The 143,876-nt window shown below is 39.6% G+C and overlaps 9 protein-coding genes across 12 annotated transcripts in view; 3 read left to right on the top strand and 6 right to left on the bottom strand.

The window, feature by feature from the left end:
* meiob (meiosis specific with OB-fold) overlaps positions 1 to 5,064 on the bottom strand; it is a 7,583-nt gene extending 2,519 nt beyond the window's left edge. For both annotated transcript variants that reach the window (XM_042398036.1, XM_042398035.1), the window contains exons 1-11: positions 4,956 to 5,064; positions 4,591 to 4,681; positions 4,288 to 4,345; positions 3,947 to 4,078; positions 3,511 to 3,583; positions 3,153 to 3,348; positions 1,472 to 1,572; positions 1,200 to 1,252; positions 917 to 1,012; positions 603 to 695; positions 62 to 206 (exon numbers count right to left, since the gene is read on the bottom strand). In XM_042398036.1, the coding sequence (XP_042253970.1) occupies positions 62 to 206; positions 603 to 695; positions 917 to 1,012; positions 1,200 to 1,252; positions 1,472 to 1,572; positions 3,153 to 3,348; positions 3,511 to 3,583; positions 3,947 to 4,078; positions 4,288 to 4,345; positions 4,591 to 4,647 (1,004 nt within the window). In that variant the 5' untranslated portion in view covers positions 4,648 to 4,681; positions 4,956 to 5,064. The remainder of the gene's footprint in view (positions 1 to 61; positions 207 to 602; positions 696 to 916; positions 1,013 to 1,199; positions 1,253 to 1,471; positions 1,573 to 3,152; positions 3,349 to 3,510; positions 3,584 to 3,946; positions 4,079 to 4,287; positions 4,346 to 4,590; positions 4,682 to 4,955) is intronic.
* A 23,164-nt stretch (positions 5,065 to 28,228) lies between these two features.
* Positions 28,229 to 52,788, bottom strand: si:dkey-121b10.7 (heparan sulfate glucosamine 3-O-sulfotransferase 6). The gene is made up of 2 exons (XM_042396343.1): positions 51,872 to 52,788; positions 28,229 to 29,897 (listed from the first exon to the last, which is right to left on the bottom strand). The coding sequence occupies exons 1-2, from the start codon at positions 52,348 to 52,350 to the stop codon at positions 29,279 to 29,281; spliced, it is 1,098 nt and encodes a 365-aa protein (XP_042252277.1). The 5' UTR covers positions 52,351 to 52,788; the 3' UTR covers positions 28,229 to 29,278.
* A 17,289-nt stretch (positions 52,789 to 70,077) lies between these two features.
* Positions 70,078 to 73,674, bottom strand: msrb1b (methionine sulfoxide reductase B1b). The gene is made up of 4 exons (XM_042398519.1): positions 73,430 to 73,674; positions 72,039 to 72,181; positions 71,791 to 71,908; positions 70,078 to 71,158 (listed from the first exon to the last, which is right to left on the bottom strand). Exons 1-4 carry the CDS (start codon positions 73,482 to 73,484, stop codon positions 71,142 to 71,144), a joined length of 333 nt encoding a protein of 110 aa, XP_042254453.1. The 5' UTR covers positions 73,485 to 73,674; the 3' UTR covers positions 70,078 to 71,141.
* Positions 73,675 to 74,700: 1,026 nt separating this feature from the next.
* neurl2 (neuralized E3 ubiquitin protein ligase 2) lies at positions 74,701 to 76,756 on the bottom strand. 2 transcript variants are annotated; one of them, XM_042398517.1, is made up of 3 exons: positions 75,977 to 76,756; positions 75,092 to 75,904; positions 74,701 to 74,968 (listed from the first exon to the last, which is right to left on the bottom strand). In XM_042398517.1, exons 2-3 carry the CDS (start codon positions 75,867 to 75,869, stop codon positions 74,853 to 74,855), a joined length of 894 nt encoding a protein of 297 aa, XP_042254451.1. In that variant the 5' UTR covers positions 75,870 to 75,904; positions 75,977 to 76,756; the 3' UTR covers positions 74,701 to 74,852. The 2 variants fall into 2 exon arrangements, with proteins under 2 accessions (XP_042254451.1, XP_042254452.1); XM_042398518.1 differs by having other exon boundaries at positions 75,092 to 76,756.
* tex2l (testis expressed 2, like) lies at positions 76,083 to 94,942 on the top strand. Its single transcript, XM_042398516.1, has 13 exons — positions 76,083 to 76,163; positions 78,545 to 78,691; positions 82,733 to 84,161; positions 86,303 to 86,503; positions 87,237 to 87,567; positions 88,726 to 89,003; positions 89,381 to 89,530; positions 89,651 to 89,750; positions 90,965 to 91,097; positions 92,285 to 92,416; positions 92,742 to 92,951; positions 94,055 to 94,175; positions 94,257 to 94,942. Exons 1-13 carry the CDS (start codon positions 76,156 to 76,158, stop codon positions 94,410 to 94,412), a joined length of 3,396 nt encoding a protein of 1,131 aa, XP_042254450.1. The 5' UTR covers positions 76,083 to 76,155; the 3' UTR covers positions 94,413 to 94,942.
* Positions 94,943 to 106,879: 11,937 nt separating this feature from the next.
* Positions 106,880 to 111,254, bottom strand: LOC121887188 (NADPH oxidase organizer 1-like). The gene is made up of 8 exons (XM_042397820.1): positions 110,754 to 111,254; positions 110,577 to 110,657; positions 110,396 to 110,468; positions 109,874 to 110,057; positions 109,556 to 109,764; positions 109,297 to 109,404; positions 108,773 to 108,890; positions 106,880 to 108,468 (listed from the first exon to the last, which is right to left on the bottom strand). Exons 1-8 carry the CDS (start codon positions 110,829 to 110,831, stop codon positions 107,793 to 107,795), a joined length of 1,527 nt encoding a protein of 508 aa, XP_042253754.1. The 5' UTR covers positions 110,832 to 111,254; the 3' UTR covers positions 106,880 to 107,792.
* An 8,991-nt stretch (positions 111,255 to 120,245) lies between these two features.
* LOC121887263 (glucose-induced degradation protein 4 homolog) lies at positions 120,246 to 127,261 on the bottom strand. The gene is made up of 6 exons (XM_042397946.1): positions 126,855 to 127,261; positions 126,409 to 126,468; positions 125,180 to 125,287; positions 124,974 to 125,075; positions 124,745 to 124,875; positions 120,246 to 121,797 (listed from the first exon to the last, which is right to left on the bottom strand). Exons 1-6 carry the CDS (start codon positions 127,044 to 127,046, stop codon positions 121,734 to 121,736), a joined length of 657 nt encoding a protein of 218 aa, XP_042253880.1. The 5' UTR covers positions 127,047 to 127,261; the 3' UTR covers positions 120,246 to 121,733.
* A 180-nt stretch (positions 127,262 to 127,441) lies between these two features.
* On the top strand, positions 127,442 to 131,799 carry atpaf2 (ATP synthase mitochondrial F1 complex assembly factor 2). The gene is made up of 8 exons (XM_042397944.1): positions 127,442 to 127,806; positions 127,909 to 127,953; positions 128,215 to 128,363; positions 129,032 to 129,129; positions 129,568 to 129,648; positions 129,780 to 129,892; positions 130,162 to 130,277; positions 130,849 to 131,799. Exons 1-8 carry the CDS (start codon positions 127,698 to 127,700, stop codon positions 130,984 to 130,986), a joined length of 849 nt encoding a protein of 282 aa, XP_042253878.1. The 5' UTR covers positions 127,442 to 127,697; the 3' UTR covers positions 130,987 to 131,799.
* Positions 131,800 to 132,024: 225 nt separating this feature from the next.
* tom1l2 (target of myb1 like 2 membrane trafficking protein) lies at positions 132,025 to 143,461 on the top strand. 2 transcript variants are annotated; one of them, XM_042397589.1, is made up of 15 exons: positions 132,025 to 132,126; positions 132,522 to 132,606; positions 133,347 to 133,425; positions 133,785 to 133,934; positions 135,093 to 135,227; positions 135,363 to 135,509; positions 136,805 to 136,921; positions 137,091 to 137,224; positions 137,400 to 137,451; positions 139,375 to 139,540; positions 139,723 to 139,849; positions 139,939 to 140,014; positions 140,911 to 140,970; positions 142,172 to 142,208; positions 142,558 to 143,461. In XM_042397589.1, the coding sequence occupies exons 1-15, from the start codon at positions 132,075 to 132,077 to the stop codon at positions 142,704 to 142,706; spliced, it is 1,566 nt and encodes a 521-aa protein (XP_042253523.1). In that variant the 5' UTR covers positions 132,025 to 132,074; the 3' UTR covers positions 142,707 to 143,461. The 2 variants fall into 2 exon arrangements, with proteins under 2 accessions (XP_042253523.1, XP_042253524.1); XM_042397590.1 differs by lacking the exon at positions 140,911 to 140,970.
* The last annotated feature ends 415 nt before the right edge of the window (positions 143,462 to 143,876 follow it).

Genomic DNA, 143,876 nt, shown 5'->3' with positions numbered 1-143,876 from the left:
ATGTATTTATCACAACAAGTGTTTGACTATGTATCCATCTCATCTGCTTGTGTGACCTTACCACCGTGTCCTGATGACTTTTGAAACAGCAGAGTCGAGGTCGAGCTTGGAGATGAAGCTGTACGTGATGCCAAAGAAAGCCTCGGGATTCTCCTGGGCCTTCTGCTTCAGCTGACTCACTGTGTACACATCAGTGATGGAGTCCACTGCAGAAACAGAAACAACACCACATATCCACGTCTGCAGCCTTGCTGTTTGACGATAGGAAACAAGTTTTGCTTGTTTTGCTTCTGTCATCTGGATAATTTGATCTGCTACATCAGGAAATATAAATGACGTGCTTAAACGTAGAGCAACCTGAATTCTGAATCTTTTAGCCATATCATATAAATATTCATAAATGCAACGTGATACACTTTCCTAAAGTAGATCTTTGTAAGGAACCTAGATTAAGGAGTGCAAATACACAGTGCACAATCTATATGATTATGAAATAAGAGCTGAGGCCCAAAATACAAAGTACACTTTACCTCTTGATACAGCAACACTTGCTATTTCTAATACTACCAGCATCAGAATCAGAAGTCTGTATTTTAACCTACCAGACATATCCTCGTCCTTCTCATCTTGATCAAGAGCTCCAGACTCAGACACTTCTTTAGCATAACTGAACAGCAGGCTGGCCTCCCTGGTGTCTGAGAGCAAAGTATGATTGACATGGACAGGAACAAAGAGCATGTCTGACTGGAAATATTCTACTTCTACAGCAGGAAGATTATTATTTTATTACACTGTACACCATAGCTGGTTGATTGGTTTCTCAAAATAACTTTGAAGTTCTGCTTTTGATTAATTCCACAATAGATCATTAAATCAGATCCTGTATTTTTTGTAAATGTTGCTGTGTTTTTCTTACCAGGATTGACGGTGATAACGGTTTTCGAGTTAACGGTTGCGGTCATGCTGTTGCGAAAGCTGTCAAAGCTAATCTTTGCATCTGCTATGAAGAGCACTTTGAATGAAGAATAAAAGTTAAAACAACAGTAAGTTATCTTAAACATAAACATAAAGTTACATCTCAAATATCCACCTCCATGTCTCCCTTTAGTGCAGCATGTTAATAGGACATGACAGGCAGGAATAACAGTTAAATAAAGATTCATTTTGTGGCTGAGAATGAGCAGCAGCTGTTAACCTACCCGTCTCCTTGGGTATCAAAGTTTGCACGAGCTGAATGGCTTCTCTGTCCCAGCTGTGAGTGAAACAGAGGTCAGGGGAGACCGTAGTGAAAATCAAACCCACATGGAGTTGAGTGGGTTAATCTAAAGCTTGATGTCACCAAAGTAAGTTTGTGCTGACGTAAAGATATATGGCGGTGAACCAAAGGCTAATAAGATGGCATGTATCAAAAAAGCAACCAAAGTAATAAATCTTTATTCATTTTCCAAATTAATTAACAACCATGACGCACCAGATGAGGGGGAAGGAAGCAACGGAGTCATCAAAGAGCTTCAATTCCAGCCTCTGCCCTTTGCGCCCATCTGAAGTGGTGAACTGTTTCGGCTCTCCGATCTGAAAACATAAACAGAATCATCTGAAGTTCATATCACAGTATCTTCCCTCCCTGTAAGAAAAAAGCAGTGACATGAAGTGCACGATCTGGCCTCATTCTGAACCCTGGGGCCGTTATGGAGAGTCTGTATGTTTCAGGCAAACAACAAGCATGCCACCACATAACCACACAGACTAAATAGACACAACACAGTCCATTAGGCAATTTATAAGATATGAATTAAATAGAGAAACTCTGATATGTTTGACTGTCAAACTTGTTTTAACCAAATAAATATTTGCTGTACGTCAGCGGTCATTGTCAAAAACGACCCACTTCATGCTTTTCAGGCTCCTCGCCACAGCCTCAATGACTTTCCATGACTTTTCCATGACTGACTTTCATAATGTTACATCCACCACCACTTTTTAACAACCCTTCCCTCCTTGTTAATGTTGTTTTTTCAGCTTAGCAAACTAACGGCCCATTTTCCACTATACTGGAGCTTACAGTGGAGAAAAAGAGCTGAAAAACCACCATCTAATTCAATAAGTGTGTATATTAAACTCTGGTATATTATTGCAGAGTAAACTATTAGTGAAATTTCTTATTACTTGACTTTCTCAATGAATGTATTGAATTTCTTATTCTCTGTTTGGAGTGAGCCTCTCAAAAATCAATGATATTCCAAAAATTTCATTACCATTCTGTACTATGATCGCATCTGCAACAAATACTTATTGTGAGTGGACGTCAGTATTGTGAGCAATACTCCTCTGCTCGCCCACCATGCCAGGATTCAAATAGATGAGTGGTCACTCTTCAAAGAAATAAACCACTGTAAGACTCATTTAACAGCACATTATTTTGTATTTCTAGCACAGCTACATTTTCTTACTCCTGCCAATAAGAGGCTAAACATCACTTATATAACAACAGCCCATTCAAGTCCTATTCTTTTCTTCAGGATCAAAGAGCTTTCACACCCATCACACAATGCGTACACATATCAAATTCTCCCCCAAGAGTAGCATTAATAGACCAGCATGCAAAGCAGAAATGTAAATAATTGGACCAGCTGTCAGCAGTGTATGAAATTTAAAGCCCTCTTTACCTTTTACAACCCTCTTTACAACAAACTAGAGCTTCGGTCTTTTACATTTCCTCCACTGGAAAAACACACTGCTGTCGCTATCACCATTACTCCACTCTATTCAACAAAATGTCTACACAAAGGCATTCTGGAAAACATAGAAAATCATGAGTAAAAGTAGATGAAGAAGGTTGATGGGAATGTGAAACAAATTGGGGCTGGGATTGACATTAGTTTTGCAGAAATTTGTTCAGGAACCAAAATTTGGACAAATTACAATTTTGACGTCAAAACGTCAAGGCAATTCATCCAATACTTGATGAGATATTTCAGTTTGGACCAAAGTGGTGGACCACCCAACCTGCCGACATTGCCATTCATGGAGTCATGCTTCTAGTGTGGCTAAAAACGCACTAGACAACATTAACTGATACATAAATGTTTGAGCGTATCCACAGATGCATTAACACTTAAATCCTAAAAGACTGTGGCCTTAAGGCGCTCTACCGATTTCACTGCAGCCAGTATATTTATCACTGTGCCGTTAAGCTTCTGCCCGTTGGCCATTATGTCTCCCAGAGAGTAGAAATCTCTGGAGTCCTTCACTGGTAGGTGGATGAGAGGCAGCAACCTGTCGATGGTGTCCATGTCAGCGCACAGACACACCTGAGAATGGGCCTCCGTTACCAGCAGCCTGTAGAGACTGAGACAGCAGATACAGACCTATGAACCAGAGAATCCTTTAACAACATCAAGACATGACACACTGTTACATCATATTTCACACAGCATTACACTGTGTTAACCTTACTTCTCTCTAGCTGTCTAAAAGCACGGCAGTGTGAGAATGACTCTAATTTGTTACCTTGGTGTTGCAGGACAAAATCTTTCCCCTTTCTCTGGGTCTTTGTTGGAAACTAAAGGATTTTCAATGATGACTGGAAAAAACAAAAAACTATTTAGGCATTTAATTGCTTACATTTTCATTTTTTTCTAATTGTCTTTACTAAATTAAAGTTTCTCAGTCTTGCTTTAAATCAAGAATTTGAAAACCAAGAGCAGGGATTCACACTCAGTTCAATTTTGAATACAATTACTTCTCAATGACTGTCAAAGCTTTATTTGGTTAAATTCAAGTACTCAACATTGTCAGGCTTTGGAGTAAAAAAGAAACTGGACATGCTGGACATGACGAAAGCTTCATTTTGTAGTATTTTGATGAATCTGGGAACCATATAGATCAAAAAATGTAAGCATTTCTGTGACATATGGTACATTTTCCTTGAGAAAGACTCCCTCACCACAGTCTCCTATACTGAAGCTGTTGGAGAGCCCGTTGATGTAACCATCATTTCCCCAGGCTGTCACATTGATGAAGAAGTCAGGTGAGTCCTTAATGGTGAAGCCAAAAGTGAATCTGTCCACACCGATATCTGAAATTCACATATATAAGTTCAGTTAGTGTTGCAGCTCAACAGAAAACTGAGAAAAAGAAGAAGAGAGAGAAACTCAGAGAAGAGATATTGTTCTCCAGAAGAGGGAGCTGGTGTACAAGACACTGAGGTGCAGTGTTGATAGAAGAACTTATGTTTAAAGATAACTTGTTTGACTGCAATAATGTAAGAGGTAAATTGATACCAACTTTTTCTGTCAGGGAAGCTTTTGACATCAGTTTTTCCTATGATGATGCCGACCACCTTCTGAAAAAAATTAATCACAAGGGCAATGATAGTGTGCAGACTTTTCTAAAGGGATTCAAGCAGTTCAACACTGCTTACAAAACAAATGCAGAAAAACAGACCTCAAATATAAATATCCTTTTCTGCCGGCAAACAACTGCAACAACAAGAAAAGTATCCCTGACTATCTGGTGGTGGTTTAAGGCCTGGTAGAAGAAGAGAAAGATATTTATTTGTTATGATTAGCTGAAAGTAATTTTACTCACTGAATGAGAGAAGTTGGGATGCAGCTCAGAGATGGAAACGTAGTTGTGAGAGGCCATTTTCAGTCCAACTGTTATCACATTTATAGACTCTCTATATTGTGGAGGCACAAATAAAACACAGATAGAACATTTGGGGTTTAATTTCAGGTGGATAAAATGTTTTAAAGCTAGCTAACACCTTAGCTAATAAAACACTAAAATAGGCTAACTGCCAGTTTAGGTTAATGCTAATGTACTAATTATAAACATTGAGTGTAGCTTATTTTATATGAGATTTCACATAAAAGGTTACACAAGGGTTGAGTAACAGTTTGTTTTTAGCTTTATTTACAACATATATTCAGTATTTTTATCAGTAAGTTTACCTGTATCCTTTTTCTGTACAGTTTATTGAGTTTTTCGCGGCAAAGCGACAACCACGGCTAAATTCATGTGGTGCCTTTAATTGCAGTCGGAAACATCACAACTTGGTGGGTCCGAATAAACTGAGAGAGGAAAAGACCCACGTAAATTTACCAATTAAAACGTCGAACCAGGCAAAGCCCTATGCAAAATAACAAATTAAGACATCAAATATATGTTAGTTAGTATGGCTTAAAGTACGTAAGTTGTTTGAGTAAATGAATGTTGAAGTAAAAAATGTCTGACAGCACAGACACAGCCAGTGAATACTCAACAAATCTTATGCCATATGTAGCCTATATAAATGAAACCAAATGTTACTTTTTACACATAAAAAACTTATTTTAATTTAAGAAATTTACCTGCATTGTTAATAAAAATCAAAACAAATATGCAAATTATAAATAATGAACCAATACAATTTTATTTTAGCCATTGTGAGCTTAAATAATATATGTGTTTTAGATCAACACATGAGGACGATTGGTTACCAAAGGTGTCAATTTATATTCAAGGAGAAAAAAAAATTGTGCAACAGGGCCCCCTAGGGCCCTATGCAAATACGTAGTCCGTGTTTAGCAAGAAAAGGCCTTGGTCAGAACAAATTAAATGAAAAACTTCTAATAAATATGTTTAATTAGGTTTGTTTCTTATCTTCATTCAGTCACTTGCCCTAAAATTCACAATCTGCAAGAATGTATTAACACACAATTATGGCAAATATTTTTTTTTTCCTTTTTTTGAACTATAGAGCCAGGAGTAAGTTCATGTTGCACATATTCTACAGATATGGGCAAGGAATGCACAAGTTAAAGTAATTTTCAGCACTGCTCTTGTACAGTAAAATAAAATCTTCCAAAAATGACTTCTGTCAGATGGTCAATTCCTTACTGTTTTGCAATACAAGCTGTGTTCGATCATGTAGCAACAAATTTATGAGAAGCACATTAAGGCAAACATGCCTGTGCAGGAAACTTCTTTTCAGTTCATTTAGTTGGGGAACATCTTAAGAATTTAGTTGTATTTTGATTTATTTCTTTTTGTGAGGCTATATATGGAAAGGTCTATCTATCATTTTTTCCCCCTCCATTAAAAAATCATATCCCGATAAATAAATAAAAACCCTATAGGCCTACTAATTTAGACAAAATCATTGAAATGTGACCTTTCTTTAATTTCAAACATCCACTTTATTGATTCTTCATTTGTTCAAAGTATTTAGAAGATTTTACAACCTTCAGTTATAATCTTCATGACAAAAAAAACCTTCTATACAAAGCTGTATGAAAAGATCACCTGATGTTTTGGCAGACTTTACGTGATGTTGCCTACGGTAAAATCTACAATTTCAACACATATTCAGTACAGTAAACCTTTATCCAGCTGAGCAAACACAGTGCAATGGCACCGAACAATACAACTGCTATCACTGATGGACCCATTGACTGGAAGCTGTCAAATATACACACATTCACACTGACACACACACATATACACACACAATATTCGTACACTATATGAGTCATTTCTTTATAAGTCTCCACTGTGAAAGGTATCCCTGATATTGCCTTGATAATCCATCCCAGTCATCAGTCACAGCATGGGATTTGTGCTCAGACAGCTATGCCGAGATAAATTTGACACTTTCCTGGTTTGTTTTGATAGCACAAAGCTGTATCCGACATGTGATACCGTCTTATACACCTAAGCAGGAATCAAAAGGTGTAACAGTAAACCCATTCAGCTCTAAAGAGCCGTGTTTCTCGTCTATGATGACTAATCCTCGCGGTTGGGTGTTTGGATCGGATAACTCATCCCTGTGACTAATGTTGATTTTTTCAGGCAGTAATATTTCTGTTAATGTGATGTGTTCCTAATTTTTGACAAAAACAGTGCGGTACGGCAGCCATAAAGGCATTTTACCCACCACACATCTACAACACAGTCACACAAAGTCAACATATTATTTCTCAGCAGACAGACTGATGTGTAATGTTGTATCAATGTATTGACTGACTTTGTATAATGTTGTATAATGTGAAACAGGAGTGATTGAATACATTGAACATTTACTTATGCAGAGGTATCGATTTGCTATTTGCACCAGTGGCGAGCTATTCAAATGAAACAAAATTTCAAATTCTAATTTCATTAGGTTTTTCTGACTATAGTTTGTGAGTCCATTAATCACAGCAGCACTGTAAAGCATCATCAGATAAATCAAGTGAAGCTTACTTTTGGTTCAATGATTTATTCATAATGAATTCACGGCCTCTGTTAATCTGTCATCAATCATACTTTAAGCCAATATTCCATTGCTTCAATCTGCATATTGTTTCTTTGGAGTGATTTTAGTTTTTCCGTGAAGAGATGTCACATGAAGTCTCGTTTCTCACTTCTGATGGCATTGACTTTATTCAGAACCAAGCAGCAAGTACCTAAAGAGTTGGAAACACATTCACTGTAGGAATGTGCCGGGACTGGGAGGCCTCTCTGCCACAGGTCGGCTCCCAGGAGGGCCTGCAGCCGTCTGACCACTCCCCGACTATTAATCCATCATCTCGCTTTGTGCATGAATGACTGTGCTTGTGTGTGTGACATACATGTAAATGCATACAGTAGGATTATGTGTTGTGTGTGTGTCACTACATAGGAGCTATGACACACTATCATATTCGCAGGATGTACCTGTATGGCCAGAAGATCCATAGAAAATGAAGCAAAATAAGAGCATCAGTGGTGAGTACACACCATCAGGCAGCCATATTGGAGCGTCTTAAAACTTTGGCAAACTGACTTTGTTTATAAATGTGCCGCTTGTCTATCTCAACTGAACTAAGCAGACATGGTTCATTTCTGTGCTGTTTTTCACTGGGAGTTCAGTATTTTGTTAATGATCCATCCCTCAGTGTTTTGTTGTGAACACATTCTATTTTTTATTTTATTCATAGAACTTACTGTACGTGTGTTTACTCAAGTACAAGTACAATACCGCAAACAGGTGGCTTGGCTCTATCTAAATGTTTAAAAAAAATGCATTTCACTATCAGCACCTCTAAAGTTCAATGAATAAGAATGAATAAACGTGTTGTATCTCATTTGTTTATTTTTCAAAAGCTGAAGTGTAAAAATTAACGTGGTTTTACGGGGGAGTTATGTGTTGGTCTACTTTTTTGGCCGGGTGCTGTTTACCCATTATGTCAAACTGTTCCTTTAACATTGTGGCACTGCTACGTTTTTGTTGCATCATGAGATGTGATAAGATTAAGTACAACATACACACACAATGAAAATAAATACTCAGGTTAACAGGGCTGCCACTTTTCAAACCTTTGACTCATAGTGCTTATAGAGACATGAGGATCAAACATACTGGATCTGAGGACAAATTTGTACCCAAAACTACCACATTAAACTATTCATGTTTATATATAGTATACCATTATAAACTGACACCCACACCCTCAACAACAATCTCTTTTTCCAGCCCAGTTATTATTACATATTCAGCGGTGAAAAGATACTGCGTACATTTGCCCAAGCACTGTGAATACAATTCTGAGGATTTTGGGTATATACTGTAGTTACAAGTTATTTTGCAGAATATGAGCATATAAAAATATTATATTAGTACATTTTACTTCACTACAGCATATAAAAATGTCAAATTAGCTCCACCTCAACTAGCTACAACATTGAAATACTGTTTATGTTAACCCATCAGTAATAATAATTAATGCAGGACTTCTTTTAATGGAGTATTTTTACATTGTGGTACTGACATTTACTTATTTAAGTAAAGGACCTGAAAACTTATTCCCTCACTGTTCATATTAAACAACTGTCTACTGGACCTCCACGGTGGCACCAGACAGGAGATTTGTGGTTGGACTGTACACCCTGTATAAAACATGAGAATAGAGGAGGAAGTAAAGACAGCAGTGACTGCTCAGAGGCATGGCAACACAAAGACAACACAAAGCCAAGATCAAGTCCTTTTCGAGCTGCAGGGATTGAAAGGATGTGACAGCTACAACATTTCCTTTATCGTTTTTTCTTGGTCCAACAACAGAGCTGAACAGAGCTTATGGCTTGATCTAAATGAACATTTGCAATCAGAAAGTCTAAGAACTCATGTTTACACTATATCCATATGTAACATACCAAAAAACCCTATACACAAGGGTTTTACAGTGTTGTAATTTTCGGTAGGGGAAGCGGATAGAGAAATTGCAATATTTAATTTGGTGAACCAAAGGGTTTTAGTTCACATGCAAGCATGCACAGATGTGTATGAGTGCACATACACATAGACAATAGGCCTATTGTTAAGAATGAAATCCGTTTCACTGTAGCAACTCCTGAAAGACATATTCTGTGAGGATCTAATGGAACCAATCAGCATTATTTTATTGAATCCGATCATTAAAACATATTGTTCAGTATGAGCAGTGCATGGTGAGCAATATCTTGGCATGGCCCAAACCTCTACATCCAAGTATAGCTTTTGCAGTTGTTGGCAGCAGCCTGCACAGTCTTTATTGGCTTCCAGAAGTGGAAGACATCCAAACTACAAGTATGTGTACACTGTAATTTCCCTGCCACCTGTGTGACTGACTATAGCTGCTGTACCACTGGGTCTGCTCACTGCCATTGAATCCAGCTGCATGGGCTCTGCAAGAACAATGCAGTCTGTTTCTTCATCCCCATGACCAGCAAGACGGGGGTATATGACTGAGGAGGAAACCTTAAATGATGTTAATAATGTGCTGTTGTAAAGCAGCACGAATAAAGAAATCAGTGGCATGCATGATGTCAACCATCCTTCCCATCATTATGCCATCATACTGAGGTAATGGGAGGAATACTGTGGCATTTGGTCATGTTATTACTATGGCTGCTGTGTGATGTACTAAAGAGTTTTTATGTTTTGCAGGTAAAGTGTTACAGTTAGCTAAATGTAAGACTGAAGTTAGACAGGAAACATTACATTACATGACATAAAAATGAGGGAAAAACTGAAAAATGGAAAACTCTGTTTCAGTGAAAAGAAACAAAAACTCTTTTCATTTGAGGTGGGTGAACATTTTTATGTTGACACAGAATGTAGAAAAGAATGTTGTTTTGATGCATCTGTGGTTGGGATGCTTTTATGTCACCATCTATGCAAAACATGTACCACCACCTACACACCTAGCTCAGGCATGTTCTCTATCTTCATGCTGTCTGCCTTGCACAGTTATGGCCTTAATCCAAATTTGCAATGCGCCCAGTTAGACTAAGTGAGGGATAGGTGAAGAAATTCAGTCCGTGGCATTGCTTCACAAACTTCTCAGCATCATCTGCCATTGTGGAGGTTGAGTCAGAAATTGGCTGTGCATAGATAATGGAAAAAAATGGATGACTATTACATTTTGTTTAAATGGAAGTGTTCATATTAAACATAATTAAGATACAGCAGCACTAACACCAGCATGACAACAGGCTCATAACGACAATGCTGCCATCCAGATGTTTACAGGCATAATGTTTACCATGTTCAACATCCTAGTTCAGCATGTTAGCATCCTAACATTCACTAATCATCACTAAATACAAAGTAGGCTGGTGGGAATGTCAATAGTTTTCCAGATATTTGACCAAAAACCAAAATATTGGACACATTGAAACTCTGACCTCATGATGGCACTACATGAAAGGTCAGGCAATCATCAGTGTTATTATAGTTCATCCAGAGGGAGACATGAATGTCTGTATCAGATTTCATTGCAATCCATCCAGTAGTTGTTGAGACATTTCTTGCAAAACCAAAACCGCTCTATAGGATAAGTAAAGAGATCACCAAAGACAGCAGGATTTATCCACTGGGGACCATGAATATCTGTAGTAAATAGGTTAAGTGGATGAGTGAAAAAACTTTGACCTGCTGGTGGCACTACATTAAAAGTTAGGGGATCAATAAAGTGATTAGGATTCATCCTCTTGGTACTATGGATATCTGTAACAAATGTCACAGCATCCAATGGTTTTTGAAATACAGTCAGAATCAAAGTAGTGGACAGACCGACTGACAGACTGACATTGCCATGCATACAACCACACTGCTACTGTGGCTAAAAAACACAGTAATCTAGGGCTGCAACTACTGATTATTTTCATTAATCTGTCAAGTATCGATTAATCTGTCAAGTATTCTCTATTACTTGATTAGTCGTTTGGTCTATGAAATGTCAGAAAATGTTGAAAACTGTCCTACACTGTTTCCCAAAGCCCAAGGTGATTTCCTCAAATGTTTTCTTTTGTCACAACCAACAGTCCACACCCCAAAGATATTCAGTTTATTATCATAGAAGACTAAACAAACCAGAAAATATTCATATTTGAGAAGCTGGATTCAGAAAATGTGGACATTTTTCACACAACTTTCTTATGCTGAACATAACAGAGCTTTAAGTCTGGCAGCAGTAGGAAAGAAACTGGATCTTAAAGAAAAAGGACAGTTTTTCATTCAAATTTATATGTTTTGTTCTCGTGTAATACTTTCTGAGTAGACACTCAGGCACACACATGCAAACTTTTTATCCACTCAGATAGCGTGATATACTGCCACTGTCAATGTAATGTTACCCAGAGACATTTCCATCCATTCATCATCTTTACTGTGGAAAGACCCTCAGCCCCATATTTCAGCAACATCAAAGCCTGTCCTGCTGTCCCAGTCTATCACAAACATCTTCACAACGTCCACTGTTTAGGCAGTTCCCCTCTGACAAGCCCTGACAGAAATGTCTTGCTCCAGATTTGACCCTAAGTGTCTTTTTCATGAAATTTTAAAATCTCTGAAGTGTTTTTTTTTTTCCTCAAATGAGGGGAGAAACACATTTCTTCAATTATTGCTGAGTGATATATGAAACAGAAGCTTCCATTTCTTTGCCGCATGTGTTCCACTGAACAATGAAATCATTATATTCTGGACCATCGCCCCTAAAAATGGCACAAAGCAGGACACGGTTTCACGCTATTTGACAATAATGGCATTTATGAGCTGATTGTAAAATTATTTCAGTGTTGCTTTGTTTAGGTGCTGATTTTATGGCATATGGGACTGATGTTCTGTGTAAAGCGTCATCTGCAAGGCCTCAACATATGCAGCTAAACTGTTTCTCTAGTATTTAAAATGGAACATAGTTTCATTAGAGAATGAAACATGCAATGTTTGAATCACAGTGACATCAAGTCTAGTAAAGTGCTTACTGTTTGGAATATAAAACTCATGATGAACTTGAGCATGAATCATTTGTGCTTTTTTTTTTTTTTTTTTAAAGTGGATTGAAGACACTTGGGATGGGTTTTTTTGTACTCTAATTTACTGGTGCCATGGTTAGAAATGCTTTGCTGGAAGAATCCCATGGTAACAATGTAAAACAAAACATGAATTATCAGTTCTGTATGCATCTACTGTATGTTGTTCATATTCACTGTGTGGTTGTAACAGTGTCTCCATTTTGTCTCCCTTTGTTTTTGCCTTTGGCTGTATCAAAATATGCATTATAAAATACAGATTCATACTCACATGATCACAATTATGATCTGTTTACCAAAGAATTTAATGTGCAGAACAACTGAGACAACCAGATCCATTGAGATTCTGATTTCTGGGGTCTCCAACATAAGCAGTGATACATCAGTTATTTTTGCCCATTAACAGAAAGCTCCTCAGAGGATGTGGAGGAGAGCCATTAGCTTTCTCTCTTGCTCAGGCTGATGTATCACATCAGTCAGAAAACCCATTAATCTACCAGAAGTATCACAGCCTGTATATGTATCTCATCTATATTTTTTTAGTTCATCCACTCCACTTTCCACTGACCCAGACACTGGATGTGAGTGCCAAAAAAAGAGTTGAAATATTAACACCTATTGAAAATGGAACATAATTTCTGCCAAAGAGAAGCAGACAGACATAGATGTAGCGGACAAAGTTGAGTTCATTTTTTTAATGCAAGTGCGATGCACTGCTACTGCTTGCACTTCATTCCCAAGAATAACTGAGGGAAAAAAGTTTTTCTCTATTTTCAAAGGAATTGTTTAACATTATTTGCTTTCTTGAGTAGAGTTTAATGAGAAATCTATGAGAGAGTTAATTTAGTTTAGTTTAGCATAAAGGCTGGCAGCAGGGGAAAAACAGCTAGCCTTCACTGTCTGAAGGTGAAAAAATCTATCTCTACAAGACCTGGCCAAGAAATAGTCCATAAGTACATAACCCCTCGTAAAACCACAACTTATCATTTTTACACTTTGTATTTTGTACAGAGTTTAAAAAAGAGATATAACTTTATAAGCCTTATAATTAGTGGTAGGCATTTCTTTTTTGTTTTACCTTTTAACAGAGTTAGACTAGCTGTTTCCCAGTCTTTATGCTGAGCTAAGCTAACTCCTTGCGGGCTGTAGCTTCATATTCAAAGCATATGGTTGGCGATTTTCAATATTTTTCTTATTGTCAACACTCATATGCAGAGCCAAATCAGCAATGAATTGATCTACTTACAAGTATTGTGTGTGTATCCAAAGCCTGGTATATATTATTCCTCTGTGCCGTAGAGCTCCATTATTGTCCAAAAACTATCAAAAACACGTCAGTGAGCCACACCGTTGCACTGGGTGACATGTTCCTTTGCCAGAAAGAGTATGGGCACATTAGTTTGTTTAGAAATGGCTCCAAAGACTAATAACAGCAATCATGTTTTCAATATCCGAAGAATAGTTCTGTGAACGGCAGACTTTACTGTGCATGGGCAGGAATGTGGGTTTGTTTATGACGCTTGTTGTGCTACATATCACAACTTTTTGACTAATGTTATTTACTGTGTGCAATGTAGTACAAAGTCAAGAGGTTGTGTTATCTGATATGTGATATATGTGTTATATACAGCAAGCTAGCAAAGCTCTGTTTATGGAACCATGTTCCCATGCATGCACACTGGTGTCTGCTTTACATAGAACTACTCTCCGAGGATTGAAAACGAGATCGCTGTTACTGGTCTTTGGAGCTGTTTCTAAACAAGGACCATGTCACCCAGTACAGCAGTGTGGCTCATTTACATGTTTTTAATAGTTTTTGACAACAGAGGTCTACAGCACAGAGGTATAAGATATACCAGGCTTTGGATGGACACATAATACTTGTAAGTAGGATGAGTTCATTGTTGGTTTGGCTCTCCACATGAGATTCAAATAAGAAAAATATAGAAAATCGCCAGCCTTATCCTTTAATGGACAAATAAGTGTATCTCTCAAAATTTCCAACTATCCCTTTAAGTCTCTAGATCCTTCAAGAAAGTTAGCAGAAACCAGTTATCTGAGATATATTGCAGCACTGTGTTACTTTTGCTAAAATGGAAGTACAAGTTGTATTCAATATGACTGAAAGACAGATTCAGAAAAGGAGAGAAGAAATGCACTAAAGGCAGACTTTTACAATGCCACTGCAGAAATGAGTCCTGCATTGCAGCTCTGCACTGATGCATTAGATGTCTGTGAGAGTGAGCCATGCTGCTCTTAACTCGTATCCTACTGGATGTCACGTAGGCCTTCTTCAAACCAAACTGCCATTAGAGGGAAAAGGCTCCGTCTCATCTGTCTCTCCCAGCCCTCTCTCCTTGGGATGGTAGTAACATCACATATGGAAGACATCACGCTGTTACAGAGCAGCTCTTCTCACCAAGCACTAATAACAGTGTGGCTATGGGTTTAATAAAAAGGAATGGAACGAATTATGGACCCATCCCAGCCAGGGCCATCATGTACTGTAGTGCATTAGCTTGGCTTCGGCAGCTATTCCAGACCAGCAGAGACTGGGAGGGATGACAGAGCGAGAGAGAGAGGGGGAATGTGACTGGGAAGGGCCAGGCTTCCCAGCAATAACCAGTCAGGCTCTTGGGTTGGATGCTGTGGTGAAGAGGGAGAACACACAGAGAGAGTAAGCCTGTGCGCAGCACAGAAACAGGCTCTGCCCGGGGTAATGGAACGTCAACCTCAGTTTGACAATGAATGTTAAGTTGAGTTCTGATTAAAATGGAAGTAAGGATATTCCGTGCTCAGCTAAATGAGGGAATAAATAGGAACACAGGGAGTCTCTGGAGATTTAACAGACGGGAACCCACTGAGAGTGAGAGGAAAACAGAAAGATGTAGAGCCACAGGAATGTAAAGCTGGAGGGAGAACATACTAAAGTCTAATTAATTGACTTGCTTAATGAGTAAGTTAGTGACCTAAAATAATAGCCTAAATGAAGTTAAGACCAGGTTTTACTCATTGCCTTTGGATCAAGTGTCTTGGATTCCCTTGAGGCAAATGTTCCCAGCCTCAAATGGGTCGAAAGATAAATCTAAGCAGTCACAAGATGAATAATACGATACATACTGTATTAAACATGATGAGGACTCACAAGTTTTAAGGGGACACAGTCCAAAAAGGTTTGGAACCACTGCTTTAGGGTAGCAGAGCAAAGATCCATTGAATTCACAGTAAGTATGAGGACATACATATTTTCATCTTGTGTTTTTCTAAATCAGCAGCAACATGCCACCCACAAATATGGTTGAGACAAGACACACACTTGGAGGGCAGGGCTCAAAATATGTGTGTGTACAAGTGGACTGTTAATTTAATTAAAAAAAAAAAAGATAAATAGAAAACCTTTTTTGTATGAATAATATTTTGTTAAATTTTCTTAATTAATCACAAATAAACATGAATATACTAGTAGTAAAGATAAAATTAATAAACAAAAACACAGACAATTTTTTTTTAAAAGGGAAAAACTATAAGCTATTTGGTGTTTCTATTTTGGGGCATAAAAAATCAGTGAATTGTTCACCTTACTTATTTTCAATTTGAAATAATACTCTATGACATCAACCATAAGTGATATGACAGTTTTGCTACTAACTTGGTTCATGTAAAAACTAGTTCAACCCATCAGTGGTAACAAAATATCAATAACACTTAAACACTTTAAAAAATAGTACAATAACGATGCAGGAAATACCAGTTGAATAAATCTGGTAGAAGTATTAAAGCAATTATCATATTAAAAGTCTCAATTCAGTGAAGCAGAGGGTCTATTTGCCTGTTTTCCTTAGCGTGGAATATATGACCACGATCAATGAAATGTTCTCTTTCTCACCACATTACACAGTTTTGCATTTTGATTTTGTTTTTTGCCAGCAAATCTGGCAGCACTTATCCATCCTCTTTGTTCTTTTTTGTGGTGACTGTCGCACATTCATTGAGACAGACATATTGCTATATTGAACATAATTTGGCTCACTTGTGAAGCTGCCTTTTGAACTGTGATTTAAAATAACTGCTGCCTTGTCCAACATCTCATGTCAGGTAGGTCATTTCAGGAAAAGTCAAACATGTATTTTATTTCATTTGACATAGTTTTCTTTGTCACTTGCAGGAAGCCTCACCCTGACATTTCACCTCTCATGGGTGTCTTAACCCCTGCTGAGACCACCTCGGAGTTTAACCCTGGTGATCACCATCTTAACGACAGCGCTGCCTCTTGTCTATTTATGTAAATGTAAAAAGTCAATCAAGCTTGATTAAGAGAGTTGCAGAGCAGATGAAGACACGAGGAGACCAGTTGGAAGTGAAAGTGGGTGCTGTTGCTTCATGGGTGGGCAAGTCAGGGTGCAACCCTTGCCTCTGTATGCAGTGACATGTTTGTGCTTAGATCAGCTGCCAGTGCAGGAGATGACTGGTTAGTTCAGACCTACAGCATGGAGGGAATCCTAATGGCTCCATCAGGACAAGTGCACTTTCTGTTATGTTATATTTCACCTTCTGGATTTGACCTACATGTCACCATGATTGAGTCTATGAGAGCAGCAGACTTATATTTGGCCTGTGACTGTCTGGTCTTGGTTATTTTGGAGCTTAAATTCAGCATTTTTGCTACTGTCTCCCTCAGACTTTTACTGCATTTGGTCACTTGATACTGACCTCCACGCCAGCTCACCGTCTCTGTCTGTCTTTAAAATGGGTCTGTTTTATTGAACCTACACAGACGTCTGTTATATTTAGATTAGAAGACACCACCTCGCCTGATTTGCTTCCCACTGCTCTCTCTTTGGGACATTTATTTTGACCTCTAAGTCGTTTCCCCCTTCACTGTCAATGACGTTATACTCTGGACCACCAAAGTTGGACTTCTGGTATTTCACTCTGGTTGCAGGATTACAGTACATACCTATATGTAAGAATAATTACATCTAGAAGGATTTTAAAAAGAGCTGCTCAGGGCTGTTTTCTGAATTGGTGAAGGCAAATACTACTGCACAGTGTTTGGATGATAAAATGATGCAGAGAATGAAGTGGGAAAGTCACATACTGTGGTATAAAAGAAGCATTTCTTCATATTAGCAACTTGAAAGCTAATTCATCCTTCAAATACCATTTGGGAAATTTCCCTGCTAGTTTATTTTTCAGTAACAACCATATATGTGTAAATGGGGAGTCATTCATGAATAAGTGCCAGCGCATTCCTGATATTAACAACATAGTCACTGTGTAATTGATTTCCTTTAGGCCTCATGACTACACCAGTGTGTCAGACTGATCAACGCCGGCGAGCTGTAGCTGGCAGAGTGCCTGCTAAGAATGCAATGGCATGTCAAGTTGGGCAAAGATAAATTTGTGTTGTAAAAAAAGTATATTAACTCAGACACACATGCATGCATGGGCGGTTGCAGAGAAGCCATGTACACGCACGCACACACAGACATAAAATCACAAACATCTGCTCACCATCCTTGTAATTGTGGGTCCATCAATATCATATTACCTGTTCCTTTAGCTGCCTATTGATCATGCCTGCAGTGGCTGTTCATGTGCTGGTTACGATGTGCTCTATTACCTGTGCGTTAGTGTCAGCCTCAGTGTCAGACCGGGGTGATTGGGACTGAGTGTGCATGTTGGGTTCAGTGTATGGGTGGGAGGTGGACTGATTATGGTTGTCCAGGCTGCCCATTGATCTCTGGGAATGTGAAGTGTCTCTGGTACAGATGGATGCCTTATGGCACATGGAGCATGTTATGGTGGCCTGCATAGGATGTATGGATTAGGTTTTGAGCAGTATGGATTTCTAAAGGCTGATACTAAAAGTGATGGCTTTGTGTTGAAATTGCTATTCAATTCAGAGATGTACTGTATAAATTGTCCATTCAAATACTAAAAACATACATTATAATACACACTCAATAGTTTATTATATGGTAAGCAGTAAATTGAGATTTTAGACATTTATAACCACCATTATTTTTGTGCGATCATTGGCAGGGACAGCATTGCATAATAAAACATTAATATGTTCAACAAAGGCAAAGAATTGCATTTCAAGATTAAGGGCATTTACAAACCTGTAGTGTAGTTAGTTAACTGTGGTTCAAGTCAGTGGATGAGCTGGTAAACTTGTTGTGTTTTTCCCACTGGTTTGGTTTCTTTTTGCACAGAAATAATTCCTCCGCTTATTGGTCACTGGGGTGAGAGCAAGAATGTAAACACAGGAAGAAGGTCCTGAAGAAGGTCCTCTCGGCTGTCCAGGTCAGATCTGGATTCACTCTCCGGCTAGCTGCCTGTAACTGTTGATTTTGTTCATCTGTGTCTCAGTATTCAAAGTGCACCTGGCTACAGCAGCCGTTTAGCTCAAACTTGCAGAGTACACCTAGTAATTGGGTCTGATCGAGGTGGGATCACGTTCCTACTGCAAACTTGCTCCAGAATTCCTTTGGGACCGGATGAAGACCACTTTCTCAAAGCATCTCAGTACAGTTGAGTACAATTGCTGTGTTCAGTAATCTTCTGCCTAAATGAACCGTACGAAAAGGGAAAACAAACAAGTCCAATTCAACCAAACAACACAGCTTTGAAAATGCCCTTTGGGACAGTAGTGCTTAGTAGAGCTAAATGTTAACATTATCATGCTAACATGCTGATGTTCAGCAGGTTGTTTTATGTCTCAGGGGAACATCAAAATAAATTATTATTTTCCTTTTAAAAAGGTACAAGATCCTGACACTTAACTATCTGAAACTCTATCATATAAGTGAAGGATTACAGTGACTTCCCAATATATTTTTTTATTAAAAGGCCCGATATTGGTTCTGTGTATGTCTGTTTCCAAGAAGTGAAGGTTTACCTCTGGACAAGACCAAACTTGTGGATCTGTAATGTATCTTTTAGTATGAAAATGTGGAACATTTGCTGCTGTATCAGTGCTTATTACCCCTATTTAAATATTTCTGGGCCTACTGATGAATTAGACATCTGAGCTGACCATGAGGCACATCAGAGCAGTCATTTCATATAATTAAAAAGTGACGATATCAGTGGTAATGTTTGTCTTTCCAACCTTTTCTCATCTGCTGAGTTCTACTTAAAGTCATTGGGATTAATGGCAAAAATAATGGATATGTAATTTTTCTCATTGTTAATTTCTGGTTTGTCTTTTCCCCCAAAACCATAGGATGTCAGTCTGATGTCTGAGCATCTGCCGCACAGTGACAGAAATGGTAAAATCTGAAGTGTATGGCTATTATGGTCGGAAAACAATATGATATTCTGAAGCAGATGAAGAGTAATTATGACTATACTGTCAGTGCATTCATATCATATAATTTTTTACTGATGATTTAAATTGTGGATGATAACCACATCTGTTTGTAGTTAGAGTTGGTGATCTTCTATCTCAGCTTGTGTGTGTCCTATCATGAAAGCAAAAGGAAAAGAAAGATGGAAATTTATGTGTGTGGTCAACAATTTCTACTTTTCTTGGGACCTCTTGTCTCATGTCTCTGCCTGGTTTTGAAGGCCTGACCTGGACCGGACTCTTTCTCCATCCCCATCTATTCGCTCTCATCTCATCTTTTTTGCTCTCCTTCTAGTTCTACCACAGCCTTTACCCATTTGTTCTGTGTGAATCTGCATCAGCCCTGTCTCTTTCTCTCTATCTCTGCATCTCTTCACCCTCTCTGCAGCACAACTAGCTTCTGTAAATCTGTGGGATGGTGTGTGTCTTTTCTTATGTGTGTGTATGTGACATGCTTCTTATTGAACACTGACCATAAATCTCTGACCTCCTCGCAGCCTCTCAGTAAAGCGCTCTGATACTAAATAATGAGACTCAGGGAGGTGATCTGGTCCTCTGTCAGGCCCCCGGGGGATGAGATGTGATATTGTTCCCATCTCTGGCTCCAAAGAGGGAATTAAGTGTAGCCTGGCTCCCAGCAGTACACAGGAAGAGGACACAGTCCAATCTGCTCGGGTAATCACCAGATAATAAAGCTTGATGATCTTTTCTCATTGCGACGGATAACATTTGCTTAGACTGAGCTACTGACATTCAGTGAGGACACAGTGAGTTAGCATAAATAAACTTTGACCAATGTGCAATTTTGAGAGGGCAAAAACAATATGTATCTAAAAATTTTGGACTTACTTTTAGACTATTTTAGATTTATTTCCATTGTGGTCCTTGATGAAGGCAAGAGACATGCACTTGAAGATGAATGAAAGCAGAAAGCAGAAAGCATGGTGTTTATATTCACTTCCTGGAGACTTACTCTAACCACTACTTGCCTAACCCTAATTCTACCCTGCCCTTAAACTTAACCTTAAACCAAGTCTTCACCCTCAAATTTAATAATTTATGTTATAATTTACTTTCTTTTTGTCCCCAAAAGGGAGGAAAGTCCCCACATGTGACTGTGTAGATTAATGTCCCCACAACATCAGTAATACCTGATACACACACACACACACACACACACACACACACACACACACACACATACATACATACATAAGACTAAAAAAGTAGAAGATAAAGAGAAGAACAAAATAAATTGAGCTTTTAATTATCATTTTATTGACTAATTGGTAAGCTCTTTAAGCACGGTGACAGACCAACAAAAACATCAACAATTGAATTAATTAATTAAAAATGAAAACTAAAATAAATACTGTTTTACTACTGTCAGGAATTACTCTTTAATATTCTACAATGTAGAAGATAACTTTTCATATATTGCCAATATTAAATTCTTTTTTTTAAAGTGAATAAATAAAAAAGAGAAATATCTGCAAACTAATACATCAGTCTAAGCAGTCTGCCAGGATAAACATGTTGGTTAGATTACCTCACAGTGTGCTTTATAACATGCAGACAAAGTTACAAATCACGGATCACTTGCCTAATAAACTGAAAAGAACTACAGAAGAACAGCAACATCAGCTTTAATAATATTGATGAAAAGGCCTTTTTAAAAAAAAGCTATTTTGTGTTTCCACATGAGCTGCATTCTGCTTTTCCTCTCTGCATCGTCCCTTGAGCAGCTGAAAGACGATCACGTCCCTGTAGACATTCTCCTTCTCCTTAACGGGAGTGAGAGGAAACTCCATCTGACCTAAGTGAGCCTTCAGAGAGGGACTCCAGTGTACAAGAGGAGACCTGACTCCCCAGACATCTGTTATGTGGAATGGCATCTAATTTACCTTTTGGTGCAGAGGGAAAAACAAAGGACAAAAGGGGGAGGGAGGGAAGAATAGAACAGAGGTCTGTATGTATGTGTGTGTCAGAGTCTGTCTTTGCTACTGTCATTGCATGCATGCACATCTGAGTTAAAGCTCATGGGATTTTATTTGAATATATGTCCATTTTACATTTGCTGTTTCAATCACTCCAGGAAAAACTGTAGCGCAGAGGAAGGATTTTATGTTCTCTGTCTGGATTGAATGAGAAGTAGAGATGATACCTGGCACAGAGAAACAAAAGAAACCCTGGCAACAGTCAACAAAGGATAGTTCACTGAAGAATAAATCACTGGGTTTGATATACAGTGCAGAAACACAACTGCAATGAACACTTGCCATCAGATATGATATCAAATAAATAGCATGCAACAACAGAGATAGTACTATTACAATTTGAATGTGTTTTGCAGTGTGTGTAAAAAGCAGCTGAAAAAAAGTCTCCCATGTCTGAGTTTGAGGGAGCAGGCTGTTGGATTGTTTGAGCACAGTATTCAGAAACAGCTGTGTAATGGCAGGTTCCTCACACAGAGTTACACACAGGCGAATGAACACTGAGTTAACTATAGGAGGGAAGAAAAGTGAGCAGGTGAGCTGGGGGGTTGTTTAAGGTTCTTTTGTGAAAAGTCTTGCATTTATTCAACTCTTCTGTCAAGATCATTTTAATTAAATGTTTAAAATAAAATGAGCTTAAATTCAAAATTAAACTAAATAAAATATGACATAAAATAAATCTTTCTATATCAGTTATTTCTAAATTTTATAAAAGACATGTATTTTTAGTTTTTTTTTTAAAAGTTTTTAGGTTTCTCCATCTTGTCTGGATCAAACTGATCATGTCAAATATTTTACATGTAATTAGGAATAATATAAATATCTCTCCTACTGCATTCTGGCTTTGACCAAAAGACTACCACTGAGCATAATTCTTACTGTAATCATATTTATCTTATTTTGCAAAAGGGGGATTTAAATAATTTTGTTTTTTAAATATTTAATCTAGATTTTTTTAAATGATCAATAAATCATTAATAATTAATAACCATAGTTCATTATCAAAAATAGCTGCATATTCTCCGAAGGACACTATCGCCTGTCTCTAAGAATTTGCCTGGTTCATGGGTTTGACATGCACTTTGAGGGTCAAAGGTCATCCATAGATATCCACTATGGGGTCAGCTTCATTAGGTGTTAATGATCCTCCCTGAGGGCAAGTTGTCGGTTATGCTCTCCTCCTCCTCCCTCTTTTCTCTACTCAGCCATTTATATATATATATATATATATGTGTGTGTGTATATATACATTCAATGACAACCTGTTCCCTTACATCATTAACAAAGAATATTGAATCTTTTTTTTAATAGATTAAAAAATGTTCATCTGTTTCTCCACTTTCTCTTTCTCCTTCCTTGCACTGAAACACTAATTATATTAAATCTTTTTTTAAATATATTCATCTGGCTGATACTCCACTTTCTCTTTCTCCTTCCTTGCACTGAAACATTAAATGACTGAACCACCAACCATCTTGGATCCGAAACAACACAAAACCTCATTGAATTGGCTCTGCTGAACATATGGTGGAATCAATGAGAGGGCCCATTCATTAAGCAAACTGTCATTGGGAGGCTGTTCAAATGGAAAATAGCACATACAAGCATGTAACATGGAAAACTTGGATTTATTCCCAGTGTTTTGTAATTAATGTACAGTATATGTCTTCATTCCTCAATTGATCTACTAATTAGAGAGGAAACATGGGTGCAAATCTTCTTCGCTTTGTTGCAGGAATGCGGCTTTTGCAGCCAGAACCAAGTGCCTCCTAATTTGAAGCTTGCCTGTCAAAGCAGAGAAGACCTCATATTAAACCAATCACAGGATGTATGATTTGGAATCCGTTCAGGCAGTTGCGATAAACAGACAACAGCAGGACCGAGGAGTTGAAGGACACTTTTTGATCTTCAAGGCTTTGATTCCAGTTCCCTTTTGAGCTGGCCTGACCGCGTTCTTGTTAGCAGCATACAGCACAAGCAGTCTTCTGGCTCGGTAGAGCTGGGCCTCTAGTTCAATCACTATGCTGCCAATGCTTTCCCTTAAGCGTGTGTTACAGATGATTAGCAGAAATTGTGCTTGATCCCCCCCATTTTTTGATGCCTCTTTGGTGTATGTTTTGATGCATGCTAGCCAAGAATCCCTCAACTTTTGACAGTCGTAACGTAATAATTATCAGAGAATTGTTTCAACCTGTGGCTAGTTCGAAAGACTCAGTGTCCAGTGGTAAATCCTGAGAAAGATCCCTTGTTTCCTGACCGGCAGTGATGACTAAATGGAAGAGCTGGACAGTTAGCTCTTAGCGTCAAAGATTTAGCCAAAATCAGAAAATCATAAGACAAAATCTAGCACATGTTAATAAAGAGTCATCGTGTTGAAAATGATAGAGTTAAGGTGTCAGACTCAGGTATGTGTGGCTGACAGCAGTCTCTCTGTTCCTCACACTTCCATACTTTGGGGTCAAAGGGCAACAGATGACTCCTCTATCAAATGACCACCAGGACACACCCCATCCTACAAAGAAATCACTCCATTAGGCAGTTGTTTCATTAAATCTATGAATAATTTCAGGTTATGTTACACTGACACAGATTGATATATTATTTTGTAGCTGATTGAAATCCACAATCTGGCAAAGCACAAGGGATCATACATAATAATGTCACATGAAGGGTTTTATCCCTGAACAATTTCCTCAATAATTACCAATTTAACTCTATAACTCACAGTAAATGAGTCAATTACATGAAGACAGAAACAGATGAATCACTCTCCCCTCATCAGTCTGGGAATAACCCTTTGTATAGGAGAGGGTCAAATGACCATAGGTGACCGTGGTGGTGGAATGCATTTTGAACTCCGACCTCTTGGGTAGACCGGTGGGCTGATCCTGACCTCCACAGAGAAGTCGTAGAGTGTAGCAGTGACCGGTGACCAGTTGCTCAAGTCACTTCAGGAGTGAGAGGAGATGTTTGGGTCACTTAAGGGGAATGTGGACAGTAGATGGGCTGTGTGTGAGAACAAGAAAGGCTTGTTTTCAGCTTGGTTAGAGGGAATTTTTGTGCTTATTCAGTAGGTTTTGGGAGAGAGGCACGATTTGGTTAACCTATTGAGGAGCCTGATGCCCTTCAGCTGAAAATTAAAGATTTAATAGAACATAGCAAGCTTTCACTCTATTACACAAGTGCTTTATCTCAATTATAATCAAGATGTTAATGTATTCTGCTTCTTGTTCATTCTTGCCTTAATTCAACTTAGGGATGGCAAAGTTACTCTGGCAGTCGATCGGCCCACCACTTTGGTCCAGACTGAAATATCGCAAGAACTACTGGATGGATTATGATGAGTTTCTACAGACATTAATGGTTCCCAGAGGATGAATCACTTTGGTGCTCCACTGATTTTTTCCTCTAGCGACACCAGGAGGTTGACAGTTTTGGCTTTGAGTCAAGTATCTCGGCAAATGTTGGATGGATTGCCGTAAAATTAGGTACAGATGTGCATAGTGCCAAGAGGACGTTCAAACCAATGCTGATATATATGAAAAAGTATGTGGTGTCAGGATTTTTTCCTGATTTTTGGCAAATGTCTTCAATGTGTATGAATCTGGTAATACTGGTTTCACATTGTTTTGTGGATGGGGAAAATGGAACCTGATTATTATACGATATATGATGTATAATAATATAAAAGACAGTAGGGTACAGCACCATAAAACCACTGACTCAAGGGCAAGCACGTGCCCATAAAACAGATTAAAGTAGGGTTCTTATTCCATTGGTATTTCAAAGTGGATGGTGAAATTTTGTCAAATACACTTAACATAACATGCAGTAGGCATTGCAGTAAGCTGTGCAAGTACCTGGAAAGTGTTGTGGTTTCTGTAACTTCCCCCTGTCCTCCAGCTGCTCCATGCCCGACCGAACCCATCCAGTGCCCTGTAAGCTGGCTGGCAGACTGGCAGGCACTCCTCAAACAGCTATTCTCCTCCCGCCTGACTGAGGACACTTGACCTCCTCAATAAGGGTCACCAGTCACTTGTGTTAGGGGTGTAAAGATCTGAAGGAGTGACATTTGCCCATCCATCCCGATATCCGGGTTGTGGTCTAATCCAAGCATGTTCGGATCCTATGTACCCTCTGTGGGGCCAGACGCTCACATGGACCATTGACAGGAGAGTCATTGTATGAGCCACACAGCAATGTATCAGGAATGGAGCCAGGGTTTTTTGGATAAAGGCCTGTTCTGCAGACCTGCAGCTGAACCATCTTGTTTGCATATCAATACCTTCAGGCCTGAATAACTTCAGTCAGCTGATGAATGAGAGATTTGCCGCTATCTCAGGTCTCAGGGCTCTCTGGTGCAGAGAGAAGCATAAAGAAAACTTTTCAGCAGGGGGAAACTCAACGACATAGCTGGCTGGTTCCCTTTACGCACTCCTCACCCATGAATGGGGTTGTGTGACTTGAGGATATTCTGTAACTGAAGAGTATGCAGAGTGGAAAATGAACACCACCCACCTGTCAAATGCCAGTAAGTTTTGGTAAAAGTTTCCTAAAAGGTAACTGGTTATCATTTCGAGCCTATTCTGAAAATGTACTTGGCTGTGAAAGTGGCTGCTGAGTTATAATAAATAAAAAAGTAACTTTTCTTGGCTTGATGTTGGTATAGTTAGTTTTCTGATTCTGTTTTTGTTTTTAGCCATGCTAGAAGTGTGGCTCAAAGGATGACAGTGATGGTCAGTTGGTCAGTACACCACTTTGGTTCAGACTGAAATATCTTAATAACTGAAATTTTGCACAGGTAGTTATGGTCCTCAGAGAATGAAACCTACTGACTTGGCGATCCATTAACTTTTCATCTAGCACTATCAGGTGAAAATGTTTTATTTGTTCAAATTGGTTTATGATCAAATATGTGCAGAACTAATGACATTCATATCAACCTCTGCTGTAGCCTACTTTGTTTTAGTGCCACTTAGCAGATGTTATGCATGCTAACACGCTAGACTAATATGGTGAACATGGTAAAAAATTATACCTGGTCAAAATTAGTATGTTATAATTGTCATAGTGGTTATGTGAGCTTTCTTAGGTGAGCAGTGAAGTAAAACTTTACAGAGTTGTTAGCATAGCTGCAGACTCTTGGTCTCATTGCTGTTTTGATTTACATACAATTTTAAATTTTTTATATACAAAAAGCCTGTAAATTTGTCATTGGGAATCCATTTTGCCCCACTGTGCTTGATTTTTCTGCTTTGCAAGCTCTTTGTTGATGTACCAGTTGGGGACCAGTGACCAGGGAATTGAATCAAACTGATGGTAAATCACTGATTTGTAATGATATGAAATCTTTGACGATAATGAGAAAGTAGATGGATGGAACAGAAACCCCATAGTGACTGTGTATCCCCGAAAAGATTAAAATCATACCCAGGTTCAGCATCTGTGTGTATGCCCCTGTGTATTTGTGTTTAGGCCCTGAATCGATTACAGATGTATGGAAGATATATCAAGTGTTAAATAATATTTTACAAATGTATGATAGCGACCCATGCTCGACCCCTGAGCTAAATCAAAGTGACAGTGGGACATGGTACGTATAAGCACATATCCCTGCCACCTATAAACTAAACAGGCCGTTATTGATCCGGACTATCTCCCTTCAGTGGAGGTCCAAGAGGTTGAGAATGCAATATTAATGGATCAAGGGGGAGTAGTTGTATGCCTGTGTGTGTGTTTATTTGTGTGTGAGTGTGTGCATGTGTGACAGCACGCATACGCGAGCATAGCTCATGCAGGGCGACTCCATTAACCAGCCTGGTGGTAGCAGTCAGCAGTTTATGGCGACCAGGCTCACAGGTCAAGGGGGAGTGACGAGGTCAAAGATTGCCATCCCCAAAAGGTCTCCAATCACCCCAGTGAATTGATTGCTTACACATCAGAAAAGCCAGTCTAACGTGAGCTTCAAATTTAGCTCCAGATGCCTGCAGCTGACTGCCAAAGATTGACTGACCACTCACTCACAAAGGAATAGTTTAACATTTTGGGAGATGCTCTTATTCGCTTCCTTGCTGAGAGATATATAAGAAGATTGATACTACAGATATGAAACCTCATCTAACTCTCAACAATAAAGTGCTTATTTCCCAAATGGTCTATGCCTTTAAAGTTAACTGTTGAAGGGCATAGTATTATTTATCAATAACAATCCCAGATATGTTAAAAAGTGATTTATCCAGCTAGTTTAACACTTGATTTTATAAATGGTTGAAGGGGAAAGGTTAACATAACAATCTGCAGCATTTTCATATACCGTAGGTGCTTTCCTTCTAGTTCATCACTTGAAATAACACAATAATGATTAACTACATTTTCTTTTTGTAATCATCCAGAGTCTGGTACGTCTCTCTTTGGACAAAAAAAAAAAAAAAATCATCTGCCCCACAGATGTATTTTGTATTCCCGGCAGCAGCATTATCAATTTGTTTGGAATAAATACAAAGAGGATGAACAGAGTAGTTCTCAGACATGCAGTTCAAAAATAAGCACAAAACACATGTTTTAGAATAAAAGTTTTAGTCAGAATTTCAGCAGAATTTCAAATACAAAAGTCTCAGAGAAAACATCTCAACAATAGCTTGTCAACTTATAAATTAGCATTTTAGAAATATACAGTTGCATGTTAAGTACCATTTGTGGAGGTGAGTGTTGATCACATGAAGTTGAAAACAATCACAGATACAGATGTGGTGTGCATTTCAAATAGCATTATACTGGCAACATAAATAATAGCAAATTTACAGCACATAGTCAACTGTGTTTTTACACTTGTACCTTTTGCATCAGTACCAGGTTTACTCCTGCAGTTTGCTACTTTTAATTTGTTTTATGAAATTAAAAGACAATCCAGAATAAGAGATTGCATTGTAAGAACTGAAGAGAAAAGAACTCGCTATAACTGCATATACTGTATAAACATTTCAGATTATTTACCTAGAGGTAAACTGAACAATGCTGATGTGACTCTGAATGATTAACACATCACACATTTACATTTATTTTGATTGTTCCATTGTGCATAACTCAATTCAAAACCTTTTGCTTTTTTCCTTGCTGTTTCTGTTGTTTTTGTAGCAGAGGTCCAATATGTAATTTGGTTTATCATAGCTTCACCCTGCTGCCAAGGTTTGTTACTCTCTTGCCATTTGGTTTAACTTTCTAATTTTATTTTCAATGTGGATGTTGTGCTGTTAAGTACAGCACATAGAGCTTAGCATACTTCTGGCACTGAAGGTGCCAAGTGCTAGATGTTCCAACTTTACACAGATAAGCAGTATATTTCAATCTGGCTTGTCCTCTTGCCCCTTTGTTTAGCATTGTTTGCTAAAGCGGATCTCGGGAAGCTCTCACAAAGTTTGTTAGCATGGCTGCTGTAAACCCGGAGGAAGGCGGGAGAGTGTGTTGGCAGATCATCCTGCATTCAGTTTTTATAGATTAGGAAATGAAAGAAAAGCATATTTTGCACAGTAAAAGCTTTGGTAACACACAATGTCTTTAAAGCATCCCTGCATGGTCTTGGTTGTTGGATGAACAACAATGCTACTGACAACTTTTAAGAGCTTTGGTGAGTAGCCGTTCAGTCCCAGCCAAAATTGTGGCCAGTCATTTGGTAGAACTTGAGATTGAAGGGTCTGTAGAAGTCTCTGAGCCTAAGCAGGACCTCAGAGGGGATCTGGGGATGGGGCCTGCCCTTTGACTTCCCCAGGCAGCGCGGCCTGCTGCTCCCCTCTGGCTTCTTTAGGCAGGGGAAACCTTTGGTCTGGTTGAAATAGAAGTGCTTGTCTGTCACCACACGTTTGAGTCCCAGGAAGTCCTGGACCCGGCCCATCTCGCCCGCTGGGTCCGTCACCAGACGTTCGCCGCTGACAAAGAGGAACCGCGAGAGTGGGAAGAATCGCAGCCAGTTCTCTAGATGCTTGGCATAGATGCCAATGCGTACCGCGCTCCAAGAGGTGTCAATGAGGCCTGTGGTGGCATTGCGGAAGGCCAGGTTCTGAAAGGATGGGAGCCCGGGAGATTTTGTCAGAGTCTGGGTGTAATCAGAAACAGCCCGGGTCACAGGGTCACGCACCACCACAATCAGCTTGGTGTGGCGGCTCATGGAGAAAACACGACGAGGGGCTTCTTTAGTGATGAAGTAACTGGGAGTCTTCTCCATGGTGATTTGACCCTCCAGTGTACGAGGCATCAGGTTCCTGGATCAAAGAGAAAAAGAAAGAGAGAGAAACACTGCTATTAATAAAACTCTACTCTAAACATTCCATGAATATACTTGAGAAAGTGCCAGCATATGCTCTCTATTACAAAAATAACATAAATATATTGGAAAAAATTAATACATTCCCTTAATATTCTCATAATTCTCAGAAAATTCTTTTGATGGTGCCTCAGTTGCCTTGAAGGGTTTTTGATTTTGCTTTGTAATTAGTGGGCTAAATCTGTGATTAGAGGGAGATAAACATGACATTAGCTGCTGGCAGTGATGGAGTGACCATGTCAGCGCAGACTGCGAGGGAGTCTGTGAGTGGCTACTGTAGGAAAACCGCGAGGCTATATTAACCTCAGAAAAGTAATTTCCTCTCATCCGCTGCCTCCTCTTAAACAGGCTCATAACTGCCTGGACTCTCCCTCTGCTCTTGTTCTTCACTGTGTTCCTCGAGTATGTCCCACAGGACTAAAATAATAGCCACATTACCATCATACCGCTGGTATTTGTAGTCTTACAGGGCTGGAAAACCTTTCTTCTTCACTTTAATTCCTTGTTTTCCCCTTTTGTGGGTAAAACATATTACAAGCTGAGCCTTATCATGTCATATTAAGGAATAGTTTGACATTTTGGGAAATACTCTCATCCATTTTCTTTCTGAAAGATAAATGAGAAGATTGATACTACTCTCATGTCTGTGTTTTAACTATGGAGATGGAGTCATGAGTTGATTAGCTTAGTTTAGAGTAAAGACTGCTCGCTTGGCTCTCTCCAAAGTCAAAAACACCCCTACCAGTACTTCAAAAGTTCAACAATATGTCTACCAGCACTTCTAAAGTCAATAGTAGTTAGTGCATGACTTCCTAGGGGTTTTTCTGTGACCGTTGTCAGAAACCCAATGGGGACTTCAGAAAATCACTGCACCTGGCTGCTGGTTGCAAAGAAATAGTTAAAGCATGTAACTCTAGGGAAAACGATAACTTTTTAATTTTACATTTCTGTTTGTGTATGGATTGTTGTGGAAGACATGTTAATAAGTGAGTTTTAGAGTCAATGCTTAGCGTATTTTGAACTTTGGACAGAGCCAGGCTAGGCTCTAGCTCCGTTCTTAATGCACAGACAAGAGAGTGGTATCGATCTTCTCATCTAATTCTCGGCGGAAAGAAATAAGAGTATTTCCCAAGAAGCTCAACTATTTCTTTAGATGATACAAAATTGTGGAAATTCTTTATTTTTGTAGATTCTACTTAGAAAATACCTGTGGAGGAGTCACGTGTAGCCCAATCAGATAGAGCAGATTGGAAGTGTTAAGTTAGAATATTTTTGATGCTTACAGAAAACACAAAGTCAAAAAGTCAAGAGCATCCTATAACATACACAAGTTATTTGAGTATTATCTTATGGCAGCCATGTGTTCTCGTTCAAACTAGGTTATTGCCTTTGGCCCCCTGATTGTTATTATCAGCAGTGGTTGAGGTATTCTAGGCACAGTTTGCCTTTTAGTAGACTGGATTGCCCTCTTTCTCGTGATCTTTACCCCTACTTAGATGACTCAGAGGCTAAGAAGAAGTAGTACCTCAAAGAGTTCAACAAACCCCAACCAAAGGCTATGTTTGACTGAGAGCCCTAATAACGTGCCAGAGTAGATTGTATATAAAATGAGGGAAATGGGAGGGAAAGGAAAACCTATTTGTCTTGTGTCGTTTATTTCATTCAAATGCTACTGTAACACTAAAATGGATTCTAATAACCTCCGTTGTGAAAAATATCCTGCCAATTTTCCTCTGTGAAAAAAAAGACAACAGCCCCTTTCGTTGAGTTTAAAAGACGAGATTCAAATCTCAGGTTCAGTTTGCGTTTTAGAAATCTAAGCAGTGAGGAATGCCAGTGTTACAACTGTGAAAGATCTCTCAGCTAATTTCCACAGTTCCCCCTCCCGCCTCAGCAGGCATGTGGTGATGGTTGGGTCTGAGTCTTCGTGGTTGGTCTGCAAGTGAAGGGCTTATGGGGCTCTGAGCTCTGGTGTGTGGTGATGGAGCCAACTCCATTCCTCTCTCTGATCCAATACACACACTCGGCTCCAAGTCCGGCATGGCCCCTGGCATGAATCTATGAGGGTAACACCAAATACACAACTTATGGTATTCATAAGAAACCCCTGAGTTGTATTACAGGGCCGGGGCAAAACAAAATCGAGGAAAATACAGTGAATACCTCAGGGAGAAAAGTTTAGAAAAACAATACTGTTTTTATGGCTAGTCTGAACGTTGGGATGTATTACAATGAGCACTTAAGGCCAAAGCATAAGCTACAACCTATCGTTCTGAAGCCAAGTTTCTGAGACTGTGGGTCGTGGGCTTATTTCTGGTCACCACATGACGTGAGTGGCAATATACTTTTTATGAATCTGACTCCCAGAAAAGGCTAAATTTCTCATTTGGATCCAAGGAAAGTCTAACAACTCTAGCTTTGAAAGGAAATTCCACCTTTTGGTTACTGTTACTCTCATGTGTCATCAATCGGTGAGGTTATTTTGTGAAAATTGCATGGTTTTGGTGCATCTATTTCTCCTCAATCTGCCTCATCTACCTGCATTTTACCACATTTCCTAGAATGTCTCTCAGCAACCCCCAGAGAACCTGCTTGAGCAATTAAGCATGTGTTTCCAGTAGCAAAAAAGGAGAGCTGCATCCTTTAATCAACATATTTTTGGCTACTATGCACTTGAGTTCCTTAATATTACTGTCAGTGGAGTCTGCCTCTTTTACGATTGATTTCTCCCAGTATGCCTCCTGAACATTTGTGCACAAACAGTGGCTGCAGAAATAATCCCTCTGCTCTTAAGGAACTGGAACTAAAGCCTGACAGTTACTGCTGATGTTTTAGATCGAGGAACAATTTTCTCGTATCAAACATGGTCACTGGAAAACCTAGACTTGACGTGACATAATAGAAAATAAAATAAAACCAACATGAATAAAAAAGAGAAAAACAAAACAGCACTATGACTCCTTTATATTTTTGGTTCTGTTTTTCTGTGCGGTCGTATGCAGTGATACCACTGCCCACAAGCAGATCTGAAAGAAAAAACAACTGAGGTGCCAGTGTGTTTGGGTTGTTTGGCGTTTTGTGAGTGTGTCTGTAGCACTGAATGGATGTTTAATTTCATCCAATCAGTTTAATGGAAGCCATGGTGTTCCATGCGAGGCTGAGTGGGGCTTCCATTGACATCATGTTTACATTTTAGAGCACTAGCCTGTAATCACAGGACAGCCTTGGTACAACAGAAAGCCCGGGAGGAGGCCACACAGTGGTGGAGCACAGGGAGGAGAGAGGGGGGTGTGGGGGTACAAGAGAAAAGGGATAGAAGAAGAAGAGCAAAGAGAAGAGTGGGCAAGAATAGAAGAAAAGATGAAACGAGAGGTAAGAGCACAGATGTGGAGAAAAACAGCACAAAATCCTCTCATCAACTTGGACCCACTATTCCGGAGCAACTAATCTCTTTTTATCTCATAAAGATGAAAAACATAGTGTTTGTTCTTTTTATCTGATACTAATTGTTGTGTATGGTGACGCCACTGACCACTGGCCTCTGTATAGCTTCCAAAAAGAGTTTAGGGGAACCTAGCAACCTGATGTTTGTTTTTCATCACACCTTTACCGTTAGCATCTGGAGCAGGAATGTGGTTGGGTTTGAAAGTACGCAGATGTGCGTTTATCTGTGCATACAAATGTGTCCAGGCGCTCTCACACACTCACATTTTGCTGTGCTGTGTGTGGGTGGGCCGAGCTTTATTAGGGCCTGTTTAAAGGACTGCAGGCTAATAGGCTACTGTTTATGACTTGAATATGAGGGCACATGCAAGCAACAGGAGAGGATCAGGGTCTACTTCAAGCGCAGATAGTAGACACTATGTATTAAAATTGATTGAAACAGAATTTTTCATTTCAGCCTTACAAACCAACATGCAGCATATTTGAGTTAACACCAGAATCTTTTTGACATTTGCTTTACCATATAAAAAAAATTATGCCATAGAAATGAATAATTTCCATGAAAACAGTATACAGAATTGCTAAATAGAGCTAAAAACCATGTCAAACCACTCTCTGCACTGCCACAGACAGACGGCTATCCTGACTGTTATCTGTAATTTAAATCTTTTTGATGAGCTGACATCTTGGTAGTTCAGTTTGTTTATCCCACATAAATAACACAGTAACTAAATCCGGTCATGATGGAGGGAAAAAAAACAGCTAAAGTTTAGCTAGTCCTGCTAAACATTTTTAAAAAGTAACTGTTTGGTGCGGTTTAACTACCTGTCAATCACATAATTTTTAAATGTACTGTTGATAACAGCAATTTACTTATCAATTTAAAACATAAATGGTAGATGGGCAGACACAAAGCAAATATAAATAAACAAGTTCAAAAGGACAAGACAATTCAGTTTTTAGACACTGTTGTCCAAGGCCAGAGTGCAGTATCTTTACCATTTCTTAGGTATTTTGTATGGTCTACACCAGTGATTATTGGGGTAAAGTGAATAACCTTTAAAAGACATAAAAATGAAACAGTTTATCTGTTTTGCAGTTTGTCCCGCTAGCCTGAAAACCTGTTTTTAACAATTTCACAGAAGTTACAGCTCTGTGACCGTGTAGGGTAAATTTTTGCCTTGAATGAAGGGTTTCACAACTAAAAAATACATGTGTGTAACTGTGTATATATTTTAAATTAAAAAGAGCACCTGCAGGCACTGTAAACACAGTGGCTATTATCGCTTTTCCCGTCTCTCTCTCTATCTCTGTCTCTGCTTTCTACACTCACACAAACACAACGCACACACAATAACCATCTGAACATGCCTTCCACAGGATGGATCCACATCTGGGAGCAATGAAGTTCTCCGTATGTGTGCATGTGTGTGTGAGCTATTGGGGAGATGAGGGAAGTGTTTCTGGGTTAGGACGTTTCCCTCTGGTTCGGAGCTCGGAAAGCTGTGATCCATGCCGGCTCTGCCGGGCCTGAGGCCAGACCCCTGGACCCTCTTAATCCCCTCCACCCTGTACTGCACGGAAATGGACTCTTCCACCCTGAAGGTCAGAGGCAGATGGTTGTGATTCAGAGGGCGAGACCACCGGGGATCACGGGGGATCATATAATGCAACATGTCATCATGTGCAGATTTCTCTCTTGTACATGCTTTCTTTCCCCCTGTTTTCCTTCCTCTACCCCTCCATTTCTCCTTCCCTCACCTCCTCTCTTTTCTCCACTTTTTTTACAACTTCAAAGCCTCCTCTTGGCCTCTACTGTATCCTTCAATGTGAGATTGTTATGAATACATTTGACATGTGTGAAGGAATTTTAAAACACATCAACATCCTCAACCACTACAGAGGGACATATGAAGACAGATACAGTCTGCCTCTGAGGTTTCCTTTCAGTCAGTACACTCGGTACAACATCAGTACATCAGTATGGGGATTGCATCCTCACGAGACCAACCCGAAGAACCTTTCTCAATGAGACTGTTGCAGGCAGGGGGAGTCACGCCTTCCCCTGGGGGTACAAAAGACTCTGCACAGTCTCCGCTCTATCTTTTTGTACTTTACCTTGCATAACTGCATAACCTGACTCTTGTAGGACCATTGCTGGTGAATTAACTTCCTGCTTGGAGGTGAGTTAGCTCTTTGCCCAAGGTTTTGCTACCAAGGCTCTCTACACGGTGCTTGTTTAGCTCACTAACTAACTGCTTTGCCGTGTTTAGCCCAGCTAACATGCACCTGTTTAGCCTCCCTAACATAACAGCTTTCCACACCTGTTTAGCAAGCTAACTCGCCAAGTGGAATGGCACCTGACAAAAAGAAAAGCCATTCCAGTGGGTCTAACAAAGCTAGCAAAGCTGTGAAGGCGAAAAATTGTCCGTGCCCCAGTGCTTGCAGGTTTTCTCTTTCTAAGACAGATACCCATGACATCTGCCCGGTGTGTCTCGGCATCTTGCATGTTAAAGTGAGACTTGCTCACCCTGTGTGCACTGTCGCCAAATCCGGAGGATGACACTGGAAAGACGTGTGACATTCCTGTTGAGGATGCTAGGAAGCTCAGCCACATATGGAGATCCCCTGCTGTCTGAAGCCGCCAAGTTGTCTGTGGAGTTTGAATCCGAAGGCGGGAACTTCGATGAGGGAGTAGGACAGTCATGGGGCGATCACATGGATGATATCCTCCCTCCCACTGAGTACATGGGTATGGAAGAGGACCCATCCAACTTCACTGTCTCCATCAACAATATACAGCTCAGTGTGCTGTCTGAGGATGAGCTTTCCCTCGCTTCCCGTCAAGTGCCCTCTTGGAGGAGGAGGTTGAAGTCAGAGGTGGAGGAGATGAAGGGGAGCCTTTCCAGGTCATCAGTGCTGGAGATCTTCTGACCAAGACCGACTGACCCACCCCAGCCTGCGGTACCATGAATGCTTGGCAGACTGGCCACAAGGGAAACCTCTTGGCAGGCATGCAGGGTGTCGCAGTGGATCATGGGAAATGATCCACTGCGACACTGCTAAAGACTCCAATTCAGGAAGTGTCCCCCACTATTCAGAGGCATTGCAATGTCAAAAGTACATCCATCCTGCGCCCCAGCATTAAGAGAGGAAATCCACTTTCTGCTGGAGAAACAGGCTATAAGCAGCGTCCCCATGAACAAAGAAGATTTTACAGCTGTTACTTTGTGGTACTGAAAAAGGACGGAAGTCTCCATCCTATTTTTAGAGTTTAGAGTACTAAACAAACACCTCAGAAAGTTCGAGTTCAAAATGCTGACATTATGCCAGGTAATGCAATCCAATTTTCACGTGCCAATATTACCGAGACACAGACAATTTCTGCACTTTGTTTATGACGGCACAGCGTATGAAGACCAAGTTCTAACATTTGGCTTATCCCTCGCTCCTTGTGTTTTCACCAAATGCCTCAAGGCAGCACTGGCACCGATCAGAGGCCAGAGGATTCGAACCCTCGACTACCTGGATGATTTACTGATTCTGTTGGACTCAGCATATCAGGCCAATACCCACATGTCCCAGTTGGTGAATCACCTAAAGTCTCTGGGATTTATCATAAACTGGAAAAAGTGCTGTCTCACTCCCAGCCAGAAAATGTTTTCTCGGTCTGGATTTGGATTCTATAGACAATCGTGCCAGGTTGTGCAAGGTCTGCTCCAGCTGCATCACATTGTGAGTCTCCATCAGTGCCAGTGCCTGCTGGGACTGATGGCCTCTATGATTCCAGTAGTGCTTCTGGACTTGCTGATGATGAGAAAATTCCAGTGCTGGGTGCAGGACAGACAGGTGTTCTTCTCTCGTCAGAGAGAGGACGGTCACACCTTCGTGCCAGAGGGCTCTGCTCCCATGGTGAGATCCATTGCGTTTGAGCTAGGGAGCCCCTCTGGGCCGGGTTCCCTCACGCGTTCTGGTCACCACGGATGCATTCAAATGGGGCTGGGGAGCCCTCTGCAGGAACGTGCATGTGAATGGGACCTGGACAGATGAGGAGAGGTCATGGCATATCTATCTGCTGGAGCTCTATGCTGTGCATCTGTCACTAACACAATTTTACTGTATGGATCTTCTGTTGGGACAGCATGTTCTAGTATGCAGTGACAATATGTGCATAATTGTGCACATAAACAAACAGGGAAGGACACACTTTCTTCCCCTCCCCTCTCTTAGAGCAATGCACATCACGGGAATACTGAACGGTGGGGCAGACCTTCTCTCCAGGGGTTTTCCTCTGGTGAGAGAGTTGAGATTGCGCTCCAACGTAGTGGAATAGATATGGGGTCACTTTGGCAGAGCCACCGTTGATTTGTTTGCCTCGAGAGTTTGCCTTCTCACTACAGGATCGGAGCGTGCCCCTCGGGTTAGATGCACTGGCTCATCAGTGGCCTTGGAAACTTCTGTACGCGTTTCCTCCAGTGGTGCTGATCAAGACCATACTGGAGCGTGTGCGTATAGGGAGATTAAATATGATACTGATCACCCTGCGTTGGCCCAAGAAAGCATGGTTTGCGGAGATTATTTCATCTTCTGAACAGCAGAACTACTGTTGCAGGCCCAGGGCCAGATTTGGCACCTGCACCCCGAAATCTGGGATCTGTGGGCCTGGCCCCTGAAAGGGAGAAACTGACCATGACAGGGTTGCCTGCCAACATCATTGATACAATACAGAGTGCCACAGCAGTGTCCACGCAGGAGTTATAGACGCTTAAGTGGCGTTTATTTGATGCTTGGTGTCACGGAAGGAATATTATTCCGTTCCAAAGCTCTGTGGTAGATATTTTGCCATTTCTCCAAGAATTATTGGAAAGAGGCCTTTCCTTTTCCACTATTAAAGTCTATCTCTCGGCTATCTCTGCCTGCCATGTGGGATTTGACGGAAAATCCCCCGGTTCCCATCCTCTGGTGATGTGTTTTATGAAGAGTGTACAGCATAAGAGGCTGATGTGCAAAACCATGATTTCCCAGTGGGACCATGCTCGGGTTCTAGATACACTGTGTGATGTGCCTTTTGAGCCATTACCATCTGTGGGCATTGATACGCTTTTGTATAAGACAGCGTTCTTGTTGGCCCTGTGCTCAGCGAAACACATGGGAGACTTCCATGTGCTCTCTGTTCATCCTTCATGTTTACAGTTTCCGCTAGACAGCTCTAAGGTGATACTGCATCCTAATTCTGCATGTATCCCTATAGTACCTGCCTTGTCATACAGGGCATTATCTTCTGAGCTGACATCCTTTTCACTGCCCCCATTTGCATCAACCAAGCAACAGCATCTGCATAATCAATGCCCGGTACGTGCATTGTGCGTGTATGTTGACTGAACACAGGAAATAGGCACAACTGACCAGCTTTTTGTCTGTCTTGCTAACCCAGTTAAAGGGAAGGCACTTTCCAAGCACTGTTCTCACTGAATAACAGAGGCCATCTCGCATACTTGCCTGCAAGGGCATACAGATGCCTGGTAGCATGCAAGCACACTCCACCAGGGGTATGGTCGCATCTTGGGCCCTTTTTAAAGGGACTTCTGCAGAGGATGTGTGCTCTGTGGTGAGCTGGGCTTCTCCACATACATTCATCACCAGGATATCACAGCACAGAATGTCACTCAGTCTATACTCTCAGCAGGAAGGTAATGTAGCTGATGTTATCACTGCTGCTGTGTAACGTCCGGTTCATCTCAGTCTTCTGCAGGGGTGTTTTCAGAGTGTGTTGCCATATTTCCATACTGATGTGTTATACTGAATGTACCAATTGAAAGGGAACTGGAGGTTTTGCACATAACCAATGTTCCCTGAGGGAGGTAAACGAGCTACAGCACAAGTCAGCCCCTCACCACTTATTTGGTTTGGTGAAGTGCAGTTTAGATTGAGAAGCAGAGACTGTGCAGGGTCTCTTGTAGCCTCAGGGGAAGGTGGGACTCCCCCTGCCTGTGAGAGTCTCATTGGCCTTAACAGGTATTTTGAGACAGGTTCTTCAGGTGGGTCTTGCGAGGACGCAATCCCCATACTGATCTGTTGTACCTCGTTTTCCTCCCTCAGGGAACATTGGTTATATGCATAACCTCCAGTTTGTCATTACTGATGGCAAATACAGGGCTGAGGAGCTTCTGTGGGCTGATTAGAAGTCAGAAAGGACTGTAAGCAACTCAATAAAAGGGAAGGAAGAGTAGTGCTTCTCTTTGTGTCTGTTGGAGTTGGAGCAATATATTAACTGGATGATGTTTCTGGCCAGTATTCAGCCTTTTGTCAAATGAATCCATTGCTATGTAAAAATACTGAAAAGCTCTTTCTTAGATATTTGTTTAATTTTTTTCAGTTATACAATTTTTTTGTGGGTTGGCCTGCCAAAAGGAGATTTTAAGAAAATTCGGGTGGAAGCAATCTATACTTTTAGGAATGAAAAAATGTGCAAAATATTATCCATCAGCCCCTTACACGTTATCTATGTTACATAAAACCACATTGCTGACACCTCATGTTACCGTATCTCTCTTCAGCATGTGTGTGGCACACTATTACACACTCCGAAGGTTACTGTCTGGCTGACGCACCAGGGTGGTGAAAAGTATTTTTACCGAGGAGGTTTGCATCACTGGGGTAGGTCGGTAGGAAAGAGCAGAAGAATGTGTCTAGCAGAGGGGAAAAATAGAGGCGTAACAGTTAATAGAGACATCACAGGGCCTGAGAGTGGTGAGTGAGTGAGAAGTGGTCAGTCAGAGTTTCCTCTGAGAAACCAGGGCAGCCCTAATCACAGAGAAAGACCTCCCTCTCTGTGTGTGTGCTTTCATGTCAATGCATGTGTGATTCTCAACCAAGCCACTAATTTTTCACTGTTTGAACCTTTAGCATTAGCTGGCAGCAATTCGTCTTAAAGGGAAAAATTAGACATTTTGGGAGATACCCTTAATTCACTTTCTTCCTTATTCCTTTCTTCCTTCCAGAGTTAGATGAGAATATTGATACTACTTTTATGTCTGTGTGTTAACTTTGAGAGATGGAATTAGGCTTGGTTATCTTAGCGTAAAGACTGGAAATGAGGAAACAGCTAGCCTGGCTCTCTCGAAAGTCAAAAATGCGCGTACCAGCATTTCTGAAGCCAACAGTGGCTGGGCGCGACATCCTGGAGTCTTATTATCACCATGAGGTTGCCAGAAAAACCAGCAGAGACTTGAGAAAGTCACTGCGCCCAGCCACTGGTCACCAACAAATAGTTACAGCACATATTCCCCGTAAAAATTGTGCATGGATTGTTGTGGAAGATACAACACCTTAATTAGTGAGCTTTAGAGGTGCCTTTTAGCGTACTTTGAACTTTGGACAGAGCCAGGCTAGATGTTTCCCCCTGCCTCCAGTCTTAATGCTAAGCTAGGGTAATTGCCTCCTCCGCTAAATATGTAGCTGTAGCCTGCAGCCATTCAGCTTTGCTAAGACTAGAAACAGGGGAAAACAGCTAGCCTGGCTCTGCCCAAAGGTAACAAAATCAGCCTGTCAACATCACTAAATCTCACTCATTTACACATTTTATCTTGTTTGTTTAATCCATACAAAACTTGAAGTGTAAAACACGTCAATCTGCAGTTACAACCCCCATAAAACAGTGGAAACCAGCTGGTCCCCCTGTTTCCAGTCTTTATGCGAAGCTAAGCTAGCCAGCTACTGGCTGTAGGCCTAGCTTCATATTTCACGACATGCATGAGAGTGGTATCAATCTTATGATCTAACTTTCAGCAAGTAAGTGAATTAAGCATATTTACCAAAATGCTAAACTATTGCATAAGCTTTTGATAGCTTGTAAACAGCATAATAAGACAGCAAAGTACTAAAATTCTGACTTCAGAAACAAAAAAAGGAAGGAAGTGAGCAAATATGTCATCAAAACACAAATGAATAAAATTAAACTAGAATCTCAAAAATTAGCAGAAAAAATTAGATTCAGTGATTATATCTTTAATAGCATAACAACCTGATATGAGATAACATGGTAATAAGGTAAAGCCTGTTGTGTGTGTCTGAATGTATGTGTCCATATGAGTGAGTGCAAATGTATGTATGTGTGTGTGCATATTGCCACTGATTGCTCCCACCCCTCCTGACTTATCAAATGGGAAAATCTGCGGTTGTGTTCCTGCCAGGCCCACAGTGGCCTACTTGTGTGGCTTTATCTCCGAGCTGCCGGGGGCCCCCGGGGCCCCACCCTGCCTTCATCCGATCTCCTAAACGCATGATGGTGGTAGGGATGGACAGATAGATGGGGTGGAGAGACGGACAGATTACAGAGAGACACTTCCTGCCTCCTGCATCCTGACCCCAGTGATGTCATGATGTCCCCGCCACAGTTACATAACTGAGCTGTTAAGTTAGTGAAATTGGTTTAGAATATATTTTCAACTGCTAATTTAAATTTACAGTAATATCCTTAAGAGGTCTTTTGAATTAAAAAATATCATAAATATGATTTAATTAATTAAATTTGTATTTTAATGTGAAAAGACTGAATTTATATCCTGACAAAATAAAAATAAAAAGGTCCAACCAATGTGTTGTTTCTGAAGTTTTTTTAACCACATCTCTTGACCTTCCTCAGTAGCTAGAGTTGCTCTTTTGTCAACTCCTTCAGGTCACACGTGACTGAAATTCTCTGCTTAGGTCATGTGAGAACAACTAAACCACATCCATGAGAACTTAGCTAATGAGAGCCATGGAATGTGGTTGAAAGCTCCAGAAATAACAAGTAACCTTAGCACTGAGACTTTTTTGTTTTTGTTTCTGTTTCCAAGGTCAAGAATGACCCTTCAAGCTCAATTTCATTCATTCAATCTATGCCAATGAATACTTTTTCAAAATAAATATTAAAAAATATGCAAATTATATTATTATATTAAGATACATGATCATTTTTATTTTAAAGTAAAGGGATTATTCTTTGTGTTTCAAATACATTGAAAATGTCCATATATATATAAAATTATTAAGTATCATTACATTGTTATTTATATTTGGATGTACACTAATATGTTGTCTCTTTCCTCAATATATTACATTATAGATAGATATTGATTGGTATTTCTAGATATAGACAGAGCTGTTTATTATCTTTAAACCTGCAGTTTTGTCCTTCAGTCCAGTTAAAGATTAAACATGAGACTTCCTTCCAACATGTACATACTGTAACATTTACCCTCCTCTCTGGCTCTGCACAAGTGACAGAGAAAACAACCATGTTTCCAATAATTAAACAGCTTTTCTAAATGAGTACACACACATGTGGGACAGACAGACAGACAGACACACACACACACACACACACACACACACACACACACACACACACACACACACCTCAGAAACACTGTAATTGACTCAACATGGACTTTTGCTTGTCTGGCAACTCCCCAGGTCCCGACCAATAAGAACACTCGATACTGTCCGATCACGAAAACCCACTTCCGAGCAGTTTCAGCCTGCCACTCCTTGTGGTTTCTCAGCTCATTGTTAGCAGTGTCTTAAGCAGAAAAACGGAAATCACTGCTGGCAAAGGCACAGCTTTTACAACTGGAAACAGCCAATTCAGCGGTCTGCTATTAGTGCCATCTATCAGGCTCTTCAGAGTGGACTCAGTGGATCTTGGCTACGTTTACACACACACACGCACGCACGCACATCAAACATACAGGACGGAGTAGAGTTTGGATGGACATGAAGAAGGAGCTGGTGTTGGTTTCCAGACTTCCTCCCATCACTGCATCTTGTTTGATGTTTTTACTTGTCCTCAAATTCAGCAGTAGCTCTCTGCCAGAGTTTCAGGCGTAATTAATCTTATTTCCCCTCAAAATGAGCACAGGAATCACCGGCAGTTAACCAATTCTTCTAAGTTGGTTAACTCAAACTGATAGGAGTTTTCTAGGGAGGTTTTATGACAGGACAAAGGAAGGTGTGTTTCTCTGTGGGACTCACAGGGTGACTGCAAGGTTCTCATGACCCCCCCCCCCCCCACACACACACACTCACCCAGGCAGTCAGACATTAAACAGAGATGAACACCAGTGAGAGGTCGACGACCACACACACATACACACACACATATGCACACTCAGTCAATAATTACCTGCCTCTCCAGACAGACTGGTGATGGTAAACTGGGTGTGGATTTGAGTATCTGTTCTGTCCAACAAAACTAAACAGCAACTTTGAGCGTTAAATATTTTTCTATGAAGTTAATGGGGAATATTTTAGCTCTGTTTCATGGTCTTTTGATAATATTGTTTGCTTTTTTTTCCCCTCCATTCTTAAACACTTATATCAGATACGGAAAACATTTCCGATACGCTAATAGTATGGAGGTAAAATAATTATAGCTATCCAATGGTGGAAGAAGTATTCAGATCCTTTATTTAAGGAAATGAAGAGTAATGCAGTGTAATGTATTAAAAGTAAATACAGTCATTTGACCCCTTCCTTGTAATCCATAATGTATTATTGTATTATTTGCACTGATGCATTAACATGTGAGCAGCATTTATATATTGCAGCCAGTCGAGATGGAAGATATATATTGATGGGTTGTTATTTCAAGAACTTGCACCATTATCTGATAATATATAAGTACAATCAATATATGAGTACAATGTATAAGTACAATCTTTATCTGCAAAGTAAGTACTTATTGTAACTGACAAATGAATGTACTGCAGTAAAAAGTACAATTTTTTCTACTGAAGTGTAGAAGTATAAAGTGATGTAAAATTGTAACTCTTCAGTAAATTACAAATAAATCAGCATTACTTGAGGAGAAAAATTGTGTAATCGACCATCATGTCTGAGCTTGACTAAGGAGATATCCTGTACTCTCATGCAGCTAATTCCATTTTAAAACAGCATGATGCAGTTTAACATCATGCCCTGCTTTTCATTACAGGGGATAAATTTACCATTTTCATCACTTTGTGCCGTATGAAAGAGTACAGACAGTGTTGAGAAGTAGACTCTATCATTTTTGTTTCCTAAACGTCTCCTACTGAAGCTGCCTCAGGATATCACATCTCTTCTCAAATTTAAAAAACACTGCTCATCAGACCACATCAGTCTGACCTCAGTTCCATTGAATTACAAATGACTTTGAAAGTCTCACACCACTGAATGAAATTAAAGGTTTAACTTTTTAGAGCTGTTTTAGAGATTGTTTCTGATGCAGTTTGTATGTGTTTGTGTGCGAGTGGCCGTGTTCGGTTGTGTCTTAACTCTGTTATTATTTCCTCTGCTGCACTCAGGTCTCTCTCGCTAAAAAGATCTCGATCTCTATGAGATTACATGATTAAATAAAGGGTTTTAAAAAAGTACAACACATGAGTGAATATACTTTCCACCACTGGACTTACGGTACTTTCCATAATGGGATGACAGCTTTTACGTAAACTTCCACTTTCTGTTCCTATATCACATCCTCTTTTTCACATGAGTCATATAAGTAAGACAGTTTTTGTCATGCGTTCAGACCTTGCACATATTTTCTCTTGCTTTGCCTCACTCGCTGTTTGCAAGAAATCTAAAATGGCACGAAGCAAAGAAAGACGTAAAAAAAAAAAGCGAGGTCGAGAGAAAAGAGACACACAGAAGAGGATTGAAGTTGGAGGACGCAGAAAGAGGAGAAAAAAGTAGGAGCATGTCTTGAGTCTTTTACTTAAAATGCACGTCTGACAGTCTGGAAATTAAAACCCAGAAAATTGAACTTAACTGAAGAGACGGAAATTAAAAGTCAGTCACAGCGATGAATGGAGTCTGCATTTTGACACAAACTTTCTCTTTCTGCCCTCTGTAATTGTGATTGAAATGTGGTGGTGAGGCTCCCAGTTTCCCCAGTGATCCTTTAATCTTGCACCTCTCACCAGTCCTACCCATCTGACTCCATTATTTCTGACTGGATGAGACACAGCGTGCTAGGAGGGGAAAGGTCGGCCAATGACGAGCTGTCAAAATATTGATGACTGAGTTGGATCAGGCCTTTTTTTCCCCTCAGACTAAAAATCCATACCTATCCTGCACCAATTTATCAAGTCATGTTTGATTATACCTTTATAGTTTTCTCAGCCTAATTTACATATTGTATTAATTATGACAAAAAATCCGTTTACATGTAAATAACAGTGCGTGCATGTTATGTTGATTAGCTCTGACAGATGTGCGTGGTGGTGCCGCTTATGTTTTTCCTTCTGACACTGATGCGGCTTTAAATACTATGCAGAGCACTGAACCCTGTCTTCTGCACAAAGCCCTCTTTCTTCCAGCAGGATCTATACATTTCCTATTTCTACGAATTCTTCCCTGAGAGCCTCTCTCTCTCGCCGAAAACCTTTGTCAGTCTGAAAAACTCTCTCCGCAAAATGCAGCTTCCAAGAATGTGCGCAGAGAGGAATTCACCAGGAGAATCCCCTTGTGATTGGTAGAAAAGTCTAACAGGAAATAAAACCTGAACATTCCTGTCTAGGTAGCACATCCAGCTCTTCGAGAAGGGACTATATGAGGGAAAGAAACACAGAGTCGATGAGGAAGGAGATTTAGAGGTAGGGAGCAAAATCATCGACTCTAACAAGAAAGAGAACTTGTCTGGTGGCTTTACATTACACAGTACGAGTGACCTGAACAACCCAATAAATCCGCTACAGCAACACTCCGACTGTGGGGTGTAAATGTCAGCGGTGCAAAGGAGTAACAGCTCCTTGTCAACAAGATTGAATATTCAGAAGTTAATTCATTTCTGCTGCAACAGCGTGATAAAAGCAGAGAGGGGAAGATCAATAGAGAGAACCTATTTTAGGTGATCGATATCGGGAAATGACATTTATATCTGCGGGATATTTATTATGTCAGGAAAAGGTTGGAGAGGCGCTGAGAAGAACAGGGGGAGTGGACAGGTAAAGCTGAAGTAGTGTGAATGAATCCACACACATCCAAGCACACACTTGCAAACCATGGCTGTCTAAACCCTCGTTCTCCACCACCAGACCACAGAATCGTTTCCAGTAGATGGCAAAGCCAAGGCTTTTCCACATATAAGCATTTTTTTTCTAAAACAATTTGCCAAATGCTTCCTTTAAGGATGTCCATGTGTTTTACTTGGTTACCAGCTAAAGACAGGGGCCAAGGCTCTCCTTTAGGCTCAAAGACACACAGACAGCTCTTTGAAATGAAGAGAATAAATCTTCAAGTGATACTTTCCAGCCTGGTTTCAGATGATTTCGTTGGCTCCACATGCTACGCTTCTGTTTCAAATTGATATACGTGAATCACTGGGTACTTAACATGTAATTACTCTAAATGAATAATATTTTTATAACAACATATGATATGTGGAAGTATGGAATAAGCAGGAGAACATAAGAGGAAGGAGAGGAGGAAGGCTATAGGGGAAGTCTTTTAACATAAATGCGGATTATTCATAGGCTACTGAACGAGAAAGGGGCAGATTGTTGCAAATAAATGATTTTGTCACTACTAGTGTAAAGGAAAAGAAAGGAAAAGAGAAGGAAAGGAAAAGAAAGGAAAGAAAAAGAAAGGAAAGGAGAAGAAGGAAAAGGAAAGGAAACGGAATGAACAATAGGGAAGGAAAGGAAAGGAAACAAACGATAGGCAAGGCAAGGCAAGGAAAGGAAAGGAAAGGAAAGGAAAGGAAAGGAAAAAGAGATGAAAGGGAACGAAGGATAAGGAAGAAAAGGAAAGGAAGGAAAGGTAACAAAAGATAGGAAAGGAAAAGAAAGGAAAGAAAGAAAGAAAGAAAAAAGAAACAAGAGGGAACGAAGGAAAGGAAAGGAAAGGAAAAGAAGGAGAGGAAAAAGAGACGAAAGGGAACGAAGGATAAGGAAGGAAGGGAAAGGAATCAAAAGATAGGAAAGGAAAAGAAAGGAAAGAAAGGAAGAAAGACAGGAAAGGAAAGGAAAGGAAAGGAAAGGAAAGGAAGCGAAAGATAGGAAAGGAAAGGAAGACAACTTGACTAAAAATTTACATCTGTCTCATATAAAAATAAAAATTCCCAATAACTCATTACTTGTCCGTAGGCCAATGAGCTACATTGCCCCTGGGTACAATAGGCTTTCCCTATAGCACTGAAGGTTGAAGTGTAGGAACACTGAAGCGCTCATCACGCTTCAAGGTGAGGGGTTGGGTGGGTGGTGTTGACTAATGCTTCATAAGGCCTTGTTTAACTGTGACTGGGGGCCTAATCCCTCTCAGCTCCTCCGCATGTCCCTGAGCTGTCCATGTTAATGCCTGACCTGTCATTAAACCGGTCCAATTCACGCAGTGTTGACACGAGCTGTCAGCGCTTTAGGACGGAGCGAAAACACACGTTTCATTACGCCTTCAAAAGAGAGAAGAGACAGAGAAAAAGAAAGAGATGAATTCGTCATGTCTGTGTAAGAAGAGTACAAGGTGAGGTCAGTTTCCTGTCAGCAGAGAGCAGTAAAAGGAACGTGTAAAGGTCAAATGCTCCTCTAACCTTTAACTCTTTCTACTGTCACCATTCACGTCCTTACTTCAGCTGAACGTCATAAGTCTGCATGGGTTTCCCCTCACACTAATTATATATTTCTTAAAAAAGTAGAAACTAACCAAATCTTTGATGGACACATTTACAGTTTTCCTTTGTTGCCCAGTAGTGTACATGCAAAATTATATTTGAACCAAGAATTTGCAGCAAATATACCAAACACAAGAAAAAGACAAAACTAGCTATTATTATGTCACCAAAGATTAGCAGACATACTGTATGTTATCCAGTTTGAAGTACCCATTTGCAGTTGGTCTGTATCTACAAACAGATGGGTTTTTTTTACACCAAAAGTTTAACATTGCCATAATTTCCAATGGAAAGCAGCTCTCTGAGCCACTGCGGTGAGCCCTATGCTGATTTTCCACCAGGTTGAACACGCCAAATTTCAGCTAAATTGAACTTTGACCCCACACAATTTGCTTCCAATGGGATTGTGCCATTGGCAGAAGGTGGAAATTGTGATGGTGATAATTTCACCGTAGAGAAGATAGTGAAAATATTAATTTTGTGCTTTTTTAATTTAATTCACAGAATTCTGTAAGTCATACTCCCTGATCCTACCGCGACTATCGGGAAAAAATCTGAAGCCTGGCAGACAATATTAGAGAGAATGGGAATATTTTTTATTTACATTGTGACGTAATCTGTAGTGTTCTAGTTGACTGCTTTGGAGGATTATTTCCTGTTTTTCATTTTACACTCCACTCCGTGCTAACTATTCACTCCTGTACCGTCAGTGTGAAACCGCAGGGGAGACATGAACCCACAATACGTATATACTTGAGACAACAATGCTGACATTCACCATCTCACAGTTACCCTCTTACACCCATATGATCCTCTTAAATGTCCCCTTATATCAGACAGGAATATGACAGTAATGTAAAGGTATGAAAAAGGAAACAATATGTGAAACCTTTTCCTTCCAGATAAATCGTGCATGTAGTGGTGAAATGCTCACATCCAAGAATATCCACTTTACTGATTTTTTAATTTATTTTTCAAACATAAATACCCCAAATTCTCAGATTTCAAACTCATAAATGTAATGATTTGCTTCTTTTCTTTATGATATAAGGTAGAAAACTGAACATCTTTAGGTAATGGACTGATGATCAGATAAAACAAGGAAACTGAATGGGCTTCATCTTCAATTTAAAGACAAAATGATTAAAATCCATTTAACAGTGAAACAAGGACATAATTTGTATTAATTGATAATGAAAATAATAATTAGTTACAGCTCTCTCCCCTACCATTAACAGAGACTAACAGTTACAATAGTTAGGTAAATTTCTAGTTTGCATTTTTGCATTTTCCCATCTATGAAAACTGATTGCAGACTTTACACCTACTGGATGATTAAAAGCCACAATATGCCTCTGTTGAAGGTTTCAGGTTCAGTTGTAGTCATTCATAACTCAAAGTTGAACTGTTGCAACAAGCAGCTGTCCACATCACTCACAACTTTAATATGTATGTGTTGCTGTAACTTGCAGCCAGAAAAACCCCATCCTCTTCCTCTTCCTGTAACACCTTACTGAATACCATACAAAGAAACAAGAAAAAAAAACAACACTTGTCTGCACAAACACACAGGCTTTGACCTATGATGTCACTGCTGTACCACCTGAGCCTCACAGTGAACTGATCATTACCCGGCTGTATTGATCCCTCGCCATGTCTCTCTGTCTTGTTCTCTCACCCTACATTTCTCTGCCACACCTCCGTGTTCTCCTCTCTCTTCCTCACATCTCTTTATCAAACCGTCATTTACTCCCTGGATCTCTTTTCCTCATTCTTCCTCTGTGATGGTGGCTCTCCGCTGTCCCTGCCTCTCCGTTCTGCTGTCTGTCTCTCTGTCTCTCATTTCTGTGTTATCAGATATCAGACAGCAGCCACGTCCACAAAAAGAGGATTTGTCTGACTACAACTGCTTTAAAACATAATTTCTCAGATTTAATTCTTTAATTACGCTAATTTGATTTTGTAGAATAAAACTGAGTGTGTCTTTCTGCACGCTGCTATCCAGAAAATGGTTTCATTTGTCTGGATTTAATTGGAAAAAATTACAAAGTACTGGCACAAAATGTAGGCTATTTGTAACATAAAACTACTGTATGAACCTTCAAAGGTCCATTTTTTACTTATCCTCCTTCAGAAAATACACGACCAGTTGACTTATTCATTTCAGGCACCGCCACCATCCACAATCCACGTCCTCCCTCAGCCTGTGATCAGGCTGGTAGTGACGAAGGCCCTCAGGGGACCAACATGGACACTTTAGGGAAGCAGCGTGTCAGCTCAATAAACAGCAATTTATTGGCAGGGGACTGAATACGCTGCCATCACTGGAAGCTATCAGCAGAGGGTATCATTGGTGCTGAGAGATATTAATGAAGAGAGAGGAGAGGAGAGGGATTGATCACATCAGCATGACATGATGTGTGCACCTGGGCAAAAACATATTTATGTGGACTTATCAGAGGAGAGTGTATGTGAATCAATGTTCCTGATACATCATGTCTATGATTTACTGTAACAAGGCAACTGGAAAAATACATGATAATAAGGGTTTGTGTACATTTGGTCCCCTGAGGACAGCTACACTTTTTTACACTGTGGTCACTGATTGAGAAAAAGGTTTAAAAAAAAACAAAACGTTGGAAAACTCTCAATTTCTCATTATTTATGAACTTATATTGGTAAAGACACTTTTCAGTTTGCAGGTTTCCTCAAACTGCTTCTAGAGAAACAAAATGAGCTCAAGTGTCTCAGACTCAGCAGCGTGCACATCTGCCTGATCAGACATCCACATCATCAGATTGGTCAGGCACACTAACTACTAAAAATGCTCAATGTATTCAAAATATTGAAGATAAAAAAAAATAAATCACATGCTTTTTTAGCATGACAGAGAAAATTTACAAACAATCCAGAATAATCTAGAAGAGAGCTGGGGTCTTGTTGGGCCCCTGTGGTTTAAGGGCCCCAGTCTACTTGGCCTGCATGACCTGTGTATTTTAATACATTAACACCTAATGCAATATATGGCCTGTGTCACAGGAATAGTAAGGATTACTGCATTTTTCTATGAATACATCATAAATCAATGCCTTTATGTATGTGTGGCCTTAAATATATCACAAGAAACCAGTTTAATAAACACAAAATAAAAAGGCTTTTGCATATTTTCATACAGATCTTTAGCTTTACATAGGCTACTGTTCAGGGTCAAATTTGACTCATTTTTACATTTGAGAGCAGTAAAAACACCCTAAATATTTTTTTCTTTTAGCCTGAAATTTGATGACTTCTCTTAATGTGAACCAGAACATACAAAAAATGGAAATATTTCTAATCTGTCAACATAAAATTATGCAGCTGACACACATTTTTGTAGAGTGTCTGTCTCATATTTATTCAAAAATCAATTCAAAGATATTGTTGCGTTCTTCACATTTAATATAATTCATTAAAATCGTCATGTTCTCCTGTTTTATGTAACATGGGATCATTATATAGTGTGATTGTAAATGTTTTTCCTCCATGAACAAAAAGCGTAAAAACTAAAGAATAAACTCTGCCCCCTGAAAGCTTCATTAAGGATGTGAATATGTGAAGATTAAACAATAGAAAGAAAGTATAGAGCTCTAACTTTAACTAATTTGCAGACGTTTCCTTCTGGCAAGTGACAGTCCGCAGTTACAACTTCTAATCAGCCGTCAGTGACTTTTGACCTGAACTTTGACTCTTATAGTTCATTACTATTCCGATCATTTTCCCGTTTGGGGCCAGCAGGACAGCCTCTGCTTTTGAGTTTAACAATCTCTTGTGAACTGTTGTATCATCAAAGAGAAGCTTACCTGTACCATTCCAGTCCCTTATCGTAGAAACGGTCGAAGAAGTGCGGCTCTGCGCCGACGGCTCTCACGTCCGGATGGATGCGCAGGAACTCCAGCAGAGCCCGAGTGCCACCTTTCTTCACCCCGATGATGATGGCCTGAGGAAACTTTTTGCTGCCGAAAGTATTGGCTATAGAGATATTGGTGGATGGAACATCGCTGATTCCCATGTCCGACAGCTGTTCCCGGACAAACGAGACCGGGGACGCGTTATACGCGCCGAGCTGCTTTGCTGACGCTTCTTGTCCATCATTTAAGATAATTTTGTTTTGAAAATTAGTTTGTTGGTCATACACAGGCCTGGGCAGGGAGTCACAGTATCCGTTGAGGCAGTAAAAGAGGTACATGAAGAGAATGATCATGGTAAAGAACACGGACAGCTTGGACTGCACCTTCAGGTGTCCAAAGTTGAACGCAGCTCTCCATTTACTACATCCCATGAGTCGCAACCCTGAGCATGAGGACACAACGCAGGAAACATGCCATGTCAAATGACTTCATACTACTGACTTTAAAAGTCACTCAAGCTGAGAACGCCTAAAACTATCACCACGCTTTTGCCACAACAGCAAGTGGCGCAAAACTTGTCCATCGCGCGTCAAAAAGCTCCACATGTTCCTCTGCTTATCTTACTTGCCCTTTGCCAGTTTTCTTTGTCAGCTCGTCAAAGCATCAAAGACAATCTGTAGGTTTCACCAGTAACTTGAGCAAAGTCCCAGCCAGGCTCCGCTGAAAGATGGCTGTAAATTTACGTCTCGCCGCGCTCCGTGCCTTCTGTGCGTTCCCGTGGCTCCCTGGCAGCGACTCTATAGGAAACCCTTTCCGTGTGACAGCCAAATACACGCCCTGTTTATCAAACACACGCCCCTTCCATCCTCAGCCCGTGCGACACTAAAACAACAGAATAATTAACAGGCACCCTCTCTATTACACCTTCTCCATGCCGACAGAGAGGAGAAACTCTCATATCGCAGTATTTTGAAAGCAATTTTACAGAAATATAGTCGTTAGTTTAATTGTAATTAATGCATTGGAGGAGGAGGGGAACATGATGAAGAGGGGATATTATTTTCTGATTGCAGGACTGAGGATGCAATTTCCCCTCATTTCCCCTTCAAATCACCACACTCACTGAGATGCTTTCTGCAAATTTGGAAGTCTTATTATTGGTCTTATTGGCTCCGTGTTCCAGATTTTGCGCTTTGAATAGCTGCAAGAAACCACCTGCTGTCTGCTAGCCTGCCTGACCACACACCCCCATGGAGCCAGCCATGACACACACATTTAACCTTTACACTTCTGCACAACAGGGTCAAACAGGTGTAATCAGCTTTCACTATTTCCTTTCTATCTGTGTGTGTACAATGTGGGTCCATAGTAAACTATGTTAAACGTGCGTTAACACAGACCACCGTCAGTTTCTCTTCATCTACTTTCTCTTTTACAGTAAAGTGAAATGCTTGCATTTTTTAAAACATTCACAACAGTTTCATTTTAAAGAGACATTTAACAATGTGATAAAAAATGATCAGGTCAGGTTTATGGAACAAAATATAGCTATTTTAAGCCTATTTGTACCTGAATCTTGCTGAGAAAGCCTTAGGGAATGGATTATATTTTCAGCAATGAGACAGACAGATAAAATGTCTGGGTCCCTCCCTCCTTGTGATAGTATACTGGAGGTGTATCGCTGCACTGAGCAGCCTGAGCACCTATAAAGTGGGAAAATATCTTCCCTGTTTCATCTCTGCAACATGAAGATGCACATTGAGTTTTCACATGGTTCTCCCTTCCAGAAATAAGTGACTGACTTCCTTTTTTCCCCCCATGCATACATTTTTGCATATAGAAAAGAAGCAACCAGATACAGCATTGTTGATGATGACGATAGATAAGAGGAGAATGTCTACAACTTAGTCTACACCGAGTTAACCATTAAAACCTCTATGATCTCAATATTCCCCTCAGATTCCCCCTCAAATACCTTCTAATGTGTAGTATATAATCATAGTAATAGAGCTGAAAAAATTTGTTTAGTTACTATTTTGATAAGCGATTTATTGTTTCAGTAATTTTTCAAGCAAAAATTGTGAAATGCCAATCCTCTTGTTGAAGCCTGTTAAATGAGAGAATTTGCTGCTTTATGTATCATTGTAAATTGATTATCTTTGGGTTTTGGACTGGTGAAGATACCATCTTGTGCTCTGGAAGTTGTGATGGGCATTTCTTCCCTACTTTGTGACCGCACAGACTAAATGATTAGTTGAAAAAAACAAATCAACATGCTAAAATTCTAGCATGTTGATGTTTAGCTGGTATAATGTTTATTTTTACGCCATCTCAGTTTAGCATCTTGGCATGCAAGTATTAATGGTAATTCGCTCTATACACACAGTACTACTGCAGCTGATGGGAACGTCCTGAGTATTGTAGATATTTGGTCAACCTGATGATGTCACTAGATGAAACATCAGGGGATGGCCAGACCATGAATGTCTGCATGAACTTTCATGGCAATCCATCTAGTGGTGGTTCAGATATATCAATAAAAATCAAAAAATGTCTACCTGCTGGTGAGCTAAAGAAAACTCATGAGATCACCAAAATCATTAGAATCCATCACCTGGGGACCATGAATATCTGCATAAAATTTTGTGTCAATACATCAAGTTAATGTTGAGATATTTCACTGAATAAGGGAAAACTTTGACCTGCTGGTGGAGCGAAAGCAAAATTCAGAGGATCACCAAAGTCGTTTGAATTCGTCCTCTTGAGACCTTGAATATGTATAGCAAATTTTCTCTGGCGACCATGTGTGTACAAAATTTCAATCCATCCAGTAATTGTTGAAATATTTCAATCTGGACCAAAGTGTTGGACCACATTTCCATCGCTTAAGCCATGCCATTAGCATGGCTGAAAACACATCCCAAAACATTTCTGAATACCTGACAAACATTCATAACCTTACTTCACATATAGAGTTATTTATAATCCACTGAACCTGGACTGTGACAAGGAAACACGTTTCAGGGACCCAAGACATCAGTGTCAAATTAGATTTTATAGTCAGTCCTGCAGAATCAAGGAATGTCTTAGAACAGCTTATCTTATCTCGGTGACTCTGATGATCAACAATCATAATTACTAAAGAGACAGACAGACTGGTTTCTAACTCAAAAAAAACATTAATAGACCAGACTGCAACTCAGTTACTGATTAACTGCTTATGGTACTGTTATATCCCAATGTCATGTCTATAGATTGGTAAAAATTCCAGTATCTCTCTATTGTTCTTTCAATCACACATGTGGTAGAGACCCTTTCTCTAAGGGTTGAAGAGGTGACTTTATGTTTCATGCAGTGTGGAGTTCATTGTGATATAGTCAGGTTATCTTGGGCTAATCCAATTTCTGTAAAATCTTCCTTTTCTGGGTGCAAGTTTACACTGATACCTAACCCAATATGAGCAGTCAAGTGTCAGACTGTTCTGAAATGGATGCTGCTGGATACTAAACCCATTTTCCTAAAATAGTTTTTGACAATATATGTTACAGTATAAATCACAAATTATTGACAACTTCACCTTATACGTTGAAATATAAGTGAGGTGCTACACAGCAGCACGTCCATACGGATGATAAATCTGAGGGGGATGACAATATCTATCGACTCAGGCCTCTTCCAACCTGGCAGTATGTCAATTTTGCCGAGTCTCTAAACAGAGAAGGCATCATTTACCCTTCTGTACTCTCCGAGCACTCCTCCATATTGATCAACTGTGATGTTGAAAAACAATTGGAGACATGTCACTCTGGAGTCAAAGTGATCAATAGTGTGGGCTTGCTTTGTTTTGTTTAATGTGTTCTCTTCAGTTAGATACTGGGTTCAAAGGATTTGGGTTTTAGACGGCAGACACTGATTCTGACTTTTTAAGACCAAAGTCGCTTATATTTGTTTCTTTGTTTGTCAAGAACATATTTTTAAAGAGACACCAAATAATTTATTTAAATATTCCAAAATTATAAAATAATTTGTGCTTAGTCAAAATTTTTTGCCAGAAACTGGTATCTTTGAATTTGGCAATTTTCTGTTTGTCTGTTTGTTTGCTGATATTCTTGCTTGGGTTTTTGTTCATACACTTTTACAAGGGTGGAAAAAAGGCTGCGAATCTTTAACATAATTCATAACACAACAAGACTGCACATAATGCTAATGTCAGCATGCTAACATGCTTACAGTGACAATGCTAATGTTCAACATCTTAGTTTAGCGTGTCAGATTGCAAACATTAGCTAATAAGCGCCAAACATCTTCTGGAAACCAAGACATTTTGAGTTAATCCATCCAGTAGATGTTGAGATATTTCAACAATAAGTGGAAATTTTGTTGGTGGCACTAAAGGAAAGGTCAAGGGGTCACCAGAGTCATTATGGGGTTCAACCAACCAACAAACCGTCTGACTGACACTGCCATCCCTTGAGCCAAGCCGCTATAATGGCAAAAAGTAGAATAAATACATAAATAATATGCAAAAAAGAAATTAAACTGCCATATTATGCTGCAGTTGTGGACAAGAAGATATAAGACAAGATACATTTGAGCCAATATCAGCCCCATGTGCAGTATCTGTCTAATCCTGGACGACAGGTTTACTGTATGTATGGGAACATGGTTCACTTTGGCGATTTACAGGTTTACAGGGGAACACCTGAACTGAGATATTCTCAGTCACATGCACACACACCTGTGTCTATGAGTGACATCCTCTGTGTTGAATAACTACCCACCTGCATAAGGTCTGTGGTTGTGGGAAGGCAGGCAGCTGTACAAAGCTCGGCAGTGACTGCTCTGCTCTGTAATCCACAGTAAAGCCCCTGTGACAACCTGCAGGGGCAGCTTCAAAGACAGGATCTGTTTCACGCGCCGCCTTTTGCTCCTGATAGGTGGTTGAATATGAAATGCAAAAATGAGTTGCACTTGAAATTCTATGAAAGCTAAGAGGAAGTGTACACTTTGCACAAGAAGAAAAGAGTTAGTACCAGTAATGTCAGTTACACAGAAATATCTACCTAAGTTAAATTCAATGCAGGCTGATTCATGTATTTATTCTGACTTTGCTGACTGTGCCTTTTTAAAGGGTTTTGTTTTGTTTTTGTGTTCCACATAATAGATAATCTGCTCACTGTTTCAGGTCAAAGTGAATACAACAGACTTCTCAAGTAGTCCAGAAGGGCGTAACAGTCATCATTCAACAGGAGAATAAACAGCATTATCCCAGCATTGTACTGGATCACTGAGGATACAATACATGCAACTAATTACTGAAGAGCTGCTCTTCAAATGGCCCGTTAACTCACCTCGATGGAATGTGTCTCACTCTGAACCTGACACACACACACACACACACACACACACACACACACACACACACACACACACACACACGCAGAAACTTGTCACCAAACTACCCCAGATGTCATCATTAAAGACCAGTGTGGATTAGAGGCTGAGTTGCTGCAGGGTTTTTATTAAAAAGTCAGTCTAAGTGATTCAACACAAAATTCAGGAAAAGCTTTTACACTTTCCTGCATGAAATCCTTTTGTGCATAGAAAGCGATAACATTCACAGATCAGCATGATTGAGTTGAACGAGTAGAAAACGATGTGGGTAATCAGCAGTGACAATGACTATGATTATACACCCAAAGAAAATCAAATTAAAGGTCTCTCAGCCAATGAATGAATACCAAAGTTTAGTCTTAGCACTTTTAAACTTTATATCCTGAATGTGATGAAATCTAAAGGCCTACTGTTGTTGGCTGCTTGCCCTATTAACTGTTGTTGCATTGCCAGTAGCGTCAACTTCAACTTCAACTTCAGTTTATTTAAAGTGCACATCACCCAAAGAGTCTCTGTACAATTTACAAGTCAATAAAAATGACAACAGAAAAAAAGAAGCACACAACAGTATTTGTAACACACATACACAGGAAGTAATGTTAATATAACAGAGATCATATAACCCTAACAGGGTTGAGGTAGCTACAAGGAGGACAACAGTTAATGATTTTGAGTTCCCAGCTGGTGAAATTAGGCAAGGTCATAGTAAACATAAAAAAGATGTTATTTTAGCCTGGATTTGAAAGTATCAACAGAGCTTGCTTCCTGAATGTGCAGCAATAGATTATTCCCGACAAACGGAGCTTGGTAGGCAAAGGCTCAATCACCAAAAGTGTTCTGATTGAATTGAGGAACAATTAAGTAACCGGCACCAAGGGAACATAAAAGATGTGATGGAGTATACAGGACAATAAGGCTGGAGATATATGAAGGAGCCAATTCATTTAAAGCTTTACAGGTAAGAAGGAGGATTTTGAAATCAGCTCTTGCATGAACCGCTAGCCAATGCGGCGACATCAGTACTGGTGTTATATGATCTATCTTCTTAGACCTTGTGAGGACTCTGGCAGCCGTGTTCTGGACCAGCTGAAGACCTTTTGTTGTTGTCTTGGGTAGGCCCAAGAAAAGTGCATTACAGTAGTCTATTCTAGATGTTGTGAAGGCATGTATGAGGATTTCAGCATCTGAATTTGATAAAATAGGGTGTATTTGGGTTATTTTATGAGGGTGGAAGAAGGCAGGACAAACTGCTTCCCAGAGGATAGCAGAGCATCTATCAGAAGTTTAAAGTCTGTTTTCAGGGTCTCTGACTGTCGGCTGCTTGTGTCATTACATCCTTTAATTAAATCAGTGTGCAGCTCATTTTTAACAAACTGAATTGATTGTGTTATTGTTAATATTGGATTTTAGATGTCCAGTAACTGTCAGCTTTGTAGGCTTTGCAACCAGTTTGTTGACACTAATGTAGCTCTTTTGACCCAGTGGGAGACATCATTGCTGTCAGAGTATCGTGGACTCTGAATTACAACGAAGAAACTGAGGTGAATGTCTTATAATTATATTCTGCACCCATTCATTCCAATGAAAGCTTTGGTGCTCTCCCATAGATTTTGGATAGAGATGATGATGTATACATAAAATAGCTTCTTTAGGCTCTGGGGATGTTTTACAAATTTTAAATCATTATAATATTAAAAAAATAGTACAAATTCACAATATAAAAATGGACCTTGTTCGCTGTTCAAGGTCCTGTCAAAGGTTTTACGCTTCTTTTCCATAATGAGAAAATGCTCTTTTGGCTGCAGTACCATGGTTTTCTGGTTGTATCCAGCCCTCCAAATATTTCTGTGCTTTAACCCCCCACTGCTACAGAGTGAAGCTGTGCCATACCTAGGACATAAACTGCTCTAGACACATACCTTACTCTATCAACAGTACTCTTTGATTGACAGTTACTGTAGTCCAGCACGGAAAACACTGCAGGAATTTTTTGCTCAGCATCAAGGATGTCAGCACGAAAACAAACCCCTGCAGATGATCCTTTTGAAACACTACACACACAAACAAAGCACAGACCAATGGGAGAATCCATACAGCCCCAGCTTTTGTGCACTGTGAATCTGTGTGTTGTGTGAAAGGCAGTGGCAGGGCCATACTCTCAGCCATAACTGCAGGGCAGAGTTCTGCGGCTAGCTGGGTAAGTATAGGGCACGGCAGCACTGTACATTATCACATGGGTGTGGCTACGAGCTCACTGCTCGAAAAATGTTTTCAACAGAGGAGTAAAGAAGGCACGTAAAGTGCCAGACATGCCTGCACAGGACCGTCGCCTCGCTGTGCGACATTTTGGAAATGTGAGGATAACAATAAAAACTTTACCAGTCATTACAGAGGGAAAAGGTGAGAACAGCTGCCTCCATGAAACCCAACCTGATGCCTGACCATCATATTTAGATTTTTACTGCAGTGTATTGTTAAAAGTTGGACATTGTCTACAGTAAATCTTCACAGTTTTTTTCTGTTGGAAGTTGAAAGAGAGTAAAGGCATTCCTGAATGATTTTTTCTTTATTTTGTTTCACATATTTTCTGACTCCAACTGTGTAAACTGTGAAGGAAAAAAGCCTCATGTTTGGGAGAAAAACTGGAAGGAAAACAAATGAAATTCAGATGCTCAGTGGAGGAGTCATGCCATGAAAAGTGTTAAGTATTAAACACATTTAAAGGGAAAAATGAGGCAGTATAAAAGTGTCAATACTGTTTCCAGTGGCTGAAGACACTAATTCAAGTGCACTTATTAGCATGCAGTAAAACAAAATTATATAATAAAATAATATTTTTTATATTTTTTACTGTTTTCTGTTAAATTAGTCATTTTCTCATGTCTGTTCTGACCATTTCTCACATTCATGTGAAGTAACACTCAATAAATATTGCATAAATCTCTGTAAAATCGTTTTTTATGAAATTAAAAAAAACAAAACAAACATATTTTGGTTAGCATAATTTATGTGTGTCCATAGGTTTCCTGTTCCACCTCATCACACTAATGTATTTCTGCACCTTTAAGTGACATCAGTAAGAGGAAATGACATCATTTAAGAGTTCAAAGAAGACAAATTTAAATGCTGGTGAGTTTTGATTTTCTTTTAGGACATTTTTTGGTATATTTTTCTTTCAAAACCTTCTCTGTCAAGCATAACATATCCACCCCATCACTCGAGATACATGAAAAAAAAATTTTTTTTATGAAATTTTCAAAATGTATTTGTATAAAACAGGATTATTTCATTTAGCTGCATGCTAAGTGTGGTGTTAGCTTTGACCACAGAGAGAACTTTGGCAATATTACTTTGAATGTTTCACCCCGTCACAGGCTTTAGTATGAAATAAAAAAAAATAATAAAAAAACAACAGTTCCTGAGCTTGCAAAATATGTTTTACTGCAGTTCTAACATATTCTTCATGCTATAAAATACAAAATTCTACATTTGTTTATGATCAAATATCTAAAATTGCAAGGTCCAGTCTGAACAGTTCTCATGGAATGACCCGGTAACATTGTGGTTTTGCACTAAAACAAATATTTGGACTCTCATTCAGCCATTATAAATGTGCTCTCTGTGTAATAGGATTGGGGGAAATCCATAATGAGCTGTTGATCTGTGCTGACAGCATGCTGACCAATCACATGCCTTCAGCATTTTGGGCCCATTCACAACCTTGCGGAGTAGCAATGCGGGAGGAGATAAAGTTTCAGGTGTGCTATGCAACGTTAAGATCCAGACACAACAACACGGAGAGAAATCAGTATCAGTATCATTATCTCTTTGACATCTGACATTTTTGTTGCTACAGGATTGAAGGAGCAAAGTGGCTGAAACAAAATGTTACATTCACCGTGTAGCGCCAAATGTCAATTTTTCAGGAACAGGAAGGAAAACAGCCCTTTTTTTCTGAGTCCTTTAGGTTTGAAAAACTGTCATAAAACAAAAATGTACAATATCTTCAACAGTCCTTTAGCTACAAAACACAAATGTCACAAAAATGACATTTGCAAGGACCTGACTGTGATAATGTAAACAGGAATATCTGTCTGTAGGTGCAGCATATTTCAAACACTCTCTTAAAGGGACATTTTGAGATTTTGGAAAATACACTTATTCACTTTCTTACTGAGAGTTACATGAGAAGAAGACACATACTACTCTCATATTTGTTGGTAAAATATTAAGTTACAGCCAGATATGAGAGTGGTATCATTCTTCTTATCTAGCTCTCAGAAAGAAAACAGTATAAGCGTATTCCCCTAAATGTCCCTATTATTCCAATGTTCATGTGAAGCTGGAGACAAACAGCTTAGACCTTAACACAGGAATGAAGTTAAGGGATATATCAGGAGCTTTTGATGACAGTTAGATATCAGCTATCAGTCAGTCTGTGCTGCACTTTACAGCAGTAAGCAATCAGCTTCTTTGATAAGTTATCTGACCGGTGTAACTCAAGGTAATAAGACCACCCTGTAAAACCTGCCGATTAGAGCTGCACGGCAGCCGCTCCACTCCGCTCGCAGGTTATGTGAGTACAGTAAACTGCATGTGTGAGTACATATGTGTGCTGGCATGTAAGCATCCCCTCGCCTACCTTCCATTTTTTCCTCTGCACCAAATCCCAACGTTAAGCCAAGAATTTTGGACTACACGCTACAGCTCCTGTGCGATTTACTGCGCCGTGTATAGAGGATTTCCAAAACCATGCGATTCCATGATCTACAGTCATGATGTCATTCATGCAATAAAGGCTGGCCTATAATCATTCTGGTCACTTCTTCTCTCTGCTATGAAGTTCCACAGAGCAGGATGATATATCAGAATCTGGACATGGCTGTAAATATAGAGACGCACCACACTGGTAGACCATCTGATAGGTACTTGCAGAGCCCAAGGACAAAATAAAAATGACTAATGCTAGCACTGGTCTCAGACATGGCGTTCGTGTAGATGCCTGGAAAACAGGAGCTTTTTAAAGTTAGAACTTCATCAAAATGCCAAACAACCATCTTTTTTGATTATTTGACTATTTAAGCTGCAGAAATCAATGGACTGTGGAGCAAAAGTGGCCTCAGAAAGACTAAGAAAACTCGTAAGATCTTCAGCAGTCTCACCGCAGAATTATACCTCTATGAGCTTGAGCCTGATCCACTGAAAGAGACAAGCAGCCTAAACAAACATGACCCCTCTAACCACTAGCACACACACATACACACACACACACACACACACAAACACACACACACACACACACACACACCCACGTCTGCTTTCTGAGCGTATCACAGCTCCAGGTCTTGCAGCAGAAGCCAAGAGAAAAGCTCCTGATTAAATAGTTTTGGAGCGAGTGCAGCAGCTTTGAAGCCAGTCGCTGTGTTTGGCTGTTATCTGCTCTCAGGACTGAAGATAACGCAGTTAGACAGCACTCAGAGACCATGTTTACAAACAGTCAGAAGCGCTGTCAGGAGGCATCCACGGCTGAAACTGAAATGCGGCTCAACAGAAGGCAACTGAGACAGTGATGACTGGGCAGGTGTTGCTTAAAACCTGGATACGCTGCTACCTGCTGCTGCCAGATACGCCATAAAGCACTTTGTGTAAACTTTGTGTCAACTCACATCCTTCACTGCTTTGCACTGGATGTCTATTAAAGGGTAAGTACACCCAAATGAAAAAGCACATAGCTCTGGCAGTGGGCTATATTGCTATGCAGATAGCGGACATAGTTTTTCCCACCCAGCAGGATCTAAACCTTCCCTTTTTTCCAATACAGTAAAGTTTTAGGAGCTTTAATCCAGTGTGCAGATACTCTCCATTTTCCCCTCATCTCTAATCTCAAAGGGAGGCTAATGGAACTTAATTTGTGGTGCTCAAACTTTGATAAGTTATCTGATTTTTAAAAAATCCAACAGTAATGTATCTGTCCAGAAATAGTGTTGTGGTTACTCAGAGAAATCCACAAAGCACACTATCAAAAGTTTTGGTACCACTTCCTGATAAATCATCCTTTATAAAAGAGTTATAAGCCTGAATTAATGACTTTATTAATGGTTAATAATGCTACTAATGTTTTCTAGATCATTTATAAGGCATTAAAGGATAGGTTCACAATTTTCCAAGTCTCTCAGCAATGTATTTAAAAGTTTATTTGAAGCTAATATTAGTGAAATCAAGTCCATATCTTTCAAAATTAAAATCTTTTAGTGCTAATTCCCTCTTTTTGTTACATTGAGACACAATAGTGGAAGATATCCACTTTATTTGACTATCTCAGATGACTGAAGCTTCATATTATCTTCAGATAAACTTTTAAATACATTTTTACTTAAAACAAGGACTGTGGATTTTGTCCCCCATCACTTACATTGTAAATGCATTTTGAGATTTTTTTTTAAATGGTGGTTTGTGGAAACTGCTCCTCCAGCGTCAAGTAAAGAATTTATTAACTATTAATAAAGCCACAGATTTATGGTTTTAAACCCTTAATAAAAGGTGACTCATCAGAAAGTGGTTCCGAAAGTTCTTAACTACTTTATTAGAAAAAAAGCAAAGCAAAGCAAACTTGACTGTTTCAAAGCTGTAAGTACCACAAATGAAAATCCAGTAATCTGCACTGCATTTGGTTTGAAGCAGAAGTATTAGAGATGTATATATATTAAAACCATCTGGATGGCTAGACACATATATGATACAATATGGTTTTTTTTCATTTGGGTGATTTGACTCTTTAAAATCAACATGTTGGTTTACTTTAGGTGCACATTTAATATATTCTTGATATATTTAACATGTAACATGCTGTAGACTTGTATGACATGATGTATCTTATCTCTAATTCTCTTTGATTTGTAAACAGAAAGGATATTTGAAGAAGCACAACAAGAGAAGTGAGGGATACAGATAAATGGATAGAGTGGACATTGACAGAGGAAGCAAAGAGGAGGAGAAATGCATTTGAGATATGGTGCTATGGTTTGCGAGGCACATTCTGAGAGGGTCCAGTGAAAGGCTGATGACGAGGGTTTTGGTAGGAATGATTGATGGGAAAGGAGGAGTGGGAAAAACGCATAATGTGGCTTGATGACAAGGAGTGGAGAGAGAAGATATGAACAACTCAAGAGAAAGGCTGAGAACTAAACTATTTACAGAGTCAGAGCCATTGAGAGACATCCAGAGAGAAAGCAATATGTCAGTAAAGTCCCTTGTTGCTCTCTTACTCAAATCCCATCCAGAGCTGAAAGGTGTCGATACCTCTCTGTCTGTGGTGCCTGTTCACTGACTTATTGAGCAGCAGCTCAATGCTCTGGATCTCCGATTATGATGTATGGCGATATGTGTGTGAGGTCCAAGGGGACCTGAGAGATGCCGCTGACATTGGGGACACACAGCATGCCTGGTGTGGTGGGTGCTGCAGTCTACAGGCACCACATGTCAGGACATCAAGATGGATGACAGAGATTTACTCTGTGTCCAGAGGATGGAGTGTAATTCATCCCAGATGCTGAGTGACTCCTGTCCTACTGACTGGTTAGCTGCCTGCGGGTTGCAGACAGTTTATGATTTAACTTCTGACCACAAATTCTTCACACACTAGGAGTGGGTGACAGAACTCAGACAGTTTGCAGTTTTCAGACAAATAAATTTACAGCTTTTGTTAACAAGCCCACTTTTCTAAATTCAAGGCTTCCATTGCCAGAACACTGTAAATAAACATTGATTTGTGAGCTATCTTGCAAGCAGGAGCTATTTTTTCATTTCCAGTATTTTTGGCTGGACTGCAGGGACCAGCCCTACAAAGATGAATGGCTGTCCCTGACTGAATGACTCTCTAGTCCCTTTTAAACAGAGATCCTGCAATATTGCCGTAAAGAGGACCCCTCATCATTAATGGCTCTTTGCAGAGGAGACAGTACTCATGGAGAGAGGAGACAACATGTACACTAATCGCTTTTTAATGGTTATCTATGTCCCAGAAAATTATGTTTTCCACTGAGTTTGCTGCTGTTATAAAGAAAAAGTATTTACATGTAAGATTTCATTTCTGTATTGATTTAAAATGCCGATTATGCCCTCGGTCAATTTGACCCAGCAATATCATTAATGGATCCAAAAAGTGAATACCGCACAACATAGTACTGTTAAAAATGTGAAAAATTCTTCTTCTTTAGTGTTCTGCACAAGTACCAATTAAGTAGATAATTGATTAATTCATGTTCAGTCTATAAAATGTCAGAAACTGGTAAAAACGTTTATCATAGTTTCCCAAAGTTCATGGTGATGTCTTCAAACACTTTGCGTTGTCTGACCAACAGTCCAAAACCCAAATATATTAAGTTTACACTGATATTACACTGAGAAAAGCAACAAATCCTCACATTGGAAGACCTGGAACAAGAAAATGTTGGAGTTCATTGGAGATCTACACACACTGATGTTAACAAAGAGCAGAAATTACAAAATTACTTTGTGCAAAATTACACAACCCATCTTTGACTGAAAGCAAGTTCGAGCTTGACTTCTGGCTAATTCTGGGAAAAGTAGGTTGGAAAATAAGTAGGAGGCATTTAAGAGAAAATGAACACACCAAAATGTAAACTACAACAAATCTTTAGACACAAAATACACAATGTGTCTATGAGTGATGATGGAGGAATCTTTCTTTAGGCGATTTGGCTGTTGCTCCTGTTGCAGGAGAGGTGTGTATTTCACAATCACACTTCATTCAGTGAGATTTAACCAGGCCACATTCTGTGTAAAACTCTGAGATGGAAGTTAAACTGTCTTCCTGTCAGACAGCATACCACAAACATGCCACGATGCTGGTGTGGTGAAGCTGTCAGTATGTAGCAGCTGCCCCTATGAGAAAAGGCATTTCCGTTGTTTCCGTTGGCAAATGTTTACGGTTAAATCAAACTCTTTATCTAGATCTAGAGAATAGTGCTTCACTGTCCCTTAACACGACTATTATCTACTGCACTGCGTGTGTGCGTCTTAGTGTTTTGTGTGTGTCTTGGCACAGCAAGCAGGTCTAATATTCCCTAATAACCATGATGTCATACACCTGTTTCTTGGCTCGGGGGTGACGATGACTGATGGGACAATTTTCAATAATCATCTTATCTGATCTGGAGCTCACAAGCCGAAACTTGGAGAAATTACAAGCCTTAAATGTGAAAAGCCGTCTATTCAAAAATACTCTGGGGATTTATCCACTTTGGGACAAACTGCACAATAGAGGTTTTTCTAGTGAGTTTCTTTAAAACAATGTTTATCAAGTCTAAAAAAAAGTGTTTGTTCTGTCTAGCAAAACATTTTCTTTCATAAAATACACTAATTTGGTTTCATTTACCCTTTCAATCATTCTGTGGTTGGGGATTTCTCCTTTTGAAACTGCTGTTCATATTTAATGGAAGATTCACCTGTATAGCCCAAAAAGTAAAGGCGGGGTAGCTATGGCCTCTAGATAACCTTTTCCTTTTTAGCATTTTCATGCCTAAACAAAGATTATTTTCCCACTGAATCAAATATTAACCTTGTCTGTAAAATTTCTGTGGGCAGCTGGGTTAATGCATTGCAGACTTTCAGCACAATGAGCCCGCACAACCCTACAACAAACACTGCCCTTTTAGGAGATTCACCATGAACCTGATGTTTAAATGGAATGGTAAATGGATTGCATTTATACAGCACCTTTCAAGTCTTCCAATCACTCAAAGCGCTTTTACACTACATGCCACATTCATCCATTCACACACACATTCAAACACTGATGGCAGAGGCTGCCATACAAGGTGCCAACCTGCTCATCAGGAGGAGTTTTATTCATTCACACATACACTCACACACCGATGGCACAGCCATCAGGAGCAATTTGGGGTTCAGTATCTTGCCCAAGCACACTTCGACATGTGGACTGGAGGAGCCGGGCATCGAACCGCCAATTAGTGGACGACCCGCTCTACCTCCTGAGCCACAGCCACCCCTGTTTGTTGGTGAAAATAGTATGCTGAGTTCACATTGCATCAAGAAAGCACTTCTTTTGAGTAGACAGATTAATTCAATCAGTGTGAAACTCAAAATGCTGTGTCTGTCTGATGATGAATATGAGTCATAAAGTGGGGAACATCAGAGATGAGAAGATAAATTATTGCTGATGCATCTGTCTAGTAGTTGAGGCACAAAATGCCAAGAGGAAGCATTTTATGAACCACATCACTGTTCAAACCAGTTTGGTATGTTAACGTAGTAGTGGTCCAGACACATACCACTTTGTTATTGCCAAAACACTCCTTTTGAAGTCTAGTTTCCTGGGAAATAGAATTGTAAAGCACTGATGGGAAGGATATAATACACATATGTCAGCTATAAAGAAAAAAATCCCCTTAAAACATTTCAGCACAGTTGTGTGTTTTCTTTTTCCTGAGGATAAATGGCTACACTTAGATGACATATCATTAAAAATATAGTCAGGTGTCTGTCAGGCACAGAAAGAAAAGAAAAAATGGGGGGCAAATGAAAGAAAACCTTCAGAAGGAAGGTTCAGTCTCTGAAAATCCAAGGTATAAAAACAGGTTTTAATCATGCTAGGGGTGTGGACGAATCTACTTTGTACAGAGACGAGTAGAAAAAGGAGAGATATGGGAGGAAAATAACAGATGTGGGGTTTTTGGTGAGTTTCAAGATCAGAGGCTAAGCTACATTGCTAGCTAGCGTTTAACATTAGCTGTTTTGGGCAAATAAACAAAGACTACTCAAACTTTATAGCTGTCAAATTTGCACCAATACCATGAAAATTTGCTTCACTTTCTGTTAACACATCATAATAACATTTGTGATCTATTCACTTCTCATCTTGTGCCATTACCACATCAAAATATTAATTTCTGCATTAGTTATGACCAAATACTAGTTAGCACTTGCAAATGTTAGCATGCTAACATGCTAAGCCAAGCTGGTCACCACTACATTTGCATGTTAGCATTGGTATCACTTTATTTTATACAGCTCCCTTAATTTAACACTAATTTCCTGGAAATTTTCTTAGTAATGTGAATGAAACTTTCTCTGTAATTTGCAAGTATTGGTTCATTTTACAGAAAGTTTGGTGCAATTCGGGACAAATTATAAGAAAAAATTGAAAAAGGTGTTAAGTTGGTAAGTGCCCACACACTTTATTTGGGTTCAAATGTAGTTGTTAATTTGCAAAAAGTCTTAATAGGCATATTAGGTTTTTTCAATAATTTCCTGTTAATTCTGAGGACATGTCTTTGAAAGGGTTATGTAATTTGGTAGTATGTGGGAAATGAGCTCATTATAGAGTTTTTAAGAAATGCTAATGTATAGTTTGACACACAAAACTATACACTGAAAACTTAGTATTTTATGTCAGTTAAAGTTACTAGTTTTTTTTCTTATAATTTGTACCAAATTGCACTATCTTTTCTGTAAAATGTTTCTAGGAAATTAGTGTGAAATTAAAGTACCTGTAAAATAAAGCATTAGCATTCTACTGTTGGCGTTTCGCTGGAAGCACCACTCTGCTGAGTACAAAGTTGCTAGCTTGGCTTGTTTGTTTTTTTCATAAGGACACCTCACCAGCAGGTGAAGAAAAGGAAGAAAAAAGAAAAGGAAGAAATGAGAAAAAATGTCCTGGGGAAAGCATGTGTGGGTAGACCATGAAGTAGATATAAATAACAGGTTGAGGTTGAGGTGAGTACATCAAAAAAGTAAATTACAGCTGGAATGCACCAAACATCACAGACTGATGGAATTAAACAGCATAAGAAGATCCAAGGGTCGTTTTTTCTTTAATTATAGGCTTCACCTCAGTTATCTGATGTAGCAATCACACTCTCATCTGCCTTTATTTGCTTTGTGCTTATCAAACATGGCTTCTCCTCTAGAGTTTGATGGGCAGAGTGCAACACAACCATAGCCAAGGTTGTGGGTTTGATCGCTAGCGGGACCACCTATGCTAAAAATGCATGCACTCACAGCACTGAAAGGCAGTTGGGGTAAAAAACATCCACCAAATGGACTACCCTTAAAGGATAAAGTACTGAGTGTTTGCCTGCCAAGACAACACAAGAGGAAATTTACTCAGCCATAACAACCTCAATGCAAGGTCAGGCTTCTCAGCCACACTGAGGCTGAAATTCATTTGAATACCTTTGGCAGCATGTAGAAATTAAGTTGGATGGAAGTGGAGGGGTGCTCGAGAATATTCAAACTGTTGATGCTGAGAGTTCATCGACATCTATGAATGTTATGATGACCTCTCGTAATTGCACGCTACAAGAAGTGATGTTTTGAAAGAAAATAGGCTTCAAACTTTACTTGTTTGTGGTGAGACCATTAAAGTGCAGTGTGTCTTTCTGTGTGTGTTTTGGCGTGTAAGTATTTGTGAACACTGTATATGACGGAAGAGTGAGAGACACCAATGCATATGATAACATAATTTTGAAATGCTTGAGTGTGGTGTTGCATGTGCGTGACCTATTGCAATGTGTTGACTGGCACACACATTTTTCTGTGCTTGTTTGTGCGTGTATGTGTGTACTTCCTTTGTAATGATAGCCCTCGATCTCTCACCAGGCGGCAAGACTACTCCTCTAAACCTCACGGTCTTTGCCAGCCCCCGGAGCCCAGAGTATATAGCCTGCAGCTGGGCCAAAGAGAGTCGGGTCCCGTGTTAGCTACTCAAACTTGAACAAACGTTAACAAAATACACAAATTTAATGGAAGAAAACAAACACATACACTCTGTGCTCATATCAAGCAAGTGTCTACACGACAGCAGACAGTGCACCATATTCAAGGACAGAGTATCACATATTTTTTTATACATCAGACTATACTGAGGATTCTATACTACTGTAGAGGATGTGAGTGTGATCTAGCAGGGTCTAACTCCATCTAGAGGTCAATCTAGGAAACATCGGTTCCTTTGCCTGTCTGAAAATTCATAAATAAAGCACAAGAAAAAAATCTATCAAACTATATTTTTATTGTTAGTTCCTTCATATAAGCATTAATAAAATGTAGCAAAGAAGGATAAATCAAACTGTTTAAGTTAAATTTAGGAAATGTAAATGCACACAGTATTTCGTAAAAGAATTACTTTTGCACAGGCGAAAAAGCTCAATAAATGAAATCAATCTGTTCAAGTAAACCAGCTTACAGTACATGACAAGTAGGAAGAAAAATGTAGCTGATTCATACAGCTGCTTAACAGTTTCTTTGCTATTGTATAGTCTGAAAATAAACATAGAAAACAGATACCAAATGTGCAGACTTACTAGAAATGTGGACTTCATCAATGCATAGATAGTATTGTTAAAGTCTGACACAACTAGTTTCAATACTGTGGAGTAAATGACTCAGTAGCTATAACGTAAATTCACACAGGTAGTGAATAAGATGTCAGAAAGGACTGGTGAGTAGTTGCTTAACAAAAACATTAAACTATGCATCTTTCTATAACTCAAAAATTTCATTTCTAGCTAAAATAAGATGTATCTGCAAATATATTTATTTAAAACTTGGAGTTAATAAGTACTTAAATATGAGGTATTTAAGGAATGTGACATTTCTGTAAAGGAATATTTGCACATGTATGGCCCTGTCCCTGTGTCACAGGCTGGTCAGAGATACATCAGTGGACAGGATGTCCTTCTCAGGACTTTCCCCTGTCCACGTCACCAATTGACTCCGACCTGTTCACTGGTCCTGGACTGAGCAGCAGATACAGCAGCTGGAGTGATAAGTCCTACCTCGCTCTTTATTGCTTATCCTTGCCTGAGAGACAGAGACAAAGCAGAAATTCACTAAGAGTTATCCACTATTACCAACCTTAATGTCTGTCAAATTGTACAAAAACATCTCAATTAATGGTTAGAAGAAAAACTGTAAGTTGAGCACTAATTATACACACATACACTAAAATGTCAGTTTACCCAAATGACACAAAAACACATTTTTTCACTTATGCCAGTCATAGTTAACTATGTAGATACTGTAGTTTTGGATTTATTTACAAAAGTTTAAAGCCTTCCACCACTCTGTTGTTGTAACCTCAGTGCAAAGGAGGTGAATGGAATTTCATTTGCGCACAAAGGATCATAAAAAAAACATCCACAAAACCAACATCTCTTTCCAAAAACAATGTCCTGGTTACGCAGGACAATCTACAGACCTTGCTGCAGAGAGTTTTCACTATTTCCTACTTTCTGCAGAAAATAGGTCCTGATTAAAACTGCTGACAGTGAGGTCTGTGGATTATCCTGACTGACCCTGGGCACTGTTTCTGGAAAGTCTTATGATTTGGTTGATCTGACTCTTAAGGCCTGCACGCTTGGAATTTTAAAATCAAATTGTTATGAAACAGGAGTTAATCTAAATTTCCTCACTCCTGTCTGTGTTTATCTCACCTTTGTTGGGGACAAACTTGAGCGAGTGACTGAATATTCAAAAACGTGACACTCCCTCTTCTGGGCCGTCATTCACAAACTCGTGACCCAGCCCGTTGCCGCACTTGCCACAAAGAACCTGTGTACGTAATGATAAGATGAAAGTATTGGTTCCTGTGTCTAAAACAAAGAGGATCCAGTACTTTCAAGCGAGTGATTAAAAAAATGTATTAATTCTGTTGTATGACAGTAGTTATTGTGACTCTGACCTTGAAAGCGGTGAGAGTCTCCATCATCTTGGTGACGCTGTCCTCTCTGATGGTGTTGGTAAAAGCAGGCCAGGGAGACGAGTGGGCGAACTTGGAGCGACTGGAGAACAGTGGATGGTTACACTTGGAGCATACATACATACCTGCAGGGAACAGATAAGTTAAAAGGTAGAGGCAGTTGCTTTTTTTCATTACTTGAGAGATACTGGGGCTGGACCCCCCTCAAGGGGGCCCAAGGTAAATCTGAGGGGTCACAAGATGATTAAAAGGATTTTAAATAATAATAATAATAATTCTGACTATACTATCATTTTGCTTTTGTCCTTTAAAATATGCATCACTTATACTTCTTTAATGTCCCTTTAAACTCCTTCATATAAAATAATCCGAGAGGGAAAAATCACTTTGTTTGAACTGCTGAAAATGTGTCAAAACTAAATCCATATCATGTGAGGAGGGGTTCAAATGTAAACACTGCTTTAATTTATGGGGTCACAAGCCTAAAATAGGTTGTGAACCACTGTAAATTTTACTTAACGATCCCTTCCAGACATGTTTTAAGACATATAAAATACTCTGGTATGGTTGTTCCACAAATAAAGCTGGTTAAAAAAAACCTTTAAAAATGACATCTGCTCCTTCTCCCTCATTGAAAAATCCTGAATCTATGAATATGCAAATATTGTTAATTTCAAAAGTTTAATTGATGAACACAAAATGTCTCTTACTTCACTGTTGAGTCCATTCTCAGTGTATGTGCTGGAGGCTTCAAGGTTCAAATGTTTTATTTGTCACATACAGGGTTGTACAGTGATGTACGGTTTTGCAGTGAAATGACATTCAAGTTTCCACATCACAGTTGTTGAAGTTACATACTGGACTATGATTGGCTCCAAACTAGTTGTGATGTCACAAATCATGCTTGTAAACACACTGCTTAAACTCAGATTTAAGGCCATAGTGGTAAAAAGTGGATTTCAATATGACATAAAAAGATATTACTGCTTTGTTTTTTACAACAAGCGTTCATAGCAGATTTATTTATTATTTATTTCCATTATAAGCTTCACTTAATTAGACAAATCTGAGATATCATGAAATTTAAATAAAGGTGGGCCTAAACTGTTCTTTTTCATTTGCATATCCCAAAATATTGTCATACTATGCCCTTCCTCTGTACACGTCACGGTGATATTACACAATATTTGAATAATTATTTTCAATTAAAAACTATTCATTATTAACCATGACGTTTTTAACAAATCTAATAGCCTAATAAATTGAGAAGCAGACCTAAAAAAAAGTGAAATGGCAATTTTATCCTCCATAATCCAGACTAAAGGGAGGTTACATCACATCACTGCTTACTGTATAAGTCACCGCCAGCTCACCTGGTTTGAAATGATCCTTGTAGATCTCACCGCCAACAAACTGACAAAAAGACATGCTTTGGCGTCTGCACTGACGAGCTGCAGCAGAATAAATCTTTAATCTGGCTCAATGTTTCTTCAAACGGCTGCGTTAGATCACAGGACAGGGCTCTCTGGAGCAGTCTCTTGTTTTCTTTCTCTGGCGTGAGGTGATCTCTCCCGGCTGGAGATTTAACAGGAGCTCCGCCCACTGCTGTTACCCTGAATGAGCACTAGGTGTCAGTGTCTGACAGCAGGAGCACAGGTGGATGTGAAGTACTCCCATGTTTTGTTTTGGCACATTGAGTTTGGGTTTAATCTAGTTTTGATAAGAAAACTCCGTGAAACTCTGCCAGTGAGGGAAAAATGCTGGAAATCAGAGAATCTAAGTTTCAGTTGACGATATCAACTGAACAGGTGACACTTTTTGACTTTTGGAGTCAGATACATATAGGTTTGTTTAAAATTGAATCAGAAATCCTGGCTCTTTTCACAATGTCTCAGCAGTCTCAGTAGTTTCACTATTCAGATCACCACCACAATTTGTCTCATTGTAAGCTTAAAGAAGACTTGTTCAAAAATAAAAATAAAAATGAAACAATCAATATACTGATAAAAGATCTCAAAGAAATAAGATACAGTAACATACCTATTCGTATCACTATCTGACAGTCTCACATACTATTCTGTAAAAACTCAAACTCAGAAAGTAATTGATTTACTTCTCACTGCTGCTTGCAATGTGAATTATTTACTTGTTCAATTATCCAAACTGTTTAAAATCACAAGACATAGACAAGACACAGCCTACTTTCTAGGCTTGATGATACTGAACACGATATTTAAAGGAATTGCACACCCACACTAAACCTACCCAAACAGACCATTTTAATGATGATATTATGTCTGATTAGACATCTTCTCAGAGCCTTGTGGGCATGTACAGCCTGTGCTTGACTGACATCTCCCTGACTCTCCTCTTAGCTTTGTTGCACCTGTTAGGGCGGGACAAGAGTTAAGTAATTCCCATCTTCAACCTGAGTAGACATTTAATCATCCGGAATAATTAACACCTGTATAACACCTGTATAGCACTTAACACTGAAGTGATGACAACATAATGGTGAATCATACCACAGTTATTCTTAACCTGCAATGTGAGGAGAAAGTAGATGAAGAATGACACAGGCAGACACCTTACAAATACTATGAATTTATTTTAGATAGCAATTGTCATTTAAATTAATAAGTTATACCAGTTTTATCAGTGCATGGCAGATATCAAGAATTTTGTCAAATGTTAACACTTTCAATCAAACATAGGTTTCCTTTATGAAAATAAATATCCTCGTCTTGGTAGGAAAGTTCAATGATGATGTTTCTGTCCATTGCAGGTCTATATTCTTCACTCGTACTTGCAGTAGTGCTTAAGTGCCTCTGGCAGCGCCAGCCAGTCAATGGCCATCCTGTGGACAATGTGTTTCTGGATGACCTTTCTGCACAATGTCTGCAACGACGAGACTGAAGCAACAGAGAAAGACGAAGACAAAAAGACTGTGGATTAGCAGAAGCCAGTGGAGAGAAATCATGAGGAAATAATGTACAAAAAGTGTCTTGTATAGCTGCATGCACTTTGACACTTACATCCATACTCCACCTGGACAATTCTGACACACTTAGTGGCAGCAAACACGTCCACCACAGCATACAGAGGCTGGATGGTGGGGATCCCCTTTGCAGAAGCTCCCATGTCCTCACCATTGATAACAATGTGCATGTCAGCCAGGTCTTGCCCTTTAGGCACATACAGTACTCCTATGCGGCTGCGTCTGGCTGTGGGAGGTAGTGTGTTTGTCTTATACAAGTCATCCAGAATGTGGCTGAAGCGTCCGGGCCGACTGCGGCCCACCAGCTTGTCTCTGGGGATCCGAACATTGTCAATGTACAAGTGAGAGTCAGTGAAGAAAGTCATTGGTTTGGTGTTGTTGCCTCCTCCTCCTACGTCTCCATCTTCCACCTCCCCCCGCCCGAGCCTCCGACCCCCAGCAAGTGCTCCTTCTCCAGCCTCTTGGCCACCTGCTCCTGCGTCCACCTCCTCTATGACCTTGTTGTGGTTGCGAGTGATTGCGAAGATCCAACTGTCGCCCAGGTCTGTCAGGTCCGGGATGGAATACTCGGGCACCACCTCTAAGCTCCTGGGGTCCCTGGCGGTCAGGCCGACCCGGAGGTGGCCACACCAGCCCAGCTCCTTGTCCTCGATCTCTATGAGAAAAATCTCCCCTGGCTTCAAGGAGTATTTGCTGAAACACACTCCATGAGCAAAGCTCTCCACCCGAGTTGCCTGAGTTCCTGAGTGTTCCAGCTGCACGTTTCTTCCATGGATGGGGTGGAACTCCATGAAATGGTCAGAAAAGCACTCCATTTGAAGTTACGTTTCCACCAGCTGAAGCAGTCACTCTAGTGCAGAGAAAAGTGACTATCAAGAAGAAATTCCCAAACAAAAAACATAACAAAAAGGGACAGACTTACCGAAACTCTCCAATCAGATTGTCTCGCAGTGGTTTCTGATTGTTGGCGGCCAAAATGTGGTCACTATAGAGACACAACTTGCACAGACCCAGGATAGGAGCCTTGCTCGTCCTATCTGTTGGCTACTCAGGGAAGCTTCTGGTAGAGGGCTATTTTTGAACAGCTGCATATGTCAACAGATGGCAAGGTATGTATGTGTGTGTGTGCGCGCGCACTGAGGGGGGATGGCCAACATTCACATGCCCGCAGTCACTCACGTTCACACACACCAGACATGCAGGGGATATTGAAGTGGGGTTAGTGGGAGCAATCAAGCCCCCTGGGCCACAGCGCTCATTTAATTTCACAAACCCGTGCACTGAAGTAATAGCTGCGTAATTATCATAATACCATATGCCAGGGAGATATGTTAAACAGCAGGCCTTTCATAGCTGCACTCTAAATATAGTCCATGCAAATAATATGTGGATTCCATTCTTATGTAAAGCAGCAATTATACTAATATGGCAAGATAGAGAAGTCTGCTGAGATTTATTATGATAACCGAATTACATCATGAAGTGTAATTATATTTAATAAGGTAAAAAAAACACTCTCATTAGATACTTTTTATATTCATTGTATATGAGTAAAAGTAAAGAGTCATGCACACTTTTTCACTTGCTGCTGGTTTAGTTCATATCATTTCAGTCTGAATGGCCTTCATCAGGTATTATTTTTTCAGCAAGTTATATTAATTATACAGCTATATCATGGCTGGTATAGCTGTCATTTGTTACATAACAGGTCTAATATGAAGTTATTTGTCATAAGAAATGATTTCCTCTCCAGTCCGGATACAGAGATCCTTGATCATGATCAAGGCTTTAATAAACATACCAGTGCACTATAAATAATACACCTTCTTATGCTCCATATATCTGGAATAAACTTCCAGAAAACTGCAGGTCTGCTGCAACTCTCAGTTCTTTTAAATCACAGCTGAAGACTTTTCTGTTTGCCTTTTATTAAAACAAATTTGAGGATTAATATCTTACACTGTACTGTAACTTTTATTCTCCTGTTTTATCTGTCTTATTCTATTTTAGTTTCTTTTCATTTCCAATTTAACACCTTTTAATTGTATTTAAATATGTAAAAAATGTCATTTTTATATTGCCTTGTGTTACTTTTATATTCTGTCTTGATGCCTTTTATGCTCTATGTAAAGCACTTTGAATTGTCTTGTTGAAATCTGCTATACAGATAAACTTGCCTTGCCTTATATTATATGAAGTAAAAGAACTGCTTCTCACACATGTAGTCATTACATAATACAGCCAGAGCAACAGTTTCTTCTACTTTTGTGGTTCTCAACCTGGAAATCTCTATAGGATCAGTTGGACTGCATTTGAAAAAGCTGTGCATCATGTATGGTCTTTAATACGTCATTTTGCACCCAGTATATCACATTTCCAATCTACAGTAGATCTAATATATTGTGTGACTTTTTCAAAAAAATCTTTTAATGTAGACATAAAGGTCTGAAAATCTTTGGTAGTATTGTTTGGAAATGTATACATAGCATTTTGAATCTAGATATGACTTGTATGACTTTATAGTGTCTTGTAAACCCATGCAGGCTGGCCACGGTTGTATGCATGACACAATAACAAAAACTACATATAGCACTCTTTAATGTAGAAACACAAGGTTTCCAGAAGAATGAAGTGCAATAAATCATAGGATAAACAGCATAAAGCTGCAAAAACAATGCTTTGTTTAAAAAAAGTATAGACATGAAGATAAATCTACTAAATACTATAATACAAAGACAACAGATAATAAAATAAGAGATAAGAGAGGGTGCCAGAGGAAAAGGGAAACTGAACTGTACATGCATCCTTGTACTGAGTCTTGAGTGAGTATTGACAGTCAGTCATGCAGCCAGCCTTAATGTTTAAGAACACCTCCTCCAGTCAGTGATGGATGGGGGTTATTGTCTCTCACCCCAGTTGCAGCCTGCACACCACTCTGCCCCGTTCTTCATGTTGTCATTTCTAGGGCTTCCAGTGTGTTTTATATAGGCCAAGATGGAGGGAGGGAAAGGGAGAAGAGGAGAATATCATTCTTTCATCCTCTTCTTTCTTTCTTTGTTGTCATGAGAATATTTCAAGATTCTTCTCCTTGCCATCGGACACATTAATAAAGACAGTTTGGAAAAAGTGACATATTTGCACCAGTTTTATCTAATCACCGGTACCATTATGGTCTCAAAATGATGCTGCACTTGAAGTGAGTGCAGCAGAATAGAAAACAATACTATTTAACCTCCAGATTGAACTTTAGCCATCACCGTGTTTTGTACAATTAGAAAGCGTTTACCCTCTGCATATTTGTGTGGTGTGGGTGAGTTTGTGTGTGTGCGTCTGTTGGGGCTGCTAGACTCTTAATCTGGATTATCATGCAGCGCGGCCATGCTTTTTATAATCAGTTTGGTGAGCTGTGATTCTCGGCAGCGCATGACACATCTGGATGCAGGCAGTTGGGTTAAGAGGAGGTGTGTGTGTGTGTGTGTCTGCGTGACAGAGAGAGAGAGAGGGGGAAAGGGAGAGAGAGACAGCGTTCAGACTCCTCCTCACTCCACGGTCCTTGCGCTCACAAATGGAGAGGGATCAGAAGACAACACCGAGCAGCAGGTTTAGTCACATTTCCATGCACAGCATCATTTTACGGGTAAGTGAACAACACTCATCTCCGTTTATGTGCCTATGCTTGCTTGTTTCTTCTCACAGGACATCATCAGCACTGCAGACATTTGTAATCTTATCTGAAAGTGGTCTGCAACATTTTCAACAGCATTCACTTCAACTTCCACTCCTGCTGTCATGTCTGCATGTCACACTTGTCTTGTGGATGTGAGTTGTCCACAAAGAGGAGGAGTGCAGCTCTGAGTGGAGGTGTTATACCAAATTTTGTAACCTGAATTTTATATATCCACTGCTCAAGTTGGGGGCCACTTGCTGTATTTTGTGCATTTGAATTTTATATATATATATATATATATATATATATATACATATATATAAAGACCTCAATTGCTTTTGGATAGTTGTGACAGCAGAAACTGGTTCTTATTAGATTTGTCAGTAGGACATTAACTGTTCAGCCCATCAGACCTTTACGTTCATTATTATCCATGTCGGTTATTTCCGATTAATAAGTTAATAATTTGTCTATAAAATGTCAGAAAGTAATGAAAACTTCCCATCAGAATTTTCTGGAGCCCAAAGTGTCATATTTAGGTTACTTGCTTTATTCAACCAACTGTCCAAAATTCAAATATACTCAGTTTATCATCATAAATAACAAAGAAAAGCAGCAGATTATCAAATTTTAAGCTAAAAGCTAAGCAGCAAATATTTGGCATGTTTTGCTTAAAAAATGATTGTAACAATTGAAACTAATTTTTCTTCAGTGTTGCAGCTGATCTGAGGTCGTTTTCACATAAAACTGAATCAACTGCTTCAAAAAATCTGTACTTTTAGTAAGCACTTTTTATTTTATTGTATTCTGACAATCCTAAACAGTGTATGTTTTGATTTTAAGTGATTATATATAGATGACAGTCTGGATTTGGAGTACTGAGTTTCATCATTTCATATCATGAGAATCACACTAACGGATTTAGATTTTCTTTGTTTACTTCCCCTACAGTTTACAGGATAATTACAGGAAAAAACAACATCAAGTGTCTTTGTAGGGCTTTGTGCCACCACAAGCCTCTTATGAACTTCAATACATCTTGGCATAGACTCTCCCAAGTCTGAAACTCTACTGGAGGAATGAACACAATTCTTCCAAAACATATTAGATCCCTTTGGTGATTTGATGATGAACGTGGAGGGTCCCCCGCAAGTTGGGTTGAAATCTATTTTCAGACTCATCAAACCATTCAGTGACCTCTTGTACCCTGTATGAAAGCATCTGCACTCCTTATGGTTCTGCACTCATTCATTTAGGTTTTGTCTTTAATTTGTCACCCATCTGTATCTGACAGAAGAATAAGATCACTCGTAGCAAAGGGGCTCCGAGGGATTGCAAAGTTACTAACTTCAATCAACACTGTGTCACGGAGACGAGCAAGTACACCCCACCAAATGTTGGTTTAGCCCGTAATCCTGCTGTGTGATTTGTCAGATTTCACAGTTAAACCCTGCATTAATGTTAATCTGAGATTGTTACTGTCCATGTCTGATCAGAGGGTGGCAGACAAACACACACAAACCCCTACACACACACACATTGAGTCACAGACGTGCTGTTAGGTTGATACTTTTGCTGATTGAGAACATAAAGGACTGATCGAACACCACACTGAGAGCAGATGTGTGCTGTGTTTCGTGCTACAGTCATCACATGATCTCTGTATTTCACACTCATCCTCGTGGAACAGTTAACAGCTCTCTTATAATTGTTTTACAAGGATTATCATTTAGCATTACATGCTGCTGGTTAGGGACCCAAATTAGAAGATCAAAAAGGTGACTGATCCTCAAGGTCCTTAAATCAATGAATCAATGCAGATATTGATAAATATACAGTATATACAGTACTTGCATGTATTTATTGACCAAAGGCATCCAAAACATCCTTCTGTTCTTGTCTTCCTTTGCTTGTCCTTGTTAAAACCACATAGTTTTACTCAGCTTTCTGTAGCCTCTGGGGTTGTCACAGCTGAATATGTCCAACAACACAGTTAAACCAAAAACCCAAAGGACAGAAAAAATTTGACCTGCTTGTGGCACAGATGTCAGAGGATCACCAAAGTGGTAATATTTGATCCTGTGGGGAACATGAAAGTGAGTGCAAAATTTCATGGCAATTCATCCAATGGTTGCTGTGACATTTCACTCAAAACCACAAATGTTAACCTCATGGTGTTACCAGAGGAAAGCTCGGGGGATCATCGAAGTCAATAAGATTCATCTTCTTGGCACCATGGATATCTGTACCAAATTAAATGCCAATCCATCCAGAAGTTGTTGCGACATTTCACTCAAAACCAAAAATGCCAGCCTCATTGTGGTAATAGAGGAAAGGTCATGGGATCATTAAAGTCTATAGGATTCATCGTCTACGGACCATGAATGCCTGTACAAAATTTCTTGGCAATGCATCCCATAGTAGTTTCAGTCTAGACCAAAGTGGTGGACTGACAGACCAACATTGCCATCTATAGAGCCATAACACTAATTCACACAAATCATACATAAACTCCTATGAATGAAGTGGAGCTAAATGACTTGTTTATGACATAAAGACTTAAATGGGGTACTATTTTTTGATACTGTAAACCAACAGGTTTTAGTTTCAAGCACTGTCCACAGTAGTTAATGTACCACTGACGACCAAAAAAAATAACATGTTGATTTGGTGAAAATACGTTTTTTATACCCAGTTGCAATGACTGAGAAAAATGCTAATTTGTTGGTGCAGTGACATATAGTAAAAATATCTGGATTTAGTATAAAAAAAATACAGCAGCATCTGGAGTCCATATACAGCAGTTCCCATCTAACATCATAATATGACAACACCAGACTTTCCTGTTAGTGCTCTACAATTAGCTTGGACAAAACATTGTAAGCCCAACAGTAGTTTAGCCAGTCTAATGTGCGTGTGAGTGCATGCTTGTGTGTGTATTTTCTGGCACCCTCCAGCTTCTGGTCCCTCTTCAAACCCCGTGAAAAGGAAGGTTTAATGCCGCCTGCCTGCATGTGTGACTGTGAGGTTTATCTCCCCACCGTCCATTTTGGGTTAGAGCAGATTAATCAGAATCCACCAGCTGCTGTGGAATTGGTTGAAATTGTGCCACACAGCGCTGTACTGTAATGCAGTTACATAAATCAGACCAGTCAGAGGTAGGGTTTAACTTGCATAAAGAGCAGGGCACTTGACTCAGAGAGACAGCAAATAAAAGGGTCCCCACTAGGCCTTTGTGCTGCTTCCCAGCTTGTGTCGTTTGATGCAGAACCGTTGTGTTCTCCCATAAAATGACAGCTTAATAACACATCATGTTGGGTTTTGCTAGTATTCTTTTGTCAAGTCAGAGTATGTGGTGGTCTGTAATCTGTTATGTGAAAACATGCATGCTGCTGGTGCACAAATGGGAGAATGACAGGCAGCATCTTTGAACCCACCTCACTATTCATCCCAGGGGAACTCTTTAAGCAACTTGTGAAGACACCAGAGGGAGGGTTGTGACACTGAAAAACACCAAAAATATCTCCTCATTTTATATGGAATGCCTGCACATTTACTTCAGCTGTAACTAGTCCCTCTACTTAGATTCAATGGATTATATGTACATATCCAATCGGCCTTAAAAAAAACATTAGATCCAAGCCTGAGCTGCCCTAGTTTGTGCAACATTTGGGCTAGAAAGACTGTCTTGTCTATTTTTGCATGCCTCTAAAACTCATTCAGTATATGGAGCGACAGCTATGGGAGAGGTGCTTACTTGGCTCCGATTCAGATTCGCTAGTCCAATACACAGATTCATGTAAATTTCCACCACTCTTCAGAGCTTAACATGACATGCACACATTAATGCGTAATTGGCACCATGTAAGCAGTTTTTGTGACAATGAGGCACAAGCATAGAAAAGATGCCCTTCCTCTCTCTCCATGGCTCATTCCCTGACTGCTTTTATTTGTTCTGCCTCCAAGGTTTAATAATGTAGCTGACCATGTTCTTTATTTATTCCCTTCCAGTGACTCTTACGTGCCTTGGCTGTGCCATGTAAAGTCAAAAATGGCAGAAAATGGAAAAAATGGGGGAAAAGGAAGCGAGGATAAAGGAAGAGGAGTTGGCAGACCTCTCCAGGGTACCCACAGCCCAGCTCGTGACATATCCCCAGTAGGTGCCACCTCGCTTGGGACAATGAGGCATCTCCCACGAGGGATAGTGATCCAGCTGACTGGGACAGAGGGAGAGTGGGACAGCCTGGATGAGAGTGAGCTTATCTTCTCCCTTGATCATGATGAGGACTACCCCTCTATCTCTCTTTCCAAGGAGAGGCAGCTCTCCGTTGAGGATGACAGAGGGTTGCAGTCCCAAGCTTTTCACGTCCCTCTTTCTCCCTCGTCCCCTGACTCCCTTGGGAACTGCTCCGCCATGGGCCCCAGTTTCCTCTCCCCAGGCCCTTCCTCGCCCACCCACCGGCCCCTGGCTAGCCTGGTCAAGTCCCTGTCCACAGAGCTGGAGCTGAAAGAAGGCTCCACTCTCAGACCTAAGCCCCTTCTCAGCCTCGTGAAGTCCATCTCCACGGAGATCTCCCGTTCAGAGCCTGAGGTGTCGCAGTCAAAATCTGACTCTCGCCTCAACCTCCACCTTTGGAAACAGCTGACACAATCTAAAACCCGCAGCAATGGGGACTCTCGTACTGCACCCCCCTCTCCTAGCACACTCTCCCCTAGTGCAGAGGGTCTCAAAGGGGGCTTCTTCAAAATGGAACTAGAGGACACCAGGAGGAAGCTCTCTGAGGCCATGCATGAGCCACTGAGCAGCATGTTCAATAAGATCATGAGAGAGGACAGCACAGGCAGCCCCAAACACCAGTGTAAGACCCAGGGGGCACACCAGGTCAGCTCCAGAGGTTTGGGGCGAGAAAGTAGCACAGATACGGGGGTTTCAGAGTCTCCCATGTGGAGCACTAGGCGAACAGACAATGATATTTTGCCTGTTTTTGATTGGCCTTCAGTGAGGCACCCTGGGGGAAGCCACCATAGTACCTGCCCTGTGCATCACAGCAAACATCACAAGGATGAGGAGCTGGAAATATGCACAGATGGCGACATGATGCAAGTATTTGCAAGCGAGACTCACAGGCAGACGAGGAGAGTCCCTGCAGCACCCCTACTTAGGACCTCTCATCTTCCTCAACCCCCTCATCCTCTGCCACGCATGAGTTTATTCTGTGTGGCAGTGCTTTCCTATGGATACTTCATCCTACCTCTCAGTCCATATTTCTGTGGCCTGGCTCTAGGATTGGCACTGGGCTTCTTGCTAGGACTCTTGCTCATTAGGATGGGTTCCTCCAGGTCTCACTATTCAGCTCCTTCATGCAGACCAGGACAGACTCTATTGGGAGAGGAGATTCTGATAGGCAGCATTGTCTGCACTGAGCCTGACACCCTCAAGGTAAACAGATGAGTCATTGAGGAGATAATTCGCATTGTTGTGAGTTATCTCATCGTCTTATTACCATATTTTCAGCCACTTCTCTCTCACTGCAATATGCACACATTTGTTAACATCCAAATATCTCTCTTGAAGAACACTGAAAGTACTCTTATAGGTGATGTAAAGAATCATCAGACTGTGAATTTAATTCCTTTGTTCCACCCAACCCAAAGGAATAGCTTGACATTTTGGGAAAATGTGCTTATTTGCATTCTGGTGGAGTGTTATTATAGATGAGAAGATCGATACCACTCTCATGTCTGTCCTTTAAATATAAAGTTATAGCCAGCAGTCCGTTAGTTTAGCTTATTAACACACTTCAATGGTCATCACAAAATGGTCAGGTTAGGATCTGGAAAATAGCAACATTTGAATATAAATACGTTTAACCAACCAATATTTCTCCAATTCAGTCATTCTCTTGAGAGTGGTACAAGAGAACTTTTCCAGAAATTGCCTTTTCAGTGAAAAAAGGTTCAAAACAAATTGAAATTCAATACCTTTCTGGCCGTGCCACAATAACATAATTTGAGGCTACTATGAGTAGCAGCCTTTCCAAAAAAGCGCAAGTGCAAAAACTCATTAGAAAACCTACTTAGTGAAACTATCAAAGATGTTTAAAAGCTCCTCAGTAAAAGAGTCCATATAATTAGTTTTCATCTGTTCATTTGTTGTAAAAAAGCATTAAGTCAAAGAATCACTTCAGCACCTCTGCTGACTTCCTTGTTCCCACAGATTAAAGCCTCTGAAAGTGGCATGCATAAGGTTGCAAGAATGCAATTAAAGTCTTCAATAATAAAAACTGCTGGAGCTGCACTGATAATTACTGTTCTTCTCCTGGCTGAGCTTGACACAGGGCAACTGGATAGGACAGCTACCACCTAGACAGTTCCAGTCAGTTCCAGAGGCAATTAGTGGCAGATACGTGCAGGAAGAAGCTATAATTTGTCAGAGCGTGAGGCAGGTGGGGGCTGGAGAATGGTGATGGCTGGAAGAGGGGGTTTACTTTCTCTGTGTTGAGATAATTCCCATTAGTTTGGTCATTAGCAGTTTGGTGTCAGTCTGAAGCCTGAGGTGTTTTTAGAGGTCGTCTGGTGATCAGATGACAGAATGAAAACAGTTATGGGGTTTGATAATGGGCACACTTCTAAGATGAGGGCAGAGGCTGACACTTGTATTAATGAAATTCAAATCTAATTTGTATGTATAACACATTGTTCACTAGTTAGTTGGAGCATTACGAAGGACAATCAGGCTTTTAACAGGGATCGTACGACAGCATTCAGCACACACACACAGGTGTCCTAATGAACATTTTTCAGTATTTCAGACTGAGTAAAGTTTTATCCCCAAACTTAATTTTTCAACTTCATTTTAAAGCCAGAAAATCAACACTTATTGTGCTTTTTTTCTTTCAGAATTACTGAGTCGTGTTAAAGCATCTGAATTTTTGGGTTGCATTGATCTTACATAAGGAATAGTTTGATATTTTAGGAAATTTGCTTTCTTGCGAGAAAACAAGAGTAGGCTGAGAATATTGATACTACTCTCATGTTTGTATTTTAAGCATGCCACTAAGCATGATTAGCTTAGCTTAGCATAAAGACTGAAAACAGAGGGAAACCTAGCCTGTCTCTGTCCAAAGGTAATGAAATCCACCTACCAGTACCTCTAGAGATCACTAATTAACACGTTATATACATTACATGATGGAACTATTTCCCAAAATGATGTATTATTCCAATTTAATTTCTTGGCCAATACAGTAAAGTTGAGTGTATAGTGTGTATGAAGCTGAGGGGTTGATTTGTTCTGAGTTCAGTTTACATGGATTGTCTGAAACTGTTCATGTTAAAAATCAGTTATCCACAGAGGTGAATTTAATATGTTTGATAGTTTGGAGCAACCTCCCTAGAACTACCAGCTCTGTTATTGAAGAAACCCACTAGACACACAAGAAATCCACTTTTATGCTGATTGCAAACACAGTAGCATGATTTTCAAGATTGGAACATTTCAAGATCAAGCGTTTATTACTCACTTGAAAAAGCACTGGCATAGTGTTAATTTAAATTAACACTTACCTACTGCCTTTCCAGGGCTGGATGAATGAGATGCATGATTACGACCCAGAAACCTACCATCCAGCGCTGACTCATTCCGTGTTTGCCTCCCTGGAGGGCTCCTGTCTCCGCCTGGACTACCCACGTACAAACATCAACCGCAGGGCCACGTACGACGAGAGAATTCATGAGGCAACCTTCGTCAAGTCACGTTCCTTTCAGCTTGCAAAGAGCAAAGTATGATTACAGCCTAAATGTATGTAGGGGATATTTGTACTGTATCTGAGAATGTTTGATTTATAATGGGATATACAAAGCTAAGTAAAAACTTGATGTTATATCAGCATGCTAACATTTACTAATTAGCACTAAACACGGCACAAAGTACAGTTCAGGCTGATGGGAATGTCTTTAATTTTGTAGCTATTTGGTCATATACTAAAGTATTGGACAAAGTATCGTACCTCATGATGGCGTTAGATGAAAAGTCAGTGGATCACCTAAGTTTCTGAGGGGGACATGAATATAGTAATCCATCCAAAAGTTGTTGAGACATTTCCTTCAGGGGATCATCAAAGTCAGTAGGATACATCTGGGGACCATGACCACGACAGTCCATCCAATAGATGTTGAGATATTTCAGTCTGGATCAAAATGGTCGACCGACCTGACATTGCTATCCCTAGAGCTGTGCCGTTAGCATGGATGTAAATCTGAATGCATAAGATTAATGCATTGACGCTAGAGTGACATTTACATTTAGTACAATGTCTGAAATAGCTTGTAATGTCTGAGAGAAAGTAGACAAATGTGGAAAAAAGCCTATTTGAAATAAAGGTCAGTTTGTAAGAAAAAGTAAAATCAACTTCAAAAGTAGGTTACTCTCTTCAGCATTAATTAATAGTTCATAAATGGGATGTGTGACTGTACTGCCCATTTAACAGTTATCTCTCTGCGACTGCTCCCAAAGGTTCTCCTGCTGCCATCTGTGTTGGCTCGGAAGAGACTGTGGAACCCAAAATATCCCATCTGCATCCAACTGGCCGGGGAAACTAACCCCCAGGAGGAGGATGGAGGAATATCGGAGGATAGTCAGGAAGTGGAACCAGGGGCAGAACCAGCAAATCCAAGACAAAGTTCTTCTAAACCTGTCAATGACCCTCCCACCACTCTTTACCTCTTCGGACGCACAGGGAGAGAGAAGGAGGAGTGGTTTCGCCACTTCCTGTTTGCATCCACAGCCACAGAGAGAGAAAAAGAGACAGACAAACAGAGGCCTGGCAGATGTGTGTCCAGATCGGGTATGAGAAACGTAAATAATGCATTAGTGAAGAGAAGGCCTTCAGATAAGGCATCTATACAAATGCTGTATATGTGTGGATTATGGATTACATGCTCCAATTCTTTTCATTTCAATGCCAATCCCTTTCAAGGGAACACACAGATCTCATAGTTGTTTGGTGACTAGACAGGGCAAAGGCATCAGGAAAAAAATCTGTTAGAAGCACCAGCTTTGTGTTTACTGTATTTTGGAGAAAATAATGGGGTTGAAAGAGCAAATATATTACTCATTAGCTTTTTATTTTCTAATACAAATCATATCATGTCATATGTCATACTTACAAAACAGTTGTATTGCACTCTTGCTACCTGCTGGTAAAATATGAAGGAGAAAAAGCATTGGTTTAGGGATTTAAAGGAATAGTAGATGTTTACAGGAAACATTCTTTATAGCTTTTCAAGAATTAAATGAAAAGATTAATAAGGTTTGGAGCTGGAGCCAGCAGCAAGTTAGTTTAGCATCGCATAAAGACAAGAAACAGGGGGAACCAGCTAGTCTGGCTCTGTCCAAAAGTAGCAGATTCTTACAATATTTCCTGGCCAGGCACAGTGACTTCCTGGAGTCTTGTCATCAGGTAACTAGCTGAGACTCCAGGAAGTCACTGCACCTGGTCAAGAAATAGTTCCACACATAATCCCATGTTTTTGTGCAGAATAAACAAACAAGACACAGTATGTTAATTAGTGAGCTTCCGAGGTGCTGGTTGGTGGATTTGTTACCTTTGGACAGAACAAGGCTAGCTGTGTAGCCTTGTTTCCAGTTTTTATGCTAAGCTAAGCTAACTGGTTGCTTACTGTTCATTGAAATATTTACTTTATATTTGCTTCATATTTACTGTACAGACATGAGAGTGGTATCTTCTCATCTAACTCTCAGCAGGAAAGTGAATAAGTGCATTTCTCAAAATTCCTTAAAGTGGTTGTAATTACATTTCTATTCAAATATTTTTTACATTGCATCCTCAAGAATTTCTTTGCATTCTTTCTTGCTTTTAAAAACCATGGTAGTTACATTTTCTGTGAATGATTGTTGTAAACAAAAGGCAATGATGTCCAAAACCTTCCTGCCATGAACATTATCTTAACCAAGTAGGTAAAGGTTGCCTGTTTTCCCCCAGGTGACCCAGCACTGGCGCAGAGCGTTAGTGGCCAAGGCAATGTCCCAAGCAGCAGAGGCTCCAGTAGGGTAGGAAGCAGTGATGACGATGCACCCTCCACACCTCCAATCCCCTCAATCCCTGCAGCTCATGTCAATCAGACCACCGGTAGCACCAGGGGCCTTTCACTGCTAGACTACCCCGGCTACATGGCTCGTCTCCTGGCCGCCGAGGAACTGACCCCACTCCCCAGCCCTGGAGCCAGCAGCACAGAGACAAGCCCCACCATCAAAGGAAATGTAAGTCATGCTCGCCAATAAAATTAAGTGAAGAAAATCAAGTGAAGCTGAAGGAACATTCCAGAGCTGGACAGTAACATATCATGTACTGAGAGTAAAGACTGACACAGTGAAATAGCAATAACCAGTAGGTATAAAATGGAATTAGTTACAAACAATTTTACTAAAATGGGTCAAAAAAGTCTCCTGGAATTAGCCAAAATATACTAGAGAATATACTTGAGAGGATACTGAATGAAATGTCAAACTGATTCAAGTTGTTCATGTGAAATCTACTTCTAGTTCTACTCTTCTTCTTCTATCTGTAGCTCAAAATTGTTCCAATCCTGCTGTTTTGCTGTCCTTGCTCAGCCCTGACTCGGGTGTCTTTTCTATAGTGTACCTGTGATGAAGCAGAGTACCTTGGGAAGAGCCAGACTGTGTGGGCTAACGCTGTAATCGGTCGAATCTTCTGGGACTTCCTCCGAGAGAAGTACTGGGCCGATGCCGTTTCCCACAAGATCCAGAAGAAGCTCAGCAAAATCAGAGTGCGAGCAGTTTCAGTGAAAGTTACCGTGGCAATTTAAATTCACAGAAAAAGTTAACTTTTAATGTGTTACACTTTATATAATTTTAAGACTATTTCTGATATGGTATACCCTTTACAGCTGCCTTACTTTATGAATGAGCTGACTCTGACGGAGTTGGATATGGGCTGCTCTATGCCGCAAATCACCACTACCTCCAGACCAGAGGTTAACCACAGAGGTGAGCACAGACACATCATGGACACACCAATATGCAAACGCATCCACAGGTACTGACACACACACAGTATCAAGAGATGAGTGAGAAGATGACCTGTCACTTGTGTGATTACAGCTGAGCACGGCAGAGCATTAGATCAGACGTTGTTATCCTGTTGTAATCTTGCAGAGCTGGGGAGCCATTACGCCACGACCTTCAACATTTAGAGCATATTGGCTTGTGTGTGTGTGTGTGTGTGTTAAAATCAGGCAATCTGGCAGCCAACACTCCTAATGACGAGGGGAGTATAAGTGTGTCAGCCAAGCGGCAACAACCACTGCTTAGAATTAAAGCCAATGCGGAAGTCCCTTAAAGCGCAGTACCACTAATGGTCACTAGTTGCTGGCTCCAAAAAATCCCTTGCTCCAATAGAATCACATTCATAAAGCGTCAACTTTTCTCATGAAATATTAAGTCAATACATTTTTTCAACAAGTCATTATGGTCTCAATCTCTAAATTCAGGCCCTCCAGTAAGTGTGCTAGTGGTCATTTAGGAAATTATTTCTCTGTTAATAAGATATAAAGATGAATAAAAGCTTTGATGTCTGTCATGTAGGCATTGATTGACAGCTGTGATGGACTGTTCCCTGGTTCCGAGACTCACAATGAGTCGGAATATTGTTGCAATATTTCAGTAAGTTTAATGTTATTTGATACCTGCCATGTTAGTTAGCTAATGTTAGTACAAGTCTGCTCAGTGTTCCCAGTAAGTTAGCATTAGCTGTGGCCCGAGGTAGCGAGACAGAGTGTGACAGGCTCTAAATGGAAAAGAAGGTACTGACTGTCAGCAGCAACTCTGGGCTTCAAACTGGCTCCAATGCAAACATGACACACATCTTTCAACTTCCATCTTCCATACAGGCTACGGTGTCAGCATGTGTGTGACCTCATGATTTTTTATGTCTCTCCACCCACTTTACTGTTACACTGCCCGTCAACAAATTATCCTGTTTTCAGCTTGTCCTGTTTTTTCCTGCTCTGTTCGCAAGCGTCAGCCCCTAAGGGAGATTTACAATCTGTTGTAATTTATTATGAATTATCAAGGTTTAATAATCACAGTGAAAGCTGTTTAATCTGTCTACTGAGCAGTGTGTGTCCAGATTAGGCTGTGTGTATGACCTTTGTCTTAATTTGGGTAGTCTGGTGCTGACCTCTTTGTGCTGCTCCCTGCAGGCCTGTGGATAGGTCTGCAGCTGGTCTACACCGGTGCCCTGCAGATGACCCTACAGACCAAGTTCAACCTGTCTAAACTGGGCAAAGAAGGCAGCCAGGACATGGACTGTATGACTGACACTGCTAGCTCACGGTTAGTAACAATGCAAACAACCCACTTTTATGTTTTTATCTCTTTTCTAAATCAATAAAGTCAGACTGAAATTAAATATTCTTTTTTGTCTACTACAGCAAACATATCTGCTCTGTAAATCACTTGTCCTGTGCTCTCCTTTGAGACAAAAATCTGAAACCATTATATTTTAAATTCTGTGATTACATGATGGTGCCCCCTAGTTTTGCATTATTTCGATAAAATACCATACCATAGCTAGAGTCCTTATTTTGATACAGCAAATCAAATTTTGCATAAAGCAATAATGTGTCGTTCTACCATAGGCAGAGCAGATGGTCACACTGAGCCTGATAGCATCCTGCTATACAATGCTTTGAGCTAACTCCAGTGCAGTGCATCTTTTATGTTAAAAACTGTACACTGTCCCAATAAATAAATACAATCTAATGTCAATCAAACAAACCTCTGACACACCCCCACAACTGGCTGAGACAAAAAGGAGCATTTCTGATATTTTTCCAAAGACCTTATTTGTTCATTCCAATAATCCAAAAAACTTTTAAAAGCCATGTTGACATTATTTTTGAAGAGGGATGACTAGATGTGACTTCAGTTGGAAATCAGTAAATTCAGTAAGCTCAATAAATAGTTAGCACTAATCACCAGATTTATCTGTTGTCCAAAAACTATTTAGCACACATCAGTTAGTCACACACATTGCACTGGTGACATGTTCCTTCATTACCATAAACACAGCATTAGGTACACAGGTAACATTAGGCTCATATCTGTATTAGAGGCAGGAGTGAAAGCAGAAATAGTAGTATTATCCTTTTTATCGTTTTTATAGTCTTACACACAAATTCACACCTACACATTTCACTATCTCTCTTAATCCCTACAGTCTCTGATCTACAAAACAGAGCCTCACATCATATTGATTAGCACAGACCTGCCTGCCTGTCACAGACCCCCACTGGTAGGGATTAAAGTCCAGGCAAAGCGTTATATTAGCTGTCTTTGTGGTGCACCAAAAGCTGTACACCCATGCATAAAACTGTGTTTGTAAACCTTTTTCCTGCCACTGAGACACAGATTGTCTCATATGTAATATATCTATCAGTCCATGGAGGTGTCAATTAGGGTTCAAATCTGCATTGTTAAATTGAACCTTTTTAATGCCAAAAATGCATCCAACCATGCAGGCCTATCCTCAGCGTGTTGGCAGACAGTGATGAGGAGTCCTCCAGTGCTGGTTCATCTGATGAGGAAGAGCTGCTCCTCTCTGAGCCTCAGGGGCCGGTGGGGGAGAAGGGATCCACACCAGCGACTGAAGGGTAAATGCTAATACTGTATGAATTGAATTTCATATGATGCCAAAGTAAGATTTTGAATTAAGTCAAAATACCTATAAATAAAAAACAGCTGCGTAAAAAACAGCAGAAAGTGTGACTTCTACCCTTCTGTCTTGTGCATGCTAATTTTTCTAGTGCAAACAAAATAAACTGTGCTGACATTACACTCCAGATGGCTGCCACTTTCATTTCAGACTCTCATCTCTACTTAGATTTGGACTTCTTTTTTGAGCATCTGAATGCTAATTCTACTCACAAATGCAGGATCAAAACACTGTCTCTCCTCTCCTCTAATCTTCTCTCACAGCACAGGGGGTGGGAAGACTGGAAGGAAGATTTTGAGATTTGTGGACAAAATCGCTAAATCCAAGTATTTCCAGAAGGCGACGGAGAACGAGTTCATTAAGAAGAAGTTTGAGGAGATGTCAAACACGCCCTTACTGCTCACTGTAGAGGTTCAAGAGCTGTCAGGGACGCTGGTTGTCAACATCCCACCCCCCCCAACAGACAGGATATGGTAGGAAAAAAATGCAGCGGCTTCCAAGGACATACTATAATACAGCTGAAACCGTGTCTACCAAAGTAGGTTGAGGCAGGGCTGATCTTTCAGTATGAGATGGATGATGTATTTCCAACGCACACATGCACAAAAACAGAAGACCTTTAAAAAATGTAAAACTGGTAAATTTAAGAAGTGCTTAGGCTTTGTAATAACATTAGTTGATAGGATACCAAGAATAAAAATGCTGGATTTAGAGTCAAATTAATACACCAAAAATAAAAATAAAGATTTTAACACCAAAAATGTAATTTAATTACATTTAATCTCTTTTTTTTTTTTTTTTTTTTAAATCCTACTACTATGCAAATTATGAAAATAATAGATAATATAAAACATAATAATTGTGCTTTTTGTTTGTCTGATTTTGACTGTGTCCTCCTGCATTTCCATTACAACAATATTCATTTCCAATTCATTTTTCTGAAACATTCAAACTGTTGTCTGATTTATGCAGGATTGTGTACATTTTTGATATAATACCTCTTTTTACACTGTCTTTGTTAAATGCAATGAACATGTGTTTCTGAAGATAATGTTGTAATTGTGAAACAGAAGTCATTGCCAATTGAAATTTTTTGGAAAGAATTTGTCCGTCAGATACTTATTCTATGTTTAATAGCTCCTTGTTTGCCTATTTTTAAAAACCCAAATCAACATTAGATGGTACAAATTCCAGATTTGTTGCTTTTTTAGTGGCTTTGGGTGTCGAAATGGAGAATTTTTAGCTTCTTCCTTAATTCAGACTGTACAGAATATAACTTAAAGGATTATCTATTTCCTTCTGTTATACCTCATGCCATGAATGTGCTGCAACTTGAGAAACAATGCTAACTCAAAAACACAAACAAGCAGCATGTTGTGTTTGTGATTCTCTGTGATGTGACTCATTCTCACACCTCATCTCCTGCCAAAAGAACATTTATTTATTCTACCAATTATTTTTTGTGGAGTACTGAGAGTGTTTCATGCACTGAGACAAAATGAGACTGAAACATGGATGATTAGGTCTGAATATCTGTGTGATACATTTGGTCTAAATGTTAGTATTTCATCTGTAGGTACAGTTTCTGTGTGCCACCCAAGCTGGATCTACACGTGCGTCCCAAACTAGGAGAGAGGGAGGTGACTTTATGTCATGTGACCGAATGGATCGAAAAGAAACTGCAGGATGAGTTCCAAGTAAAAAAAAAAATACAGCCACTATTTCTTGCCTCCTCTCAGCAATACAAGAAATATCACAATCATGTTTTCTTTCTCCAGAAAGTGTTTGTGCTGCCAAACATGGATGACATCTACCTACCCCTGATGCACTCTGGGGTGGACAGCCCTCAAGCATCCCAGCATCGGTCCCGAAGCTCCTCCGCAGAGTCCATTGAGAGGATCCCACCTGAGATCTCTGAGGCAGAGTCTGACTAGTGCCTCGCTGTTTACTGTTAGTGGAAAGATAACCTAAAATGCAAAATGGATTAATCACACTATACAGCATATTCACAGTGTTTGTGTCTCCAGAGCAGCGCTGTCTATAGGAAATGTGTGTAACTAAAACTTAACCTGCAGCTGGGATTCATAAAAAAGGCAAAAACAAAATGAGAATCACCAAACAGAATATAAAGTTACAGTTGCCTACATGGACTCCAGTAGCTCTTAGGCAGACTTACTAACCCTTGTGTTTATGTCTGGACTAGGAGTTTCTGACATGCTGTGTTGTAGGTGTTTGGGTAGCTGGTGGGTATGTCTGATGTTTGTTTTTACCATCTAAAAGGATGAACTTAATTATGTGGTATATTCGGAGTGACATGCTGTCTGCTACCTTCTACAAGTGATACCTTTTTGCAAACGTTTACATGTGAATGATCCCTATGAGATTATACTGTATATCTATATACAGTATGTATTTATTTGCTGCTTTGATGTTTACAGCTCAATGTTACTTTGGATATCAGATGATGGAGATTATTAAATAAAAGCTGGAAAAACATTTCACATCTGTTTTATTCTCTCAAATGTCTGTGCACATAGTAAATATAAAACTCCGATGGGGCAGCACATAGAAAATACATACTGCAAATCTCTTGCATATATAAGACTGCAAAAATAACAAGTTCATGAATATTTTTCAGTTCCTGCACACACTGTACTTAAATTAACTCACGCGCAGCCCTTTTGTGGATCTCTCTTTTATGTTCAGTGATTTATTCATATAGTAAATCCCCAAAATGCTTAATTACTACCAACAAAGTAGCTGGAGTTTTATTGGAGGTAAAATTCCAATAAACTACACAGAAAGTGGCTTTAGCTGCGGTCAAAAATTGGTCACAACAGGGAGGTTTCAATTCAACATGGCTATATGCTTCAGTGTGGTGGTGGAAAAAATTGATTCATGTAAAATCTGAAAAGTAACTACAGCCATCAGTTCAATTAGCAGAGACCAATTGGAAGTTTATTACAATATTTATTGATGCTAGTGACAGAAAGATTTTTGGCAATTAGACTCCGATCGATGTGAAGCATCTTCAGAAAGCGTAGGCCCATATGAAGATAGGAGATTGGACAGGATCCCTGTATATCATGGAGGTCATGGTGGTGATGGGGAGGCAGTCGCTTGCACAATAGTAGGTCTGAAAGACAGAATGACAGAATTGCAACAATATTTAAAGAATAGCAACTAGAGACTGATTGGCTTGAGGAACGTGGGCAGGAATATCATTAGTCAAGTATGGTGACATCAGAATTGTGAATGTTGAGTTCAACTGGAATTGTATAACAATATTTATGTGTGTTAGCAACAGAAATAAATAAAAAAGTACAGTATCCCCCAGGAAAGTTGGGAAGTGCAACCAGGCTATAATATATGAAGCACTATAACTACACAGTACTTAAGATGGAGTGCAAAAGTACAGTCCATGAGTAGATGCACTTTATGACTTGCACCTTAATTGTATTTGCTTCCTTATGCAAAGGATTGCTGAAACTCAGTTCATAATTTGTTACAATTTATCATAAATAAATCTGTTTCACTGCTGTATATTGCAGACGAAAAATCAGCTTTAACCTATGTTGTGTTGTTGTTTTCCGTTTTTGAAATCATAGTACTCTAACCCTGCTACTCTTATAAGAAGAATGGAGAAAATAATGATGCATTCAGCAGAGAGAAAAACAACACAATGGAGGGGAGATGAGCACTGAGCTGACAAAGTATGAGGCAGAGATCAAATGACTGTCATCATCTCAGATGCAGCTTCATTGAACAGAGGAGATTAGGTGAGCCAGGAGAAATGTGCATCTTCGTGCCTGAAAAAAGAATCAGACACTTCAGGGAACAAAAAAAATAATAATTTACCCTTAGGGTTTATCCCAATCTGTATTTAAATATAAGAACTGGGGATCAATTTAGTGATCGCTTGAGCTGGCCTTGAAGCCAAAAAAGCTCATAAAAGAGAATATTTAATGTGGCTTCTACATTTGCTGTGATAAAACACAGGAGCGAACTGATGCAAGTACAGTGATATAATAGAATTGTAACAAACGCTCATCAGTTAAAGAATAGACAAGCGAATCAATCACAGAAACAAAGATTTGAATACATTTTTCAACAAAATGACAACAGAACATGGTGGAAAAACAGCTTGTACAAAATGTGAAACAAATGGGAAATAAATAAAAAGTCCTGATGCATAAAATGAAGTCACATGGGAAAGAAGTGTGACAATGTGTGGGAGGGTGTGTGTGTGTGTGTGTGCATGTGTCACTCTGCGGGAGTGTGTTCAAAATGATTTACGTACAATATGGTTCATTAGACAGGCCTTAGGTCTGTGTTGAGAGAATGAGATGCTAATTCATTGCCACAGTGAATGTGAAATGAGATCATCTACATCATGAGATAACTTATAAAACAAGGACCATATTTACATTAAAATAGAATAAAACAACCAGGTCGCACTGAAATCACAAAGTCATTATGTCTGATTACATGAAGAAGAAAATGCTTTGCACTTCTGTACCTTACAGCAGCTTTCGCTAATTTAATTTATAATCAGCTTTTGTTCCTGCAATATAACTTTCAGGTGATTTCTTGTCAATCAAACGGTCACATCTTCATCTCTGGATTTTCTGTTGATGAAGTCTGAGTGTCCCTGCTTTTAAGCCACATGTTTTTTATTTCTTTTTTTCTATGTGTTCCACATAAAGTGGATATCCAAAACACATGACAAAGATTTAAAAAAAAAAAAAAAAGAAAGAAAGAAAGAAAGTATCTTCACAGGATCACATTATCATACAAACAGGTGGGGTCTACAGGAGAGCATTAGAGGGCAGCGTTTAGCGGGGAGAAACACAGCACTCATTCCACCTGACAACAACTTCACTCACCCAACATCCCTCTCATCATCATTTGTCTTCTCCTCATCATCTTCTCTATTAAATCAAGTATCATACATACTACAACATATGTGATATCTAATTCTTTGCACTTGATCAGATTGTCTCTGATGTTCCATATGCATGCATGTGCATTATAAATGTGTAATGTACATGTAGTTGTAGGTAGGAGCCAGGTGTTAACAGGATATCAAGTCAGTGTTGAGTATAAGCCATTCATTTCAATCTAACTACAGTGGTCATTAATGCCTCCATATATTTATTTCATAATTTCAGACAGATTCAGTCAGTAATACCAGTGCTCAGCCTTATAATAAGGACTGTACTCATGTAATTCAGTCCCTCACAGATAACTGGAGGAGGAGACAAAAAAGCTGGAGACAGAAAAAAACAGCTCCAACAGATTTGTATATATATATATATTTAATTATGAAACTATTCTAACTCGCTGTACCCCAAAATAACTTACAAAAGGCCCCTAAAGCACTTTAAAAAATATGAAATACTTCTACTTCAGAGGAAAACATTGTACCACTACATTTACCTCACAGATAAATGTTATATGATGCATTACTATTGATTAAACTATCCAGCATTATATAAGAATTAAAAGCTCCACTTTGAACAGATGTTAAGTAAATTTAAGTATATGGTGCTGATATAACCTCTCTTTCATTTTTCACTTTTAAGTAAAAATTTGAATGCAGGACTTTTACTGTGTAGTATTAATAGTTTTACTTAAGAAAACAGCTTCGACTTCTTCTACCATTGCCTATTCCAACATTCCCAGTTAGAGAAAAGGTGAAAATAAAGCAAGACAGGGTTTGACTAGACTAGTCTGTTAGAAGTGAAGGCGTCTTTTCTTCCTCCTTTCTTTTTCCTGGAGCTGCCTTTGCACAGCAGTCTTGTCTTTCTGGTCCTATAATGACGTGTGATTCATACAGTTATGGGGTATATCTGTATGAAGTTCAAATATTTCTTTAAAAAGAATTGTGAATTGGCTTTTTAGTCGTTTAGTAGTGTTTTTTAATCCTTGAGTTTTTTAAATAAATTTTGTTGAAAAAATGTTGTCTTTGTTTCTTTCTCTATTATTGGTATACAAAGTGAATTTCCCAACTTGTGCAGAATGGTGCAGTCTCATCTAAAATGATGCAGACTAAATTGTGGTAACATTTTTTTTCCGCATGGTGGCTCCAGCTGGTGGCTTTCCTTTTTTTTTTCTTCCAAAAAAAAAAGCCATTCATGTGAGACTGAATAATTTCAGACTGAACCCTGAACAATACAGTCTGATTAAAACCTAAAACTTACCCATAACCTTTCCTTATATAATCAAGAATGAAGAAGAGCCTGTTTTTCCTGGTCAGAAAAAGAATAGGATTCCTTTAAGGAAGTCAGCTCTCACTTTTTCTCCAAGAAAGCAATCTTTATCAGATCATTAGCACAAATATGGTTGACTGTGTTGCAGAAATCTTACAGGTCCTTACCTCTTTAATACCTATTTTTACATAATAAACTTATTGGTTTATTTTATACCCTGCAATGAATAGCATACATACTGTATAATCAAACATATATAAATATATTCCTGCACATGCAGACACAATCAGTTTCTATCTTAGATGTTGCTTTACATGTTAATCATTTTAAGAACAAAAGAAGTTTTATATATAAAATATAAAGAGCGGAAATGATTCTATTCTTGGTTACTATAAAATAATGACACATGATAGTGATGGCATTGTAAAGTGTAATCTGTGTTTGTTATCTTTTACTAGTTTCCTTGAATATGATATGACTAACCACAAGCACAACTCATGCCACTTCCTTGAGATTCATAATTACTGTAAATTTAACACACGCAGATGCACGTACGCACACACACACACACACACACACACACACACCATGTGTGTTTTATAACCATGAAACTGGTGTGGCATTAGTTCAATGTGAGCCGACAATCCAACCACAGGGTCTCTTTTCCTATCATCAGCACGTCTTTGATTAATCATTCACCTCAGATTTCCTTGTATTCTTTCTCTGTAAACGCAGTTAATTCTTTGTGACTATAATGGTCCCTCTTTAAACAGAGGAGCACATATGATTCCTAGCAAGAGGAAATTCCTCAGGTCTCTTTCCTTTTGTGTGCAGTAAATGAATGATGATGAAAGAATCCCTTTTGTCAGATTTATTTGAGCAAACCGAATAACACCAAGTCTTGTCTGACTAATACTGTGATAACAGTATCCTGCACAATTCAGTTTTAGGTCACAGAGTTTGTGACAATTTGGAGAATTGGGCAATATACGGTATAACTTGTAGAGACATTTTTGATGTGGATGTTATGTTTAGAAGCACTCAAACAATCAACAACAACAATCACTCAACAACACTCAACAATCAATTTGATTTGATTTGTTGGTGTATTTGTTCAACGGGTGCTTATCACTGATGAAAGCAGGGAAAGCCTAGAGCACTGTGTCCAACCTGAGGCTGAATCAACACTGAAATATTTTTCTCTCTGTCCAATGTAATGTAATACTGCTGACTATAGGTTTCGATTTTACTGATGAATCATGGCTCAGGTTTCAAGGGACACTGTAATCTCTGGATTCGTCTCTGGTGGCTCTTTTACATCTCAGCTGAGAGTTTTTGTTTGACTTTTGAAATTTCCATAATCTCTAACGTTACTATTTTTCCATCCAACTATCTCATGCAATTTTGCATTTTGGGAATGTGTTTGCAAACTTGCATGGAAATTGTTAAAGTAGAATAACACTAAGATGCTACAGCCACACCAGTGGCAGTGAGTCTTTGACATGGTGGCGCTTTGAGCTAAATGCTAACATCAGCATGCTAACATGCTCTCAGTGACAATTCTAACATGCTGATGTTTAGCAGGTATGTGATATTTACCATATTCTTTATTTAGCATGTTAGCACTAAACACAAAGTACAATGTAGGCTGATGGGAATGTCATAGTTTAGCTGGCATTTTGTCATAAACCAAAGTAAAATTGGACTTGATGGTGTCACTGGATGAGAAGGGGATGACTAAAGTTACTGCAATTCATCCTGTTGGGAACATGAATGTGTGTACCAAATTTCATCCCAATCCATCCAAAGGTTGTTAAGACGTTTCACAAAACAACACAAATGTCAACCTCATGGTGGCGTTGGAGAAAAAAGTCAGGAGATCACGAAAGTTATTAGGATGCATCATCAGGTGACCATGACCATCTGTACAGAATTTCATGACAATCCTTCAAAAAGTTGTTGAGATATTTCAGTCTAGACCAAAGTGGTGGGCCGACTGACACACTAGTATTGTCATCCTTAGCGGCATGAAGATAAGGGACAAAAACAAGAGCAAAAACTCCACTCACGAAACTAACATAGAAGTCAATGGGCCCTATCTTACGCCTGGCGCAAAGCGGCGCAAAGCAGCACCAAGCGCGACGCAAATGTTTTTGTTAGTTTAAGACTGATGCAGTTGTCATTTTCCCGTCCAGTGTCCACATTATAGCAAATGCACTTGCGCCCATCTGAGCGCCCATCTGAGCGCCCATGGGCGCGTTGGTCTTAAAGTGAGGTGTGGTCAGGCGCATTGTTGGGGCATTGCTATCTTGAGGCAGCAAAGAGTGATTGTGGGGAAATGGGAAAGGGAATGTGAAATGACACTCTGATTGGTTTATTGCATGTTAGGAGACTATGGACAACCCCTTTGAGCCATGCACCTGGCACATCAACCATTTTTTCCGCCGTTAAAATAGCAAAAGTGGATTTGGACACATCCTAAATGCACTTGCACCATGCGCTTCAGACCGTGCGCTTTAGATCGTTAAAATAGGGCCCAGTATCTGGTGAGAAGCAGTAATGAAAAGATTCTTTGGATTCTGCAGCTTCATCTTGAGAAAATTTGCTCAACTCATGAAACAGGCCAGGGGCAAACTGGTTGACCACTCACACCCTGTACCACCAGACATAAGAACACTTTGTTCCCCTGCACCATAATTTATTTGTTTGTTTATTTAACAGGGACAGTGCACGTTAATAAACATTGCTGTAAATGTGCCAGAGTTAGCCAAGAGGCTATTTTTCATCTGTAGTCCCTGGACAAATAAAATAAAATAAATAAAAATAAATGGAGTGGAAATTAGCAGGTAGATAGATTAGATTTTTTTACTGAATATAAATGTCTTTACGTGTTTTGAAAGCTGAAACAAGGCAAATTTCTTGTATTTCTGTACTTGGCAAATAAATGATCCTTGAATCCTTGAAAACACACTGATTCTTTTTTTCTTTTGTTTTCTTTTTGGAAATTTGCCTTGTACAACTTACAATACACTGACTGCTTTTGATCAGTAACACAGTGAACCCCTGCAGATATATTATCATCATCTCAGTTACACAAACCCTCGCTCACTGCCTCTGTATCATGGCTGAAGACGAGACTCTCCCTTCAGTTGTCATATGCCACAAGGATGCCCACAATCTTAAAAAAATGTTTTTGACAGTAATGTGCAATGATGCAGCAACGTTCTGAATGCATGAAATACCCCTATTCTCACCCATCAGCACTAATTGGATGAATGTTTTGTGAAAGTAGCACACTAACACAAAACTCCAGCCACAGAGTACAGAGAGGATTTAGACTATAATGTACTGTGAGAAGTAAATGTAGCGTTGTTTCGATTTTACAGGAAATTTTTGCATTATTTTGCTAATCATTAAGTATTTCAGGGTAAGAAGGAAAGTCATTGTGTTTCGTCAGTGTTTTGGATTGTGACGGGAATTACACCTCATAAGTCAAGATCGCAGTTAATGAGTGAGTGGGCAGACTTAGTGACCTCTGACCTCTCTGTGAAGAAATTTCTCTGGATCAGTGAAGCGTCATGTGTGTCAAGAGTGGAGAATATTTCATTATGATATGGTAGTAGTCTTGGCCTCAGCAACTATTAGATGTTGACCTCAGTATCAAATAAGAATGAAAACAATTATTCTTCATAATTTGTGGTTCTTAACAGTGCCACACACAATATAAGAAATTTCACCCAGTTATGTGATGGATCTCAAACTGCACATTGTCTAATTTATTAAAATCATACAGAATGGCTTGCTGGATGATGAAATGTTCATGCTGGTAGCATTCTTTATGGATGGCAATATTGGCCTGTCAGTTCGTGCACCACTTTGGTCCAGACTGAAATGTCTCAACAAATACTTTTTCCTCTAGCGCCACCACTGGGTCAAAATTTCAATTTGTCCAATACTTTGGTTTATGACAAAATACTTATATAATAAAATATATATTATAATAATGTTGGGACTACATCTGGACCACAGTTTACCACATGTTTCAAGACTTCTAGAAACCTGAGCCCTGGGGGTTTGCACCCAAAGTGTGAAGCTCCACCCATGGATCCAGGTTATCAAAACTAGAGATTCCCCTCTTATCTCTCTCTTTTCTCCTCCAGCTGTGGATGGAACAGCCCCTTGCTCTTTTTCACCTCCCGCTGCTGAAGGAGCAGCTCTAAGCTCTCGTGTGGCCTGCTCACAGCAGACGCATACAGAACTCTTTCTTCACGGCAGAAGACACGAGAGCCTGCCTAAGACTCAGAAACTAAGTTTTCTAGTGCCAGCAGCTACCACACAAGTCTGCTGGCTGGTTTAACAAGTACAGGAGCCATGAAGTTAGCTTGCCACTAACTCTACATAAAGGACTGGACCTGGGCCCTCTGACCTGCACGACTGGAGCACCAGACCTACACAGCAAATCCTGCATCCTTTCAGCTTTGGAGCCAAACTCTTCTCAGCCTGTCTCTTCCACAGATTCACCAGCTAAGAAGCAGAGCACCACAAAGCATCTCTTTCTTCATTTACTGGTAACAACTGGGCATAGCCTAACAACAAAGTGAAGCATAGCACAGCTAAGCAAGAATGTTTAACTTAATCAATGTACTGTATATGTATTGATTTGGCTAAGGTTATTCATTGAACTATCGTTGTGATGTCCTTGTTGTTCATAGTCAGGTTATTGCATAGCCACACCGCTAGGTTAATGTTAGCATGCTTAACACATGTTACATCCAGTAACTAGGCCTTGCATGCAACTAACCTCTTCCTAACCTGGCACCTCCATCCTACATCAATTGGCCTTAAACAGAGAACCACAAAGTTAAGAGGTTTAAAACCTAGTTTTGCAAACTTTGGTTCAGGCAGCACATGTGGTTCAAGACACCACATGGTCTGGCCTTTTATCTCTGTAGTTCCCTTTGTCAGATTAGCTAAACTGGTATTGTGTGTTTTGCTCTTTTACCTGTTTGTTAAATAAATGTTTTTGGATATACCTGTAGTCTGTTTTAATGTTGCACAAGAATGAGTTTTGCCAATCTCTGCTCTGCAAAGAAACTCCAAAATCCTTCAACCTTAACTAGCTATTGGTATGGTCATTTTGTTTGTACTTATCAAGTTAATTATTAATCAAAGTTCCAAATTGATAGATTAGTACACTTTTAGACTGAATTGGCTATCTTTTTCCCTGACTCCAGGGTGGTGCCCTGTTACTATTAGACTAATTCTTATTAATAATCTTATTGATTTTAATAATTAATGATTATCTTTGATAATCATTAAATATTGCTGATAGCCAAACTTGTAGCCAAGGCCCGACAATAAAAACTGACATTCACATCAGCCTCAGTTGCACTCTGTATTTACTTTAGTGCTAAATAGCAAATGTTAGGATGCTAACATTAGCTAACATTTGCTCTTAGTTTACCTAACTAATCTTTGAAGATGAACACCGTAAAAAAAATACTACCTGCTCAAAATGAGCATGTTAGCCTTTGGATGTTAGCATGTAGCTCAAAGTACCACTGTGCCTACTGTGCCTATCTCTGTTATGTTAGAGATTGTTCTTGCATTTGAAAAGGCATGAAGACAGTATGTTGTCCATTTAGATCTTGAGTATGTCTTGATTTACGTCCTTCACAGCCCTTGATTTAGTTTCCCTACTCTGGTAGGGATGGGCGGTTCAATACTGCAGGATCGGTACTTCAGTACTCACAAGCTACTCATTTTGTATCGATTCCTTTAAAAAAATATATCGATAATACAATTATATAAATACAAAACATGGGTGGCGGCATCACTTTCAAATGTTTTCAGTACTTTTGTAGTGCAGTGCGCACATACTTCTGCATCAAACTTGTGAGAGAATGGCAGAAAAGAAACATAGCGTGGTGTGGTGCGGTGCTTCTTATCACCTGTAGATAAAAACACGGCAAGATGCTCTGTTTGTGACAAGAAAGAGCAACACAGCAGCAACACAAGTAACCTCTTCAAACAGCTATTAGGAAGTGTTAAATTTTCTTTACAAAGTGTAACTCATTATTATTTATTTTCTTATTATTTAATCATAATATTTCTGTAAAATACCGGACTAGTTTTTTTTAATATTTATTAGCACAAACACTTTTGTACTCACATTTGCTTTTGTAATAAATTTGTTATTAATGTCCGGTATGTGTCATGTGATTTGCCTTTAAGTGTGATGATCTTTTTTTTTTTTTTTTAATGACCATTATTCTTGAAAAAACACATCAGTTTATAGTTTCTTATAGGTTTCTTCACTTGAAATACATATTATTTTCCTTGGTAAGATGTGCCATCAGCATTTTTGTATAACTGCCATGGGTACAATGCCAGTTCTTCTCAGTAATTGCTACTCTGCCTCTCCCTATAATTATTTTCCTTTGTGTGACTTTATTAAAATGTCCTTGTCCTTGCATGATATGTATCAGTGTCCAAGGCATGCCAAGTGTGGGTGAGTCCTAGAATAATGACAAAGTGATACGAGGACAAAACATTTTCACATTTAGACCTTCCTGGTTTAACAAATTATATATAGCCTATCATACAAATGAAACATACAATTAATTAAAGCAAACAAAAAGAAATGATAATACATAATCACCACAATGCAATTAAAATGTTAAAATAAGTTAGAAGACATTACTAATCATCTTGTCTATTTCTGTTTCAGTTAGTATCCTGCATTTCCTAGAGTTCCACCCGCATCTTTTCTATTCAGCTGTAAAATTGATTTTGCATTCAGGTGTAAAGATAACAAGTTTCAAGCAACAGATTTTTTCCTATGCTGAAATGTCACACTGAATTTGGGTCTCTTCAGACTTCTGTTTGTGCAAAAAAAAAAAAAAGCCTCTGTGAAAGATCGCTAATGATAGCAGGTTTGACAAGACGCTCTGAATTACTCTGAATAAAAACATAGATACACTCATAACCCAGATACTATCATCATGGAAAAGAAACGTCAGCATGTACACACCTCTCTTTTGTCATAACTTATACAAAGAAAGTGAACATTATGTATAAAGAAGAGAGCTTTTCTTTTTGACCTAACAGCTTTATCTCAATGCTATTTGTTTACACATACTGTCACATTCAGCAAATAAGTCAGTAACACCAAAATCAGAAGACCAAAGTCCAACATTTCATTGTTACAGATAATAGATGATTCTACTCTACTTTCCTTGTTTAATGTAGTGGCACTTTTACTAAATGGTTTGCTATCTGGAAATATCTCAATATGATACATTTGGACAGTTATCCATATGAATAAGAAAAAATGAACTCCAAAGAGTAGAATGTTAACAAAACAGGCAGAGCACTATATCACATGGAGCTGTTATGTGTCAGTATAAGGATGCTCTATAGTGTATTTTCATTCAAAACAAGAATATTAAATCCAAATATACAGTATATTCACAACATATTTTTAAAGCTGCATTAATTGATATTATAAAGTTGTTTTAGCAAAACCCTTTCGTATACACATCCAGTAGACACAGAGTAACATTAGGATTCATTTGGAGTCATATTTCTCTTCCTCTGATGAATACCAAATTTTGCTCCTTTTTGAGCTCTGTTTTGGTCTCCACCAACTTCTATAGCTAATAACAGGCTTTTTAGCTGATAAATGCTCCACTATGTTAACCAGCTATCTCCTAGCTAACCTAACCTTTGGTGCTGGGCAGGTACTGCACAATGGGTTTATCTGTGTTTTGTTTTTTGTTGCTGAAAATAGCAGCCTGCTGCAACTGGAAACAAGCTTGACCAGATAGGAATGGCTGGCAGGGAAAACCAAAACAATTATCCAAAATATTGAAAGGCTCATAGAGCTGAGGCGAAATATAGTGGATGACAATTATGTGTTTGTCAATACAAGCAACCCCTTTAATATTAGACATTGTTATTTGATCCAGTGTCAATATAAAAATATTGATTAGTGCAGCTTTAATTTTAAGACATTTGGTATAACAATGATGCTGCTTCTTTAGCTCTCATAACGTAAATGGAAATACCTGAAAAGTTATGGATAACCAAATGTAAAACCACTTGTCTCTCATCTACTCATTGAACACTCATGAAAGAAGGACATCTTTTAACTTCTTGTGCAAATTTGATTTTATTGACCTGTTTATTAAACTTACACACTGTGATACAGCATTGTGAACTCATAAAGTTTATAATGTAGTGAAGGAAAGGACAGCAACATATGCATACAATAATACATATCATTAATTAAGAGCAGTTCTGACACATCATTCTGAAGTCATCTCTCTTTGTTTGCTGACAGCTTGTTTACCACACCATCATATTTCAGTAACCTGATTTGCTAATTGATCTTAAGGCTTTCACACTGGTTTTCAGAGTATTCAGTGATGCATTCTTTGCTGCTGTCATTAATCCTGCGGCTGTATACAAACGACTGACCTGCTGAAAGTTCATTTACATTGAGAATCAATTTACATAAAGTATATACCTGTTAAAATACCAAAGTAGTTAAATGACATAAAATGACATAGCAAAGAAAATATATGATAATTCAATTATATATTATCTTTTTCATCTTTCATCACCCTGCAGCCATGCACTGATTTCAGCAAATATTTAACCTCTTGAACTCCAATAATCCACTTAAACTTCCCCTTAATTGGTTTCAAAATTAGAAAAAAATATTTCTCTACTACTGTATGACAATATCACATACAATTTTCTTGCACCTGTTCCTTCTAACGCTTCATTGAAGCTACATAATGCTTATACTGAGTGAAATATTCAAATCTAAGATGCCATCTTTAACGCTCCATTTGTTCTGATGAAAAAGTGTGGCATAATTCAGTATACATCTCTCTTCTCAAGTCTGGTTTACTTGCGACCATTGGTATGACAAAAATTTAAACGAAAAATGCTGCATAAAACACATTTGATTGATAGACCCATGAAAAGATCTGTGGAGTTAAAAGGTTAACTATTTACATGAATCAACCAAAAAGACTTCAGCAAAGAGACTATCTTCAGTATTTGTAATGTAAAGTTTTAGCCTCTAATTCTTTAACGGCTGTGGATGGTCTCCGGCGGGATCTGGGTTTTGGTGGCCAGAGCTGCCTTGCGGGTAATAGTGGTGCAGCGGGTCAGGATCTCCTCAGTCTTGGGTCTGGGTGGCATCCTGGGAGTGACTGAGGAAGATCCAGTGCTGACAGAACTAGTGTTGGAGCTGCGGCGGTCAGAGAGGCTCAGATCGGGGCTGCTGCTCCCACTGTCGCTGACATTAGACTGGTGTGAGGCTGCAGGTCGGCCAGTGCGCTTCTGGCGCTGCACTTTTCCATTTGAACTTGAGGACGATTCACTGCCTGAGGAGAAGCTGGAGAAGCTGGACTCTGTGCTTGTGCTGCTCATGCTGCGAGCGCGACTTTCTGATGTTGTGGTGTCTTGCTCAGCCTGGGCGGGCAGAGCAGTCTGAGACCGGGTCTCAGAGAGAACATCAAGGGATCTGGCTTTTTGGAGACGCCCAGACACATTCGCATCACCTCTGGACTGACCTGCAGAGTCTTGTGGTGTGCTGTTGTCTTCAGTGGTGCTGTGTGGATAAGAAGCCTGAGGTTCTGTGCTGGTAAGCAGGTTCAGGGTGGAGCTATGCAGCTTTCTCTGCAAGCTGTAGAGGCCTGCACGAGGGTTGTTGTATGGTTGCAGGTACATGGAGGGTATGTAACCTGCCTTGCCATTGAATCTGAAGAGAGGATAACAAGTAAAAGAGTTAAAGGTTATTTCAACACATAAAACATAATTTAAAAGTGTGTAACACCCTAGATTAAGTTTAGAAATGAGAAATATTTGATACTGTTGAGGAGTGTACTTCAATTCTTTATAAATCTCCCATTCCAACTCTACAGACACCAGAGTATGTCTATGGTTTGTGATGTTTACATGCACAGACAACAATGAAGCATTGATGAAAATCTAAAAGTAATATTTTGAATGTTTACAATTTCCTAGTCTATTGTTTGCAGTGCAGACAGACAAGATTGGGATACCTGATGAGCCACCAGCCATTGTCAGACTTCCTCAGCACTTCAACCACAGAGCCAATGGACACAGACACCTCGTCATCCTTCTTAGTCGAGTAACTCTTCACAGCACAGTACAGGGCACCTGAAGGCCACAACCAAGAAAACAAGCTCAAACAACAAACTTCTGAATGGCAAGAATATTTCTTGGGACATGAAGTTTAAAAAAAAGGACAAATACACAAATTGTCTTTATAAAATCAGATCACACAGAGTTTTTGTAGAGAGGAATAAATACATGAAACTTCCAATGGTTAGAGAGCACTCCCCAGTGTTGGCTGTTTGTAACAACCTGCCTTCACAGTAATATGTCACTGTTACTAATAACTACTGTATGGCTGGTATGCAGTGGCACAGTCATTGCCAAATGATGCCAAATCTCACACCAACATCAGGCACGCACAAGGTAATTTAATCAAGCTATCCTGTATTTCCACATGCATTCTTGCACGTTAAAATTGAACTGTTACCACAACAAGTAAATATCACACCTCCCAGCTGGAACTCGGTGTCATCATCTTCCTCTCCTTCCCATAACTCCAGGTAGGGAGCAGGAAACCAAGCCAGACGCTTATCCTCATTCTCTACCAGCCACCAGCCTGAAAGGGAAAAGGAAGCATACTTTTAAGCATAACAGAAGTGAGTGTGAAGTTGGCTCAAAGTTCAGAGAATAAGGTTTCTCAATGTTTTTTCTCATTTATCTTTTTTAATAAATTTCAGAAGAAACTACTTTAAAGCTGTAGTACTGACCTGCAGGATCCTTGATCAGGACATCTAGTTTCTCATCCAGGGCAACTTTAAATGGGCGATTCTTGGTGTCCTTTGTCTCATAAGTGGCCACGCAGCGGTAAGTCTGGGTGACGAACGGGTGGGTGACGCTGCCTGCATGCTGGCGGGTAACATCCCCTCCTCCTCCACCTGAACCTTCAGGCAGATCATCCGACAGCAGGATCATGACGCTGTGTGAGAGAAATGTTATGTTGAAAACATATCTCATTATCTGATCACCAAGATCTTCTATCAACCCCAACTGAACGCTTACACAAGCTCTGTCACAGCCTACTGTACCTGTTCTTGGTGAAATCTGGCTGCAGGTCATAGTCTTTGGGCATAAAGAACTGTGTGAGCTCTGAGCTCTGGGTCACGGTTTGGTCACACTTCAGCAGCAGGTCGCAGTAGCTCTCCAGGAACTTCATCCGTTGGACAGATCGCTTGGGTCCTTTCTGCGTGAGGCTGCTCCTCCTGGCTTTCCCTGGAAAGAGGAGAGGAGACGATTAATACTACATTGGCTGTGAAGTAGAAAAAACACACGGTAAGAACTATATTTGTACAACCTTTTTCTATAATTGAATATCGGACTTTAAGATAAAACACTTGCAAACATGCACAGCACTAATGCAGACTGAGAGGATGTATGAGTTTACCTCACAGGATAAACAAGCTTAAAAAAATCATGGAATGTATGTAGAAATATTTAAGTTAAAGCTTTTTAATACTGTAGTCTTCAGGTTACCAGAGTCTTAGTGTAAACAAAACATAGCCTAGTTTTAGATATCTCAGGGGAAACAATTCACATGAAAATAATCTTACCCCTGAATTTAGGGATCACTCTGTCATTTTTCCGCAATGGGTTCATGTTAGGGAACCTCTTTTTCAGCTGCCTCTGTTTGAAAAGAAAAAAAAAATATACAGTATATGATGTTATCACTCTCAAATCACTATCACTCTAAACCAGGTTAATCCATCCATCTAATTTTTTATTTTGACTTACATGAAATTTTTTGAAATCCTGGAAGGACCTGTAGACAATCACTTCAGTCTCATCAGACCATAACACAGATATCATGAACATCTGTGGGGGTGAGAAAACAATTGCAGGATGAGAGACAGCCCGAATTGTAACACATCTTTAATATAAAAAAGAAAATGAACGACTGAAGTCACTCACCTTGAGTTTTGGTGAGTCCCGATGGACGGCTCCAATGATGCGGACACTGATTGCAAAGCGCTGGTCACCAGTCATCATGCGCTCAGCTCGTAGGATTAGTAACTGTTTTACTGACTTTCAGTCTGGACTGCCAGCGGATGGTCCCTCTGTCGGTTATATAGGGCTCAGGAGGGCGGAGTCAGAGCTTGAGAAAAGGATGCAAAAATCCAAAGGCGTGGCGGAGGCAGCGCTTCCAGGCATAGGCGGCGGTTGAGGCTGACGTTGAGGAAGGCTGACGTATAGTTATGTCCATAATTAGGAATTTCCAGTTTATCTCTTTATTGCGTGTTGTATCGATTCACAGTGTATTATTTAATGATTTACTTTGAAGGCTAGAGAGGCTGATGTCTCTACTATCGTGGGACAATTAAGTAGTAAAACCAAAAAGTACAGTTATACACTTGAAAGGACAGAAGAAATTATCCATGGGAAACAAAACTTTTAGCTTCTGAATACATTTTTTGCACAGCTCTGATGGAGCTCAGGATCAGGAGGACGGCTGCTTTACTTCAAACAATTTCACTGTATGCACCTGGACTGTGTGTGTGTGTGTGTGTGTGTGTGTGTGTGTGTGTGCGTGCGTGCGTGCGTGCGTGTGTGTGTGTGTGTGTGTGTGTGTGTGTGTGTGTGTGTGTGTGTGTGTGTGTGCGCGCGCGCACGTGCGTGTGCATGTGTGTGTGTGTGTGTGTGTGAGTGTTTTGGATGTGTAGAAAAACACAATGGATTCAGAATTGATTTCAAATTTGTATTAACTGTAATTGAGCCAAAGCCTGGTTTTAGAAATTGTTCCATTCTGCTGTATTTTCACAATAAGAAAAACCGAGAAGCACAAAGGAAAAAACTATGCAAACCAAAAGACAATGCATGCAAGCTGTGATTTTAGATGCAAATCACATTTCTTTGCATTTCACATTGTAGCTCTTTGTCATATTTTTGATAGTAATTTTGTGTTGCAGTTTGTGTTGGATGGTTTCTTACATTGTAATTAACAGTCAAAATAAACTCGTGCTGCTCAACTCCTGTCTTTGTCAGTAACATCCTGCATCTCCTAGATACTCAACTCCCATAATGAAAACTCTGCACGTGCAATCACTTCACATGTGTCATCTGGCAGTAATATCCCTTATCACCAACTAGTGTGGAGAGCTGTGTGTGTGTGTGTGCGTCTGTTGAGACTGACTAAACAGGTAAGAGGATGCATGTGTGTGGGAGAGGAGCAGGTGTTTCTTCAAAGTGAGGATTGCATGAGAGGGTTAGAACCAGAAGGGGTTATCCCAACCACTCATCAGACGAACGTGAGTGTGGAGTCCTTGTCTGAAGTGATGCCAGGATTTTATTACTCTCATACACACACATACACACACATACACACACAGACCACTCACACTGTATTATGGTCTGAAAGGTCAGGACTGTCCAGCTTTGTGTATGACCTGTGAAGATGTCAACACCTGAGTGTAAAGCCACATGAGGTTTCCCACACTGAGCAACTGTGAATTTTTTGGACATCAGCTGATGACACAAGTGCAGGTATAGAGCAGGCAATGAGAGAAATGCATGAAATGTACTGTATGTGGTCACAAAACACCTTTAAACACACACAAACATACACAGTCATTCACTTGCAAAGCACTCATTCATGCATACAATCATGCAATTACTAGCTCACACATACTTCCTCACAAAGCATATTGTGATAGCACATAAAAAAGAGGTACATGATGTAAATTAATAACATGCAGGTAGAATAGGCTCTATGGTATGAGTTGCATGCATTCATGGCATGAGAATGGTCTCTGAGATGCCTGAATGAACACCAGCACACTTATAAGAGGGCCCAAATTTAGCTGTTGACTCAGTGAAAAACTTAGTATTTCTAGAGAGAAGTTGATGCATTTTGAATGAGAGTCAATATCTACAGGATGTCTGTTACTGATGTTCGAACTAGCGGTCATCTGTGAGTAAAGTACAGTAAACCTCCAAAATAGACAAGGCAACATACCAAACAGCCACCACAGGTGTTTCCCATGGGTGTGTGCTCTCTCACAAAGGTGAATGTGTTATTCTATTATCCCAGTCCCTCCAAATAAAAGTCTAAATTTGATCAGAAGGGATTACTTAAGACATGCTTGAGTTAGACTGGTTTCCAACCATTGAATGTGCATTTTCTTTCTTTTTTTTGCAGTGATTCAAATAGTGTTCGAGCAATAATTGATAAAATATTATAAATATGAAATGTATAATATGTAAATGTATCGATATCTGAATGAAAGATTGGACAATGTTAAGTTACTTGAGAACAGACTGCCAGATATACAAATCAACCAAACATCTATTTCATCTGTCAAGATTACCAGTAAGTACTCATTTCATACATTAGTTCATGTCAACATCATATAAACATTTTAAAGATTAAGGCTTGCATTATTCTATATTTTTCTTACTGTCAAAAAATCCCATTAAAAGACCAAAACCAAAAACGTCTCTCGTCTCTCAATACTTTCCGACTTTCCCAGCCTTCGCCATTTGTACCTACTGATCTTTAAAAGCAGCTCACATATACATAGTTTCATTTTTAAAAAAGGCTCTGTGATTTCCTGAAAGAGCTGGGCACTGTAGTTTTTAGCAGATATAGCTTAAATAGGAGTAAATAGTGCATTTTTGGGGGACTATTTTCAGATGCGAATGAATACACATTTAGTGCATTAGTGAGTATAGTAGCAAGACAATGAATGTGTGATGACTCAAAATAAACTACAGTGCCTATGTTCAAGGTAATGAAGTAACATGTCAGCCAGTGCAATTGCGTGGCTCACTAATGTGTTTTTAATCACTTTTGGATAATAATAATGCAAAAAATTGTATATGACATGAAATATTTTCTGTATTGAAGAACAAGTTAATGATGCTTTATTTATTTTTGAGGATAATGGACAGACTTAAGTATTTTTGAGTGTGATGTGTTGTAACAACTTCAGAAAACAAAATTCACAATTTTAAAAAAAAAAAAAAAAATACAAACAGTATTGAGTACTCTAAGATCCCAAACAAATTAGAAATTGAACATAACATCAACAGAAGAACACTCACTTGTTTCATTTAATCTCATCTGCCCTGCTTGTGGATGTAGATATTTAGATTTAATCTTTTTACAGTGCAGAGTCATATCAGTGACATCTCCTCAGAACAATGAACAATAGTTGATGTTGAGACAGTTGTTATTTCTCCTGTGGTGCCGTAGTGCCTTGAAAAAAGTCTGCCCATATTACTGAAACAAAACTCTCCTATGATAGCTCTGAAAACGTGAAGGTGTTTATTTAGTTATACGAAGGATCTCTGTGTGCCAGTAATTTTATGACTGAGCTTAGTGACTCCATCAGTCAAAAAGATGTTTTTCATCAGGATTTCCCGCATTGCACACACACAGCATCGTTTTGTTTCATTTGGACTGGCTTGACAATTGGCTCTTTGTTTGGGCAACCTGGAAATGACAATAGACAATGGAAATGTCAGTGAAATTGTCCAGGTGCATGCCTCACAGATTTCATTTTCCATCTCTACTCAGCATTTACAGGAATATGGGTGCTACCATCTTGAAAAATTCATTGGCTGAGTATAAAACCGGCACATATTACACCTGACAGATTATTTTGCATGTTTTGAGTGTAAATTAAATTATAAGTCAGTCAAATCTCACATATTAGGTATCCTGGCCTTGTCCATTTTAATTTAAAAGTGGCCCTATTTTAATTCCAGGAAGCAAAAATCTTCTCCTTTACAGTACAGTCACAGCACAGTTACAGTATGTTATTCAACATTTATGATTATTACGTGCACTTTATGGGTTCCACTCTCGTTGTTATGACAGCATAAGAGGAAAAAACTCAACTAAACAAACGTTTAGTCATATTCTTCAGAGTGTAAGCATGGGATGTGATGGCATAAGAATGTTTATGGATCATTGGGTTTAAGTTAGTACATCCTTAAAGTACTAAGTAATGGACTGACACTAGTTGTATCCCATATTTAAATTGTTTTTAGGTCAGGTTCAGAAGAGCAGGAGAGCCAGAATAACCCACTTAATACCCCTCTCCACTGTAATATATATTGTTATTATAGGTGGGGGCTTGGAGAGCATGGGGGAACCCGGAATAGCAGGAACTGCAACAGAGTCATTACAAGTGCTAATAATTTTCCTTCAAGGTAAGTGCTGTTCAATCAAAAATAAAAATGCTCAAGGACATAAATAAGCATGCATATATTTATTTATTTAAGTAAACATATTAAAAAAAACATATACAGAAAACAAATTGATCAGGTTAGATAACCCATTGAATGAAGCAATGTCATTTACCGTCTGACCTCCTCAGTTTTTGCCTTAATTTACAAGACACCCCTATATCTTTATACTCTTAATTTGTTACAGTTGATTAAAATCATACTAGGAGCCTAGGGAAGGGAGGGAAAGAGGGAAGGAAAAGAGGAGGAGCCCAACAAAAGATGAAGAAGACAGATGTGCCATTGAGGTAAGTAAATTCCATCCAGGGGAGGGAGAAGGTTAAGATAAGGGGTAGGAAAGGGGAAAGGTTAAGGCTAGAGGTAAATGAGGGAAGAGGAAGTATGTAAGGGTTAGAGTTGGTAAGTATCTAGGGGAGGGAGAAGGTTCAGATAAGGGACAGGAGAGGGGAAGGTTAAGATCAGAGAAGGCAGGTAAGGGAAATGGAGGGGGGGAGGGTAAAAGTAAATATCCAGGGGAGGGAGAAGGTTAAGATAAGGAGAGGAGGGGGAGAGGATGTAAGTAAACATATTCTGGAGCATTGTTTGGTTTCTTAGCATTTGAATAGTACCAACAACACTTCATCAATAGAGATATATAGACACTCATGCATAAGAAATCGTTTATCAAAAACTATTTTATAAAAATAGACACCTCTAATAAGTGCTTGAGTAAAGTGCAACCCTTGTAATCAAAATGCATAAAAAAAAATATTAAATAATGCTAAATATAATAAATTAAATGGGAGTTAATGGGAAACAAACAGCAGTCTCCTGCAGCATAGTCAACTAAATCCACTTTTTGCAGGTTAATATCTAGCTAGTCACCCAAACTACCACCTCCAAACATGGAAGTTTGTCACCTTTTATAGATGTAATCTGAACTGCACCACTTCTCCAGGCCATAATTACTACAGTCAGTATCTGTCAACCAAATGCAACTACAAGGAAGCTGCAGGTATAAGTTTAACAGTAAACCTGCAACATAATGGAGAAGCCGATGCCATTTTACTTATTTGTATATTATGGCATTAAACATTAATACTTTAATATTGAGACTTGTACTTCTTGAGGACGTTGCTCAAGGTTGGTCATGCACAGAAGAGGTGGAGTCAGTAGATAAGGGTGCAAAGCTAAGAAATTTCTAAGCAGTGGTTATCACCATTAGACGGAAGCTGTGCAGTAGTAAATAAACCAGTGACTGTAATTATAGAGGCACTGCCGGTAAACCAGCGCTTTGTCCACTGTAATACACACACACACACACGTGCACAACACCCAAGTCCAAATTTATTTGCAGTTGTTGTTGTATCTGACACACCCTCTAAACGAACATTAGTCACCCAAAGTATAATAGGTAATGCTCAACCTCCTCCTGTGATTCCCACTTCTTGTAGGTTATCAATATTTTGTTTATTTTTTTTAGTTTGTGTCACTATTTGCACACTATTCACATCTTTTGATTTTACAGTCTCAAGATTCTTAGTCATACATCAGTACAAAGACTTGGATACAAAAGGACATCATTTTTGTGTTTCACCCATGTTCTTTCCTTTATGGTATTACAAAACAAACATTTCTAATTATAAACTCATCTGTAATTACTACACTTCATCACTAAATCCATCCACCTATCCATCACTGACAGCCTAGCTGCAACTATGTAACAGTCTAACCAGTTTGTTCTGGCAAACCTCTGGTCTCTGCACGTGTTTCTTTTTTTAGACATTTATTCAGCATATGCTCCTTTTTTCACAGACCTGTGAGGAAAATATAGCTGATAGGCTATTTGTAACTATTGCTTTTAAAAAAATTAGGCTTATAATGCTTAAAATCTATAAATGAGGTGAGGCTCTTCTCTTCTGAGACATCACTAAAAATGTTATGCCAAAAAGTAACATGCATGATGTCACAAGGAAGATACTTGGATGACTTATGAATGAGTCACGTTTTTCTGGAATGTACAAAATGACACACGAGACAAGTGCAATGCTTTTACATTTACCTGTTATTGAGCAACTTTAACTGCAACACCATTTGGTTTCATTTATTGAATTGGGTCACAGTTGGCTATTAACTTGAAATAATGTATCACTAGCTCTAAGATATAAATAAATAAGTGTATCATTTTATCTAAATACACTGTACATATTCTGAAAAGTCATATAAATAACTGCTTCTGGAAAAATGTCTGAAGTAAAACCAAACTATAATCTTCTAGAATGTCTGAACTAAACACAAGGTACAGCTGAGGCTGCTGGAAATGTCATTCATTTAGGTACTCGGTCATTAAACAAATTAAAATTTTGATCTGATGTTGTCATATGGGAAAAATTAAGGGGTCACCGGAGTTTTAATTCTTAATCCTGAGGGAGAACATGGATATCTGTACTAAATTTCATAGCAATCCATCCAATAGTAATCCAAAATCTTAATTCTAAACCATAAACGTCAACTTTGTGGCACTAGAGGAAAAGTCAGGGGATCATCCACTGGGGACCATGCTGTACAAAATTTAATGGCAATCCATCCAGTAGTGAAAATTAAATGACCAAGGTGGTAGACTAGAGCCTAAAGCTATGTTGCTAGCATGGCTAAAACTCACAAGACACTTCCCGAAGCATTAAAGTTCAATATATTTATCAAATGTGTCAAAATTGTTTGTGTTTGAAATCTATTTCTTGAACTTTGTGACCTATAAACACCAACTACCAGACTTATTTTAGCACTTAGCGGTTGCTTTGGGAACTTTAAATGATTAGAGACAGTCATTGTAGGTATTTAATTAATAATGTGGTTAGAATTCATCAGGTGTACTGTGCCAGTAGATTTCAGAGATACTGTCCCTTTTTTTTCTTTTTTCTTTTTTCGTCCTTCATCTTTGTCTATTGTTCGTGACACTTCTGGCAAGGTAGCAGCAGTGCATGTGCCAAAAGTAAGTATGTGAAAAGAAACTGGTTTATTACAATTGTCTTGGTGCCAGAAACAGGGACATTTATGACTTGTTTACATGACCACACGCAGAAGCACATAAACCCACACAATGTCACTTATGTAGACAGAATATTACCCATGTAAACTAATAATCAGTTCCCAATTAACAGACATTGGAATATTGTCTCAAACTGTTCCTCTTGACATATTAAAGAATTATGCAGGTTTTAGCTATCGCACATGCTGGTTCACCATAATTGACTTGACTTCTTTCTGCTGTTAGATGACACTCCTATTTGAAGTGACTCCAAATATATCCAATCTCAGAAAAACCCTCTTATCTTGAGAGAGCAGTAAAGTGGTACAGTAAAGACTGCATGCGCCAAACTTTTGTTTTGGTGTATTGATACTGGCTCCTGACAAATCAGCTTTGACATCCCAGCCTACCTGCTTTTCACCACAGTGTCTGACCAAGCCTTTGTACAGATAAAAGTGGAGCCAAGTCAATCATAGTCAAGAGAAATCAAGTCTGTTTGTCCTGGCATTTCATTTATTTAACAGCATGGCTTTTCTCTGCTGCCATCTTCAGGCCAGACTGCAGTTTTGCCCCGTTGGTGATAAGTATGTAAGAATAGTTTCTCTATTTCTCACCCATCAAAAACGTGTGTCTTGTTTATTTAAAGGTTTGTTCGACAGCATCACGTTTCTTATTACTGGAACTTCCACATGCTTATATGAAGCCAAGAGTTACAGTAACTGTAATTGAACCACATTCTGTTCCGGTTCATTTTGCCAGTAACACACGTGAACACTGACATTCAATACACACATATACATCTAATGCCAGTACAACAGCTCTGCCATAAATTCTACATTTACAAAGTTTATACATTTTCAGTTTTTGTTGACATTGTCAAAAAGGTGATAAAAGTGTTCCTAATATTTTGCCTCTCTCATGTATGTATATTAGGAACACCATTCAATATAATGCAGCCCAGTACACCACCACCATCCACTATGACCTCAATAATAAACATAAAGTAGAATTATCACCTTTCTGACGATGTCAATAAAAACTGAAAATATATAAGCTTCATAAATGTAGAATTTATGGTAGAGCTGTTGTATTGGATTGCATTAGATTGCACAGGTTTTACTAATAAAGTGGCTGGTGAGTGTACATACCATGTATACTTTTGAAATGTTTAGCATACTATATGTGTAACTGATATGTTCACACACATGAACTGCAGTTCACTGTCTTCTTTTTTTTCTTTTCTTTTCTTATTCTTCCCTTAGGGGACTGAGTCCAAAAGACCAGCTCATTTTTGTCTTTATTTCCTAATACGATAATTATTTTTTTATTTTTGGTTCTGTCTTTAGTTCTTTAATGTTTGCACATCAAGTTGGTAAAACGGAATATAGTCCAAAAATAAATAAAAACAGAATATAGTCACAGAGTACTTCTACACCGCATGTCTGTGAGGCACAGTAGGCTCAAGAGGGAGTTTCAACAGTTTCATACTCCGCAGCCTGGTGGAAATGATGGTGTCCATCACTTTTGATTGTGAACCTCAGACAAAAATAGAGGAAAAAAATCAGGGGGAAATGAGCCTGTGGAAAACTTAAAAAGCAGAGAGCTAGCATTAGCTGTCTTTTTTTACATACTGGTATATGCAGGAGCAGCGCATCACTGTCATAAACAGTAACAGATTTATGATTGGTTCACATGGCATCAAATTTCTGCCATTTAATGTTCAACACTTCCATATTGCCTCATGCTTTATCTAAGATTTTGTCATTTGTATGCCAACACAAGAATCCTAGCAGTTGTCTAGCAAACACCTTATTACCTCGATGCCTCTTGTGCATGTGCCCTGTTTGCAACAGCTATCATATGCCTTTCACTGTCATCTCTACATGCTGGTAACAGCAGAAGATTATACACACCAGAGGGCAGTGCAGGGTAAAGAGTGACAGCCAGTGTCATTAACAGTCAAGTCATCAGCCAGGAGGAGCATGGAACCTCCTATATTTCAGTCAAGCACAGCATCTTCATCGAGAAACTCATTTTTCTATCAGTGTTGACAATTTGACAAATGCTTAATATATATCATTGAATTGCATTGAACAGAATGCAGAATTTGTTTCAGTGTTAAAATGAGCAGATTATGTAATAATTAATGTAATGTGTGATATAAACATGTGAAAACATTATTAATCAGACAAGCAAGACTCTGCAAATGATGTTTTGATATGATTTTTTTTTTCAAATCCATTTTCCATTCTTTACAGTCACACCATCAATCAAATCCAGGCTTATTCTCAAACACACTTCTGATCTGTTATAATACAACTCTGATAAGATTTAAAAAGATGGCACCATCACATGGGAAGGGGAACATGATTAGGGAGGAGAGTGTTTTTTCATAGGCAATTTAACAAAAATATTTCCTTTAATGAAGATAGACTCTTTTTTTCATATACTATAAGGATAGAATAAAATTTTGTCTCTGAAAACTGAAGGTTTATGTTTGGAGAGTGCTATGTTGAAAGTGTTGCATAGTCGAGGAGACATAGATGTAGGGGGTCTTAATTTAAAATGACACATAAGGAGTAAAAAGCTCTTTGTTTATTTCAGAGTGCAGATCTGGGTAAAAAATACTTTCTCTCTTTTTGAATACTTTTTAAGTGATTGTTTTGGCTCTAAACCCGCCACACAGTCAAACCCCTTCAAACTAGTTAAAAAGCTTTTTTTTTCTTTTTTTTTTTTTTTAAAGATACAGCTTGACCTGCCACCTTGAAGCTCGTGTTCTGGGGGCATGTGAGTGTAAAATCCTGACTGCAAGCATTAGTAATATAGTCCTTCTTTGTGCAAATGTAACTTAATAGAACAAGATCCACAGCAATCACATGTGATAATAATCTCCCAAGCAGTTCTATGAACACGGAGGAAAAGCTTGTTTTGTGTGTCACTCACATTGCAGCCTTAAAAAGTGCCACTCTGTCCATCGTTTAGAGTGAAATAACAAAATATCCTCTTGGCAGGCAAACAAGGAACCAGCTTAGCTTTAAAAAAATACTGTCTTTCTAGCTTATGGGCTGATTAAAGCTCCAATCCTAAAACCTGAAGAGCCCTAATCATGAACCCAAGCTTCTCTCTTGCTTTTAATCCACAAAGACTTGGTTATCTTTAGAGATAGTGTTTACAGGAGCAGACTCCTCACAGGAATCCTTGTCCAACGGTAGTCAAATGCTGCTCATTCCGCATTGGCTGGATGAAAGCTGGAAACGTTTCTGGTTGCAAAACAAGAAGGGGAATTCCCAACTTAGCTTATAAAGTGTCTCGAGATACTGTGCCAAGCGTTTTTTTTTTTTTTGTTGTTTGTTTTTTTTAAACCAGACATTAAAACAAATGAAGAAAGGGGTACACTATAGGAACCACACCCAGTCTCTCTGCTCCTGGTTCTAACTTTACAAGCTCCAGCCAGGGAGCAGAACTGCACTTTCTTTCCCCTCATCCGTACATACATTCATTTGTCCCGTCCTGTTCACTCATCAATCAGCTGTCCGTCCACATATTGAGAACATGTAAGAGTTTGCTCTTCTCCAAAGCTCAAATTCTCATTCCTAAGTCGTTCTCCTTTTCCACCTCAGTAGCATCTGCAGTCCTTTGCTTTGCCCCAAGTCTTTGTCCATCTCAAATAATAACATCCACAATGCCGGCCGGGGTCACCGGAACTCATAGATGGCTGCGCTGTGCTCAGGAACGTGGGTGAGGTTTAGAGACTGGTACCTGTGGTGCAACAACATGGGACAAGTATGTGTTAGAAGTACACTGATTATGTTAGAATTAAAAAAAAAAGAAGGATGAACAAGGCAACCCTGCCATAAACTCAATACAAGCATGTACATGATGTAGAGGCATGTTTGCTTATTCCTCAAGGCTTATAAGCAGCAGATGCACCTTTACTACAGCAGCACGCTGGTTTCATGAACACCATTTCCCATTTATTTTTCCAGAAAAAAAAAAAAAAAAAATTGGCAATGTTCCCATCAAGCATGTTTGGAGTTTATTAAAAATCTGATGCATTTACTTTTTCATTGGTTCACTCGAGCAGGTGAGAACAATCCAAGGCACCAGGGCTGTGCGATATGACAATATATATCATGTGACAATAGAAAAAACGTTGATTGTTTCATATTATGCTCTTTTGTTTAAGGCTGTAGTCTCCTGGTCGACTAGTTGGTGGATATGCTCTCTCTCTTCTGACCAAATTCCCATCGGTCGAATAATTGCTGTGTTACTTTCATAAGGAGAAAAGTGCTACATCAGTAGCCTTCCAGGATTAATCCGTTATTTCTTCTACAGACTAACAAATTACCTGTGAAAACGGGGGTGTATTCAAAACACCACCGTTGTTTTCACAACTTTGAACTCGCCTAACCTAATGGAGACTGCTGGGTCTAACTGTACTCAATATTTACTGAGTGTTTATTGAACACACTGAACTTTTACTGAATCAGTGTTTCTCCTATAATTATAACAACAAGAACCCCCACCAGGCCAAAAACATTTTTTTTTAAATTAAATTTAAATTATTCTTTTAATGCCAAAAATAAAGCCAAATATCCATTCATTCAAAAATCCATAGCATTTGGGAGCCACTGTGCAGCATTGTTCCGAAACGTGAGTCAACCTGTGTCGTTGCCTTGGAAACTCCTGGTAACATAGCTCCGTTAAGGAATAGGGCAGTGCGTAATATGTGTGTGTAACGTTAGTGAGTTGGAAAGAGCGAGCCGCAGAAAAGTGATAGTGAATGCAAGCGGAACAGAGAAAAAGGTTAGCAGTGATTTGTCAGTCTGGCAATAAATGTACAGTACAGACCACATTGTGTTAGTTAATAAATGCTGCAGCTCCTCAAGACCAAGAAAAGTCATGTCTGTTATTTCCCCAAGTGCTGCAAAAGTAAAGGGGGTTAACTGCAAAGTTAGCAACAATCGGTTAGCCTAACAAAAACAGAGAAATAGAGATCAGAGAAATGTGTAGTGGCTGAGTTCATTCTGTCCCGTAACATCCAAACATTTTTATTTCTTCTTCCCCCGCAACTAATCGATTAGTTGAAGATTTCTCAGCCCTGCCCACACTGAGAAAGATCAGAGCATAAATGACAGCAAAACACAGCAGAGACTATGTTTATTTATGTTATTTACCTAATTTATGTGCACTCATTTCATTTCATTTCATCTCAGTGTGAGAGTCTCTACTGCTGTCATTTCTGGTTGCTACTCTCCTCTGTTCTCTGTGTTTCGTAGCGGTTGGGGCTGATCCCTCTGTGTGTGTGCTGCACACAGCGGAGCAGAGGAGCGATAGTGAACAAGGTGAGGTACTCGAGTTGAAGACAACTACACTTGTTACGTTACTGTAAGTGCAATAAAAGCCAAGTAAAAAGCCAATAAGGGTAATTTAATCAGCGCAAAGGATGGAAACTATTTATTCACTGAATTTACAGAAAATGTGCCATATCCGAGTATGTATCGTTATCAGGATATGAGATTTTGGTCATATCGCACAGCCCTACCAGGCACTCATTTGTAGTTTTAAAATATGATGTCTAGAAGGCTGTTTTCACATTAATCTGCTAAAGGGGGAAAATTTCTCTGTGCTCAGCTTAAATCTGAGTTTAAAACATGTATCTACAATACGAGTGTGATTTGTGATATCACAGGTGCTTTGGAAGCCAATTGCGGTCCAGTGTGCAACTTACACACGTTATGCGGAAACTTTAAGCCTCCAGTGTATAAACACTGAGAATGTACTTTTAAAGAATTTTGACAGGTAGGAGATCTCGTGTCCAGCACTTAAACTTTTGAAATAAAAAGTATTTTCATATTCATAGAATCTGTATTTTTAAATGGCAGAGGAGTAAATGTGTTTTTAATGAGGTAGCCTAATTGGAGAAAACATTAATTATTATTCAGAGTGTTTTTAAATGTCTTAAAACATGTCTGGGAGGGGATCTTTAAAAACAACCCCAAAATGAAAGGATTTACAAGCACAAAAAGATGGATGTTGACATCTAAAAAGGCAACAGTTAATTATGTGTGAGGAACAAACCACAGCCTGGACTGATGCTCATATTCAGTTATGTCTTCCTGTGTTGTTTGCAAGGTTCACAGAAGAGATGCTAAATGGCAGCAAAGATCAATAAGCTGCTCACGTCTCCGCACCTAATTTTAAGTTTTCAAAATGTTGAATGTCTTGAACTTAAGCACAGATGCTGCCAACGTATGGCATAAGAGTTTGCTGGCTGTTAATCATTTTCCACATTTTGAAAAATGGCATAAAGTAAAAGTATACTGTGGTCGGAGAGGGAAATAAAACTGATTGAAAGAAATGCCAAAGAATGTCAAATAAAAATGAATACACTACAGCAGGAAGTGGTTTACTAATAATCAGGCAGTATAACCACATAAAATAAAACGTCACACCCAGTCTAACCTGAAGCTTTTCAGAAAAGTCACATTCATCTTTGTATCATCTGAGTTTTAGCTTCATAGGAGCATATTCCAAATTACAGGCACCTTGACAGAAGCTGCGGAAAGCTGGAAATCGTGTCTGTTAATTGCCCACCTAGACTTTTTCCCAGTTAGTTTGGGATTTAATCCAGCCACATCTCAGCATGCAAACAAACAAACAAAATAAAATCACACTCTCGTTAACTTGTGTTGCAGTGCGTTACCATTCAGAGCTCCTGTGGTAGTAGTAGCCCTCGATTGTTGCTGTGGATTTCTGGAAGCAGATGTAGTAGAATCCAGCAAAGGAAGCTCCGCTGATGTCTTTGATTGTGTGATCAGGAACCAGGAACTGCTCCTGAGGGGACAGACGGGATGTGCTGCAGTTCAGAGATGACAGGTCTAACTACAGTATAACATACATCCAATATTTCAAGCAATTGGGTAGCACATTACCTTCCACCTCATGAAAATATAGTCAGAGTTCTTCAGATCCTCATAGTCAAAATCATCCGAGTTGAATGTCTTTGCATACTGGTAGAAGGCCTGGAACTTTCCCTTGACACAAAAAGAAAAAGAGGATCATTTCACAGTAAAGCAGTCACCTGTAGAGCCTGTGCAGGTGCACTTGTGCAGGTTGAAGCAACAAGTGTTCGCCTTACCCAGTGTTTACGATCCACATCCTCGTCTGCATCCCATTTCCGGGTGAGAAATGGCCGCTTTCTGCTGATGATCTCTCCAGCGAAGAATGTGGTTAGAGTTGGGTATTCCTATGAGAGCAATCGCAACAAAGAAACAGTGAGGTGAGGTTTTGTTTGCCCTGGTGCGGCAAACATGATACACGCCGTTTTGTCTGGTCCTCTCTTTGAATGTCACACCCCGGTGGTAAGACGGTCAGTTCAATGTTCAGTGTGTACAGAACAGGTGGACTGTTTGCACTGTAAAACAACAGCACATGGTAGAAAGGGACTTTTGAAGTTCTGAAAGTAGGGTAATACACTAGTACAGATCCTTGCTTTTTTTTGTCCATCACTGATCATATTGTGGCATTAGTACAATGTAAATTAGGATTTACCCTTTTATTTTGCTATAAGAATACATGTAAATAACACAGTATTTCTCACAGAATTACTGATGTCAAGGAGAGCAGGGCTGCATCTAAAGATTATTTCCATTATAGATTAATGTGCCAATTGTTTTGTTTTGTCTTTAAGTGTCAGACAGTGGTGAAAATTGCCTGTTATAATTTCCCACAGCCCAACGTGACATCTTCAAATGTCTTGTTTCATCCAACCAACAGTCCAAAACTCACACTTGAGAAGATGGAAGCAGCACATTTTTGTTACATTTTCTTTCATTTTTTTAAAAAGAATGACTAAAACAATTATTTGGTAAACATGACAGTTGCCAATTCATTTTCTCTCCATCGACTAATCGATTCGGCCTCACTTGAGAATTCCAATTGAATTACAGTTTAACATCTGCCCCGTAGTACCATGTGATGGATTTTATCTAGACAGTGGCATGTGACTCTCCATACCATATTGTGGTCATTCTAGGCAGTGTGGAAATAAAGTCTTACTGACACACATTTAAAAGTTGACATGTTATTGAGGCACACAGTCAAATGCATGCTAAATATACCAGTGCATGTGATTTAGAAAAGGTTTTCTGCCATGTTCTGTGAGCTTTGTGTTGCATGTTGGTGTGTGTGGTAGGTTAAGTAGAGTTAACCATGGCATACACTACAATACTAACAGTTAAACAGAAATGGAAAGGCTGAAGCTAGACTGCACAAGACTAACAGGACACAAATACAATGTGCAGTGGCCAGACACAGAGCTTACATCATTTATGTTTGTGTTTTAATACAGGGGATTGCTCTTCTCACCTCTGTCAGTCCTTTTATTTTCAGGTAGCCACACAAGTAGGAATCTTCCATGGTCACATGCTTAAAAAGAAAAACAACAGAGAAGGTTGACATTAAGTTCTGTATTGGCAGTTTCATTGTGTCATATGATTTTATGATGGAAAATATCAATTTCCAATATCCTCTCAAACAAAACAGCCATAAACATGCAGCTTTGTAAAATACAAATACAGAAGTCAAAAGAGCTCATTTTGATAATAACACTCAATAAAAACGTATGCTTGTAGTTTACAGAGGTTGCTAGTGTAACGTTACAGTCCCAGCCTCTGCTACATCAACAGCTAGCCAAGCTAGTTACTCAACGAAAGGCCAGGACTCATTGATTTTGCAGCTGTCAATCATCACAACGCCCGTTTGACAGATCACCAAATGCCCCTGACAGTGAGATATCCGTTTCAAAGCCCCACCTGCAAAACAACCTCCACGTCATAAGAGTTCCCTTTGCTCTTCTGGTGGCCCCTGAACTTGGACCCGCTGTACAGCAGCGACGTGACAACACCGGGCTGCTGTGTGTTTATCGGCGGCGGCGGGATAAGCGAGGCCGAGGATGCGAAGGCCGCGCCGCGGGAGTCGCTGAGGTATCCAGCGGGGACAGGCATGGCTCCCGCTTCGCTGGCTGGGCACCGACCGCGGTCAATGGCCGTCTGAGCGATGGACTCTGTCGGCGTCTACGAAGAGGCGGAGGAGAACTAAAGCGGTCCTCCTACATCCAAATCCCTCCTGATTCCTCTACAGTTTAGTTTACCAGGCGCCGAGCTCCCAGAAAAGTAGAGTGGACTTCGACGCGGCGCTGCAGGCAGCAGCATCCTCCCCTCTCATTGGCCAGCCGAGTTCACCTGGCTACGATCTTCAACGCTCATTGGTTCGATTGGCGGAAGGGTTTATGGGATTTTTGGGTGTAGTTTTTTTCCCTGTTGTGTAAGGGTGTGTGGAAGCACTAATAAAACTACAATTCCCAACATTTAAGTACTTACGACGCTACCTGTCAAGCAAAGAAGGTCACACGCGTGCTTTTAAACGTAAGAGCTGTTGTATGAAAGCTGAGGAGGAAATGTGCGGCAGTAAGTAGAAATATAGCGACTTTAACCAGTGCAGTACAAGAAAGTTGATGCTAATATGAAAAGTACCCACTCGTATGAAAATGCTGCATCTAATTAACTAAGGAAATACAGTCAGAAACATATAGCCTAGCCTGCCGACTCCTCTCAGCTAGCTTTTCTTCAAAACATCACCTTTCCATCACTGCCGCTATGTTTAGGAACCTTGTTAGACTTCAGAGTCGGTTTGGAAATGCCCTTTCACTCTGCAAAGTGTGCCCAAGAAGTCAGTTTTCTTTGAAATACTCCACAGCAACAGCAGGTAAGATAACTCCCCTGTGTTTGAGCATTTCTTCTGCAGCAGTATTTTGTATGACCAACTGTGCCAAGTGTTGACTGATGTGATGTTTTCTGCTGTTTCCAGAAAGAAAGAAATTTTATCAAGATGTCAGTATATCCCAAGGTGAAGGTAGGTATCACTAGTAATAGGTCGATTGAAAGCAGTTCTGTGATTGAGAATACTGGGTTAATTTGTGGTGTCAGATGTATTTCCGTAGTCATGACAAAGGATAAAAGTGCTCCTCACAATGTAACTAGTGATCTGTCTTGGTAATAAAACCACATTTGATGTTTCTGATGTAGCAATCATGGATTAATCGGTCGTTCCTTCTCCATACTTGTGTTATTCTTCCACCTAATATTTTTTCCATTTTTAAATGTTTTTATATAGGTGGTTTATATGAGATAAACCTAGACCGAAGGAAACTGAAAACTCCTGGAGGGAAGCTCTTCACAGTGCCAAATGAAGCCCTGGCCATCGCTGTGGCAACCGAGTGGGATGCTCAAAGAGACACACTCAAGTTTTACACTATGCACCTGGTACGGTTTGAGTGGAGTTTCTCTTTTAAGGTTTACCTCAAAGTTTTATAGTTGAGATGCCTGCCTCGCCTGAAATAAAGATAGTCTCCACTAATGTTAGAAGAAATCATTGCATTATTATGAAATTTAATATTAGACTTATTAAGCTTCAGGGAGAACAAGCAGTGGTGCTCCACACATAGTAAATGCCTTGTATTTAATGACAGGTGATTCTTTAAACAGTCATTGAGTAACTACACTGATAACAAGAGGATGTCACGATCTTACCACAGTATGTTAACAAATTTTCTGGGGAAACACTGTCACCTTGCAGTCAGACCTTAATTGGGGTCTCTTGATATGTAGATGAGGTCCTGAGAGATTTCTGAAACAGTACAATGTGTTTTATATTACATGAGTAATGTTTAAAATATATTAATATGTATATGAAATATTTATATTCACAGATGTATAATAGTATGCCTTGTGACTTGTGAGGATTGTAGGACCTAAAAACTGGGCTAGGGGTCCAAGAAGGATATGAAACTCTGATTTATTGTATGTGTTTGAGATAAAAAGAAATATTTGTTGTGCTAAGTAACTTCTGTCTTGAGGCTCTGGTCACAATTTCCTCTATCTTCATGCTAATAGTGAAGGATTTGAGTAATGTTGGTACACTCTTCCTGCAGACCACCCTGTGCAACACAGCTCTGGACAACCCCACTCAGCGTGACAAGGACCAAATGATCAATGCTGCTCTGAAGTTCCTGGAGACTGACACTGTCTGGTATGTTACTTATTGATCTTTATTCAATATTTTTTTATATTAATGACCTTAATCCATATCAATCCTTTTGAAAACGGGGCTTTATTGCTGCTATACAACAATAATATATTGAATATTCTGTACATGCCTGTATAGCTAGAGCTAATTTCCAACAAAACACCTGTAATAGGGATTAAAAGTGAATATAACCATTGTTAACACATAATTGCCCTTAATGACAGCCAAAGACTCAGATTAACACAATATCCAACACAAAAGGATGAAATGGACTCATTACATGGGTCATAATTTTTTCCTTGACTTTATTATTGCACGAAAAAACAGGTTTCTACCTTGGAACAAACATGATGACTTCACATGTTTTTCACATGTTGTTAGTTATATAGTCATACTTGCAGTTGTTGCTAGAAATGTTAATGGTGTTGATGTTTGGTGCAGTTACAGGGTAGATGAGCCCTATGGTTTGGTTGAGCTACAGAAGAATGAGTGGGACCCTGTGCTGCGCTGGATTGAAAACAGGTAACAGCTGCATTAGTTGTTGTCATAGGCTGACATTAAAGCCCCCCCAAATGGTGATGCAGCACTTGTAAATCACGTTTCTGTACTAAGCTCTTTCCTAATTCTCTTTATTTCTCACAACTTAATTGCAGATATAATGTTACTATTGGCTCCTCGTCCAGTATTTTGGGTCCTGAGATCCCAGAGGCAACCAAAGACACGTTCCGGCAACACCTGAAGTCATACAACTTCTGGTCCATGACAGGTAAAACATTTGTAAACTTATCCCAAATGAGCACTTTTAACAATTAAAATAGGCCATATTTTTAGATATGGTATACATGTATCAATTTGGCAAAATATTGATGACAGGATTATATGCATAGAAGAGTTTTTGTTTAGGTTGTGTGGTAAGGAAACAGACAGGAGAGTAGTAAGAGTAATAGCAGTGATGTTCAATCTTATAACTTGCGTAAATAGTATTGTAATTGGCTGTAATAGTAGATATGCTGTAACATGCTTTCTCCTGTGCAGGGCTGGAGTATGTGATCACCCAGCTCAAGTCTGTTGTGCTGTCGTTTGGGATGATTGACAGACATCTGAGTGTGGAGCAGGCTGTGCTGCTCTCCAGACTGGAGGAGGAATACCAGGTAGGAGAGTGGCAGAATGGTTTTGCCATCAACTTTTTGTATAATTGTCCAATTTTTGAGACCTTGGTGACTGTGACACTGTTGTTGTTACTGCTTGTGTTTTTTTTTTTTTTTTAACAACATTTCCCATAAATCCCAGTACGTCTCGTGCAAAAGGATTCTTTCAGTCAGTGTTTTAATAGTTTTAATGAAGAGCAGAAAAAAAAACATATTGGAAGTGTTTTTACTGTTACTCTGTCCCCCATCTGTATTTGCCAGACACTCAAAAAAGTTTGCTTTATTCGCTCTGGAGGAACAGCACCCTCTTCTGTTCTCATAGTATTTCCCATGAAATCTAACCTGGCAGCACACAATGTACAATGCAGTGTGGAGGCTGACTGCTCTTCTGAGCCCTGACCTTGCTTTTTTATCATCAGTAATGACATAAGTAAAATGTGTGTAATGTATTCCTTTACTGCTGCATGTAGTGCCCTCACTTATGAACAACATGTTAGATCTGCTGCTCTTTCTGTGGATAGTTATGGTATTCTCTGTTTATTCCTCTAATATGTTTTCTTTTTCTCCTTCACAGATTCAGCGCTGGGGAAACGTGGAGTGGGCTCATGACTACGACATGTATGAGCTGAGGGCACGAACTGCTGCTGGGGCTCTTTTTATACAACTCTCATCTGAGAGTTCAACTGTCAAACGCAAACTCATGCAGGACTGAGAAGGATAAGCTCAAACATAAAACTCTTAGAAGGCACACAACGAATCTGCCGCCAAACTGAGAACACCCCAAGCACCTCAGTTTCAACATGCTTCTACATCCATGCAGACAAACACAACACATCCTGTTAGTTCTATTTAGCAATGACAGCTGCTCTGTCTGTGATCTGTTATAGAGTCATCTCACTCCCGTAAAACACATTGGCTGTCTTTTTTGCAGTGTTTATATGTGGCAGCTGCCAAGTTCGACACCCCTCACTGAGTTTCCAGTCGGTTCTCAGTCATCCGTGACATTTTGGACACTGTGCATGGTTTCAAGAGAATGGTGACTAATGTTGTTTTCTGTTTGGTGGTGGAATTTTAATGCCATGCCTGCTTTCTCTGTCTGCGACATTTGAATATTGCAAAGTGGATATGCAATCTTAACAGCATACTGTCCATACCAATTGTGCTGTATGTGTGGTGTTTGGAAAAGGTACACTGCATATGAAAAACAAATTACTTGCATTAGGTGGAACAATATACTGTATTACATACTGCATTCTGTAATTAAGATTGTCATCATTCATGGTCTGTGTATTTTAGCATTTTTGTATGGTAATGAGGTGATTGATTAAATGCTGTACAGAGAAAGCCTATTCATCAGTACCCTCCCAGTGCTCATTTTAATTTGGTTTCTTTTTACAGTTGAAATGGATCAAAGAAATGTACAGAATTGCAGTATCTGACTCCTGTTTGTTTCCTTTCCAGAAGTTGAAAGTAAAATATTTCAGCAAAGTTTATTGAGAATTAAAACACAAACATTTAAAACATCTTACAGGTGTCTTGTTATTATTTATTACTGTATGGATATATTGTAGTCAGTGACACTGTCATAAAATATTTATTTGAGTTTTATTGATGCAACCTTTGGAGCCTTTTATTTACAATCGCCCAACTCCCATGAAGTGTGTTGTAGCTGTCCAATCACGCTAAAGGTCAGGATTCCTTGGCCAATCACATTGTTCTATGGGCGGGACTTGCTAGACGTTTCCTCATGTATCATCATCATCCCAATTCCATGGACTGACTTGTTTGTTGTCGAGCAAGATGGAGTTCCTTTTGGGAAATCCTTACAGTACCCCAGTGGGGCATTGCATTGGTACGTAACTGGACATTTCAGAAACGACACTGCGCGCAGATAATGTGTATATGTGTACTGAAAATGTATCTAATCCGTGCGGTAAGTCATTTACAGGCTAACGTCACTGAACTGTTAGCCGCCTAGCTAAGCAGGAGTTACGGTAACATCTGCTGTCATTGTGCTGGCGTTACCGTTAACAAACCAAAAGGGTAGTTTTCTGTCATTTTCATAGTCGGTTCAACGAAAAAAAAATATTAACGAATACATTTACGTATAGCTTAAAGGATGAATGGCGTTAGCTAAGTTAGCTAGCCACCAGTCATCGTCCTCTTGTTAACTCCAGTCGGTTGTGTTTTACTAAGGCGTCTTCATTTTATATATTTTCTTAGCTATCTTACATGTGTGTCTTTCAGAGAGAGCCACTGATGGCTCCCTGCAAAGCGAAGACTGGACCCTCAACATGGAAATATGTGACATCATCAATGAAACAGAGGATGGGTGAATATCCATATAATTTTATTGATTAACTCTCTCAATTGCATTGATTCAATTCTGCCTTCCTTGCTCCTGTGCTGTTTACATAAAGCATTGCTGCTGCATGATATACTGATAGTCATTCATTTCCCTCTTCCTTCTTTATCTGTGTCATACTGAGAGAAGAAGCCTAGCTCTGGCTGTGTGAGGTGGATTTATGCAAGGCCTCCTTGCTTATCTCACTGCTCCAGTAACCTTGTACTGAATGTTTAAGCTGGTGTGTGAAGTCCAGGTCTTGTTTGATTAGTGGGTTGTAAACTGGTGTAGGTGGGTCAAGTCTTGCTGTCTGTACTGTCTGTCTAAAAGCTGTCTATAAAAAGACTCCACTCTTTTTCCTTTTTACTTTTTTTGTGTCAGGGGGATGTAAGGTGTCATACACCCATACTGTGAGGCTGACTTGATCTGTCAGAAGTAGTCAAAGAATTCAAACGTTAATTATTACCACCTTACAGGAGAACTGTGTCAGTGCAGACATTGTGAAAAGTCAGAGAATCATTGACAAATGGCTGCATTTGGTATTCAGCTTCATGCCCAACATCCTGTCTATGCCAACTAAAATGCTCCTTAAAGCCCTCAGTCATTAAGTTCCTGGTAATTGTGTTTGTTCTGCTTGGAAGGTCTTATCAGTCCATTTAAAAGCTGTAGGCATGCTGTGCTTTTCATGTAATATGTTCCTTTACTTGTGTGTGTGTGTGTGTGTGCAGGCCAAAGGATGCCATTAGAGCTGTCAAGAAGAGGCTGAATGGCAACAGGAACTATAGGGAAGTGATGCTGGCTTTAACGGTGAGTTAAAGTGGGCAAGGAGGGCAAACATATTTACCTGTTACTGTCATGGAAATGTGGTTCATGTAGCCTAGTTCTCCCTAATTTCACAATCAGAGGAGTGACTCACATTTGTCCTAAAATACTATGTTTTTTTTCCTCTCATGTTATGCAGCATTACCGCATGTAGAGTGAATTGCTCACAGACAACTGATTCTGATCCTATCACATAATTTGTTTGCGTGCCTTTATGGAAAATTTGCAATTCAAATTCCATGGCTCAGTTGCAGAAGTCTTAATAACATGTCTGTACCAGGATTTCAGGGTTTTTTCCATGCATTTGCATAACCTGACATTAATTTCCTCTTTGCATCTATCAGGTCCTGGAGACTTGTGTGAAGAACTGTGGTCATCGGTTTCATGCTCTGGTCACCAGCAGGGACTTTGTAGATGGCGTACTTGTTAAAATTATCTCCCCTAAAAACAACCCGCCTACCATCGTTCAAGATAAAGTACTCGCCCTGATTCAGGTAAGATACAACTGCATGCACCTAAAGTATCTTGTTAGAGCAGTCAGTGCGTGTTATAAATCTTGCAAGCTTATTCCCATGAACGTTACTGAGTCTATAGATATTCTTTCAGTATGCTATACAACAATGCTTTTGCCCCTGTGGTGTTTTTGATTGAGTCAGTTAGTGAGAGGTGAAGTGAGGTTTGCAGCGTAGGTGTTTATTACAGCATTTGCGGCTGTGCAGCAGTCCAGGAGGTCACCCATCATCCCCAGGCGGAGCCTCAGGTAAAGTACAGTGTCTCCAGGGCTTCAGCCAGGAGCAGCTCTCGTTACCTGCCGCAGCTCAGATAACCCTGCAAGGCTCATGTGGGCTGCTCTTATTTCCACCAGGGAAACCATGTGACCACAGCTATAGCATGGATCCAGGAGAGGGGCATAGCTGTGAGGGAGAAGGGAGGATCTAATAGTTTCTTGTTTGTCTAGTCATAGGACAAACAAGTTTGTGACAGTGAGGTCAGCTGGGAAATATGTGTGGGGGAAAATATATCGAGCAACACTCCCTTCACACAACAGTCTGAGTAGGATGCTTAATACCCAGTTGGGCAACAGACTGCGGTTGTGTTGTGCAGCTTCCTAACCACCAGTCTCATGAATCAGGTTTTTCTGAATAAAACTTAAAACCTCTTCACATTTGTAATGTTGACCCAAGATCTTATTCAGCTGATGAAGTAATGTGTGGTCCTAGATATACATACGGATTCTAACCAAACTCTTACCAGCCTCGGCTCAAGCATCGCCTTGATGTTTTCAGGCACACTGCAGTCAAAATAATGCAGTTGTTTTGGCTGAGGAGAACACTTTTGGATCAAGAGCGCAAGTTAACCTCAAAGTCCCTGTGCACTTGTTTTTCAAAAGTGTGTCATGTGTTTGAGTTGCTGTAATGGCTCAGTCTAGCTTCAGCCTTCCCACTGCTGAGAGAGACAAGCCAAGAGCTTTGTGGTTTCCTGATGAAATGTATTCAAGGCAGACAAACAGAAATGATCAAAGAACAGCACTCTTTTACTTTCCTTACATCCTTTGCTTTGTTTGCTGTGTCAGCCCTCCCCATTGTTTGTTTGTTTTTTTCAATCTCTCTCTCTCTTTTCTCTTAACCCTTTTCTTGCTCTGCCTTCTCCAGGCATGGGCTGATGCATTCAGGAGCAGTCCGGACCTCACAGGTGTGGTCCAAACCTATGAGGAGCTAAAGAGGAAAGGCATCGAGTTCCCCATGTCAGAACTGGAGACCCTGTCGCCTATACACACACCTCAGCGGGTAGGAGGCATCACACTAAGCAGCTGCATTGTGTACAGAAGTTTCTGTGTAAAGACCAAACACCTACCTGACTACCTTGTGGGGTAATTTGTCATTTTCTGGTCTGTATAATGTCACTGTCTTTGCTGCTTCTAGTCGGCATCTGTTCCAGAGGGAGACTCCACCCTACATAAATACACCACCACCTCCCAGCCCACACCACAGGCTGTCCTGCCAGCCTACACCACTCCTCAGGTCCCCAACATTCATGCCTCTGGATCCATCAATCCTACACCTGAACAGGTACGATGTTACTCCTATTAAGATACTAAAACTGAGCAGCTGGATTAAAATATACATGCAACGTGCAGTTCCTTAAGAAAACGACAGACTTCAACATTTTCTGGTGCCATAAAGTCAAACTGGTGTTTTATGTACCTGCACATGATTAAACACTTTAGAGTTTGAATATACTGCTGCACATATGCATAGTGCAAAGATGTCCTAAACCAGTTCCCAACCTTTTTTGTCTAATGTACCGCATCAGTTTAACTCAAGTACCCCTTCATGGACACAACATATCATGTTCCAGATACGTTCATGTAAAGGGATTATAAACTGGATGTTATCAAAACACTATTATTATATAAAGTGGTTATCGATACAATATTTTTCATACAATTGAATTGTAAGTCTTTAGGTTGCTTTGGTCAAGTTTGTATTTGTACTGCTGCCATTTGGAGTGGCAGAACCTGGACATTTCAATTATTTATCCATTACTTTTAGAAAACTACTTTAACAGTTTATTCATTACTTTTAGATAACTATTTCAAGTGTTTATCAATTACCTTTAGCTAACTATTTCAATGATTCATCCACTACTGCCTCTGCACCGGCAACAGCTGCGGCTGGAGGCAGTTTTCATGTTGTCCGTCCGTCTGTCCCATTCTCGTGAGCGCAATATCTCAGGAACATCTTGAGGGAATTTCTTGAAATTTGGGAAAAATGTTGTCTTGGACTCAAAGATGAACTGATTAGATTAAAGGTCAAGGTCACTCTGACCTCACGTCCGTCCCATTCTCGTGAATGCGGTATCTCAGGAACGCCTGGAGGGAATTTCATTACATCTGGCACAAACGTCCGCTCTTATTCAAAAATGAACTGATTAGAATTTGGTGGTCAAAGGTCAAGGTCACTGTGACCTCACAAAATACATTTTTGGCCATAACTTAAGAATTTATATGCTAATTATGACAAAGTTTCACAGTCTCTAAGTGAAGACTACATGGAAATTACTCACTGGAATCATACATGTCAATATAGTGACAACTTCCATTTTGCCAAAGAATACACTTAATACATTTTTATTAAATTACTTCAAAGTCTTCACTACAAATATTATATGAGTCTTAATCAGACAGTGGTAAGGTTCAGTTGAGTCAGTTAGTTGAGGTTTCCATGTACCTGCTTGCAAATGCAATAATCCCTGGTTGTGAATCTCTGTCCTGAGCAGAAACTGTCAGCTGCAAATTAGATTATTTTCTACACCAGCTGCCCTTATAATAGACTAACTGTCGATTAATCACCCTGTTGTCCAGATTTGCCGGCTGCGCAGTGAGTTGGACATTGTGCGTGGAAACACTAAGGTGATGTCAGAGATGTTGACTGAGATGGTCCCAGGACAGGAGGACGCTTCAGACTACGAGCTACTACAGGCAAGGAACCGCTCTTGTTTGAGTCTGTGTGTGTGTGTGTGAGAGACTAAAGTAACCTCAGAGCACTATGTATACATGTTTGTATGAACTGTGTGTACATGTCTGTGTGTGTGTGTGTGTGTGTGTGTGTGTGTGTGTGTGTGTGTGTGTGTGTGTGTGTGTGTGTTAGGAGCTGAACAGGACTTGCAGAGCCATGCAGCAGAGGATAGTTGAGCTCATCTCCTGCGTCTCCAACGAGGCGGTGACTGAGGAGCTGCTGCATGTCAACGACGACCTCAATAACATTTTCTTACGCTACGAAAGGTCAAAACACACAAATAAACATACACATCCAGGAGCAAACTCATCTTTAGGGGGGGGAAAAAATATACACACATTCAAACTCTTCTTTACCCAGACATCGTGGCATGTTTGCACAGATTTGGTTAGATAAACTAAAGAGTTTTTGTTCTATCGTGTGGTCCTCTCTTTGCCTCAGGTACGAGAGGTTTAGGTCTGGAAGGTCTTCGGCTCAGAGTGTCAACAATGGGGTGAGTCAGCAGTTAGTACCTCAGGTGGTGAAAAACCCAATGTTTACATCACACTTAAAATCCCTGGATTACCTGTCTGAATATTCTGAGCTACGTCTTCAGTGCTGCTGTCACACCTTCCCACAGCATGATGTTTATTTTCTCCTCATATTTACTCATTCTTTTACGTCTGTCCCTTTCAGTGTCAGTAGTGTGGACTTGCATGTTACATTACTAGTCAGGCTTTACAATGTCTTTTAAGAGCTGTTATCTGTTATTTGATATATCAGCGATTTACCTGATTTTCATGCTAAATTAAATGGAAATCCAACAAAGACATCATAAAATACAAAGCAAATATTATTTATTTGGTGACATGATTTTGTCCTTCTACAACACAATCAGAGCAGGCCTGTTGCATTGAAGTCCTGTCCAGTAGGGGGAACTGTCCAGTACTGGAATTGAGCTGATTGTATTCATAGATGGACTTATGTTGTGTATGCCAGAATGAAATACAATCACAGCTTTGGAGCAGGCCAAGCAGTCTGCTCCAAAAGGGGACCTGACAGCATTGCTGGAAGCCTAGCTTTCACATCATAGTCTTTGCAGTACATATTTAACTACTATAATCCCACTTTGACTAACAGATCATCTAACAGATGTCCCCTCACTGTTTTCTGATTGGTTTCCGTTTGTCATTCTTTATTGAAGAGATAGTGAAATCCAACCCTACCTTGCGATGATTCAAATTGATCTGTCAACAAAAAAGAGCTAAAAATATCCAAATATAGATTGAAAGTAAGTTTTAGTTTCTTTTTTCTGTTTCTTGTTCTTCCCACTAATTAATTATGTATAACATGTATTCACATTTTCTCAAATATACCCGAAAAATGATGAAAAGCATGAATCTGTTTGAACATTTTTACATCTTTGTTGGCTTTCATATTAATTGAGCACAGTATATCTCCCATAGTTACCATGCCATTACACTGAGTCCCTGCACAGGCATGTTAATGGTATTCACTGTCTCTTCCTTTCTGTTCTTTTCTGTTTCTGTGGCTAGCTGAGACAGGCAAGTATGAAAATATTATCAGCCTCCGTAAATGACCAGTATCACCCAGTGATGTATTTTGACCCCACAGCGACTGTTGAAACATGGCTAAATAATATGGGCTGTGGCTCCTCCGGTATCTTTCACCCCATATGGCATGTTTTGACTATGCAGCCCCCCAAACAGCCAATGACACGATGAATCTGGAGGTAGAATGACAGTGATAGAAGTTTAGGATGGCACTAAAAGTGAATGTGTCCCCACAATCACAGTCATGTTGTGTTTGCATCATCTCAAACAGTCAGAGGTTTGGGATTTGCAAAATAATCTCGATGGAGCAACTCCTCCAGAGCCAAAAGATTCAATCTTCCCTCCTCCTTCCCTGCTGTATTTCTACCTTCTTAAGGGGAGTTTTTATATCTGTATGAATAGCCATCAACCATCATCTGTGGTAACTGACAACACTACCAAGAAATGTCTCCATTTCCTCTAAAAGTGAATACCTTTCAAACTTAAATACGTCTCTAATGTAGAACCTTTGGACCCCCTTAAGAAACAGTTTTTCAAAAAGTTGCATTATTTCCTTCTATCCACAATCACAGACATTTTCATGCTCTCCTGAAGCTAACCAACAAGTTTCTCACTCTTACCACATGCCTTTATTTTTTTTTTTTTTAATTTAAACCACACATTTTGTCTTGTTTTTTTTTTTGTTATTTTGTATTTTTTTTTAAATACATTCAAGGAAATATATTGTATAACCCTGCCTCTCCTTAGCCATCCCTGCAAAAGGATTAGCTTTGCTGCTCATGAGCCACAAACCCTATAACCCTCTGTTAGCTCCCACATGACAGCAGAGCTATAGTCGTGTCTCATCACTCCTTCTCCACCAGGTCCTGAGTGAGGCCACAGAGGACAACCTCATAGACCTCGGCCCGGGCTCCCCTGCGGTGGTCAGCAACATGCAGAACGCAGCTCCAACCAGCTTGCACCACATCACAGCCCCCACAGGGAGGCCCTCCTCTCCGGCCACCTTGGCCTCCCGTCTGGCCGGACTTGGTATGCATCTCCTACTTCAGATATTAGCCAAGTGTTCACAAAAATGGCGTTCTTCTTCTGGGATTACATGTTGTAACTGACTACAGAGAACTGTATTATTCTCCTCACAATTGCAAAGTCTGTATAGGATTATGAAATGTCCATCAGCATTGCAACTTCAAGTGTATTTTTATTTCCTCCAGACATGGGTGCAGACAGCGTCAGCAGTACCTTGAGCTCTCTGTCCAGCTGTAAGCCTCCACCTGCGCAGGATGACTTCGATGTGTTCGCCCAAACCAGGACCGGAGCTCTGCCTGAACCACAGAAGACGTAAGGACGCATAAGACCTGAAGGAAAAACAAAACCATCTTTGTTTTCAGCGGTATTCTAACATCTCATTTTTTACCATCCTGTCTCAGCACTACAGCAGAGGACAGTCATGCCGCCGGTAGCCTTCCTCCCACTCTGGATGTCTTACAGCCAACTGCAGGAGTGGTAAGTCTGGGCGACACAGGCTTTTATGTCCAGTGTGGGCTTTAATGTTGAGTCTGTGTTTTCATAACCACTTAGAGAACATTTGGAGTGTGTGTGTGTGTATGTGTGCTGTGCAGCAGGCTGTACCATGAAGCAGACATTTACTCACATGCTTTGACTTGTGCTGCTGGATGCTACTAATCTTAGAGAAAACCAGTTGAAAATTGGGCTATTTTTGCTTAAAATTGAACCTGCAGGCTACATTTCCAGCACAGTTATTGCTTTTGTTTGATGTTTTTTTTTTTTTTTTAGTTGCTTAACCATTATTGGCTTTTGTTCATGCATCACTAACAAGACTGGCATAGATTTTGTTCTGTCAGTTGTAGTGAACTGTCACGCAGGTAGAGAAATGAACGCTAGCAAGCTTTGTTTTCCATCCGCTTAACAATTGTGAAAACTCCACCCCCAACATGCTTGCAGTCAGCGGGCTGTGCGACTGTTCCTGTCAGACATTATCTAATTATTTGTTGAGGATTGTTTTCGGTTTTAGTTCTTCTCCAATTAACGAAGCTTAACCCTGCTTTTAGTCACTGTCCATGAAGCAATTTCCTGCTTTCGCCGTCAGACACGATGCTCGCTAACCTTCACCGGCATCACGCAGCATTCCCATCAGCACGGCGTTATGCGCTAAATGTGTTTTTGTGTGACTGCGGGTTCTCGTCTCCGTCATCTGTATGCATGATGTGCCACACCGTTCCAACACATTGATTCACCTTCTTATTTCAGTTATTTATTTGAATTCTTAACTTGCATTTGAGTTAACAGCGAAGAAGTTCATTTAAGTCATATTTTCTGTTGTGTTTGGGGCTGGGTTTTTTTTTTTTCTGTTGTGGCTTTGCTGCTGGCTTGCCCCCTAGGGTGTCGGAGGCCAGTCCTCTGTCATGGATGACATAGAGGAGTGGCTGTGTACTGATGTGGTGAGCCCATCATGATTTTTATTTCTGCCTGAAGTTCTCCCCTTTCTCCTTTCCTTTTCACTCTGTTTTATCCCTTATCTCGTATTAAAATGGTTTTTGAAATCAGAAAGTAACATTTTTCTCTCACATTATGTTTCTTCACTCTTTGATCAATCACATCTTATTATCCTAGTTTAATTTGAAGTTACTAACGGTGTGCTGTGGGGACAAACTGACATATTATGACGACATTTTGTGAAAATGAGCGTGAGGTTTTGAATGCGGATATGTGTTTGGAATATAGACACAGTATTAATTGTCCATAATCAGCTTATACTCTGGTACTGAAACATCAGAGTGGACATGACTGTATCTGGCAAACAAGAGACTCTTCTAGTTTTAGCTAAATTCACTTTTAAAGGGGACATATCTTGCATATTTTTCCAGGTCTGTGTTTATATACTGGAATATCTTGCATGAATTACTGTTTAAAAACTTCTTATTTATCTTATACTGGCCTTTATGCAGCCCCTCAGTTCAGCAGCTGTCTGAAACAGGCCGTTTTAGCTCCTGTCCCTTTAAGGCCCCCATCTTTTTCTCATTGTTTACTCAAAGTGTAAACTTCTCAAATACGTCTGTACATGTTCAAGCCAAAATCTGATTTGAAATATGTGAGTGGACAACACGAACATACCGTAGAACAACCTTAGTAACTATTACTTTAAGGGAGCATTTTTATGTATGTTCACCTCAAGTTTTAGAACTTTTATCGTGTTTAACACAGTCATCTGACATTATAACAGTATATACATGACAGAATATCACAAAAAAGATGTCATGTCCCCTTTAACGTAGTATCCAGTACCCTAAAGTCAAAATGTATCTTTATTTTGTATACAACATGTATTATAAAGCATTACAACAGTTCATGCTCATTTTACACAAATATGTGTGAGACTGTGTTGGATTATTGAGTGGTGATATGCATCTGTTTTGATTGGGAAATACCTGGTGGATTCATGGGTGTATTATTAACTGCACGGTATTGACAGGCGAGTGGCTTCTTGTTATATAATAAAACCTGACCGGTGAGTACAGAGTGCTGCTGTTGGTGGTTTGCACAGGAATTAGAAGAATTTAACTTGGTTGGGGTGGTTTGCAGTGTGTTACATTTCGCAGAGTCGACTCCCAGATGTGAACTTTTGTCTCTCTTCTTCAACAGAAAGGAGATGAAGGCGAGGAAGGTGTGACAAGTGAAGGTAAGATGACTTAAAGGTACCCTGTGGAGTTTTTGGCCACTAGTAGCGCTATAGAGCGGTGTGTTTACCCAAGTGGGGTTTGTTTGTGTCTTTTAAAATAATAAAAATCAGCTTTGCAAATGTTTTATGAGGGAGGAAATGCATTCCTGATTGTTCCTCAGTGTGTTTTGATGAGTAACACTGGATGTAAACATTACTTTTGTTTGTTTACAAGAGAATTCCACAGTGTACCTTAATTCCATCCTTTTTTTCCTTAAGTCAATTTCTTGCTACATTTTTACCACCTGTCCTCTCAAATTCACATCCCCTTCCCCCTTTTTTGTTTTCTCATCTCATCCAATTCTCGCAGAGTTCGACAAGTTCCTCGAGGAGAGAGCCAAAGCTGCAGAGATGGTCCCCAGCCTACCGTCACCCCCTAGTGGCGATCCAGGTGCGGCGCAGGGAACCCCAGACCGCAAGAAGCCAGACAGGCCGGAGGACGCTTTGTTCGCCATGTAGACCTTTCACCTCTGACCTCCAATCCCCAGCCGAAGACCCGACCAACCGAACAGCATCACCCGAGGACAGACTGACATGACACTTAAAACACATCCACCTCCGCTCTGATCGCCGCTCCATCACAACACTATTCAGTTACACTACAGAGATTTGTACATGCTGTCCTTTGTAAAAAAAAAAACAACAACAAAAAAAGGGAATCATTCATGTTTTCCGTTAACTTCTCGCTAAACAAAAGGGAAAACCCGACAAATGGTCTATTTTGATACGCCACCGGACGACGGATCTCCCCACACACGATGACCAGTGTCAGAGACAATGAGGCTGCCTGCTTGTTCCCTCTTCTTTATGTGTGAAGAAATCTCCCTCAGCCTGTCCGTGGACTGCAGAGCTTCATGTTGCAGCTAAATCCTAATAATACGATGTAGAGTTTTATAAAAGAGGCGCCCCCCCCCCCTCTGGCCTTGTCAGAAGTAGGATATACATTTCTAATCCAAGCCCTCAAAGCATGCATTAACACTACCAACCTTGATTATTTAAGTTTTTACTATTAAAGAAGCCCTAACTGACACATTATGGTTGCTATTGCAGAATTGCTAACCTACAGGCTGACTGAGTTACAAGGATATTTGTTTTGGTGTTTTGTATCGTTCCCTTTGCAAGTCAGTCTAAGTTGAATTGTAAATCTGTAAATGACAAATGTCAAGCTGTGTGTATATTTAAGCTACGTATGTATGAAAGAGATGTTGATTTCATGTAGATTTTTTTTTTTTTTTTTTTTTTTTTGGAAAAGGGTTTTTGGAACGGGCTCATGTTCCCAGCTGCTTTGACAATAGGGATGTACCTCACTGCGGGCTGCTTATTCACATGAAAAGGGAATAGTATGCATCTGATCATTTACACAAGAAGAAGAAGAAGAAGAAGAAGAAGAAGGGAATTTAGCTTTTACGATTGGCATACTTGCACACACTAATAACCTTACACTAAATCTGCACTCTCACGCTGTAGATTTCTCTCTCACACACTCAGCTGCAGTTGTTTGATGATAAGTCGGTCACAATGAATTCCTTGAGATTATTTTGATGAGATTTTATTCGCCTAAAGCTGCTGTAGTCTGTCTTAATTCCATCTGCTGAACTATACCGTCTAATTATTCTCGTTTGTGTGATC

The sequence above is a fragment of the Thunnus maccoyii genome, chromosome 20, assembly GCF_910596095.1.
Source record: "Thunnus maccoyii chromosome 20, fThuMac1.1, whole genome shotgun sequence".
NCBI lineage: Eukaryota > Metazoa > Chordata > Actinopteri > Scombriformes > Scombridae > Thunnus > Thunnus maccoyii.
Note: the sequence above shows the minus strand (reverse complement) of the source record. Positions and strands in the feature narration are given on the sequence as shown.

Bases quoted from the DNA above. Each gene is read 5' to 3' on its own strand.
- neurl2 (XM_042398518.1), bottom strand. From the start codon at position 75,869: ATGGAGTGCTTTTCTGACCATTTCATGGAGTTCCACCCCATCCATGGA. The intron at 74,969-75,091 runs GTAAGTGTCAAA...CTGTTGCTTCAG, and splicing joins TGTCCAGGTGGAGTATGGAT to TCTCGTCGTTGCAGACATTG.
- LOC121887188 (XM_042397820.1), bottom strand. From the start codon at position 110,831: ATGATGACTGGTGACCAGCGCTTTGCAATCAGTGTCCGCATCATTGGA. The intron at 109,405-109,555 runs GTCAGTACTACA...TTTCCCTTTCAG, and splicing joins CCTGATCAAGGATCCTGCAG to GCTGGTGGCTGGTAGAGAAT. The intron at 108,891-109,296 runs GTGTGATATTTA...TGTGGCCTTCAG, and splicing joins CACCGAGTTCCAGCTGGGAG to GTGCCCTGTACTGTGCTGTG.
- tom1l2 (XM_042397589.1), top strand. From the start codon at position 132,075: ATGGAGTTCCTTTTGGGAAATCCTTACAGTACCCCAGTGGGGCATTGC. The intron at 135,228-135,362 runs GTAGGAGGCATC...TGCTGCTTCTAG, and splicing joins CTATACACACACCTCAGCGG to TCGGCATCTGTTCCAGAGGG. The intron at 140,971-142,171 runs GTGAGCCCATCA...CTTCTTCAACAG, and splicing joins AGTGGCTGTGTACTGATGTG to AAAGGAGATGAAGGCGAGGA.
- si:dkey-121b10.7 (XM_042396343.1), bottom strand. From the start codon at position 52,350: ATGGGATGTAGTAAATGGAGAGCTGCGTTCAACTTTGGACACCTGAAG. The intron at 29,898-51,871 runs GTAAGCTTCTCT...TCTTTGATCCAG, and splicing joins AAGGGACTGGAATGGTACAG to GAACCTGATGCCTCGTACAC.
- LOC121887263 (XM_042397946.1), bottom strand. From the start codon at position 127,046: ATGCCTGTCCCCGCTGGATACCTCAGCGACTCCCGCGGCGCGGCCTTC. The intron at 124,876-124,973 runs GTAATGTGCTAC...CTGTCCCCTCAG, and splicing joins ATATTTTCATGAGGTGGAAG to GAGCAGTTCCTGGTTCCTGA. The intron at 121,798-124,744 runs GTAACGCACTGC...GTTGCACCACAG, and splicing joins TACCACAGGAGCTCTGAATG to GTACCAGTCTCTAAACCTCA.
- tex2l (XM_042398516.1), top strand. The intron at 89,751-90,964 runs GTGAGCACAGAC...TGCTCCCTGCAG, and splicing joins ACCAGAGGTTAACCACAGAG to GCCTGTGGATAGGTCTGCAG. The intron at 94,176-94,256 runs GTAAAAAAAAAA...TTCTTTCTCCAG, and splicing joins AACTGCAGGATGAGTTCCAA to AAAGTGTTTGTGCTGCCAAA.
- atpaf2 (XM_042397944.1), top strand. From the start codon at position 127,698: ATGTTTAGGAACCTTGTTAGACTTCAGAGTCGGTTTGGAAATGCCCTT. The intron at 127,954-128,214 runs GTAGGTATCACT...GTTTTTATATAG, and splicing joins CAGTATATCCCAAGGTGAAG to GTGGTTTATATGAGATAAAC. The intron at 129,130-129,567 runs GTATGTTACTTA...TGTTTGGTGCAG, and splicing joins CTGGAGACTGACACTGTCTG to TTACAGGGTAGATGAGCCCT.